Below are 144179 nucleotides of genomic sequence, written 5' to 3' on the forward strand. Positions count from 1 at the left end.
TTTTCTTTGCCCTTTCAGCAGGTGGCTACTTCGATTTTCCAACTTGCGGGCAATCTTCAGTCCGATGTCCTAAAGAGCACTTGAAGGAGCTACAGATGGAGGGCAAAATAATGCGAACACCTGTGAAAAAGAATGACGTATTTCACACCTGCAGTACAGCCTCGCCACCTACAACAGAAGTCTGCCACCTAGTGAGCGTGAAGAGGAAGGTATCAGTCTCTCAACAGCAGTCACCTACTTGCATTCTTCGATCGAACTGTCTGTAAGAAGTTAAAATGTCAGACCTGTCAGAGTTTCAAAGAGCAATGATAGTTGGAGCGCGTTTAAGTGGAGCATCGGCTACAGAAACGGCACACCTTGTGGGGTGTGCAAGGCGTATGGTATCAGCCGTTATGACAGCGTACACGAAAGAGGATAAGACGACGTCTTCAAAGCACAACAGTGGCCGAAAGTCAAAGCTGGCTGATGGGGATAGACGGATCTTGAAGCGCATAGCAGCCCGAAAGCATAAGCAATCGTTATCCGAGATAATATCCGAAATGAACAGTCATCTCCAGGACCCCGTTTCAACAAAAACTGTCAAAAGGAAACTTCATGTTGCGAACATTTATTGCAGAGTGGCAATTCATAAACCCTTGGTGACAGCAACTAATGCTTTCAAGCGACGCCAATGTGCAGAGATCACAAAGGCTAGGCCCCAAAAACAGTGGCATTAGGTAATATGGTCGGATGAATCGTCATTAACCCTATTTCAGACGACTGGACGCGTTTATGTCTGGAGAACGCCCAAAGAAACGTTTCATCCTGACTACCTCTTGCCGACTGTGAAGCATAGGGGTGGCGCCATTATGGTATGAGGTGCAATATCTTGGCGCGGTCTTGGGCCACTTGTTATTCTGCATGAAAGGATCACACCCAATCACTATCTAAGCATTCTAGGGCATCATATCCATCCTTTTGTCCAGACTGCATTCCCTGGGGAGCGACCGCTTTTTGAAAACGACAACACCCCTATCCACACTACTAGGTGTATTCAAGAATGGTTCGAAGAGCATGACGATGCAATTGAACATCTCGCTTGGCCCCCTCTCTCCAGACTTGAATATTATTGAACATTTATGGGCATATTTGGAGTCCAAACTTCGTTCCCGATTTCCCCCTCCATCCGGACTTTCGGAATTAGAGACCGCTCTGCAGAAGGAATGGCTTAATATTCCTTTAAATATTGTGCATGACCTTTATGCATCTATCCCACTTCGCAGTCAATCTGTACTTCGGTCAAAGGGTGGTCCAACCCCCTATTAATAAAGATTTTCCATTATTTCACAGGTGTTCGTATTATTTTGTCCTCCATCTGTATGTTAGCTAGGATATATACGTAACGCACCTAGTTCAAAATAAACTTAGCTGAGAATAGCACTAATATACTTACTTAACGCACCTAGATCAGAATACGCTGCAATAATCTGTTTATTATTGTAAATTAACAATAAATTCTTTATTTTAAATTTATATCTCTAACAATTAATCTTGAGTTTTAATGAAAATAAGCATAATAGACTGTGACAGGATAATTCAGCTCTAACATCTATTAAAACGGTAAATAACAAGTCTCGTATACTTGTACTTCAATATTTTCAAAGAATTTAAGCTTTGGCATTAATACAAAAAAAAAAAAAATTATTTAAAGGTACATTCCTATAACCCTTTGATTCTTCAATTTTCACAAATGATTTGATTACTACACAACGTCAAAATCCCTTATTAAGTAGACAAAATTCGGAACTACTCTGATATGCGCCCTAAAGTAGCCAAACATTTTTGGCGAGAAACTCCACGCTGCCATATTGCTATCTAAATTTTTTGTCTACATTTCGAACTCTAAGCCTAAAAATGTCTCCATAAACACGGTTTTCGCGAATGCGAAAACCACGTTTTGAACACACAATTTAAGCTAAAAATTCGAAACAAAAACAAAAAATTTAGATAGCAAAACCGTAAAGTTTCTAACCAAAATTATTTGACAAGAGTCCATGTACACAGCGATATGTTTTAACTTAAAAAAACATCTACGAATGGCACAATCTAGGCTACGAACTACGCACACCTCACTTTAATAAATTAACATAACAACAATAAATTTCAAAGAATACCATGTACACAGCCTCCTGTTTCAACTTAAAAAAACGTCTACGAATTGCCCAATTTAGGCAACAAACGAATCTACGAACTACGCACACCTCACTTTAATAAATTAACATAACAATAAATTTCAAAGAATACCATGCATTCTGTTTCAACTTTGAAAAACATCTACGAATTGCACAATTTAGACGGTACGCACTAATCAACAAAATAACTAAAATAAATTTCAAACAATTCAAGAAAACAATAATAAGGACAGAAATTCATGCTAAAAAAACAATGAACATTCTACAAAATAAGAACATTCTACAAACAGAATTCATTCTACAAAACATTCTACAAAATAAGAACAAGAATAAAATAAAATGCACTTACCATGAATTAATTCTTTTTCGAACAGCAGAAATACCAATTTCATACCGCCTTTAACATGCCGCCACGTAATCACTATCGTATTTATATGACAGCCAGACACACTACCCAGAAAATTCATACTATGATTCACTAATAAATAAAATAACAAATAATCACAAATCCCTACTTCTATCATGCACAGCCACTAAAAATAATCTCCCAGACCCTCTTTCTACACCTCCAAATACCCACTGCCCCTCAACAGGATGGCCATGACGATATTTCCTTTTGCCGAACTTCAATTCAACAACTTCCACCATTTTATCTTTCCCCTAGCTTCTCAGACACAAAGCATGACGCGAACCAACGAACTCCAGCGAAAGATTTTTCAACGTCAACAGGGTTGCCATACAACACGCAATCGAGCCAAAAACCAGCGCAGAACACATATCGCCACATTTGGTGAAATTAGGGCGTATATCAGAGTTGTACCCAAAAGTCATTATGTTAAAAAAAAATTAAGAAATGAATGTATTAATCAAAAAAAAAGAAAAAAAAATTACTGTTAATGAGCATCATACACAACTTTCATTTCACTAATTCTCAGATCCTTAAATGATGTTTTACTCTTTCTGCGTATATTAGTATTCTATATATCAATAACTAACAAATATCTAATTTCTCACAATAAGGTCAATAAGCTACGAAAATGAAAAACCACAAATTTGGAATAATACGCAATGTTTCAAGTAAAAAAATAACATCAAGTGCAATTACAAAAGCAAACACTATATATTAAATAATAATACAAAAATTACTTATCGGATTCAAGTTTGCGATTTTCACGACTCTCTAAAGATCGTCAAACTATCGCTATTTATCGTCAATCGGAAAACATTATCAACACACCAAAAGAACACAGAACACAACAAAGAATCCACTTTAAGATACAAAAATGATGATTAAAAATAAAATTTAAGATTAACACAACCATACAAATTAAAAATACATAAACGATATATTAAACATTGCACATAATATACAATGCATTACTGTTATTCTTTCCATGTATGTTTCGTTTAAAAAAATCAGGGTAAAAGTTTACAATTGGGTGCCCCTTGTTTTTTGGTGATTCTTTTTTGATGTCAAGATCGGCGCCAGGAAGGCACAATTTCAAGATGGCCGCTACACAAAACCAAAATAAGAAGTCAAAGAATTGCACAAATTCTGCGTCCATGTATACATCGAGGTGCTACTTTGGTAGACGGTTGGTTGCACGGATTTTTAGCGATTTACATTGGCGCGGTTTTTACAGTCATCAGCCATCTTGAAAAATGCTGTTTTTACGTATTTTACGCATATAGTAAAGTATATGCGTAAATATTTCATTTGCCTCATTTTCATTTGACTCCAAAAAAAATTTATATCGTTAAAAATAATGGATTAATTTTTTGTTGAAAACGTTGTTTTTCAAGATGGCTGGCAAATGTAAATAAATACATTTACTAAGAGTATAAAATGCTAAAGTAAGGTTAAATTATTACTTTCATATAAAAGAATAAAAACACCGCTATAAAAATATTGCGCCAGCATTTAATTGAATTAAAATATTACTTAAATTGAATATCGAATTAAAAACATCATACCAACGTTTAAAAGAATTAAAATATTACTTAAATACTTTAAAATAAGTTTTATAGGATTTAATTATTTAACATTAAAACATATGTGGCAATAAATATCTCAGGAATTTTTGAAAACATTGTATTAATTTTTTAATAAAAGTTGAAGTATACAATTATAAAGTAAAAGAAAATTATAAACTTACATTTTTTAAAGTATTTTACCTATCGTATATTGAAAAGTACCACAAAAACAACAGCAACAACAAAAAAGGGAAGTCTTCTAAAGATCTTCCACATCTCTCGCACTTCATTGAAGAAGCAATTTGTTCGAGATTTGCAAGAACTACCCGTTCTCCTTTCTCCTAATAAACTTAAAATAAAATAACTTTATATATAAAATTCTAAAGCGTCATATTTATTTTCAAAATCCGTAGAACTACAACAAACTGCAACAAAAATCAGATGATTGCCACTCTTACAGTGACAAACTATGAAAAGAAAAATAACAACTGAGGCTGGGTTCTAAACATACTCCAACCTTTTGATTGATGACATATACTTAATCAATCAAAACAAAATATAATAAAAAATACTGTCCACACAAATATTAAGGCTAAATAATAAACAAAAGAAAAAATTAAGTTCTTGAATTTCTACTCTAAAATAACTCAAGTAGTGTTCAGGTTAGAAATCTAGATGGAATTTTGATTTGTCATCCACTTCTGTCACGACAGTCTTAATGTCCTTTGATAAATCTGCAGCTGAATTATTCTTTGGTAATTTTGAGACTAAACTGTCTTCACACTGCGTCTCAGTTTCATTTGCCTCATCTGACTCCAAAGATGAAGGTATTTCGAGAGGGAATATTCTCTGGATTGATCGAACTAATTCTCCAGACATGGTTTTGACACGAACTACTCGAATGTTGCTGTCTTTTCCGGGATATAGTTCAATCACTTTTGCTAGAGGCCACAACACCTTGAGTTTGTCATCACATTCGATAAGAACTATATCCCCGATTTTTATCTGTTGAGAAATCGGCACTGTAGATGGACGTTGCACTAGCAGGCCGAGATATTCATTTCTAAATCTCTTTTTTACCAGAGCTCTCGTAAATTCTGTAAATGTCTCAGTCTCTTGTTGAAATCAACTTTATCAAGATGATCCAAGTCAGGAACTCCAAAGACTGGAATTTCACCTCAAAACAAGGACGGTGTCAAAGGGATGAGATAATCTAAGTCCTCTGACACATAAGTGAGAGGTCTGGCATTCACAGTTGCTTCGCAGTCGCACATCACACTCATCAATTCTTCATAATTCAGACATGACTGGCCTAAGACTCGACGCAAAAGCTTCTTAATCATTGGAACAAGTCGTTCCCAAAAGCTACTCCCCATGGTGCTGCGGGTGGACTGAAATTTCAATCGATCTTGTTTATGGCGGCTTCTATCTCAATGGTATTCCAATTAATCGATCTCAAGAGATTAGTGGATCCGACAAAATTGCTTCCCTTATCGCTATAAAGTATCTATGGCCTCTCTCTACGGGCAATAAATCTTCTAAGACCAAACAAAAATCCTTGAGTTGAAAGAGACAAAATCAGTTCCAAATGGACCGCCCTGAAAACAGCACATGTGAAAAGTAAAATCCAAGCTTTTCTTTTATCCTTCAAAATTAATGGGCCAGCTAAATTAACGCCGACAATCTCGAAAACACGAGCATCTCTAACTCTGTTTTCTGGTAGAGTAGCAGGCACAGTCTGTAGTCGTTTGCTTCCATGTCTCCTGCACCTGACACATGCATATAAAAGCCTTTCGAATCGTAGCTGTGCTTCTCAGGATCCAAAACGTCTCTCTAAGTGTTGACATCAGTGCGTGAATTCCTGCATGAGTCATAGAAAGATGTTTATCAATTATCAATTTCTCCACAATCTTATGATTCTTCGGAAGTAACATCGGATAAATAAAATTTCCATGGTCTTTCCTTTCAGTCAACCTAGACTTGACACGTAAAATGCCTTCGTCCTCTTTGAACACACTTATTGACTTCAGCTTCTTAATATCATCAGATGAAAAAGAATCATGTTGAATAATCTTCACGATAGATTTCTCAGCCCTTATCAATTCATAAACTTTTAACTCTCCTGATTCTCTTTCTTCTTTCCTCTTTCGGGTATTTCCTATGAATCTGTGTATCCACCCAATCATTCTAAGTATTTTCTTATACTTTGAAAAATAGCCAAAGAATTGTGAAGACATATCGCTAACATTGCTTAACGAAACTATAACTGCTTTACGTTTTTCAGTATTAAGCTCTTCTTTATTATAGATTGGGATAGAACGAGGCCATTCTTCTTCCGGCAGTGCCAACCAAGGTGGGCCGTCTCACCATCTTGATTCAATGAGTTTCTTCACAGAACGTCCTCTTAATGGCATATCGGCTGGGTTTTCCACACCTGGTACATGATGCCAATTTTCACGATCCGATAGGATTCTAATTTCTGAAACTCTGTTATTCACAAAAGTGCTCCAAACTTCTACGTTCTTTATCCAGAGCAGTTCTGTTGACGAATCGGTCCAGTAATATTCCTTTGAAATTTTGACCTTAAGGTTCTTCTTGACAAAAGATGCTAATCGCACCCCAATAAGACAAGCAAGCAATTCAAGTCGTGGTGTACTTATTTTTTTCAAGGGAGCTTTCACTCGTGCTTTGGCTTGCACTAGGCTCACTTTGACTTCTCAAATATACTGCACTTGCATAAGATCCCTGTGAAGCATCGGCAAACGTATGCAAACTAAAAAAATGTCCTTCTGTCAAAGAAAGTAGTCTGGGAATCTTCCCAGAGGATAACAAGGGCAATTCTTTGACCCACTTTAAGAATTTTCTTTTAATATCTTCAGGTAACTCTGCATCACAGCTCAATTTAGTTTCCCAGCTCTTTTGCAAGTATAACTTTGGAAGGAGTGTAAAAGGGCATGTGAAACCTATTGGGTAAAAAACTCTCTGTACAATCGATAGTACGTTTCGTCTTGTCACTGAGAGATCAATCAAGTTGATATTAGGGATGTCACAAAAGAATCTTCATATTTAACCCACAGAAGACCAAGTACTTTCAATGGTTCGCTCATTGTAGATTTTCAACTGTTCAGTTCTGTTTGCTCCCACCCTCTTAAGTCAAAGTTAGCACTTGCCATTAGCTGAGTTGATTTTGCAATAAAGTATTCTGCTTCTTCATTCGAATTCACTGAAGTGACACAGTTGTCAACATAGAAGGAATTTTTCAATTTTGTAGCCACTTCCTTCAAAGAAGGTTCACATTGATCTAAATGAGAGTTGATTACTGCTTCTAAAAGTAACGGACTGCATTTTAGTCCGAAGACTATTCTGCAATGGCGAAATTTTCTTATTTCCTTTTGTTCCGAGTTTTTCCACCATAGGAATCTTAGGAAATCACGATCAGATCTTTGAACAGATATTTGAAGTAAAGCTCTTTTAATATCTGAGATAATCCCTATTTTTCCTTGCCTAAATTCAAGAAGCAATCTAGGTATTAATTCAATTAAATTTTGACCTTTTGCTAAACAGTCATTTAGTGACAGGAAATCCTTTTCCTTGCACGAAGCGTCAAATACAGGCCTTACTGCTGTTGTACAGTTAGTTATCTTTGAAGACCGGTCTGTGGGGAAGATAATGATTGTTAACTCGTTCCTCTTCTTCTGTTACTTCTTCTATTACTCCAGATTCGAGCCATTCTTCGAACACTGCATTGTATGTTTCAAATTTATCTTTCAACATGAGGCTTCTAACGTTCACTTCATAGCGTTTGTGAATTTCTCTCTTTGTTGTTACTCCTCCAAAAAGTGCGTGGATTAAAGATTCAGATCCAATTGCGTGGCACCCTATGTCTACAGCAGTCTCCTTTAATATGTATGAACGTTGCGACCCTGTATCGATAAGTGTCCTTACTGTCTTCTGCTTTTTGTTTGCGTCTATATTAATTAATAGTGTTTGAAGAAACACTTCATCTAGGAAATTAGTGCTCGCAAGTGATACGTTTTGTGTTTCCTCTTCTTTATTCTTTTCGACATCATTGCTCTTTTGATTGGTGGGCAAATCCGGACACATGACACCCCAATGTCTTTTCGAGCATATCAAACATCGTACATTTGTCTTGCATTGCTTGGCCCTGTGTCCAATTTTGAGGCAGAAGAAACAACCCTTCTTTTCTTAATTTCATCATTCTTTTGACTCAGAGGCATCTTCTGAGCAACAAAGCAATCTCGACTTTCATGAATTTTTTCACAAAATATGCAAGAATTCTTATCACTATAATTGGTTGCTTTATTTTGACCTGAGAATAAATCTTTTGCTGTAGGCACGAAATGTTCACTCTGGTACTTTTTATCTTTTCTACTTTTTTTCTTGGCACCCGAATCAATTAATTTAAATCCAGCTTTTGCCAAAGAAATTCTCTGCTCTCCTTCCACTTCATTCTTTAAAAACAATAATAATTGTTTCAATTTCTCAGAGTGAGAATTTTCTGCTGTAATTATTGATGCATAATTTCTAATTCAAACTCGTAAAACTTCCTCGGGAATGCAAGATTCCACGAGCGGAAACAGCATTGCAGCGTATTTATCGCTTGTCATTCCTATTGACTCCAACGAACGTAAATACGACTCTAACTTGTCATACAATTCTGATATACTGCATTTTCCCTTTTGATCAGTGACATTTTTAATAATCAAACCTAATAATTCCCGAATATAGAATTCTACTAACAATTCTTCCCTGTCGAACCTATTTTTTAAATTTTCTATAACTTTTTCTAATTTTCGGCAGTTGCAGGGAAGCTGTTTACAATATTCCGTGGTCTCGTACCGGGTACGGTCGCTTGAACGAGATAATGCATCTTATCCTCGTTTTGAATTTCTTTATCTTCATGTATTCGCCGAAATTGTCCCCAAAACGGTAACCAATCTTTAATTTCTAATTTCGCCACCGAATTGTTTTAACTCTATTTTAGGTAATTTCAGTTTCCGTTTGTTCGAATTCGACGGAATACTGCTAGTAGATTGTATCATTTGGCGATTGAAGAATAATTCCGTTTTTACTCGTATTAAATCTAATTTTTCTTTGTATTCTTCAATTTTCGCCCATTCATTTTCAAACTGATCATTTGTAGAAAATTCTGAATTTAATATTTGAGTATCAAATGCATTAAGTTCAACAGATAAACGTTCTAAAGTAACAAGTTTCGTTTTTATAAATTCTACAACAGGAATTTCCTTTTCTAATTCCTGCAAAATTGCATTAATTGTTCTCGTAAAAGACGCTCTGACAAGTTTTCGTTTCTCAATTAACGATTCTATTTCAATAAAAATAAATTCACTAAAGTCAAATAGAATTAAATTCGATAAAACTAATAAAATTACCTTGACTTGTTTTACCGATCACTTCCGTCGTCACCAAAATTGTTTGAGATTTGCAAGAACTACCCGTTCTCCTTTCTCCTAATAAACTTAAAATAAAATAACTTTGGTAAAATCCTAGTATACGGTGCAGCCTTGGCGCGATTTTGAAAATTATCGCCAACACCAAAAATGATCCAAAAAACGTCTATATATATATATATACTATACACTATATACTATGTGTACATAGTTATATACTATGTATAAATATATATATTCTTTGAATGATCCGTTTACTGCTCATCGTATATGTCCCGTTTTTACTGCTCATCATAAAGTCGCCAAAAGTAGCCAAATCCCGTGTGCACCGAATACTAGGATTAAACCATAACGGTATATATAAAATTCTAAAGCGTCATATTTATTTTCAAAATCCGTAGAACTACAACAAACTACAACAAAAATCAGATGGTTGCCACTCTTACAGTGACAAACTATGAAAAGAAAAATAACAACTGAGGCTGGGTTCTAACACAATTAGCGAGGTTTTCTCCAAAAATTTAAAATAAATTTCCTCTGACTAGATTAACAATTTATAAATAAATCTTTGATTAGGAAAGCCAGGTTGGCAAAAAAAGGTCTCAAAGAGCAATTTTTTTATTCCGATACCAATAATTCTTGGTAATTACCAATAACAACATTCGTCTTCGAGACGGGCATATCCATTCCATTTGAAATCTGAGGAATTCGAAGAGATGAATAATAAAATTTTAAAATGGCGCGGTAATGCACAAATATTCAGTAACCAATCAGGGAGCTGATTACATCACGCATAGAATTAAAATTATTTAAATAATCATTCATAATAAAATCATTTTTAAAACAAATGCAAAATTTAATTGTATTTTAATATTTAACAGCCATAAATAATGTTTAAAACATTAGATTAAATTTATAGATATTAATAAAACCAATTACTTTTAAAGTCTTAAGTAAGGTGACGTCATTGATTACATCATCCACAACATAAAATTATATAAAATATTATAAACAACAAAATTTTCATTTCAAATAAAAATGCAAAATTAAATTGATTTTTAATATTTAGAAGCCATAAATAATATTTAAAACACTGAATTTATGCATAATAAAACGCCTTATTTTTTAAATAAAATGACAACAAAGTATCGGTTACCATAAATAACTTATCCAGCAATGCGTTTACCATAAGTCGTATTACTCGCCAAAAGAAAAATCGCCAAAATCCGTGCAACGGTCTACCAAAGTAGCACCCACATCCATCTGTTTTCACTTATAAAAAAAATCCTAGAATTGCACAAACTAGGAATTGCGCATTGCCTTAAATTTGTCCATGTACACATCAATCTATTTTCATTTAAATAAAATCAGGAAGCTAAAACACAGTTAAAACTACTATCATGGTAACCAGAACTGAGGTTTCATCGGCAAAATTTTTTTAAAATTGTCGCTAATCGAAGGGGCACCCAATTCTACACTAGAGCCAAAATCAGAAAATTGTACCAACTCGGCATTGCGCACCAACTGTGATCATATAATCCCGCTAGAACAGTTACAACTTCAACATATTTCTCTTAGTATGTAACGAAAATAGAGGGTTCTTGCTTTTAACCTTTTAAAAATAACAGATAGCAGTCAGATACGCAAAACATATGACCGAGAAAGAAATATCAAGCAAATCCAGTGGTTCGAGTTATAAAAAAAAATTAAATTTTCTGAAAAATGACCCAACGACGAAAATAACGCTACCATAACATTTTCACTACCTAACAATGAAATCGCCAGATTTTGTGTGCTGATATTTTACTTTTGCCACTAATAATAAATTAAACTTACCTTCAGTACTCTTTTTCAGTACTCTTGTGGAATGAATTGTCGACATCTTACTTAGAAAGATCTTTGCAAATCAGAAAGAACAGATATTTTAATTCGATGCTTACATTCGCCTCACGTAACATTACACATCCATTCAAAACCACTGTGGCTGCACCAATTTCATATTCATTTCATAAATCGGACATTAAGACAACCTACCAATCAACATATTAATATATCACTCAATTACGCTTTTTTTTAACCCTTTTGCTCCAACCTGTAAATCAGAACCAAATTCATCAGCGATCGAAACGTTGGGCCAAAGAATTCTTTTCTATATTTTGAGCAGTTACGGTTATAAATTTTAAGTCATTCATTCAACATTTTCAATTGTTTGCTAAATCTTAATAATGCAATTTTGAAGGTTAACTTGCTGCGTTAAACGTGAATAATAGCACACAATAAAATAGATTTATCATTTTAAAAAATTCTGATGTGAACAACACATGACTTCCTTGTACGGCGTTTTAAATTATATAGATTTTTAGCTGTACTTCATTTAAACTTATTTCCTCAAATTTCATTCGAGCACTGTTGCCAGAAATTTTTAACTAAAGTAAGAGTCAAAAAGTCGCAAATAAAGTCAGAGATCACGTGATCTTGTGACGACACAGTTTCGTATCTTCACATGACTTTTGACATTATCACAAATTCGTTCTCTATTGGTTCCGTAAGTTTTTGGGCTGTGATTCCACTCTTAGTCGTTTTAATTGCGTAGTAAAAGCGCGTTATCTCGCGTTGTCACTCTCTTTCCATTCGACACAATTACGTATCTTAGTTTTGACGAAAATTTAAAACTTTGCCCTGAAGTTGACGCTGTAAATTTTAATGAGATGTTCATTGACCTTTGTAAATATGTTATTTAAATAGGCAATTTTAAGAGCCAATTTCTATCAAATAATTGATTTCTCAATTCGAAACTGTATTCTTAAAAAACTAAATAAATAATATATATATATATATATATTTAATCTGAAAGCCTTCAAATTTTATATTGCGCTCAAAGGAGCGTTTCTTTAACATTTTGTGTGTTACCTTTATTTATTAAATATCATGTTAAACGATAAAATTCAGTTCAACAGCAATATCACAAAACTATTTAAAAAGAGCATATCTTTAGAATTTCCGATACACAGCCTCGCGCACTGCTAATATTTTTTTTTTTCGTACAGTGTTGCCATTGCTCGCTTTGAAATCGTTGAGTCCGTTAATAAAAAATTCTTTAATGTTTCTTAGCCCCTACTGTTCTCATACATTATGTAAATCATTTTCAAAATTTGTAGTGATCTTAAGTATTTACTTACGTATTTATGTTTCACTTACATATTTATTAATGTATTATGTATTTATAGATTAAAATTTTTATTATACAGTGACTCACAAAAGTGATGGGACACTTGTGCTTTACAAAAGGAAACTGTAATAAAATTAATTTAAAAAACAAGTAAAAATTTTTTGTGGGTGTGTTTCATACTTAAATTTAGTAACAATTATTACACAAGACACATTTTCTCAAAATATTAAAATATTAATTTAATAAAAATACAATTTTTCAGAACGGAGCAAAAAATGGCTCACATAAGTGATGGGACAAGATTAGATACTACTAGCGTACTACAATAAAAATATTTTTTGAGGTTTTTATTTTTACTCAAAAGCAATTGGCAATAATTTATAAAATCATCTGCAGTATTTCTCTATTGTTTGTTTTGGAAATTTTGTGTTTTTTAGCTCTGTGCAGCCATGAATGCTAAACGAAAAGAAACTTTGCCTGAAATTCGAAAATTAGTTATTAATTTGCATATTGAACGTGGAAAATTTATTAGAAAAACTGCTGAAACAGTTAACTTGAGTCATTCAACAGTTTTCAATATCATTAAACGATATAAAAAGAATCATATGATTCAGGATAAAAGAAGACCTGGCCGACTATCCAATGGAAAAGAAGCTATCCAATGGAATAAAGCGAATTATCGTTCGAAATATTAAAAAAAAATTCAAGAATGAGTGCTCCTAAATTTGTTGCAGTAATTCGATCTGCTGGATATCACGGTAGAGCAGACAGGAAAAAATTCTTCGTAAGTGAAAAGAATAGAAAACTCAGACTGGCTTTCGCAAAATCCAACATAAATAAGAATTCTGATTACTGGAATAAAGTTAGATTTGCTGATGAGAGTAAATTTAATATATTTGGTTCTGACGGTAGAATCTTGGTGCGGAGAAAACCCAGGGAAGAATTTCGCAAACAGAACTTGGTGCCAACAGTAAAACATGGTGGAGGAGGAATCATGGTATGGGGGTGTATGTCGTTCTCTGGAGTTGCTAATCTCGTTTTTATTGACAGTATAATGGATCAATACAAGTATATTGACATTTTAAATCAAAATTTGAAATCTTCAGCACGAAAATTGAACCTTCATAACGATTTTAAATTCTACCATGACAATGGCCCCAAGCACACTGCTTTGAACGTTGGACTCTGGCTGCTGTATAACTATCCTGAAATAATAAAATCACCACCACAATCTCCAGACTTAAATCCCATAGAGAATATTTGGCAAAAATTGGGATCAAGAATTCGCAAACACACCATTTCTTCAAAGCAACAATTAAAATCAGTGCTTCAAGAAGAATGAGGTAAAATTACTCCAGAAATCATAAAAAATTACTCGAATCCATACCAAGAAGATTAAATCATGTTTTAAAAGTAAAAGGAAATCCAACAAAATATTAAAACCTTTTAAAAAGTAAAATTTTTGGATAAATATTTGATGGAAAAGTAAGTGTCCCATCACTTATGTGAGCCATTTTTTGCTCCGTTCTAAACAAATGTATTTTTATTAGATTAATATTTTAATATTTTGAGAAAATGTATGTTATGTAATAATTGTTACTAAATTTAAGTATGAAACACACCCACAAAAAATTTTTACATGTTTTTTTAATTTATTTTACTAAAGTTTCCTTTTGTAAAGCACAAGTGTCCCATCACTTTTGTGAGACACTGTATAATTCTCAAAATTCTAATACTATATTGACTTCATATATAACAACATTGTATTTAGGCATTTATCTAATTCTGAATTTTTAATTTTTATTTACTGTACCTATTTATGTATTTATATATTTATTTTTTATATTTTATTTTTATTATGTAATTATCAAAATTCTAAAACTTTATTGAATTTCATATATAACAACACAGTTGGTAAATGTTTCTATCAGTTGAGCATAAAAGCTGAATGGTAAATAAATAATGTTTTATAAAATATGACGTAGATAATAAAAACAAGTTTCAAATTCGGGCTTCCAGATGCCTATATTTGAATGGAGAAATAAAGAAATAAGCTGGGGAATCACCCATAGTGGGATTCTAGGTGATTCCCCTGCATTGTTGCTGCAGAATACCAAAAATTGTCCCGACTGTGCTGCCACAATTCGCGACGTCAGACTGTCGCATTTGCATCGGCTATCCTGATTACTAAATGAAAGCGGGGGGTCAGTTCTTATTCTGTATTTTTGATTCAGTAAATGTGTTAATTTTTGTTGCTTTTTTTAAAGTTACTTCCTTGAATGTTATGAAAAAAAGCACACTCTCAGAGCTCACTGAGTGATCCCCATGTCCAGGGTTCCGTAGAACACATTTTAAGAAACGCCAACTTAAACTTAAATAACCATAACTGACAGTGGCGTAGCAAGCGTAACTGGCGCCCGGGGCAAAATAACTTTTTGGCGCCCCCCCCCACAAAAAAAACTTTCAGTAATATAATGTATAGAATATATTCGTAATAAGAAAATAATGCAAATAATAATAAAATGCTGAATCTGCCATAAAATACTCAAAAATATATAAAGATTAGTCACTACCTAACTGCACTAGCCTTGGATTCGGAAATGCATCTGTGTCGGCGGAAAAATCTGACCTACGATGATCTAGAATTAGTTAAAAAGGTGTTATTTATTTTACATATTTATATAAGTGTTTTTAAAAAGTACAGTTTTTAAACAATTAAAAGTTTAATATACATTATAGATACACAGATATGTGGCAACTTACCTACTACAACTCAACTCTGCCAGTCTGATAACCCATAGCAACCAAAAACAAAAATAATATTTGTTCCATTCAATTGTTATAATTGTTTAACGATCTGTCTCAAAAAATTGTACTACCATAATTGGTGACACGTATTTATTACGAATGGCAACCTTCAATGTTGCACAAGTATGGAGTTTATATGTCTAAATTCTGAGCAGCAGTAAGTTATCCAGTGTGATGAGATGCACGTAAGACATTCACTTGTCATTTCAAGCTTTTTGCTGCATTCCGGTGAGTCAACATATTTCTGTCATAATTTCAGCGGATATATGTATCGTCTGCTGCATTTGAGCCTCCAATTTCTCTGATTTCGAGTACCAAGAAACTGTGTCACTATATACATATTTATTATTTTTCTATACATATTATTATTGTGCATATTTGATTGAGCTAAAGTGGTTGACAACGATGCTGCTTCGCAATTGGCGAGAGTGGCAGTTAAGCTACCGCCTTTTTCTCGCCGAGACCCATCGTTATGGTTCATTCAATTGGATGCGCAGTTGAGTCACATTACTGCCGACGAAACTCAATTTTATACAGTGATCGCTGCGTTAGAATAAGAGGTACTGCAATCAGCTCATGAAATAATTTTGAATCCATTGACGACGGACAAATACAAATCTTTAAAAAAAAAATTAATTTCTGTTTATGAAGCATCCGAGACAGTTAAAACCGAGTAGCTGTTGCATGATTTACGGTTGGGTGATATGAGGCCTTCTCACTTGCTGTCTAAAATGTCAGATTTAGTCGCCGGTAACCTAACGGATAACATTCTTAAAACATTATGGATGAAAACTATTTTAGCGGCCAGTAGCGAGCCACTTAAAAATCTTCCCGAAATCGCTGATAAAATTCACGAGATGGCCATTCCAGCGCAAATACACGCAGTGCAGGCTCCTGGTCCAGGTATTGTGGCGTTACAAGCTTATATTGATGATCTGTCCAAACAGGTTGCTCAATTAGTAGTCATCCAAGCTGAACCTTTTCAGCGCAACCGCTCCGCATCACGTGGTCGAAATACACGCTGTAGCCAACTGAGGAAACGTTATCAAAGCCCTCCTCCGAGTCATAATAGTCATAATACAGGGAAGACCCAATCCTCCTAGTCCCATGACCATATGATTATGAAAGGTCGACCCCTTCAAGACCAAAAAAAGGAAAGAAGAGAGATAAAGAAGCTAATTATCTAAAAATAATTGGAGATTAATTAACGAACTAAAAATAAGGAAGAGACATACAAACAACGAAGCACAACACCAACATTCAAAATCCAAAAACAATGAAAAACCCCACGAGCAAACAGAATGGCTGAAACTCTCAAGAAATATTCATTCACATGAATTTTCGGAACAGGTACAGGCGGTCCAAAGCCATCGAGGAATTCCCAATTTAAATAACCTGCAGAAGGTCAAACCGAATTCCCTAGAGTATTACTTTAATAGCATATTATTTGTATAATCATAATTCTATTTAAAATATTAATTTATTTTAAAAATTTACTTTAATAGTCCTACTACTATCTGAATTCAAATGTATTAATTATCCTTAATAATCATAGAAAAAAAGCTCCAGGACTGCCAATAACCGAAACTGGAAAAATTTAAGATTGCCATGTATCATATTAAAACCCTAGTAATTACTCCATTAAGAACAGAATATAAGAAAAATTTTAAAACTTTAAAATTTCAGAACATTTTAAAATCAAAAACTACAATTAAAAAATATAAAAATTCCATAAAATTTAAAATTTAAAAATCAAAATCCTAAAACTCAAAACCACTAATTTCGATAATTTAAGTCTGGTAATCCATCAGGATTCTCAACATTTGCAAGGCCATATCTATGTAACAATCAACTGCATCTCTTCGAAATACCGCATGTACAAAACATCCACAATGCATTAAATAAAACACCACACAGAAAAATTTCAAAATTTTCGTAGTAAACCTATAAATACTCATAACTGAAAATATAATACATATAATCAAAAGATAAATATACACAATACTAAACAAATATTCCAAATTCAATATTAGAATTGATCAAATCCATTGCACATTTAGAATATGTTTTTACGATTTTCAAGTTCCATGACTTATCTCCCAAACATTTCTTTCTCAAATTTTCCAATAAGGAAGATTCAAGAAGTGATCTGCGTTACCAACTTGATGGCAATGACCACACAAGTCTGAATTTTGTAAATTAAATCTCGAGAGGTACGCGGGAAATCTTCCATGCCCAGTTAAAAACTGGTTTAAATCAATTTTACTAATTGGTCGCATACCATTTTGAATTTTAATAGACTTCAAAAGACCCACGCACCTCTCTGATTCATTCCATCTAGTAGTATTCCAAATATCATTATAAAAATTGTTCATGTTTCTAATTGCATAACTTCTCAAACTAGAAATTTCTGTTTATATTCACAATCATCATTAGTGGTCGCCTCTTTAGCCAGCACGTCGGCCCTTTCATTTCCAAAAAAGCCAACATGTGCTTTTATCCAGTGTAAATGAATGCACATATTCTGCATCAAAAATTTCAATAGACATTTAATATCAAATATAATAAATTAGTAGGACGGGCTGAGGTCAAGGATTGAAGCAAAGACATACAATCAGTATATATATGAATAGAATTAACACAAGTCAAAATTTTCTTAACCCATTGAAGGGCTTTAAGTAAAGCACAGCATTCCGATTGAAATACAGAATTATAATTATTAAGCTTATATTTTTTATTTTCAATTTCAGTTCCATAATGATAAATCACAAATGCTGCACCCAATTTATCATCTTGCCTGGACCCGTCAGCATAAATATCCAATTCTCCGACTATTGGGAGTTTACAATCAAATTCAAAAACACATAAATCAGAAGGATGTACCAAAATATTATTAATTCTTTCAAACATATGCCTTGTAATCAAAATATCTTTATACAATTTAAAATCAAGTCTACCAGTTCTGAACAAAAATTTTTCAAAATATAATTTATATAAAATTGAAAGAGGCGGCGTGCCGGATAGAAAGCAGAGCACTTCAGTTGAGACAGTACGGAAACATCTTGTAATCATTAAGCACCAGCTCCTCTGTATCGCATCGAGTCTGTTCCTCAACCTGACCAAATCCCCGGCTCTGGATCCCCAGGCACCAATTTCATAGAAAACTCTAGGGATAATTACATTATTCAAAATATCTGTAAGAATGCATGATTTGTTACAAAGTGTCTCACTAGAAAAAGATCTCCTGTAAAACATTAACATATCATCTGAGAGCCGATGAATTGTTTTAGATCTGCGAAGGTCAACTTGCAATCAATCTTGACTCCCAAATATTTAATAACATCAACAAACTTTATTCTTTTTCCTTGATATCTAAATTGTGGAGCTCTCACTTTGATCCCAGCCCGCGGGAAAATGATTGCAAAAATTTTTCTAAGTTGAATTCAAGACCCTCGCCGATTCTCCAGTTTTCCAGTTTTAACCTAACATTCTCAAATGATTTCTCGAGTTTTTCCAATGATGCACCATACATCAGAACAGCAAGATCATCTGCATATGCAATAAAGTTAACATAACTGTAGAATTCCAAAATAAGAAATTTGTTTAATATGATATTCCAGAGCAGGGGAGCACTGCAGGAGACCTGCGGACAACCAATGAAAATCTCTAGTTCTATCTCTGCAGTCTCATCCTTAAAAGCATTAAACAAGATTTTGCGATTGTTAAAATAACTCCTATAACATTGAATCAAATTCCTTGGAAATTTAAGGTTAATCATGGTTTGTAAAATAGAGTTCCAGCACACTGAATCGAATGCAGACGAAACATCCAAGGACAGCAGCATTACGTGATGCGAACTCTTATTGCTTCTAATAAAGTCAATAGTATCATATAATGCATCATATGTAGAACAGCCAGTTGTGAAACCATACTGTCGCCGACTGAGTATCATTCTACTATTCAAGTAAAACTTCAATCTCTCAACCAAGATTCTTTCATACACTTTTCCAAAAACACTCAAAAGTACAATTGGTCTATATCTGTCATTCTGCTTTGGAATTAAAACAACTCGACCGATTTTCCAATTTCTTGGAAACACATAAAATTTAAAACAGTAATTAAAAAGCAATATAAAAATATCCAGATATGTAAAAATTAGAATCTGAACAAATATAGGATTAAAACAGTCCGGGCCCGGAGCGCTTCGACGCCTTATTTGTTCAACTGCACTTCTGATCTCTGCCTCTGTAATTACAGCGTCATCCAATGGCAATCAAAAAGTCTATCCTCATCTAATGAAATATCCTCAGGTGCTCCCAATTTGAGTGATTGCAAAAGCTTCTGTCTATTGAGTTCAATCAAATTGTCAGCGTGTTGAGGATTATACAGAGCAACAGCACGTCTCACTTTTTCAGAGGCAATTCGATAAAAACCATTATAATAATAAAGATTATTAAGAAAAAATTTCTTCTTAGTTTCAAATTTTGTCTTCCAAATTAGACGTTTATAAGTTGCCAATTCTTTTTTATATGCAATTTTCCTTTCATTACGTATATTGTCCGTTAAATTCAAAATTTGCAAACTTTTCCTCAAAGCACGTATCCGGCGTCGCATACAAGTAAGTTGTGGAGTCCACCACGAAATCTGCTTACTTCCCTTTTGTTTTGTTCGTAACTTCTTTTTAACATCGATAGACAGATCCTCAAAAATTTTTCAATACAATTTTCAATTGTATCAGAGTCCTCACACTTCAATAAACTAATTTAAATTTCTGCATTATCGGAGCAATTTTATAACAATACCTTGTAATCCGGTGGACATCTCTTGTTAAAACAATCTTAGGAGCACAATGAATATTTTTCATCATAATTCAACTGCAAATAACGATGATCACTAAGACTCTCATCCATCAGAACTTGCGGAGCTCCAGAATTGATAGACAAACCTGGTGAGGTCATAACAAGATCAGTCTATACCTCACCGATGGTAGATTTGAAAGTTGCAGGAAAACTCAAATCATTTAGTAAAATTATATTATTAGAGACGATAAAGTCAAATACCAATCGCCTTCTTGCATCAATATCTCCTGCGCCCCAGCTTGGATGTTTAGAGTTAAAATCACCGGTAACAATGAATTTATTATAATTTTTCATGACCGGGTATTTGTTTTTACCACCACAAATTTCGAAACAAGGCAAACAAATGCCGCCCACCGTGTCGTTATAACGACCAAGGAAACGAGAAGGGCCGTTGCTTGAAGTTGTGAACGACAGCGGCTGGAATTTTGCACGCCTTTTTCTCATCGAAAAGAATTCGGGCTTAAGTTTCTTGTCGTTCTTGTTTTTTGATGTTTCTGTCGTTCCACCACATTTTCACGAACAAAAGCGCCTTACCAAGTTACAACTTTATGTAGCAAATGGAACTCCTATTCAAACTTTTGGTGAACGCCTGATATCTGTTGATTTAGGATTGCACCACAACTTCCAATGGCCATTCACTATTGCTACTGTTTCAAGTTCTATTATTGGCGCAGATTTTTTTCAAAAATTTTCTTTGCTTGCCGATCTTAAAAATCACCGTTTGATAGATTCCACAACCAACTTAACTTATCCGGGAGTAATTCGCAATAGTCAAGATTTGAGCATTAAACTGATTTCGGGTAACTCCCCCATGGCATCAACTTCTCAGAGAATTCCCTACAAACACGCGCCCAGTTATGGGTATTTCCGAACCCAAGCAGGATGTATTACATTATATTGAAACTACCGGACCTCCGATTGCCGCTAAACGAAGACGCTTAACTCTGGACAAGCTTAAAGCCGCCAAAGAGGAACTTCAATACATGATGGAACAGGGAATTTGCCGTCCTTCAAAAAGTTCTAGGGTCAGTCCGCTCCATCTAGTTCGGAAACGAAATGGTAACTGGCGCCCGTGTGGCAATTATCGCCGGTTAAATGCAGCTACAATTGCTGATCGTTACCCAATCCCTCACATTCAAGGCTGTATGCAAGTTTTCGAGTGAAAAGCTATTTTTACAGCCATTAATCTTGAGCAGGTGTATCACAAAGTGCCCTTTAAGCCAGCTGATATTCCAAAAACTGCGGTTATTACGCCTTTTGGACTATTTGAGTTTCCGGTCATGACTTCGGCTTATGCAATGCTGCTCAAACATTCCAACGCTTCGTGAAGCAGGTGCTAAACGGCCTCGACTTTTGTGTACCTTATTTTGATGACGTCTTAATCGCCTCCTCTTCAGAGCAAGAATACCTTTCACGTTTGAGAACAGTTTTTGGACGTTTTCAAAGGTACGGTGTCAATCTTAATCCTTCCAAATGCGTTTTTGGCCAGTCAAGAGTATCCTTTCTTGGTCATGAAATTTCCTCTGATGGGATTCGACCCCTTCCAGATAGAGTCACCGCTATCCGCGATATGCCCGAACCATCTACAGTGAAGGACTTACGACTTAAGAAGATTTCTTGCTATGCTCAATTTTTATCGACGTTTCTTACCTCATGCAGCAACCATACAAGCACCTCTAAATTCCTTTTTGGTTGGAATCAAGAAAAACGATAAACGTGTTATAACCTGGACCGCAGAATCTCGCGAAGCGTTAAAAAAATGCAAAAATGATTTAATTTCGGCAACAAATTTGCAGTATCCTTCCGCATCTAAACCATTATCACTATATGTTTATAAGGTGAGGGACTCCCGCTTTCCTAGCATGCTTTCGTGGTGTAGTGGTTCTACACGCTAGGCCTGTACTCCAGAGGTCCGCGGTTCGATTCCCGGCGAAGGCGATTGCTATTTTTTCAATCTCTCTTGCTTCCAAATATCCTAATATCTCTACAGTGGAGCCCAAAATAAAAGGGGTGTTGAATGAGGATTCTCCACACCCAGGATTTGGCGATTGCGGCTCCTAAAAACCCCAGTCGCCCTTTAAATAGGGAAGTTTATAAGGTATTTCTCCCGCTTTCCTAGCGTGCCTTCATGATGTAGTGGTTCTGCACGCTGGGGCAGTACTCCAGAGGTCCGCGTTTCGATTCCCGGCGAAGGCGTTGCATATTTTTCATCTCTTCTGCTTCCAAAAAATAACCTAATATCTCTACACGTTGACGCATCAACGACAGGTATAGGAGCAGTTTTAAAAAAAAAAGATCAAGAATTATGGAAACCACTTTCATATTTTTCTAAAAAACTCTCACTAGCACAAACCAGATACAGCACTTACGATCGCGAATTATTAGGAATTTATGAAGCTGTCAAATATTATCGGCATATGCTATAGGGACGCGTTTTCATGATCTTCACAGATCACAAACCCTTAATCTATACTTTTCAGCAGCGTTCGGATAAAGCTTCTCCTCGTCAAATGAGACACCTAGACTTCATAGGGCAATTTTCAACAGATATCCGTTATATTGCGGGTTTGCAGAATATTGTAGCAGACATCTTGTCTCGTATTGAAGAACTAGCCGTTCCTTCGCCAATAAACTTTGCTGCCCTTGCGGATGAACAACACCGGGATTCAGAACTACAAACCCTCTTGAAAGCAAATCTTCCACCAATCTCAACTTGCAGCCTATGCAGCTGTCACCTGGAAAATCACTTTATTGTGATGTTCAGGATTCAAGATTTTGACCTTATGTTCCCTCCGTGTTTCGCCATGCCATTTTTAGTCAGTTACATCGTCTGTCACATCCTGGCATCAAGGCTTCAAGGAAACTGATATAGCAAAGTTTCGTATGGAATAGCACGCAAAAGGACATAGCCAACTGGACACCATCATGCTTGGAGTGCCAAAGATCTAAAATTATCAGACACACCACCAGCCAACTTAAAAATTTTAATTTGTCCTCATCTCGCTTCAATCACGTGCACCTCGACTTGGTCGGGCTCTTATATTTATTAATAATAATATAATACATGAATAAAATTAATTATTATGTATACATTTTTCTTACCTTGAAAATTTAGAAGCAAATTTATCATTTACTTCATCAAAGTCGATCCTTTCAAATTTTTCTCTTTCCACACTTAAAAATGCTAGATGACTTAGGGGATCTTGTCCCACCGTTGATTGTAAATATGTGAAAATTTATTTTAATTTGCTGAACGAACGTTCATAGTAAGTAGTATTTAAAGTGCGACTCTTATGTTTGGAAAAACATATTCTGTATAGATCTGCAGTGGAGTTTTAGGTTCTATTTCTTTTCTACTACGGAGTAACGTCATGCAGTTACATTCACTGCTCAAAACAATTAGGGTGTATTGTGGGTTCGGTATGAAATAACCATATAATCGATAACATTTTTGAACAAAAGAAAATAGAAGAGATTATAAAGGAAAATTATAACGTTTACAAAGTTGGGAATATGCAAATTTAGTCTGTGACGTCGAAAACTATGCGTTTTAGATAAGGAGTAAGGAACGACCTGCAGTATTCCTTTTTGTAATAGAAGATTAAAAACAATTCACATGCGTTGAATGCTTCGTAGCAGTGAATATACGACGTCTCAGCAAGATGACTTAGTTGAATCAGTAGCCAGGAAGGCCATCAGACGTTTACAGGAGAGTCAAACGCAATCCATTGTAGCGGAAGCGTTACGAATCTCAAAAAATGTCATTTCCAGATTATGGAATCGGAATTTGGAAACTGGATATATTTGAGAAATTCGGGACAAGGTCGTGTTATCGTTTTAAAATAAAAAGCGAGAGATATACGTGCATTTCGTTTAAATATATATCTCTACTTTGGAGAAATAAAGAAGTCAGAAAGAACGTTTTGGTTGATGTACTGCAAGCATTTTATTACACAAATCAAGAAAATAAATAATTAATTATATTACAATAGTTATTAATTTTAAATATATTTTCCAGAAATCGATCAAAATAAAAGCTGAAATTTTCCGGAAAATCTTGTTTGGAGACCATTTGGCTCCCCTGTACGAGCGGCGCCCGGGGCATCATGCACCCCCTTGCCCCCCTCTCGCTACGCCACTGATAACTGATAGGTTTGCAAATGCATCAGTTTTGGATTAAATTCAATTTTCAAATTGCAGAATTATAAATAATAAAAGGTGCGCAACAGTAGTTTTGGCATTAATAATGGTTACAGCTCCCCCTTCAAAATCAAATTCCATGCACGCAACTGTTCCACATAATAATATATAACTGTTCTCTTAATAGCATAATGACTATTACTCTCGCAATTTATATCTTCATCAATTATACTCAGCTGTTAATGAATGAAAGGAAATTAACTGCTCATTGAAATTGAGCGTAATCAAGGGGATTCATGAATTATACTAAAGGCTACTCGAAATACACCGAAACATCTTACTGATATTACTTATAACCCTTCTAATTTCTCTGCTGAATCAACTCTTAAATATCAATTGAAATGACGTAAAGTTTAAAAAAAAGTGCAAAAGTTTTAAAAAATAATAAACATAAGGAATGAAGTTATTTTCAATACTGGTAGAACGGATCAGCATTAGAATGATAGCGAGGATACCACACGTCTCAAACGCGTTTGTGAATACTTTTGGGGAAATACACTAAATAAATATGTTATTCAAAAGATAAAAGCCAGCGACGTATTTGAGTTTTCGAGGTGTCCTTGGCCGTCACGCATCGACCTAGAAAAGAAACTTAATGGCAAATAAGACTGTGCGTAGACTACCAACAGATGCATGATGTTATACAAGAAGAAAAAAAAAGAGGCAGTGGTCTGATTTCAAGGCTACACATCAGGTTATCAGTGGTTCTTCATATTTGGGAAGAACAGTTGACACTGGTGGTTAGAGATCTATACCGATCAACAGACACTAGTTTCTATCCCTTGGGAATGAACTATAGACACTGCAGTATTTTCTGAAATTTTGAATAACTTATGAAAACAATTTTAAGCAGGCCATACATTTAAAGAGATTTACGTAAGAAACATCATGTTTCTTAACAAACTGGAGTTCTAAGCGCAAAACTGAAATTATTCAAAGGTAAAGTTTCCAAGAGAGGCGTGATCTATCTTAGACATATTAATTGCACTGAATGACATGTAATTGACCCTGTAGAAATTAACTATATAAAAACTAAGTCGCGTCTTAAAGTCAAGCTCAATTTGGCACGTTCCAAAGACTGAACGTTCTACTTGAGATTTTTGTTAAACACTTTTTCTTCATTTTTATCGTTATAATTATCAGGGTCTATATCAATGGTTCTTAAATTTTTTCCCCCATGCACCCATTTCACCATTGCTAGACGATCATCCCTCTTCCTTTCCAAAACTGGAAAAATACACAAACATTTATTTAAATTTAGATTATTTTAATGTGTTTTATAAATTAAGAAAATTATGGAAAATGTTGATTCTTTCTGCCTACTCTGTATAAATCCTCAGAAAAAATGGCCTTTATATGGCCGCTATGTGTGAAACTCGTAATGATTCGTGACAAAACAACTAATTCAGTTTCTCTCCTGATATTTCATTAGCCGCATAATAAAAGTAACTGTCTGTAAAAATTAATTAGTAGGCTAATTAAAAAAGCAGGGTCTGCTCATTGTCAGAAAGCTGAAGACGAAGAATAAGTAATCTTGCACTTCATCAATCACAGCATAACTGAGCACAGGTATTTCTGTCTGGCAAAGTCATGATTACTAACTACCTTTAAAACATTAATACTACAGCTACCAGTGATCAAGACCATAAAAAATTACTGGTAGCTCTATTTGCTTTCGAATCTCCGCAAGTGGGTCGCCTACAAGGATAATTTTTCCCAATCTAAGTGAATACAAGTCCTCAGAAAGTCTTCCGCAAAGGTATTCTTTCTCTTAGGCAGATAGCTCTCGCGTGCTTTGATTTCCAAATAAGTACATTAATATCTTTCGTACAGAAAATTTAAACTGTGTGTTTGTCATTCAGTTTTTAAAAGATCATTCAGATACCCAGAAAAACAAATAGGTCATTTGAAATAATAAATTGATTGAAACTTCCATCATCATAATAATATTTGTTTAGAACAAATTGCATTCTATGGCTTAAATATATAAAGATCACGGAAAACGTAATTCATAGAACTTGGCTAAAATACGATAAATTATAACTTGATTTCTACAGCTTAGACGAGTAAAGCTAATAACACGGATTTAAAGCTAATTTTGAGAGTAGAAATATTATAAATATTCGATCAAGTTAGTAAATGTTTTCCTCATGTTTCCGTTGCAAAACGATGTTGCACATTTTGCATTCTTCACATACATAAAATGCATTATATGTGGAAGAAGAAAAAATGGAAAGAGATCATGTATCAAGATTTCTAATATTCTTGAAAAAATCTATAATAATTTAACAGCTTGACTATTCAGGACTAAGGCAAATTTCACAATACAGAAGGGTTTCTGATAAAAGCATAGAAGCAACTTTTAATACTGGCGGGAGAAATAAAAACAGATGAACTTTCAGGAAAAGCCCGGACATTAAGCTTATTTGAAAATACATTCGCCATTAGATATTTTTGGCATTTGTGAATTGTGATGAAGTAAATTATCTGCATCACCTTAAGTGTATGCTGTTTCTGTAAGCATATAAAATTAGTCAAATATTGCGGAAACTGGGAAAGTGTGCTTAATTTCAGACCAAAATATAGTGAAACCTTCGGTACTGCAGCTAAAGCGCACACCAGAACTCTTGTTCCGGCAACTGAAAACTTCAGCACCTCTAAGCTTCATCTGCAGGAATATAATAGTGAGATGAAATTGTGCATCATTTAAAGCTCAGTGCTCATCATAAAAGGGAAAGAGAAGAGAAAAAATGTCTTTAAGTAAGAAAAGCAATCGTACAAAAAGTATGTAAAAATTGTTTTTGAATTAAAATTGTAAATCCAGGAAAATTTAAACTCAGATAAGTTACCTCCCGGAGTTCGCTATTCAGCATATAAATCAGAGCTAGAGTTTTTCGCGAGATTGAGCTAGTTTGCTTTTATGGGCGACTTGACAATCTGCTTCTGCGAGGAGTGGGGGGGATGTGTAAAATCCAATGTGGATGATATATCTCTCAAATGATCCACATCTTGTGAATAAATGAAGCGAAATATAATAATTTCAATCAAAAAGCATAGTCATTATATTCATCAAGATAACCATGCCAAGGCTGAGGAGATTAAGATACCCACTTGTCTTACATTACAAAAAAATTATTTTAAATACTTAATTTTAATTTTGAAATCTTTTCTGATTGCGATCCCCTGCATATTTCATATTAGAAATCAAGTTCTGGTTATCCAGCTACTGAAGGAGATATACTCCTCTCTATATAAGTTCCTTATCCTGTCAATTTTGATTCGAACGAATTCAGTAATTAAATTCAATCTTAGTGAAATCAGTCAACCACTGAAAACGCATTTTTAAAACTAAAAATAAGAACACACGACAGCTGAATTTCAATTTAAGTTGAAAATTCTTTATTAATATTTACGGTAAGGGAGGGGTAGTGTTGCTCGGGATGTGAACAATAAAAACAGCTAGTTCTGGAAAAATATATATATAAAGAATTTCAAATTTTTATCACATAAATTCTTGATACGCTGATATTATCTTGTGCGACTTAATAAGACTCTCGTTGGCAACACTAAATAGTAGAATTTATTGTTACATGTCATCTGACACTGCACATTAGTCTTGATTAATTCCAGGCGACTTAAACGTTAGGTTGTGCTTATTAACGTACGAGAAATATTTATAGGATTTTACCATGTAAAATAACTTCATTAATCGCTCCCACAAAGTGAAAAGATATCACAAGATACAAGTTTTATGCATAAGAGTTTATTTTTCCCAGGAGTAAGAAATTACGTCTGTAAGCTATTTTCTTTGAACACTGGAATTGTTTTGTGTGCATGGAATTATTCTGAACTCGCTGAATTAACACACGGAATTTTTAAAGTTACAATTTAAATATAAATCAGGTTTTGAAAGACTATTTTTGTTATTTTCGCTGTGTTTTATCGCAAGGAGCAAACTGCGTCACATTTTGTGGATAACCTTGGAATGAATACCTGTATAAGGATATGTAAATCAAGGTCTGCAGATGACGCATATAGTTGTTGGATGTATTAGAGAGTGGAATGTTAAAGTGAATTATGCAGAATTATGTAAAGTTTTAATGGAATAAGATCGGAAAGGTGAGTATGCAGATGTCCGACATTCTTCCACAATTAACTAATTATATTAATATGAACATTTCATTCGATTTATGTATTAAGCAGAAGTCATTTTCCATATTATTTATTTTACTTTTACTTGAGAATTGATAGCTTCTGTAGGTATCTTCATGCAACACTGTGTAAGAAAAGAAGCAATCTATCGCACAAAACAATAAGGAAAAAATATTCAGACACAAGCGAAAACTGCCAGCAGTGAATCTGTGAAACGAAATTGAAATTCCCCGTTATTGGGATGTTTAAACGTTTTCGCTCAACCAGAAAATTTTAAGAGTAAATTAACAGCTATTCCATCAGTTTAGACTGAGTAAAAAAAAAAAACTTAGGTTGTTTTTAATTACAAAATTTTACGACTTTTACATTAAGATTTCAGGTTGGCAGTTTAAACACTACACAGCAGCTGTGTAAGTAAAATATCAAAAACGAAAACTTTTGGAAAGTAGAGTAATAGAATTAAAATAAAAACATAGAATAGTATTGAGATCTCGCTCAATCCCTGTATTCACGATCTTCAGTGACGTAATTAATGGCCCCGCTAAGTGTCGGGTTCTTAATGGTTTTCGGTAGCCTCAAACTGGCGGTCCGCGAATACATTTCAGTTATATAGTGTTGAAAAGATTTCAAGGTTTTCCGTATTTGAAGTCCGAGTTTGCATTATTTTCACTATTATTAAAAACGAACGTAAATAATAATCAGAAAAATCCGTACTTCCTTATGAAAGCGGCCCCCAAGATTGAATCGCAAATCGACCGAGCTATGTCATCGTAATATAATAAGGAAGTATCGAAAAATTCATAAATGGAGCTAATTGATTTATGATGCGATATAAATAAAATAATTAACTTATATTCTTTCTGGTCAAAAACTAAATATATTCAGTTACGAATTTATTTGCACTAAGAATTATCATGTTACGTGGGAATACATTTATATGTCAACGCTGTTTTTCGCGAAAGAAAAATAAAAAAAGAACCCGACTAATAAGTACCAACAATCTATAAAGAAGATACTTTTCAGTAATTATCAGAAAATTTATCAGAATCGAAATGCCATCAAAAATCTAGCTGTTAGCATAAAGTAATTTAAAATTACCTACAAACAAACATAGATATTTTAATTTATGCATTTAAAAAAAGATTAAAATAAGAAACTAGATTTTGCCCCACTTTATAATTTATTTGTTTTAGTTTACAATAAATTATTTAATGATTAATGAAACATGTTAGAATTATTTGAAATAAATGTCAGTCTGAAAATTTAATATGTTATCGGGACTGGATTTGGATTCCAAAATGTACGAATGTGTGTATGTAAATGCACATATGTATATATGCATAGACACACATACATTCATACTTACATATATACATACATTTCTGAACTCTGACTAGTTAACAGAACAATATTTTACAAAATATAACCACCAAAAATGTCCTGCAAATACCACACTATATTTAAATATTTTTAAAAAATTAAAATTTAATAAAAAAATATTTGAATTCTTCCCCTTTGAGATATTATTAATGTATCTTAGATATTTAGTATACAAAATTTTAAATATTTTTTTTTATTTTGTTAATAAAAAATGTTCATACCACTAATTTATATTATTTGTAATGGCAGTTATTTGTGTAATATTCAGATCTGGCACAGCTTCTAAATTCTCACATTTAGTATAACATATCCCATGAAAACATTTATGGCATAAATGTATTTAAGTAGTGTTTTCTGAAACAGACTTTTTAAACTGGCATGTATAAATGGCAATTATATTTATTTAAAAACATTTATAAATAGTATAGATATTTCACACACATATTTATGCACATACATATATACACATGTGCATACATATTTGATTCCAGCCCTGATAACAGATGTATATTGATATTTATAGTATCTTTAAGATGAACAACTAAGAGGTTTTTTTATATATGCTGATTATGCAGTTTAAACAGCAGATTTTCATTTAAATGAAAAAGACTGCATTTAAATTAATGTCTAAAAATTTTAAAATGATAAACTTGAATGAATGAAAATTAAAGAAGGTGTTTAACTATTTTAAGTCTTCCTAAATTCCCTTATTAAAACCATGAGTTGATAGAGGATTTAAATATCTGACATTTAAAAAATTCCTGTAACTTATGATGTTGATACTTTTATACAAACTATACAAAGTTTAACAATATAATAAATTTTTATCCACATTAGCTGTCTTTTCCTATACTATTAGCATACTTTTAACAAGAAGCATGTATGCAAGCAAGCAACCTAGTTTGTTGTCTTTTCCTACATCTCTGAAAACAGAAAAAAGTTGGAATGAAGAGATTTTCCTCTCTCTTTAAACTATAGAATAAATTTAAAAATTGTTACTACGTGCTTAAATTCAAATACCAGACCATTTTAATTTCAAAACTTTACATACTGGTTATGGCTTGTCCAAATTCTATTCCTTACATATCAATGTCAGTCATAACAGAGGATGGAAGGAAAGAGAAATTATGACTGCAAACATTTATTTACATACAGCTAGTTCTTAGACTAGATAAAACTTATATACCATTACGAATAAATTTAAATTGGAATAATGCACTATCAAATTTCACACAGAAATATTTTGCAGTTTTAATTCTTCACACTGATTACTAGAAAACTAGCAAAATTCAATTAAGTTTAGGGAAAGGTTAATTTATACATTTAATGAAATACATATTTTAAAAGAGCTTTACATTTTCATTTCTGACTGTATATCAAAAACTTCATTTTAATCACATTTTCATACATCTTGTGGAAAAAAAAAAAATAATGAGAATTAGAAATTATATTTTTTAAATTATATTATCTACTAAATGCAAGGGGCAAAACTGGAAGATGTTGAATTGATAATAAATAAAAACACAATTAGCAAAGCAAAAATTAAACAGTTTAATATCAAATTAGTAAAGCAAAGCATGCACAATTTACCAACATATAAAAAAAAAGAGAGAGAGCTCACCGAGCAGGGTAACAGACTGGCAAGATATACATATAATGGAAGATTAAAAAATGTGTAAATCATCTTTATAATTTAATTTAATAACAGCCTCTTAATTCCTTTTTATTTAAAAAAATTAATAACATTTCTGATTCATTGCATCATTTCTAGATAAATCTATGCATCAGAAACTAAACTCTGAGAACTGAAACTTTTCGAACCTAAACCCAAACCTTCTTCTTAGCGATCTTCCCATATTGGATTAATGCGCACTTCACTTCACTTGTCCTGTTGCTGCTTGGACATCATTTTCACTGTGTTCCTTTCCTATCACAATAGTATTGAAAAATGTAAATGTTCTGGAAATAGGCACGATTAGAGTGCCAAATAAATTGTGGCTTCAAATGTGAATTTAAATAAAAATGGAATTTAATCAGCCTCAACTGCCAACATCAGTACTTTTAAAATTTGTTTATATTAAAATATACAGTAATACACTGGCAGGGTAACAGACTGACAATATATATATACGAATTTTCAGCAGCACAGGGGTGTTTGTGGGACCCCAAAAAATCCCCTGAAACTTTCACGGACTTACATTTTGGAGTTTCGAGAAGGGGGGGGGGAGAGAAATGAAAAATTACAATTATGAAGTATTGAATGACCTAATTATAAAAAGTTCATTGAATTACTTTTTTTGCAAAATTAATAAACATAAATTTTCAAACATATAAACTACTACATTTTATGTAAATATTTTAAATTACCTGAATTAATTCTTTAAAAAAAATTATCTAATTTCTGCTGCTTTTTTTTATTTTTTGATGTTTGTGGGCTTGTCTTTCTTTTGTGGTGAACTTCATAATTGCAGGAAGGCTGACTTTTATTTTCTTCATTTACAGTTGAAGAAATTTCCTCGAGAACTGCACATGCAGAGGTAGAAGCAGTTTGCTTTTCTGCTAATGTAGAAGGTTTTTCAGAGACTTTTATAGGTGACTCATCTGAAATACATGTTTTTAAGTCCTCTTGATATGTTTTCCAACTTCTGTTCATATTCAGTAAGAGATCTTTGTGAATTGGATCAGTCATTGGATATTTTAGCCATATTTTTCACATGAGGTTTCTTTAGAAGCCATTAAATCATATTTAATAGTCTGCACTGCATCTAGGGAATCAATCTTAAGAGAGATTCTATAGTCAGTGACAAGTGTATCCATTAAGTTGAATGCACTTTCCACTAATGGGCTATGGAAGCAGCTAAGGCAGGCTTTGACCAATTTAGCCAATGTAGGATACTTATAATCATTTGTGAAATCATCTTTTAAATCTTTCTAATTGTATAATATCGTGAAATTCTCTTGCGTACATAAATAAAAAAATATTTCAATAAACTAAACGAAAATTTACACATGCATCAATAAATGAAACGAAAATTTTACACAGCGGAGAAAAAATAGTTGAGAAGCGATCAATGACAAATAGCTAATATGGCGAAAAATCCCCCCTTCTCTACTTATTGGCACCACGCCAGGAGAGATAAGACCTTTGAACCCAGAGTCACGTGATCCCACATCTGGTCGAACGAAGTCTCTCCCTTTTTTTCCTGCCGCGCCTACTTGCCGAAAAGAATCCAGAAGAGAATGTCCAAGAACCGGGGGAATGAGTCATAACTCCCAATAAGGAAAGAACAAAAAAGAAGTTTTTCCCCCTTTTCACGCATTATCGCTGTCTTTGGAAAAAGAAATGAAAAGTTTTCACCACACACACCGACCTTGCGTTTTCTGCTTTCAAAGCAAACAAAATTACCCAGATCAAAATAAATAATTCATTATTATTCCTTCCTTTTGAACGACGATCCCCGGAATTTCCGGGTATCGAAGTTCCCGGAGCACAAACACCCCTGAGCAGCAGATTGCATGAAAATATGAGCGAGATAATTTTGTTTGAAAATAAAATATTGCAATATATTGGTGCAGCTGATTGCAATGAAAAAGGAAGGTGCACAAATAGATTTTGTAGCAGTCCCAAATACAGACTTTCAATATTCTGTGGTATTATGTTCGTACTTATGAATGTCATACAAAAACATCATTCAAATGAATTCAAAAACAGTCAAAATGGATATTTTCATTGAAATATAATACCTGAAATTTTGGAAGGGGACTTTGGTGTGAAATTAATGCTAATGAAAATGGAATGGCAGAATAAAAAAAAAAAAATAAAAAAAAAAAAATCTTAATTTTAAAAACTAGAGATAAGTTGTTTCAGATTTATTATATCAGCATTATTTTTTTAAGTTGACCATTTTTAAGTTTATCAAAAATTCAGTTAAAATTTTACTGTAGCTGGCTACTAGGCTAAAATTCTATTAAGAACAACACAGTAGCTTTTTTAATTGTTAACATGAACCATCAACGGGGGGAAGAAGGGTTTCGTTCTTGACTACAATAATGTGTACTTTTCTGTTATCTGGACTAAAATCAGAAATGCATACGTAAATGTATGTATATGCACACATAAATACGTATGTACACACATACATGCATACATTTCTGAATCTGGTCCTGATAACAGAAAAGTATTCAGTAATGGTATATAACCTTAAAGATTGAAAAGGTTTTGGGAAATATATATTTTTTTGGTTAAGATTACATAAGTGACTTTAAAATTTGTCTTTTTATGGTTAATAATAGTTTGTTAAGAACAATAATTTGCAAATTTATTATGGGGATATTTCGCTCAAAATATTCAATAAGCAAAATTGTCCCATCAAACTTGATTATTTTTCAAAATAAATCAATAAATAACCAAATTGCTAATTATTTGTATTATTAATGGCAAAGCAAATAATAAATCTTTAATTACCCATTGCATTAAATAAAAAGTACAAGTGTGAAAACAAAACTGCAACACAACATTCATCTTTCAACCTCATAGTTAAACTATCATATTTATATCATGTTTTTCTAAGATTTAGATTACTAAATAAAAATACTGAATTATTAAAGAAATAAAAATCAACATCTGAAATAATTTTTTTATTACTCACACAATTCAGTAAACTACAATATAGAAGTTAATAATTTTTATTATATACATAAAAACATGTTGAATTCATCAGACTTCTTACTTCCATTACTTAGGAACTCGAATATAAAAATGAGAAACAATACTAAAGTGTATAATGAGTATATAAGTGCAGTATTCATTTACTCAGGAACTCTAAACAACAATGGAAGAATAATATAATTTTTCAATACAGAAGAAGTATGATGTAAATATATCTAAAAAACTGCAAATCTTATGAGCAATTTTTTTTAATTCTTAAGCAGCTAAATACAAAGCAACTGAAATTAAAAAGCATATTTTAGTTTTAATGATGGTGGCAAAATGTTATCTATATTAAACAAACAAAAAAAAAAAAAAAAAAAAGCTAAACCTTGTAAAAAGTTCAAATTATATGCAATAAAGAAAAGTAGTACTTGAAAGTATATTCGATCTAACGAAGCAACTTCTGCCATTAACCAGCTTTCAAAATTCTCTCTTTATTGCTTCTCTTTCAGTAAAATTCTCACTAACATTTTGCTTTTAAATTATATATTACAAAGCATTAATGTTTGTTTAGCTTTAGTACACTGAAAAATAATTTTACTACAATTAAAATAATTTTGAAGACCTGATCATAAAAAAAAAAAAAATTATGTACCTACATGTAACACTATTGAAGCATTTCCTAAATTGTGCTTTTACTAACTGTTATTTATATTGATGTAATATACAATGTACTAAAAAAGAGACAATGGCTTGGCCTCATTTTCTTTTTACATGTTTTGAAGTTAACTATTTAATCAATGTAATTTCTTAATGGTTTAGAATTTTATGAGAAAATAAATAAAGGGGGAAGAAAAGAGTAAATTGCTTCTAATGAAGAAAAAATTCTATAAAATGTTTAAACCCATATTTAATAACCACATCAGTGTATTTCAAAATATTTAAATGGGATACTTGAACATTTTAATGAAAAACGTTAACTAGCATTTCAAGGATTTTAACAATTGTTTGAGAATAGAATACCATTTTCTTCTTAATAAACAGCATTATAATCAGTGTTATCTTTTAATTAAAAAATTCCATGTTTTCTGTCCACAAAATTATATTAATTGCTCATAAACATATATATTTCACCGATTATCTGAAACTAATTATTAAAGAAAATTTCATTTATTGTTTCATTGAAGAACAAACGTAACATTTTTTTTACAACAGTGGTCATACCAAGATGTGAATTAAAAAAATAATTGAAATAGATTTGATTTCTAAAAATTAAAACAATATATATTTTAGAAGTCAAAACTGATATTAGCTTACAAGCAAATAAGGAAGCATTAAGTACTAATTCTGTTCGGTGTAGTGTTAGAACATTTCAGGATATGTGCAAGAAGTTTGTCCCGATAGCTTAAGATTTACTTAAAATATCTTCATATTTACTAAAATACCCATTACAAACATATATCTAATATTAGCAAAAATTCATTCTACACATAATATTTTACTTATGTTTTTATTGTATGAAAATGCATTCAGAGGAAATTAAAGAAATACCTTATAAAATTCTGATGGTGATCGATTTAAATACCAGATTTTTCTACATCTACTCTTCCATATTGGAAAGTGCTTATGAATAATTCTTGACATTCTACCCAATTCTTACAACACTCACTAATGAAATGTGATTTTTATAAAAACAGGATGTAAATTGGTGTAATTTTCAAAAAAATCTTAATATTACATATGAAACTAGAAATTACTCAGATATTTATACTTTAGTAAAAATAAGCAAAAAGGGACAGACACTAACAAAAAATCAAAAAATTATAATTTTATTGTATATGCCAGTGATTTTCAATGTATTATACAGATTTTAAAAAATATATTTTAGCTATATGAATTGGAAAGGGAAGAAATATTTCAAAACATATTAAATGATTTTTGATACTGAGAACTTTTATTAAAAATTCTGAATTATGATTTTTGCATCAGAAAAGTTTCATTACAACCCTGTTACTTTGAACCTTTTCACAATAATCAATGTACTGATTCCTATTTAATATTTTCCTAATACTAAATGCATTTTATTCTAATATAATCATTATCTATAAAGAAAAGGCAAGGGCTTGAACTATCATAAAATATTAAACATTTAAGGTTTCACTTGTATAATATTACAGCACTTATATATGTTCAAACAACATCAAAGCATCAAATCAAAAAAGACTTTTATAAATAGAAACTGCATAATAATCTTACTGCAGAAATATAAAAATCAAGAGATTTTTTCAAATGAAAGAACAGATAATTCACAAATAATTGAAATAAAAATGCAGATATTTTTTAAATAACTATGAATAACAAACAAAATAACCAGATTTAAAGAAATGAAAATGACTAATGAAAAATTGTTTCAACTGTTTAACGAAACAAAAAATTCTGTTATATTTCTTAAGTTAACCCAAGTTAATCATTTTATTTTTTAGTTTAGTTTAATAAGATTACTCTTGCTTAAACTTTTAATTTATTCATAAGAATCTGTGTCATTTTAAAAACACCAATTCCTTATTTTACACAGAATTTGTGTGGCCTTATAAAATAATGATGAAAGCACCTTTGTCCATGAAAATAAATAAATAATATTCTTTCTATACATAAGTACAAAACAATTTTTCTGTTTTTATACAATAAATAAAGCTATGTTCTCATCACATTTCAGATCTGTACTCAAGTATCGAATGCTCAAAATACTTCTGTACCAAAATATCTGTCACCAAAATTACCTGCAAATAAAAGTATAATATATGTTTAAAAGTGATAATCTGAGGACACTTTTCATGAAGCCTAATTATATACTTCATTAATTTTAAAATAAGCACATTAATGTTAAAAAGTAGAAACTTGCAGAATTCTCAATGATTAGTTGTTGCTACAGTCAGAAACTATGATTGAAATGCTTCAAAGAGGTATCATCCTTGACTTTTAATTTTTTAGCAAGTTTATAATCTTACATTTTGTCACACGATCAGATAAATAAATTTTAACACTTGTTTTGCTGCTGATCTGTCTTTAAATGTTTAACTTTCTACATAATACTTTTAAAAACCATGTAATGCTAATTAATTCATGGAGGGAAGATTCATATAGGTAAGATTAAATGTACTCAGAGAAAAGAAAACATAATTTTACCTATTCCGGGCATGATGTAAAATCTATCATTTACTTCAGGGTCCACTTCAGATGTCACAATTTTTACTTTTGGGAAAGCATATGCAATAGTGTGAACACCTGCAAAAGAATATTTAACTAGAAGCACATAATTTATTAACTGATAATGCCCAAAATGGCCATTTTTTAACATAATAGCAGGATCATTTTCATTTAGAAGAATTAAAAAAACAGGTAAAAGGAAGGTGATGAAAATAAAACCAAATTTACTGGCATCTTTCCCTACTAATTTTAGTGCTTGAAAATCGACAGGTAGGAAAATGTGTCATGTATAGTATTTAAGCACATTATGAAGCTCACAAATGACACACTAATGTTAGATTATGTATTTCACAAATCAAAGGCCTTGCCAATCAATGTATCAAAGGACTTGCCAATTTCAATCATATTCTTTTACTTAGATAAAATAATTTATTTGTCCATGCATTCTACATTGTTCCACAGTTTTCTAAATCATATTGTTTTTCTAATGTACACACAAAATCATATACTCAAAAAACTAAAAGAAAAAATATACAAGTACATACCATATCACTGGAGGCGCTAAGGCAACAAGAATCACCATAACACTCATAAATTTGCAGGACTAAGTTTCAAAAGATTAAATACCAAACCTTGTTCAGCTACAGGAGTGCAGATAACAAAAGAGAAGCTTATGCTCAGGCAAATGAGTTCTATATTTAAACCTTCGAAATTAGTCTTGCAAATTTATGAATAACATGTTGATTCTTGCTGCCTTAGCACCTCCAATAATCGTTTTTCAACATGTTAATTTATTTAATAAACTGTACATTTGACAGTTTCATTCAAAATAGATTGTAGAGTTAGTAACTGATAAAGTAGTACTATAGTAAGTTTTTTTTTTTTTTTAATTAATGCATACAAAATAAGATTGCAGCGTTAATGATATTATAACAAGTTTTCTTTTTTAAAATTATTTTTACATTCTATATCTTGAACTTTTGGAGATTACTTCCGAGTAGGCCTCTCCTGAGATTGTATAATTCCAGAGGCTCCCACTTTTCCCTCACTCTCTTGAAAGCCCCTTAAAATTTTGCAGAGTAGCTCTAATTACAAGTTTTCTTCTCTCTTTTTTTTTTTTAGTTATTTTTTATTTTTATTTATTTACTTTTTGTGTGTGTGCATGTGACTTTTATACTCTATATTTTGAACTTTTGGGAGATTACTTCTGAGCAGACCGCTCCTGATATTAATTCAAAGTCTCCCACCTTTTCCATACTCTCTTGCAAGCCCCTTAAGATTTTGCAAAGTAGCTTAAACATCCCCTTTCAGAACCCTCTCGCTCCTTTACAGTATTCCCACAGTACATCTGTTATTTAACTTTGTTATTTTAATACTATAAAACTATACACCGCAATGAATAAGATTGGAAAACTGTAATAAAACAAAGATTAGATATTTTATTGTTTATTTTAAATAACAACAATGATAACACATATTTCAAAGCCAAAACATAATGCTAGTAACATAACTAATTATTTTGAATATCGGTTTTTCTAAAATGGAAATGAAAAAATAAGTGAATTTATTAATTTATTGACAATGAAATCTAGAGCTATAATAAAATTCTAAGATTTCTCTAAATAATGTTGTACAGTACAAAGTCTGAAATCTGGACTTGTCGGGACTTTGGCGATTCCGGATTTGGGATTTTTTTCGATCACCAGTTTAAATCTAGTAAAATGGCATGTAGAAATTCTGAAATTAAAAATATGAAATTGTGATTTATGAAATGAAGTGTTTATGATCTAAAGGGTATCAAAATTTGCTAAAAAAAAGCTTAATATTTATTTGTTTACCTTATTAAACATCTCTTTCAATGTAAGTTGTTTAAGTCGCTTTGTTTTTTGTGCTAATTCTTTCTCTTTAATTCTGTAGACAGACAGACATCTCTTGTTCAGTTACATTGTTGATCTCTTGTTCAGTTACACTGTTAAGTCCTGAAACTGCTGTTTTGAGAATTCCGACTAACTTGTCAATCGAAATTTTCTCGTTTTCAATAACTTCTCTGTCACTTTTTTCACTATCAATAGCAGTATTTTCTGGATCTAGAACCATACTGATTTAGCCATTTATTAAGTGATTATGAGTGAGAAGCATTGTCATCACAATCAAAAACTTTTTTATATCATCTTCATTAATTACCGCATCTCCACATTTCTTTACAAACCTTAATTGGAAAATTTTACCTTTGTTTTACAATATCCAAAAACCTTTAAAATTAGCTGCTATCATCATCAAATTTAGCTATCCTTCACTATACATATTTGGCTTATGCATCATGAGCTTGGCGACCAAAGACAAAATGTTCCATTAAATTTTATCTTGCTTCTTTCGCACACTGAAACAATTAAGCCTGAATTGTATTTAGTTATTTATTATACTTGCGTCTATTTCTTGCACATGCTTAAGGCTTATGAGTTCTGAATAAATAAATTCCCACTTATACTTAAAAGCCTTATTGAGGGCCTGCGCTAGATATCTTACCGCCTGATGCAGTCTCTGTGGGTCCTAAAGTATGTGACTCGGTGCGGCCATACGAGCCCTGGCGCTAGTACTGGGTTTATGTTAATAACAAATTAGTTATTCTTAGTTCAAATAGCCCTAAATGTAATCTTTGGGTCTATGAGTAAGTAAAAATAGATTTTGTTGGAAAGAAATGTTTCGTAAATTTTTCCTCGTCAACAATTTTTAGCGCATTTAACTTAAATCTGTAATTATCGCCAAGCGTAATGTCAACATAAAAGGTTACCATACTCCTTTATTATTTAATTACTAACATAAAAATATTGTTTAGGCATCCCTACATGGGTTATTACTCAAGTTGTCATGTTTTGATAAACATGTGGTGATGAAAGGAAAGTATAATAACTAATGATCTGCCAGGTTGGCGTCAGATCAGCGATTTATCTATACAGAATGTTTCGATTTGAGATGTGTGCCAAGCAGATATGCAGCAATGGAGCCAAATTGCTGATCATACAAATTTATGTTAAAATGATTGTTTCTTCAATAACAAGGTATTTTATTTACTGTCGAAGTGACATTAAGATTAGAGCCTCTAGATGTTTTATTATGTGTGGAGGAGGAAATCAAATGCGCATTCGTAAAGCATATGAGAAAAACATTGTTGGTGGTTTTGAGGTCCGGATTTTAAGTCATTCCGGATAATGGGCATCCGAATTTAGGACTTTGATTGTACCACAGTAAACTTATAATTACATTAAAGTACTATATTTAAAATAAAAATTTAAGACTTGAGCTCAAAAATTTGAATGTACTAGTGCTATAGTTAACATTTTAAAAAAAAGTTGGTGTCACTTCAAAAGTCATCTGATATCTCACTGATCATTCAAAGACACTGTTTTGTTCACATATTCAGCAGCATCAAACTTTCAACATCTGCATGGTTTTACCACTTCTAGTAGATAACTTATGCTATAGGAAGCTTCAACCACATTTTCATCATCTGGCTGTTTACATAGGAGCTTTAGACAATCAGTGAATGTTTTTTACATAGGAGCTTTAGAGAATCACTGAAAAAGTTTAGTAGTTTTCCTTTGTAGCTGAGATGTTTGGTTTCTAAATGATGCAACAGTAACATATTTCATATTTCCATTTGATAAAACTAGATATCACACAAAGAGAACTGGGACTGTCCTCATCTCTTATGAATGAAAATTAATACTAACATTCATCAAAACACTTTTTTTTTTTTTTTTTTTTTTTGCCTAAGAAGGACTGCTGATTGGAATAAAACTAGCCAGCCTATCTTTTACCAGAGTAATAAGGCTTCATCCTGGCCCTCAGCTATTCTTTGGAAATACGTGCTGCATATGCCTTAAGAACAGTTATCATTGGTGACAGTTCTGTGTAAAAATCTAATTGTCGGCATATTTATTTTTATTTAAGCAAACCTTACATTTAACAATTGTGAAAGACAGTTGATGATTCTCAGTGTTAAAAATATTGGCTGCAAATTATTTTATACAATTGACTATGAAAAAGCAGAAAAGGGGGAAGTACATACCATGGAGAAGGAATTGAGCAATATAAAGGGTATAGGCCGAACTAGTGTGATAACTAATTACATTGTTTCTGCACATATTTTAATCTGTACAGCTACAGTGGCCTCTTTTTTTTTTTTTTTTTTTTTTTTTTTCTTTTTAATTCACTGACAAATTTAAACTTTACAGCAATTACAGGACTTGAACAATGGAACTTTATAAGTGAATATGAAATTATGCCTGTCTATAAAATTAAAGAGAAATCACATTGAAAGAAATGTTTGATAAAGCAGACAAAAATTGAGCTTTTTTAGGGAAGGGTGAAATTTGATTCTCTTAAAGTCATAGCTGCTTCATCATTTAAGATTTTTAATTTTATAATTTCTACATATCATCTTGCTAGATTTAAACTAATGCTCTAAAATCTGGAAAATTCCGAAATTTGGAATCGCTGAAATCTCGACCAAGTCCGGGTCTGTATTTTACTTACTTGACCTATTTTGACTATTCAACGCCATAATGCTCGTGGCTAGCACCAAACAGAATAATAAAAGTATTTTGTTTTAATACATTTTTATTTCCCACTAAAGTAACTTTTTTACAAGATGATGGAACAATGAAACAAGTATATTTTTAATTACAGTACATTCCCGATTATCCGTGGAATTGGGTGGCGCGACCGCCGCGGATAACAAAAATCACGGATAATCCGAAAAAAGCTAAAAAGGGGTATAGCAAAAGAGAAAACAGTTATTCCAACTTTGAAAAATGTATATGTACAATAAAACTTAAGATAAACAGCAGGAAATATTTAACTAACACTTAATATTTTAGTATATCACTCAAAACTAACCTAAAATGCATTTTGTTAATGAAAACAGAGAAGTGCTTTGTACTTACGAGAGGCGTCAAGAATACACAGAAAAATTAAAACATATGTACTATTTTAATACTGTAATGTATTATGTAATTACAAAAGCATAACTGTAAAATCAGTAAGATTAAGTAAGACGTATCAGTAAGATTAAGATGAGAGAGGGCCGTGGAGCAGGCACTGCAAGGGTGAGTAAGAAATCACTTACTCATCAGAGGAGAAGGTTCTGAGAAGGCCTGGGATATTTTTGCTATAAATAAGCCCGATGTTTAGCAAATTTAACGTTTCGCTCAGTTTTGTGAACATTTTTATTTTCTTTGCTTTACACTTGTAAAAAAAAAAACTTTGTGCCGCTGGCGCGGATGATCCGCTCCGCGCATAATCCGCCCGCGGATAATCGGAAGTCTACTGTATATTGATAAAATGAGTTTCCTAAATACAAAATGCAATGTCAGAATATTTAACTGAATTAAATTTATGTATTATCAATCAAAGCTATGTTGGCAGATTTTTAACATAACATCATTTTACTCATAAGGTCTACATTAATATGCTTACATTTTAATTACCCCTTTAGCATGCTTGTTTTGTTTTCAATAAATTTTCAAAGAATCGAACCATGCAAACAGTTTTAAAGAACAGCAATTTCACTGGAAATGCATGCACAAATTTTGAGCAACAAAAAATTCAAATGTTTAAAAATGCAGTGCAGTCTCATTATCTTTTAATACATCTTAACTCTGAGAAAAATATTAGTGCATATAACATTCTGTAAAACTGTATTTTTGAAATTAACACAATGATCTTTGTAAAATTATGGAACCTTCAATCAATTCAAATATTTCTTCCTTTATAAGATTGAAAAAAAAATTACTAAACAAAAATACCAACCAGACTCTGCCATGAGTAATGAACAAAGCATAATGTTTTCCTCTGGTACATCATGATCAAGAAGCACACGTATAGCCATCATTGCAGCAGCACCTGTAGCTACAGTTGCATCCATTAATATTATAAAATAGTCTTTAATATCTTTAGGCAAGCGAAGGTAATACAACTGCAATAAGTAAAGATGAAAAATATCATTATTAAAATATTTTTATTAAAGTAAGTCACTTAAATACTTGAACTATAAATATATTTTTGAATAAATTAATGGAACTTATAAAAAATTTCTTGAATTTTTTCACCTATTAGAAATTTTTCCATATTGGATAATATATTTTTTATAATATTAAAATAATGAACATATATTCTTTAAAAAAATTGTAGAAAAGCCACATAGCATGTAAATTCACAATAACAAAATTTGGGTGTTGGAAAGGCGTTAGCATACTTTTCATAGAGGAAACATACAAAAAGAGCAAAGTGTTCTAGTGCAACTTTCAATTAAGCAACACAGCGCCACATCTGAAACAAAGAAGCTTAGGTTTCCTTGATCAAAAACAAATCTCTATCATATCAAAATTACATTATTTTCCAAATATTTCACCCTCTGACCCAGCTGTTTTTCCTTATAAAGAAAGCTCTAGGGTCGACATTTTCAAACAATTCAAGCTATCCAGAAAGATATGAAGGCCAGTCTATAAAATACATCGACAAAGACATTATACTAATGCTTTCAAGACAATCAGAATTGCTGGAGTAATATATGTGTTCCAAAAGATATTATTTTGGAAGTAACTAGGTAATAAATTTTTACATTTCAAGTACAACTGCCCTAGAACATTTTTAACGAACCCTTTTAATAGAGGAGTACAAGCTATCATAACTATATGACTGAAATTTGCTGAAAATACAGTAGTCTCACTTATCTGACATAAGAAGGCAGGCAGAATGTCAGACAACAGGGAGGTGTTCAGAAAAGCCCATGTCAAACTATGTTATAATTTTTACACATTATAAGCCTAATAATCACATTTTAGCATCATTATGCCAATTTCTGTAGCTTCTCATTGCTCAATATATCTAAATGCAGTTTTCTAGACTTCCAACTTTCAATTTCTAGCAAAGATGCATTTTTACATCCAGTTATATGTCGCACAAAAGGTAGAATGTCCCCCCCCCCCGATTTCACCTGCAATTTCTATTTTCATACTTTCATGATCTGAGAATTAGTACAAAGTTCGTAATCTAGACGTCCATTATCCGGAATGATCTATAATCCAGACCTCAAAGCCACAAACTTATGCATGCACGTAAAGCGTTTACGCATACGCATTTCATGCGCGCGTCCGCTATGCATGCGCGTAAAGCCAGTAAAGCATTTACCCATGCACGCTTCCGATAGTGAAGAAAGTAACAGAGAACGTTATTGAAACGAAAAAATTTCGATTGACAAGTTAGTCGGTATTCTCGACATAGCAATTACAGGACTCGAACAGTGGAACTTTGTAACTCAACAAGAAATTATGTCTGTTTATACAATTAAAGAGAAAGTATTAGCACAAAAAACGAACAACTTAACTTACATTGAAAGAAATGTTTACTAAAGTAAACAAATAAATATTAAGCTTTTTTCTTTTTGTAAATTTTGATACCCTTTACATCATAATTGCTCTTTATTTCATAAATTACGGTTTCATATTTTTAATTGTATAATTTCTGCATACCATCTTACCAGATTTAAATTGATGATCTTTAATGCGGAAAAACCCCTAATCCAGAATCGCCGAAGTCCCGACAAGTCCGGATTATGGACTTAATACTGTATTATAGTCTTTACATCAGCCCAGGCTCATAGAACCTAATAAGAAACATTCTTTACATTGATGCATTTCAATTATGCCCTTCTTCAGTTTCTTCTCTCACCATAAACAACAGCTTCCTGCGATAGTTCCTTATTATCATTTCCACAATACCTTGATCCATACATTGTCTTATGGCAATGCCTCCAGTGTAACTACCATAAGACAACATATGGATCAAGGTATTGTGGAATGCAATTGCCTTAATGTCACCATTATGAAATTCCTTGGCATCAGGGTGTGTTGGAGCATTATTTAGCAACAAAACAGCTTTTATGGGTAAATCATTTTCCTTAAAAAACTTCTGTGTTGAAGGAATGAATTCTTAAAGAGACAGTCTTTAAAAATTTCACTGCTCATCCATGCACTTTTCTGACTATAGTATTTTACAGGAACAGCATTTCTTGAAATTGTTTGTTTTAAAGACTCTGGGATTTTCTAATCATTACAAGGTCCATTTTTACTGCACACTAAAATTGTCAGCCTTTCCTTACAGTGCTCATAGCCAACAGCTGCCTCTTCAGTTCATGCTACAAGATTCTTACTATGTAACATTTTGTAATTAAAGCCTGTTAAATATGTGATCATCCATTAGACTTGTAGTTTCAATGAATTCTTGAAATAGTTTTTTGAGTGCTTCCATTGTTTCTTCAAAATTCAGTGCTGAAAACTCAACTGGCAGACACTGTAGTGTTCCTTCTATCAATGTGAAATCTGAATTGATTTCATTAAAATTTTTATAAAATAAAAATAATGAAAAAAATATAAAGAGGTATGGACATTTCATAATTTTCCTTGCAAAACAATTCTATTAGCATTTTTCACCTCAGTACACTAGTGCTTCATAATTCATCAAAACTCCTGAATTTTTTGTCATGTTTTTTGGAGTATTGTAAATTAAAGGGAGTGGGGAGAATATATATCTATGTTCATACGAGCCTACAAGGACTACTTACACCACTAGATGCCATGTGCAAATTGCTAAAAGCACAGTACTGGACACCTCTCTAAATTCCTACCTCAATGAATTCAGATGGGATGTCGATTGCATGAAAAGACGCAAATATTTTTGAGAATGTTAAAGGAAACCAGCAGACAGGTTTTAAGCCTCCTGTGTAATCCCAAATTAATATGGTAAAATTTATATTGTATTTGTCTTGGTTTTATATATTTATTTTGGATTTAGTAAAATAATCATTTGTTTCAGATGCATTATGTATTGGTAGGCTCGCTGCCATCTAGTACTTACAATCTGGCAATTAATTGGGTCCCGATTAACAGAAAAGTACCGTTTTCCAGAAAGAGAAAGTACCTAAAAATATTCAAAAACTCAGAACTAATTTTATTTAAAATTAAATAGCAGTGCATAATCTCTTTTTTTCATTTATCAGCAAATTTTTTCTTAGAAATGAATTTTAGAATATTTTGATAAATAACGCTTTCAACAGATAATAATGTAAAAGATGATAATTATATGTAAATCAAAAGAGAAAACTTGAATGTCACCTGGCTAGCTCAGTCGAGAGAGCATGAGACTTAAATCTCGGGGTCATGGATTCGAGCCTCATGTTGGACTTTTTTTTTTTTTTAACTGGATTTGAATTCATTTAATCAGCTGCAGATTATATGTATATATAGTTCTTTTATTTTGCATTTTTATTGTCAACATTCAAAATTTTCCACAGCATTAACTGCACTTTACTAGTATTTTTCATATGGTTTTATTTAATTTGGCTCTCAGCTGATTTGCTTGGGTTTTAACGATTTCTTTATTTGGACAGAACCCAAACATATTTATGGCTTGTCTTCTAGTACCTCCTGGATTTCTAGAATTTTGTGTCACAAGCAGCAGAATATTATTTTAAGATATTTATTATTGTGACGGAATTATTATTAGCCCAAAGGGACAATTTGCCCAGAAGGGCTATAAATTTCGTTTTGACATTCTGTAATGGTTCGCTGTAAACAGCATTTCACTTTTCAAATTGTTGCCACCAAATATTAGAACCTTGCATTATATTTAAAGAAATTAAATTAAAAAAATTAATAAAAAAATCTGAAGGCTAAGATTTTATATTACCTTTATTTATCAAATATCATGTTCTTTGCACTTAAACCATAAAATTCAATTCAACAGCAATGTTCCAAAATATTTAAAAGGGCATATCTTTAGAATTTCTGATACACAGTCTTGTGCAATGGAAAAAATTCCTCTTCCCCGGATGTCTCCCATCCTTCACTTCTTCCTTGGCATGTCTATTCACCAGAACAGCTAGGTTCTGAGCTTGTCTGTTTATGCGAATTGGCAGACCATTCTCAACTATAACGGCTAAAAATTCAACAGTGTGTAAAACTGCATCGACCAACCCCAAACACACAACATTTCTTCCTTTCTATGCTGAGCTATCTTGTGCAGCAACACACAACTTAATTCTTTACATTCTGCAGATCAAATGAGTTTTTTTTTTTTTTTTTATCCCATAAGCATCTATGTGATAAACATGGCTTTGATAATTCTAATCTTTCATAGTTTTGCACTTTTGATGCCAACAACATATATATTCAACAAAAATGCAAATTATGGGATTTTATTGCAGTAACACCTAACAAATTCGAATATTTTTTCAAAAAATATATATATTTGCTAATTTATAAATTATCAAGCTATGCATATGTTTGACAAAGAAATAACATATCTAAAATATTTCATACTGAAAATCTTATGAAAATAAATAAATGAAATAAACATACATGAAATAAAATTTTTCAAAACAAAAGAATGAGTTGAGTCTGTAAAGTTACAGAATTTTTAATTCAAAATTTGAAGTTGAAAATCTTGTCTATTAGATTATACTTGCTTAGAGCAAGGGCAATTCAAAAAATGAGAGCAAGTTAATTATTACCTCAGGCTCTCCAGTATCCTGATTAGTCTGAATTAATATTTTTCCTAATCTGACATCTTTTAAAACATCACAGAGAGCCTGCTCCATAGTTTCACCAGCACGCAATATAGACACACCACATATCTAGACATAAAGAATAAAAAGTGAATTTAAAAGAATAAATATATTAACTATCCTCTAACCATTACGTTTGATAGCTTTGAACATATAAGTTTTGGAGAAAAAAAAAAAAAAAAGCAATATTAAGAATCTAAGAACTAAATATGAAAACTGTTCAACGTATAGTACAAATATATGGATGCATTCATGCACAATCATTTGAATATCTGTAAACTCATCAATGTGTTAGATAATAACAATGCTTGTAAGCCTGCATTTAAATTCATAGGACAATGGAACTTTTGAATATTTGTACATTTCAGGCCCATAATCATGAATAGCATGAGAACTGATGGATAAAAGAAACTTTTTTTCACTATTTTTTTATAACAAAGACTTGCTTTTAACATAATACAATATATATCACAAATAAAATCAAAATTGCAACTGTGAATTGGTCACAGTATATCTTCTTGGACTATTTATTGTATTGTAAAATAAGTAGTCAACAAAATAAAAATCTCTACCAACAAACTGATAAACAGGGAATATCTCTTATTTTCCTAGTGTGCTTCATTTTCAGCTTAATATAGAATAAAAAGGATGTATGGCATTTTTTACTCACAACAATAACTAAAATGCATGTATTAAAAATGCAGCACTTGAGTCCTACTGGTATATGATGATTTACGAACTCCCTAGTAAATTCATAAACAATATGATACCCACCAAATATTGAATTCGCATAATTTTTTGGTGGAAACAATGAATTAATTGTCAGAATAATACATTTTTCTCTGAAGAAATACCTTTTTATTTCAAATACTATAACAAAAGAACCGTGTTTTATTGTTCAATGTTTTATAAACATGCATGATCAATATATATTCTAAATTTAAGTATTCATGTACAATCATTCCATATATCTGTGATCTCATAAAATCACATATTATTTCGTTGCTACACACTGCTACTTTTAAGTGTGATTTTTAATAGATTTAATCTGGTCCATCAGGTTGCCCCTCGATGATTTCAGATAATAGAATTTAACTGATGTAAGGCAGTTATGGTTATTTGGATTACTGTAAAGCACACTGCCTAAGGATGGATGATTTTTTTTGTGGGAAACTGGTTCATATTCACATTATACATATGAAAAAAAAAAAAAAGAAAGAAAGAAAGAAAAAAAAACTACAAAAATTCCCACACGAGCAGTCCATTTGCAGAGATGTGAACTGAAGTTGAACTACAGCATTCAGCAATCTTACCGCTCAGCTGGTGGTGGGTTAACTGATAAAGAATGATGAATAATCAAGTTTATATACTTTTAAAAAATAGATAATTATTAATGAAACTAGATCAACAAAGATTAGTATTAAAATTTTCACCAGGTAGGGAAATGGAATTCATACAGCAACTACCCTAATCAGTAAATTAAAAATGCTGGCTACCATATTGTTGAGGCTGGGTTTGAATCCCAGTGAAATCTAGTAAATATATGATATATGCGTGAGACTTAAAATACTGGCAAGCCAGAAGTCTTCTCAAGAGGTTTGGTGATAATGAAGGAGGGGAAACCTTTAGATCCATCCTCTGGGGTGCTATCCATCAAAATTGGGACAGACAGAAGTTCTATTTTCTCATGGATTTAATTCAGCCATCCCTGTTGTACACCTTGAGCAACGTTGGTAATAATGAAACGGCTAAATGACTGAAGACCATTCCTGATCAATACGTTAAATAGTGTCTTAACAGAGTACCTACTATTTAATGCTTTTAGTGCAACAACAACGAGTTGCTGTTAAATATCGGGTGACAAATGAGTCAATGGATTCTCTTCTGAAATATCAAAATACAGATTAAGAATGAAAGATATTGTTTAAATTGTAATAATGATATAAATTTTACAGAAATAAATGATTTTGTTAAATACTTTTCAGTTTAATTTTGAAATATGATTACTGTATTTTCCATCAAAATTTAAATTTATTCATTCAACTGAAGACTACATCAAAATAAGCAGTGCCTAGTACATGCCCAACATCACAAAAGTTACAGCTTAAGAGATTAAATAAAACAAGCCTGCAAAATTTGGGTTATGTCATGTTTTTTAAATTCTGTTACTTGATTCCTATGTATATTTTAGCACTGAATCTGAAAATGATAATTCATTTTTCCCCATCAATTCTGGGTTTTTAGGAAATTGCAACTTTCAAAATTTGTAAAAAGTCAAAAAATTGCAAAAATGTGATACTTTAAAACAGATTTAAAATGCTTTTGATACTTACGTACTATCGCAACCATCTTGGCGCAGTTTGGCGATTTTTTACGGATGAAAATGAAAACGTTGCTTAGGATGTGCAAGTTGGTGGTTTTCGCGCCTTCTTTTATAGAAAGATTCCCAAACTATCTATATTTATAGTAAGTTTGGTAAACAGTATCAACATAGGAAAATACAGCATACTTTAGCAACTTAAAATAAAAATTTGTATTATTGAATAAGGATTATGTCATGCATTAAAAACATAAAACACAAATCTTCTTTGCATCTTCCTGTAAATTGTTTTCGGAGGGGAGCCATTCTTCTTCACCCGAAGTACACAGGGATCTGTTTTCGTTTAGAAAAATATCAGATAAATGCAAAGACTCGGCTTCGCATAATCTTCGGGAACAGCGGCTATCTAGAAAACTCATTTCCTCGTTGTTCGCTTTAACTAGAAAGTTGACACTTGGAATACAAAAAAATAGAACGCACACGAAAATGGTGGCGTTGCTTCAGTGAAACGATTATTATGAGCATGGTTGCCAGAAGAATGGTTATGTGCATGGTTGCCAGTTTTTTTTTTTTTTTTTTCTTTTCTGAAAATGTGGCTACTGCTACTAAGATGGTTGCGATAGTACGTAAGTACCATGCTTTTTTTTAATTTATTCTTTTTTTTAAGCTTTGCTTTGTGCTTTTCATGTTCTTCATGGACTTCATCTGTGCAATATCCAACAATAGTCAGCCATCACTAAAGTAGTCCATTTTCTTTGATACATCCTTTCCATTTCTTGATAGTCTTAATCTTACCCATCTTTTTCCTAATGGCACTCATGATTTAATGTTCAGATCTTTCTCACTGTCCAGAAACTTGGTTTAAAGGCTTCCTGGGCTTCTCTTTCTGTAATTTTTATTTGTTTCTAAAAATTACCATCTTTGAGCAGTTTTCTAATATTGGGACCAGTAAAGACTTCTTTTAGTTTTGTGGTTGATAAGAGTGGAAAGTTGTCATGTATTTAAAAACTGACCTTCTTTTGGTAAGGCTTTGACAAATTGCTTCATGAATCTGATACACAGAGGTGAAAGGAAAACTATTCAGATCTATGAAAGCTTTCGTAGCACCTTCAGGATCTAGGTTCTACTGAAGCTCTTTTTGGCCAATCATTCCTTGTCAAATAATTTTTCTGTCTCTGCAAGCCCATCCACAAAAAACGAGGAAACTTTGTGTACCCTCCTTGCTTTTGTACGAGCACTGATATTATTTTTGAGATTGGCACCTGTAATCCACTTATGATCATCATATTTAATTTTATTGAGAAAGAATACAAATCTTTGTTCAACTCTTGTACTGTCTCCGACTCAAAAAATTTTGTTGATTCCCTTAGGGACGTTTAGAGGTAAGGGGAGGGGGGGAAGGGTATCAAATGCCCAATGTATCTCTTAATATTTCTTAAAAAGCAATTGATGGAAACAAATGAAAAATGCAATAAAATAAAAAATAGGCTCATTTATAGATATTATCATTTGAAAACTGAAGGGGGTCAATGGACCAGGGCTGTGGAGTCGGGCAGATTTTGAGGTAAAAGGAGTCGGAGCTGGAGTTGCGAAAAACAGGTCAACTCCTTCAGTTTTTGTTGGACAGTTTTAATTTGAAATGAAATCAAAATGAATTGAAAAAAAATTAATGACAAGCTGAGTTATTATTTTTATTTATGGACTATATACATTAATAGTTATTTTCTATTTTATTGACATATTAATAAATAAATATAAGGGAGGAGGATGGATGTGATAATTGCTATTAGTGATTAAACTGATTCAATTAGTTACAAATTTCACTGGTAAATTTAGGTAAGTAGCAATAGCAGCAAGAACTCCCAAAATTGATGCCATTCTTAAGAAGCGAGCAGGAAAAGGAGCAATTATTGATCAAGCAACACGATAAGGAAGCACATATTTGATGATAAAGAGGTTGTTAGAATTAAGAACTTTTTTAGAAGATGTAGACAACCCTAATGTTTCTTCAGCAGAAGGACTGTGGAATGATCTTGCCAAATTGGAAACTCCCATTTCTACATACATAGCCACAAAAAAGCTGCAATCTGAAGAATTGGCAGGAGGCGAGAAGGGAAGAATGTGATTTTATTCTTTCTAAGATGGAGGATTTATTGCAGAAGGAATCATTTCTTCAATGAAGAAAAGAGAAACTAGTTTGCTAAACGATGAGATCTTGCTGGATTCTATATATGTAGATCTGAAACACTGGATTTTTTTGGATGACGAACAAACTAAAAAGGCAAAGAAAGCCATCTATGAACTTTCATTAAGAATGAAATTATTCTCAGAACAATTAGAGAATTCGAATCAGCACAGTCAAACTGCAGACATTGCATTTGAGTCTCTATCATCCTCTTCCAGTGATGAATTAGATTTTGAGAAATATTTTTGGATAATATTGAAAAGGCTAATACAAAGCGAATGAAAATAAAGAACCAAGAGCCTAATATAAGATAGAAATAGATATAAAATGACAGATATAAAAATACCATTATAGATATAAAATGATAGATATAAAAATATATAGAAATAAAAATGATATAAAAATGAAAAAATACAAACAAAATTTCTACACGGCCTTTGAAGAAATAGAGAAATAAGATTGCACTTGCAAGACACCTCTTTTAAAACTTATAAAAATATATCCTGAAAAGTTAGCCCTAACACTAACAGCTCTTCCTACTACTCAAGTTAGTTTGGAAAGACTCTTCTCCGCTCTGAAGTTTATCAAACCAGATCCATGGCCCTCCAACAAAGATCCTGCCAAAGCTAATACTCTTCCTTAGAAATAACTAATGCCAGTTTTTTCATTTCATAATAAATGCTAATTAATATAAATAATTTGCTATGCCTTCAGTTTTTTCTGTAGCATCTATTACTTCTCTTACATTAAAAAAACAAGCTGTAACCCATGTGTATATGTTATATATATATATATGAGGGAGTCGGAGTCAGAGGGATTTTTCCTTCCGACTCCACAGCCCTGCACTAGACCCATTCCACACTCCATGAGACCCCTCAACTGTTTTGCTATGAGAATGTTTAGTAGAAGCCGAAAAAAAAATACATAAAAAATACAAGAAATTGTTTTATGCCTATTTTAAGTCTCATATTTTTCTAAAATTAACAATTAGTCAAACATTTTGGCAGGATGGTAAAAGGTGATTTTTAGATTCAGTGCTAAAAATACATAAGAATCAATTATCAAAGGTTTTAAAACAAAAACCACCATGGCATGCTTGTGTAGCTGGAAATTTATATTACATTCAAAAGCAATTTTTAGTTCCATCCTCCTTAAATATATAAAATTATAAAACAGAGCATACTGGTACACAGAATTAAGTTAACACTAAAATGCAAAATTAATTTACAAAGAAATTAATTAGATTCATACAAATAATTTGTACTCAAGTCAGACTATCTTACATAGAAGGGCGACCATAATGTGGCTTTTATGCAGATAAAATACATATATGAAATACCGTAAACTATCTTTACTCAATGTCCAAAAGAAAGCTATTTATTTCATTTCTTTTACGAAGTTATTAATAAACAAACTGATCCATGTCCAAATGCATTTATTTTATTTGTTGTTAGTTAAGAAACTTAATGTTATTCATAAACATAATAAAGAAAATCTTTAAAAGTTAGTCTTGTTTGTGGAAGCTTTACAGGAAGGATCTGCTGAATTTCTGAATCATTAGTAAGGGTAGAAAGTAAATTGGAGTGATTTGTGAGCAGCAGAAAACCCATAACCCATGTAATGCATCAGAAACATTTAATATGATACACAATTGGACATAGGTAAAAATAATTTAAATGAATCAGGCACAACTTAATTAATCAGTCACAGCTCGGAAAAGGATGTTACCTATACAAAATTTTGAAAATCCATAAAACTTCAGGACAAGTTATACAACTTGCATGCTACGGAATGAGTACGCAGGGGATTTATGAGATAATTCTGAGGCAAATGAAAAACGATTTGAATAGCTGTGGTACAGATTTAAGAAGAATCTGAAATTTTATCAGCATTACAAAGCTGCAATAGATCAACAATTACAAGAAGGTATCGCAAAGTATTTAAAAACTGAAGAGTATTTTTTATTATATCGAGCTGTACCAATTATGGGCACCTCTTATAATATATCTCAAGCATGCAAAAGTAAATGAAAATTAAAAACCTTTTCTGTAGCAATTCTTTTCCCTTGATAAGGAATTCCTTGTGGAGTATCAACAGTAACAGCCTACAAGTGAATGAATTCTGTTAGTTTATGGTGATAATAACAACAGGAACAATACGAAAATTGTATTAAAAAAGAATATAATAACAATAATAAAAGAAAAAATAAATAATGCAATTGGTACAAGTATATGACACATATTTATTGAATCTAGATGATAAATTGAATTTTAAAAACACTAAAGGGAAGGTGAAAAGTTACTATCTGTTGAAGAAATTTTTGATAAAGCAAAAATCAATAAAAAATGCCACATTAAATCCAGACTTCATATCTATGAATTCATTTCAGGAACTAGTTAAATATATTGAATGATAAAACTAACAGTAGTTAAAAACAAGAAAGCAACCATCAAAAATAGTTATTAAAAAAATAATTTGTTGTGGATATTATGAGAAAATATATATTTGAATTTCCAGATCGTCTACAGCACCCCTGGATTTGATTTAATGGTGTTTCTTCATAAAATATTTTGATAAGATTTATTTTGCTAACTGGAGTTCTAAGTAATTATGTAGACTACTTGAGATATAATCTTAAGCATTTATTTCATTAACTAAACATAATAATTTCTTATTATTAAGAGATTTTCCACAAGAACAAACAGAAGAATTTAACTGATGATTCTTAAGTACAGCTGAAGCACTTATGTATTATACTTAGAAATACTAATTTCCAAATATTAATACATTACATAAAATATGTTTAAAAAATGCTTTAAAATTTTTAATTTCAAAATCAAAAAAGAGATCTGGTTTCTTGATTAAGAAAAGGAACTTGACAAGCTAACAGCACAATACTCCACAGACGACATTCTAATGGATTTCTGCTTGCACATTTGCTGCATAACTGTTTGGGAGACAACCTCAGAAACACCTATGCAGCAAGTCCTTCTCCAAAAATACTAAACTCGTAACAAATCTACAGTTTTCTTTCGAATAAGCCATAAGCCATGTGACTGCTGATATGCCTTCAAGAAAACAGAAATTCAGTACTGGAGCACTTTAAAGTATATCAAAGGCAAGACTCGTACTTTTTTAATTACAAATGAAATAGTCAATCAATATGAATGATGCGCATGAATTTTGGATTATCAAGATAACAAAACACACATGCTTACTAAAGGATGAACTCCAAATATTTATAAATTACTTTCTTTTAATAATTAAAAAGTAAAAGAAATGCAGAATTACTACACATTGCATCTTCAATCTTCAGCAAAATTTTTGATCTACAAATAAATGTTTTTATGTGCAATCAAAGTAATGCATATTTAGAGAGTTAATAACCCAATATGACCAATTACTTGCATACATAACTACTACTAACATTCTATTTTATATCCCTTTATACATGACAAGAATAACAATTCTTAAACAATCTAGAATAATTTTAAGTATAAGAGAAAAACAACTTCTACTGTGTAATACAGTCAAAAGTCTTTAATCCGGACTCGTCGGGACTTCGGCGATTCCAGATTATCGGTTTTTCCGGATTATAGATCATCAGTTTAAATCTGGTAAGATGGCATGCAAAAATTATAAAATTAAAAATATGAAACCGTAATTTATGAAATAAAGAGCAATTATGATCTAAAAGGTATCAAAATTTAAAAAAAAAAAAAAAAAAAAAAAAAAAAGCTTAATATTTATTTGTTTACTTTATTAAACATTTCTTTCAATGCGCATATGCATAAAGCATACATTACGCATAGTCGAAATTAGAAAATTGCAACCAGAAAACTATTGATGTGTACTCGTGATATTTATAATGACGAGGAATTTGATTTAAATCATATCAAAGACGGAATACATGGAGATTAAATACTACATTTAGTAAGGAATTATAAGCTGAATAAAATAAAAACATCTGCCCTGAAGATAAGGATAGTGCTGACAGATCAACTTCCAGTTCATTGCGTGCCGCGACGTCCCCCCCCCCTGCAGAGCAGCATGAAATTGATAAACAGACTTTGGAATGTTTAGAGAAACAAAGGATATACCTTTATCCATTTTTTGCAGCAATTCCACTTTTTGTTTGATGGACATTGAAACATACTTTCGTTTTGTAGATCCTTTACATATTAGTAAATATATATCGGAAATTCTATTTGACATAATCGAAAGTTTAAGCTTACTTTCATAAAACTGCTCTAACAGTCTGCAAAAAATAATAAGCCGGATCTAATTCGATGATTAAGAAACAATGCAATCTGCAACAGTAACTGAACTAAATAATTAGATAACTTTAGCTTAGCTTATACCATCCGTTATACATTAAACGCGCATGTGTAAACATATTATGCACATGCACATATGCATATGTAAAAGTATTACGCGCATGCATAAATGCATTATGTGTTGACGCATGCGCAGAAAGTTTGTAGCTTTGAGGTCCAGATTATAGATCATTCCGGATTAAGCCTTTTGACTGTAGTGCAAATATTCAGAATCTTTATTACCTCTAGAATTCCTTTATTTCTCTCTAGTTATTAGAAAAATGTGTTAAATAATTGGTAATTATTTAATATATAGCTCTTAATAAGTATGCATATTTAGTTATCATACACATCCAAAATTCATGCTTATTATTTCTTTCATCAAGGCACTGGCAACCTTTTTTTTGGCTGCAGGTCAAAATCAACCAAAGCACGTGTATTAAGATGTTTTAGTTCAGAGGCATTTTCATTTTAGAATAGTCGTCATAATTAGATAAATTTTATTGAGTAAATAATCAAAATATGCTTTAAACATAAAAATTAAAATTCTAATTATTATAAAATAAATATAACTGGATGAATTTTATTTTTATCTTCGGTATCAATGGCTCCCTTGATGTTGAACTTGTGATGTCAATACAGTTAAGCCTGGCTTATAGTAAATCATCTTAAGACAAATTCAAGCATCTAAATTTTCGGCAGTTAAGCTGTTCACTGTTCTTTAAAAAAATTTCATGTACAAGAGTATTTGCCTGCATTTGAAGTTGAATCAAATGCAGACAGAATTGTAAAGCCAAAGTCTGGGAATGATGGATAATGAATCAGTGTTGCCAAACTTATCAACTGCTCCTTGAAATTATGTTACAATTTTCATATTTTAAAAATAAAAATGCATGTTCGTTACTGCAACTTTTTAATCAAGCAAAAATAGAATTGTTATTTATTTATTTTCAATTTATTTTTTATGTATTCTTCAAGTGTACGTTCCACATTTATGTTTTATAATTTATTTTTATATATTATACTTTTCGGAACTCAAGTAGGTCAACCGAAATTACGAAATGAGTCATTCGGTGACCTACAGGTCATTGGTTGACAAGGTAATCCTTAATAATATTTTGAAGACAAAAAAAGAAATAAATTTTGAAATATTTTTTACTTACTTTAAATGGTAATAAAGAAAGAGCAAATTCTATTAGAAGGCGCATTAAGCGTTTTGAGTAGAAAATGAATTCATCTCGAGATGTACGTTTGTCACGTATAAACGTATAAAGCCCTTTGATTTGAGATGTGGATGGAAGGATAGATAGAACTTCAGGTAAGGGCTGCCCAGTGTGACACTGAGCCAACTTGGTCCTAAGCAAAAAGAGAAAACTCAAAATATCCTTCATTAAAATCATAAAATAATGAAATTACCATATCCAAAATAAGTAAGAAAAAATAAATTATTAGCTAGGTATACAAATAATTGCATTTTTTACTGTTTTGATTAATAATTCAATAATGGTTAAAAAAAATCTTATTTTTATCTGAAATAAAAGTATTGAAGATAAAGAGAGTCATAAACATCCATCTGTGATTCATAAAAACTGATTTAGAGATTTTAATAGCCCCATATATGACGACTAAGGAAGCTGCAAAAAAACTACAAAAGTGACAAGTGTTCAATAACTGAACCAAAACTAGAAAATTATATTCCTTGGTAAAAGAAAACCACACATTTCTCAATCACATTGCTAAACACAAAATGGGATACTTGATCCTGTGTCAGTTGTTAACTATGTATCACTCCGTATCTGCAATGAAGCAATATCAACAAAAGTTTACATTTAGTGTGAGTAAAACTTCTGGAATCTTGACAAAACCATCCACAGCAGAAAAATAATCAAGGGAATCAACAAAATGCATGAATTGCTGCACTGCAATAATAAATCTGAAGGATCTCTTCCAACACAATGCTTTACATGTCTTGCAAAGCGACTACAGGTATTATAAGAACCAGGCTATGAAATTACATAACAGCCTTCTTATTCATTATATTCTCTCCAGCTGATTATCATTTCAAGCATATTCGTAACTTCCTTGAAGATCATTTCCAACAGCCAAATATCATTTTGAAATGTCTTGAAACAATTCATTAATGATACAGAATTCTATGTCACCAACAGATCTGTTTCGTTTTAACAAAAATGCATACATTCCAATGGTTCTTATTTTAACCACTCTCATCCTCAAATATACTGCTTTAAAAAGCTGGTGGTTAAAAAATAGAAACTATTTTTGCATGACTTATTACTTCTATATCCAGTGCTAAATAATATTAAGAGAGTACTTTAGCAAAAATTCATAATGAATAATCTCAAATGCTCTGTGGATTCTCAAAACACTTGCTAATATCACATATAAGTGGATCAGGATGTAATTTCATGAAAGGATTACAACACTCTACCAAACAAATACTAAATTTACAACTGTCGTTTTCACATAACCTCTATACAGTTTGAATAAAATAACTGTCAAGTAAATATAATATGACTTACAGCACTCATGTAGTTATTCACAAACTATGTTCCTTAGATAATCTTGGTATGCTCTTGTGTCAAGATCACCTAATCATGAAAAATGAGGGGATAGCAAGTACCATGGTGTAAGAAGATCAAATTCCTATACTAAACCTAAGAGTACTTTCCAGCTGGATTTATTAGCTTTGTATGGATATGGTGAATATCAGAGCTATAGTTCCTTCCAGATTACCACTCCAACAATGAAATTTGGTGGAACAATGTTATTTTGTGGGGCTTCATTTCACGATTCATAATTTATTTGACCCTGTATCATCTAGGAAAACCAAAGATTATAATCAACACTTAAGATGCTGAATAATAGTATTTTTATACTACATCAATAACTTATAAAAGACCTTTTTCTTCACCAAAACAATAACACCATTGCAGTACTGCTCAGATAAAGAATAATATGAAAACTCTCTATTGAAAAGATGAAAGAACAACCCAAACTCTCAATCTGAATCTTAATGAGCATTTTCATGATGAATTAGATCATCCGACATCTGCATATGGAAACTGTCTAAGGAGTACAGGTTGAACTGGTAGCTTCGTTACAGACAAGCTTAATGTTAATAAAAATTTTGTAGAAATTATGCTACAAAATATAACAGTCAGCCCAAAAGCCTAAGATTTTGGCACAAAAAAATAGACATGCAATGAAAGATCTTTTATGCTAAAGACTAGATACCTGAATATTAATGATAAAGCAGTGTGCAAAAATTAGTGCACTGCTTTATCATTAATAGTCAGGATTACTTTAGTATAATGTCAGATCACTCCTTGGAAAACAAAAATATTGAACCTGAATAATGGAAAATATGCAAGTTTAAGGTTACATCATTTAAATTTCTCATAATTTATAAATGATCCATTATTTTCATGTTAAATGGTAGTAATATTTATAGATCATAATTAAGCAACGTTTTAAAGTACTATGGTTAGTTTCATTTTTGGATGGGTTTTTCTAATTTTTCATAGTTTTTTAATTAAAAATTAACATTAAAAAAACTTGCTATTTCAAGAGCTCTTATGAGATCTCTTTTAAAAAGACTTTAGTTTTTAAAGCATTTGCAAAATCATCAAAACACTATGCAATCGTTTTTCTATATAAAAATACAAACATTTGAACTTAAATAACCAAATCAACAAACAAAACTAACATTTCTGATTAAATGAAATTTACCAATTTATAGTTAACAAGTTTCTTCACCCAAAAAGAGTGATCACAGAGCATAATTTCAAAAAGAAATCAGTTATTGACTATGTATACATATGTCAGACACGGAAACCTGAAATTTATTTGGAAATTCTTAGAGAATCTTTTAATTCCTAAAACCAAAAGAAAAAAAGGGAGGAGGAATTCTTCGCAGACACAAAATTCTAAAATGACTGTGCAATGCCATATCAAACATCCAAGAATTATTTTTCTGTTGCTTTTGATACATTCTGCAGAACATTTAATAATCAAATAATTGTTCTTGACCGTTTCAAATTCAACTACAAGAGCTACAATGTAGCCTTTATATTTACCTAAATTCAATGCCTGTAAATTTTTTTTCATGAAGTTTACCAGAATTATCCAGACACTGAAATCACTGCATGAAGATGTTAGTTGAAATCACTTTTCAACTCTAAAAAATATGAGCAATAAGACTTTAAAGTGAAGATACACCATACCATTAGAATGAAAAGAAAGCCATTTGAACTCACTATACCATAAATTGCCAAATCAGTTTTCTTTATTAATGGAACTGAAATCTTAAAAGCCTTAAGACAGTCACAATGTACATAATTTTAAGTTGGAAATCCTGGAACATGGCTATAAAGCCCCCCCCCCCTCCAAAAAGAACCAGTAAACCTATGATATCAAGATTTCCCAAATTCTATCATATCTGTATGTTATGATTACTCTTAATATATATATATAATTTATTTACTAAAGAAATATTGATTATAGTATGTCCTAATATGTATTATATATATATGTATAGTTACATGCATACAGGTTCATAATTAACTGAATGCAATCAGAACCACTGAAAGCATAATGAAATTTATTTTCCAAAAACATTTCACAGATCTGGAACTTTCCATACAAAAGTACTTCTACAGCTCATCTCAGAATGGCAGAGCACAATCTGTAGTTACCACTTGAAATTACTAAGAACGCCAAACTCGTGGCAATGCAAACAGCCTCAAAAGCGTAAGTCCAAACGATAATCTCTCAGTACTCTTAGCTAAACTGAAAACTGACGCTCTCTCCAGTCCTACATTTAGTTTTCCCCTCTCCGCCAGAGAAATTCCCAGTAGCCTCAGTTTTTCAAAATTGCTAGAATGCACATACAGTAGCATAGGGCCGGTACAATTATAGTTACACAGGAATCAGATCACAATGTAGTCAACTAGTTGCCAAGCATGGCGACAATTGGCAATCTCTTACCAAATCTGGCAATAAAAATTAGTTGCCAAAACCACTACCAGCTTGGTGCTATTTACCTCAATGTGAAATGAACTTACCCATTGTACCTCTATTTACTGGCAATGCTTCACATTCTGAAGCTTTTCAAACTATTTATACAAAAGATACTACAATTTACATTACAAAATTGCTAGAATGCTAGAACTTCACTACATACATGCAAAATTTGTAACAATATATATTCTTAAATATACAAATATTAAAAACCATACTTCTAAAATTATGAATGGATGAATGAAATTCACAAAAAATTTTAATTTCACAGTTTTTTGTTACTTATGTGTTTCTGTATGGCCATCTCTTGACTACTTCATTACTTTAGTTTTATTTAGAAATGAAGTTGAAATATGGAACGATTACTCAGTTGGCTATTTTAACTTTTTCAGAACTTAATTTTTATTGATTACTAACACTTCCACAAAATTGCTTTTGCAATTTCCTTCTATAAATTACACATGATTATTTTAAAATTTAAATTAACATACTCACACATAGACAAAGGCATGCATTAAATAAATTTACTGAAATGATGGTCACAACTATTTTAATCTGTAACATTTTTAATTATAATCATTTGTCATAAATGTTTTAGTTTACAAAAATAAAAACACTATAATCATTCACACCATATAAAACTATATAAAAAATAAGCACAATGCACAAACTTTAAAAAAAGGGGGGGGGATTAGTTTTAACAGATTAACACTTATAAGAAAACTTTCAATCACATAAGAACTTACTTATTAAAGAATGTCAAGCCATCTTAGAACTTACCTTAATTTTAGGCCTCTCTAAAAAGAAAATGAAAAATAAACATTACACTTGACAACAAAATAAATTTAAAGTGAGAAGCTGTTAATTTCTTCAACAATGTACAACAGATTTACTCCAATAGGTTATGGAACCCATAATAATTTTTTATTTAAGATTTATAAAACTTTTATTTAAAGATTTATAAAACTTATTTTCAACTCTGCTATGACATATAATTTTCCCAAAAAGAAATTGAAACTTTCACAAGGAGAACTGAAGAACACATTTAATTTCATCTTATGTTTGATATCTACAAATAAAAGATGGAAAATATCACTCATATTATGGATAGACTTATACACAAATACAATTTAAATTTTATTTTAGCACTTTCTATATATTTTCTCCCCCCCCAAAAAAAGTGTAATCAACAAAATTCTCAAATATTTCAGGGCTACCTAGGAAGGTGGCAATTATGATGATGTAAGGAAAACAGTTCATAATTAAATAACACATTATTAACTAAAAATTTCTCTCTGTTAAATATAAAAAAGTTTAATTTTAAGTAGTTAATAAAATGGATTAGAATAAATTAAATAAAGATAATTTTATATGATCAGCAATTAGTTATAATAAAGATTTTAAACTTATGTCATGCCTTTCAATACATATCCATCGCAAAAATCCTAAATACATTCAAAATTACTTAATTGTGATTTATTAATACATAAGAGTACCTAAACATAACCAGAATGACAACACAGGTGAGCATTTTGTAAAGATGAATCTAGTCATTAGACCATGTTATTAACCATATTATTAGCTCAGGATTTTCTGCATCTATTTGCCAAGTGGCATCAATTTGAGTATAGTTCATCCTCATTGCTGATTTGTGTATATTCTTACTTATAGCATGCTGCCATTTTCATGATGTGCAACAATAACAAAATATGTGAAATTTTATTTTTTATTCATGGAAATTGTATCTGAGGACACTGCTATCCTTCAGCAACCTTTTAATAAAGTTTCATTAGTATATGAGTGGTTATCCAGATTTTAAAATGGCATCTTCTCAAATAAAGACTGCTACAGCTTGAACTCAATTTGACAAGCAGTAATGAGAAAGCAATAAGAAAATATAAGAGCTACTAATGAAGCTAAAAGACTATTGACCAGATTATTGAAGAAACTGCCTCTCTACCAATTTTGGGGGTAGAAACACATGGTCTTTGCATCTCATTCACAATACTCATGAAAAAAACTCAATAAAAACAATTCAAAGGATATATTGATAAAAAAAAAGTATTGATAGGAAGAAGTGGAAGAAAATATGAAACTTTCCTTGAATAATACAGTTAAATCTCATTAACCCATTAATGCATTTGCCCGCGTCTGACACGGGCAAAATTACCAGCAGATTTGCACATGCCCATGTCTCACACGGGTGATACTGTATCTTGCATTATTTTATTTCTAATGCCCATCTGAGATCCGTTCTAGTAAAATTAGGTATGCTAGATTATAATTAAACTTATTTACCATTAATAGCACCACTATGCTGCCTTTTTCTTGTGCAAACCATGTGGTGCATTTTGATAATTAGCTAAAAGTTGGTTAGGAATTTTTTATTATAAAGCAGTTGTTTGGTGTGAAAAAGGTAATATATCTATTTTTTATGATGTTAATTATCATAAAAGTAAACAGTGAACCATAAATTAATTTTTACTAAGTGTTTTTGTAACTTTTTGTAATTATTATTAATTTTTATTAATATTTTTTCACCCGGCTTCCTAATCACCTCTCACAGCTGAAATTGCAAAAAATAACTTACACTATACCTATATATTCATTTTCTCTTCAATCATTTTTTCCCAGTTTTTTCAAAATAAAAACCTTGTATTTTATAATGGGATAATGCAAAATATTTTTAAAATGAACTGCTTCTTTATTCTTCATGAAACTGTACAGGAATTTCAGTGTTTTCAGATTCATTAACATAAATTATTAACTATCGGCTCTTCGAACTTTTGCTCAGATTAGCACAAATGAAACATATACAGTCAAAAGTCGTTAATTCGGAAACCTATAATCCGGACCTCAAAGCTAAAAACTTTCTGCGCATGCGCCGCATTGGCAAATGCGCACAGGCGTTTTACGCGTGCGCGTAAGACCTTGACTACTGCGCATATGCGTGTGCGCAAGTGCAGAATACGTTTTCGCCTGCGCGTTTAATGTATAACGGACGGTGTAAGCTAAAATTACCTAATTATCTATTTCAGTTAATGTTAATGATTGCGTTGTTCCTTAATCTTCGAATTGGATCCCGCTTATTATTTTTTGCAGACTGTAAGAGCAATTTTATAAAAGTAAACGTGAACTTTCGATTATGTCAAATAGAATTTCCGATGCTGGAACTTCCAAAGGATCTACAAAACGAAAGTATGTTTCGATGTTCAACAAATAAAAAGTGGAATTGCTGCAAAAAGTGGATAAAGACATGAAGAATGTGACAGAGAGGTTAGTGAAAATGAAAAAATTTCGATTGACAAGTTAGTCGGTATTCTCGGCACAGCAATTAACGGGACTTGAACAGCAGGACTTTGTAACTGAACAAGAAATTATGTCTGTTTATAGAATTAAAGAGAAAGTATTATCACATAAAATGAAGCAACTTAAACAACTTACATTGAAAGAAATGTTTAATAAAGTAAACAAATAAATATTAAGCTTTTTTTTTTTTTTTTTTTTTTTTGTAAATTTTGATACCCTTTAGATCATAATTGTTCTTTATTTCATAAATTACGGTTTCATATTTTTAATTTTAGAATTTCTGCATGCCATCTTACGAGATTTAAACTGATGATCTATAATCCGGAAAAATCGATAATCCGGAATCGCCGACATCCCGACGAGTCCGGATTAACGAATTTTGACTGTATTTCCAAATCTTTCTCTATGTCACTGTTCAAGTTTTATTCTTTCTTTGAACTGTAGACCTTCATGAAAGACAGAAACAATGCTTTCTTTTTAAAAAGGGATTATTACAACACCGCTTTTTTTATTATTCTGAAAGTCTGGCGGAAGGTCTGATGTGCCCAGAAGATTTCTTTGATCGGGTAAGGATTTTTTCCCCCAATAATCCCCTGGGTCCTAATGCAGTTGAAATCATCAATCAAAAATGTACTTTATGAAAAATGGTGTCCTGTTGGTTTCTTTTCAATGATGAATTGCTCTATTATTTAAAAAAAAAAAAAAAAAAAGTGTCACAAAATGCAAAAATCATTGAGCTTAGGAAGGGGGGAAATGGACATTCTGAATGATGTGAATAATGCTAAGTTGAAATAAAAGAATAGAAATTTTTATAAAATTTAGGGGTGAAAAAAGTACACTATTAATAATTTTAAAAAATTAAGGAAAAATCAAAACTGCTTGTGCAGCTAAAAACTGTGTGTCTGTTTGAAAAGGAATGCAGACTGCAAAAATGAAAAAGCTTAAAATGGCTTAAAGTGGGTCAGAAAGATTCAAGCACAAAATGTTAGTCCTTGGTGCACTTACACAACAGAAAGCCTGATGCTTTATATGCGAGTGATTCTGAATGCTCAACTGGACGGTTACAAACATTCAGGAATGGACAAAGCGTAATTTAAAAAACTAAAAAGGTTTGTGGTTACAAAACTGATCGAAATATAGAGACAATTAATATTTTTGAGAGCATATTTATGAAAGAGAAACTGCTTTGAAGTTTTGAAGAAGGATGCAATATCTGATATGCACAATGTTGATGACACTGCATTTTTCTTACAAGTACTTTCTGTTTACACCTTAATTATAAAAGGTCTAAAATGCTCTGCGGATAAGTGCAATAAAGAAAAGTTTACTGTGCGCGTGGTTTGCAATATGAATAGCACTGTAAAACTATCATTAGTTAAACTATCCTCAAAATTTAATTATTGGCAAATCAGAAACACCTAAATGCTTTAAATCTGTGAATACCAATAAATTATGACTTCACAAAAAGAGCATAGATTACCTCAGAAATTTTTCACATGAGCAAAACAACCAGCAACAAGGCAGAAGGGTATGCCTGATTGTGAATAATTATGGTCCCACTGCGCAGTTTCAGGATTGAAAGCCATACAACTGGAGTTTCTTCTTTTAATCAACTACCTTGTGATCAAGGGAAAAGCTTGAAGCTTGGGACATAGCTTGAAGTGTTACTAACAAAGAGAACTAATTCATTAAAATCATTCATTGCTTTGATAAAAAGGCTGAGTTCAAGATAAATCCATTAGATGCCTTGATGTCATTTAAAGCAATATGAAGAGAAATAACATCAGAAATAACTGTAACTGTTCCGGCAAAGTAAAATTTGTCAGAAGTGATAGTTCCACTACAGAAAACACTATAATGAAACTACAGCAGCTTGAATATGATATAACAGATGCACAACTTGAATTATGCTTCCATTTGGTGAATATGTTCAATGGATGACAATATCATAATATGCAATATTACAATGGATGCTGAGATTGTTGATGCCATTAATGAGATAATGAAACACTTATCAGGCAGTGATCCTTATTTTTCAGATGTAGATGAAGACAAAAAAAAAAAGACTGTACCACTCAAAACGAAAATCCAGTTTGCATGATAGAAGCTTTTATAACGTTTCAAACTATATGTCTCTTTGTGATGCAAAAACAGATTCTAGAGCTACTTTAGAAACTGAAGATAAACTTAATGATTTTTAAAGATACTGAAGTCATAAAAAGAAAAAAAGAGAGAGAGAGAGAAGAAATGAAAAGAAAACTGAATTACATATTAAAAAAAAAAAAAAGATTTAAAAGGTTTTCTTGGTATACAAATAATTTAGGTAATTGTTCAATATAACATGCAGAAAAATAATATTCAATTAAAACATGTTAATTTGCTATAAAAAATGATAACACTTGTCATCTACAGAACACAATGTGGGTTTCTTAAAGTGTGTATACACTACGTATTTCTACTCTCATTCATTTCTGGATAAGATGTATTCCGGATTAACACGAACAATATGTTAATCATTGTGAATGTTCGCATAAATGAGGTTCCACCGCACTTCATGTGAAAAGTTCCAGAATTGTTTATATTTTTCCAACAATAAGCAAAGTCAGTGAGAAAAGCATATCAATACCAGTGCAGAACACTTTGAAAAGAACTAAAATACATAAGTATACATAATTGCTTAAAAATAATTCCAGTTATCATTAAATACCCCCTCATAACATTAGCATGATTATTTATAAAAATGAATTTCCCCTAAAAGGTTTCCAAAAATTAATCATGAAACTAAAATGGGGAAATATGTTTAGTTTCAGATATACAAAACTCAACATACATTGTGTGATACTAAATATAATATTGTTTACTACACATAAATTTTACCACACAATACATATTATGTATACACAAATTACATACCACAAAATATATACTGTATTCACGAAAATAAATTCAATATATATTATGCGGTATACATAACAAGTTTTTCTGAAATTAAACATTTATGCGTTTTAACTTGAAAGGATCAAGCTATTTCATTTGATAACTATGGATAATGTATATCTCCTTCTAGACTATATCACTATGCTTTATTAATTCGAGATTTCATTTCTTAACCCTCTGACTGCTCAATTTGTGGACCGAAATCAAAAATTGTGTAATTTTTTGGGCATATTTTAAATCTATATATATATTGGAGAATTGAAAAATGCATCTTTCCTTTCTAGAAAATATTTTTTATATAGATTTTTATCATGAGAAACTAAGTTGCCAGAAAAACCAATTTCAGATGTTATCACAAAAAAAAATTTTTTTTTTAATAAATTTCAGTTGAATTACAGTTAATTTTTATTTATTGCATAATATAAAAAAGTAAAATATATAAAATTTAAGAAAATATAAAGCACTGAGGAAAAAATATCTTAGAAATGCAGTTTAGTAAAATATAGTTCAAAACAGGGTTCAAGGCAAAGTCCAACTTCACAGTCTTTGCACCAGATTCAATAAATCTAATTAATAATCAATCTAAATATTAATCTAATCAATAAATCTAATCAATAATCTAATTAAATAATCAAGATAATCGCTGAATGTTTTCTAGCAGCCATTTCTGTAAGAAAAAAGCAGCAAAAAAGTGGAGTGTGAGCGATAATACCACGTGCCTTCAAACGGCACAATTTAGTGGACAACTAACGATATCTGTTGGCCAAAGCTTAAACTAAACGTCTAATACTGTATATAATTTATTTCAGTGGTTAAATGGGGGAAAAACGGGATGTGCTCCTCAATAAAGGAAGAAAAACACATGCCTGCGGAAATTGTGGGATGAGCAGATTTCGCTACATTTGAATTGCCCGTGGAAATCGTGGGATGAGCAGCCACAGGGTTAATAGTTGTGTGAACATTTAAAACAGAGTTTAAATATTCAGTATGTAATCTAACAGCACCTCTGTTAGCTAAAGCAGGCTAGCAACAATATTAATAATCTTCTCTGAATAAGAAGCACCTAAAATTTAGCACTTCAAATAAACAGCAAACAACATTTCAAATATCACAAGCATTTACTTTTTTGATTGAATGAATTGTTGACAAATGATACAGTGTTAATAAATTTGTAAGACAATTAGAAGTTCTTTAAATGCCATGGAATTCACATACAAAGGGAGAGGGGAATTAAGGCTTTATTAAAAATATGTTCACTTACCAATTGTAACTGAGTGTGTACATGTTGAACAATAAGGGAAATGGCAATTTCATTCTCACCACCTTTGAAAAGGAATTAAAAAATATACATTTAAGATACAAATCCTCCATAAAATAAATTCATTATCTCAAAAATAAAAACTTCTTTAAATTTATCACACAGTATAAAAAAATCATAACTATTTTATAAAAAACCAGGCATAAAATTATAACAATTCATGAAAATATATTCTGCATTTGAGAAAACATCCACCTATTAATTATTTGTTCAAAAGGAAACTGAATGAAATATAAAACACATTTTTACTAAATATTTCTTGAAAACATTGCTAGTGAATATTAGCTAGATAACAAATTTAGTACCTCAAGAAAAATGTTTTACTTTAAACTACAGAAAAACAGTAAAACATGATAAATCACAAGCAGTGCTTGCACACACATTTGCATAATAACAATTGATCTGCTGGGACAAACAACACAAAAAACAAACAATTTTACAAGAAAATTAATAAAAAATTAGTTTAACTATTTTTAAAAACGTCTTAAATGATAGGACTGAAATTCATATTTTTAACACCTCTCCTATAACTTCCAATTTTGTAACACCTACAATACCAGGAGCTGTTTTTAGTTCTTAAAAACATTTCTTTAAATAAAAATAAAATTCTTTAAATAAAAGCTTTGTGAGGATGTCTGTGAGCTGTTTTTCACCAACAATGAGCATTATTTTAAGATTACCATTTAAGAACTTTTCATGTACAAAGTGCTTTTTTTTTATTGCAAAATTCTGGATTCTTGAACAAACAGCACTAGCATTATCAACTTGCAATGTGGAAATTTTATTCAATGGAGCAATATCATCAAATAATCATTTCAGCCAAGTGACTTCTTTAGCTATACACATGGAAAAAAAAAAAAAAAATTACAAATGTGAATTGTAAAAGAAAATTTAGCAATAATTATCTGTAGGCAATTAAATTCCAATTTAATAATTCTGCTATGTGTGGAATAGTTCAAAACGAGAATCGACACACAAGACAATGACAGCTTTTTTCGCCAAGCAAGTAAGATGCATCACGCATCGGAAAAGCTGATATCTTTCCCTTCTGTAATTATGCTGTAAAATTACTTTTCAATTAACCAAGAAAGTCTACGTTAAGTTTTAAACTAAATATATAAAAGGACAACTGGTCTGAGTTTTTCCATCATGGAAGTTCGGCGACATTACAACTGCAATAGCCAGGTAGATGCGTTTTCCCACATTCTCCCAACAAAACACAGAAGAAAAAAAAACATTGAGCTGGATGCATTTCCCCACATTTTAATAACGAAAAACATAAAGAAAAAAACAAAAACAATGAAAAAAATCTAACAAAATAAACACACATGTATCCTTTAACTTAAAGAGCTGTAATTCAGTTTGTTTACAGTTTGTTTGAAAAATAATATTCAATTAAAACATGTTAATTTGCTATAAAAAATGATAACACTTGTCATCTACAGAACACAACATGGGTTTCTTAAAGTGTGTATACACTACGTATTTCTACTCTCATTCATTTCTGGATAAGATGTATTCCGGATTAACACAAACAATAAGTTAATCATTGTGAATGGTCGCATAAATGAGGTTCCACCGCACTTCATGTGAAAAGTTCCAGAATTGTTTATATTTTTCCAACAATAAGCAAAGTCAGTGAGAAATGCATATCAATACCAGAGCAGAACACTTTGAAAAGAACTAAAATACATAAGTATACATAATTGCTTAAAAATAATTCTAGTTATCATTAAATACCCCCTCATAACATTAGCATGATTAGTTATAAAAAATGAATTTCCCCTAAAAAGTTTCCAAAAATTAATCATGAAACTAAAATGGGGAAATATGTTTAGTTTCAGATATACAAAACTCAAGATACATTGTGTGATACTAAATAAAAGTATAAAAAGCATACAGTATAAAAAAGATAAAAAAAGATACAGTATAAAAAAGATACAGGATAAAAAGCAAAAATCATATTGTTACATTCATATATATATTAAGAAAGCCTATACAAAAAAAGACTGGAATACTTATTTATGGCAGCACTGCTTAAAAGAAGAAATGCTTTCATGAAGGGCTTTTTGAAGGAATTTAGGCATCTATAGAAAAAATAGGTTTACTTAACTACAATATAAGGGTATTTACATATTAGCACCATAGAAGATGACACTAAATTTTCAGAAAGCTCTGAACTTTTGCAACCATGCCATAAATACTTCTTCTGTTTCAGTGAAGGTGTCGCCATTCTCTATGCATTCTTTTTGTTGCATTCCAAATTCCAACAATTTTTACTACAAAATTGTGTTTTTTTTCTCCTTTTGTTGTTTTTAATTTTAAATTCAGCTTTAAAGTATGATCTCATGGAACTTGTCTGCAAGGAAGCTGTTGCTATAAAATTTCCATATGACTTCACTACAAAATCATAAAGGGTCCAATTGCTTTGAATTTTTTTTTAGAACTATCATTGGAATTTTTTCACCAGAACAAATGCTACAAAAATCTATTTGTAAGTTGGCTTACTGAATAATTTTCAGGATAAATAGTTAAAAAACAAAACATGTATGTATGAAAATGTGTATGTATGTAACATGCTTATAGTACAACAACCTGTTTCACTCTGTGCATATGATCCTAAGGCTAAAGCTTAGTTGCAGTTTTACCCATTCATCTATTATTTTGCTTTTCAGAAGAAAAATGTGAAATATAGATAACTATCAAAGAAAGTTCAGGGGTTGGACAAAAATATGGAAACACCTTTAAAAAAACATGTTTCTTTGCTTAATATGGTGTAGGAAACCCGTTGGCATCCAAAACAGCTTGCAGTCTTCTCGGAATGGATAAATACAGTTCCTGTATGTTTGCCAAGGGAATATTATACCATTCTTCCTACAAAACGGTGGCAAGTTCAGATAACGATGTTGGCGGTGGATAACGAGAACGCACTTTCCGTTCCAATGTAGACCACAAAGGTTCGATAATATTCAGGTCTGGTGACTGGTCGCAAGGGGAAATGGGAACACCATATACCTGCCAACCTCTAAAGATAAAAATTCAGAAGATTTCTCCCCCAAATTCAGAAGAACACGAAGAATTAATATCATGCTTTGATATTAAAAAAATAACAATTTATACAAATAGAAAAAAAGAAAATTGTATACTTACATTAGTAAATCTCAATTAAGTAGTAACTAAAAAAATTATTAAAAAACAAAACAAGAACTTAATGTTACACAAAAAAATTATTGCAATGAATTTAGAGTGCATTTTTTGGCTTTAGCCAAAAATTCTTTGGAAAATTTCCTGTCATAACAATTAGTTTCCTCATAACATTTAGCAATTAAAATGTTTTCTAGAGTGGTAAAATCCTAGTATGCGGTACAGCCTTGGCGCGACTTTGAAAATTATCGCCAACACCAAAAATGATCCAAAGAACGTCTATATATATATTATACACACATAGTATATATACTATATACATACTATATACTATGTTTAACTGTATATTTTCTTTGAATGACCCGTTAACTACTCACCGTATATGTCCCGTTTTTACTGCTCATCATAAAGTCACCAAAAGTAGCCAAATCCCGTGTGCACCGGATACTAGGATTAAACCTCTAGAGTTTTTGGTGAAATTGAAGAACGAAACGTAGTTTTGTTTTTCTTCACAACAACTCTCTCGCACTCAGCATTACTGTGTGAAATTACGAGAATGTGACAATCCACGCTCGCTGAGTAATTCCCTTGCTGCTGAAGCGAACGCGAAAAAATAACCTGGTGCCCACAAAGAAAAGAGTGGGAGAAACAAGTTCAGCGCATTGGATTGGCTGGTTAAGCGGTGAGTTGGGAGAAACCGCAGGTTACTGGATTCGAAATAGTCGGTAAAACATGACACAATTGACAAAAATCGCTGAATTGGCGAAAAATTCTAAAATTTCGACAAAAATCACTAAAAACACTTGAAAAAGGAAAAAAATCGTAAAAAATGGATTACGATCGTAAAATCGTAAAGACAAACGCATTTTCGTAAAAATTCGTAAAAGTTGGCAGGTATGGAACACTCATCCTCGTGCTCAGAAAACCAGTCCTGGACAATGTGAGCTGTGTGAACAGGGGCTTTGTCGTCTTGGAAGACACCACCACCATCGGGGAACAAAGTTTGTACCATGGGATGAACTTGATCGGCCTAAATGTTCACATAAGTCTTGGCAGTCATGTGCCCTGACACAGTTATCATGGGGCTAGCAGAGAACCCAGATATGGCTGCCCAAACCATAACAGAACCCCCGCCATGTTTCACTCTTGGCAACAAGCAGTCTGTATTATAGGCTTGAGATGGCGTTCTCCAGACGTAAACTCGGCCAGAAGTGAGAAACAATGTGAAAGAAGACTCGTCAGACCATATTACTCGCTTCCACTGCTCTATAGTCCAGCAGGCTTTATGACTTAAACACCACCTTTTCCTGTTATGGGCATTAGCATCACTGATGAGTGGCTTCTCAATTGCAGCACGGCCAGCAAGTCCCTGTTTATGAAGCTCCCTTCTAATTGTTTTGGTACTCAAAGGGTTCGGTAACACAACATTCATTTCAGCAGTAACTTTTGCAGCTGTGGTCTTCTTATTTTTCGTCACAATTGCCCTTAATGATCGTCTGTCACGATCACTCAGGACACACTTTCGTCCGCACTGTGATTTAGCAGATGATGTTTTTCCGCTTTTCAAATATGCAGAATAAATCTTCGATACAGTACCTCTTGAAACACTAAACACCTCGGCTACCTTCTTACGGAAGCACCTACCATACGTGCTCCAACAATTTGCCCACGTTCGAAGTCTGTTAACTCTGACATAATGCAATGACAACCTCACATAACAGTACGCCGACAACAACTGAACTGTTTAGCACATTTACGAAGTTGTATAGGTGGCGTCAGTAGTCCAAAAACGCCAGCGACACCTACATATTTCATTAAAATCAATCTTTCTTTTCAAACGTGCATTTCACAAGGTGTTTCCATATTTTTGTCCATCCGCTGTATATTAGATGAAATAAAAATACATCTGAATAATTGCTTGTGAGATTACATAAAATCAAAGACACCAAAAGCTAAAATTTTATAAGTTACATTTTTACAGTGCAAAATAAAATAAACACAAACCTCTAGGAACAATAAGATCAGCATGTACCACTGTTGGAGCAATATAATAGTCAAAAGCTGGCTTTACAAATTTTTCATACTGTTTTAAAACTCCTTCTAAATCCCGTCCTCTGTCCATAATATCCCGTCTTAATCTTCTGGCTAACCGTATATCAGAATCCGTCTCTATGTACACTTTCATATCCATCATCTAAAGATAATTAGAAAGAAATAGTTAAAAGAAATTATTTGCTTTTCTTAAAATGTGTATGGAAAATTTAATATAATGTATGTCATAAAGGAAACAAAGATAATGTTTTTCCCCAATTAATTAAATTCTAAAACAAAATAAGTATTACATAGAAAAACAAATGTAAATCAAAATTTTTACTTTTGATTATTTCAGAGACATTTCAAAGATATGCACACATTTAGACTTTACATACACGCAATAAATACATATATATTATACATTAGTTTAAAATACGTAAAAGGCAAATAAAAAAATATACAGTAACTGTATTTTCCAGCATATAACGTGCACTGGTGTATAATGTGCATCCATAATTTCGAGCTATATTTTTTAATTTTTAGGTATATCAGCCATATAACACTCACCCAGTTCTTTAAGAAGAAACCTCAAAGATATATGTGCAATGCCTTTATCTTTTGAGGTCACTTATTCGAAGATTTGTCCTACCCTTTCGAACAATGGCGTACCAAAATGACAAACGATAAGGGGAACAATAGGTATATGGGTTAAATGCTGAAAGGAGTAAATATACCTATATTGTAGAATTTTGAGAAGAAAAGGATTAATTTGGATTAAGCATGCACTTCCAACACGAAAGATTATGATTCGGATGTTTTCTCCAACAGTGGTCATTTGAAGCCATGATTTTGAAGTGAACATTGAAGGTTTTAGTTAAAAACAATTTAACTAGCATTTCTTTTAGAATATGGCTCCTGACAAACAAAACAACACAGTACTGATTTCAAATGCAAAGTCATTTAGTTTGTGAAAAACATTGAAGTCCTGCTACAGCAAGGCTGTATGGTGCTGGTGAAAATGGAACGGGTGATAATTATTTATTTATGGATCAGAGTAACAGTGATGGTGAACATGAAACATAAATCAATGGATGTGCCTGAAGATATAACGGAAAACGAACTTTTGATGTAATTAAAAGTTTTTCAAGTTCAAATGGTATGTGTTCAAATGGTTTCAAGTTCAAATGGTACATGTACATATTGACAGTGAGAGGCAAGTCATCTTATTTACATTGCTGCATTTCCCTCCGAATCTCCTTATAAAACAGACAAAATTTAACACATCAAGTTATTTTCCATTGCAGAAATCACATAAGAAGTAATTTACAGTATAAAAAGCAAAAATCATATTGTTACATTCATATATATATTAAGAAAGCCTATACAAAAAAAGACTGGAATACTTATTTATGGTAGCACTGCTTAAAAGAAGAAATGCTTTCATGAAGGGCTTTTTGAAGGAATTTAGGCATCTATAGAAAAAATAGGTTTACTTAACTTAACTACAATATAAGGGTATTTACATATTAGCACCATAAAAGATGACACTAAATTTTCAGAAAGCTCTGAACTTTTGCAACCATGCCATAAATACTTCTGTTTCAGTGAAGGTGTCGCCATTCTCTATGCATTCTTTTTGTTGCATTCCAAATTCCAACAATTTTTACTATGAAATTGTGTTTTTTTTTTCTTTTGTTGTTTTCAATTTTAAATTCAGCTTTAAATAACTTCATTTAACTTCTTAGCCTTCTTCTACTTAAATCTTCAGCTTAACTTCATTTACCTTCTTCGAAACATGTAAACTAATAATTGAACAAAGTTCGTTATATCAGTACTTTCAGCCAACTGCGATGCAAAATACTCACTGTGCTTTATTTTTTGAATACATGTCACTTATGAGATTTGCCATTTCATGAATTTGTCGACTTACTGTATCATTAGCTAACAGAATATCATTAAATTCATTAGTTGCTTTTTCATTGAATAATGTTAAAACAATATCTTCAGTTGCTGGTAATATTAGATTTTCTTCAATAGTATGAACCTGCCCAGTATTGGCAATTCTTAGACTTACTAGGTAACTAGCTTCCAAAGCTTTTTCACTTGATGTAATAAAAACTTTCATTACGTATTTACTACTTTTGAATTCAGATAATTTCCTCTTAAAATATTTTTCAGCTTTATCCTTTTAACCTCACATGCTTAAATTCAAGATGTCTTTTGAGAAACAATGGTTGCATACTTTAATTGGATAATAATTCACCGCAAACGACTCACTGCCATTGAGGGTCCATTTCATCTCCATTCCAAGTAAACTCAAATGATAAATAACTTTCATTATACTTTCTATACAATTTTTTTCCCCCTTTTCAATATCCTTAGTGGTAGTAGATTGTCCTGGATCCATCACCAGGGAAAATCATCACTTCACTTAATCACTCCTAGCTATTTTTCAATTTTGAAAAATCTAGGTTTGCTTTATTAGTTTTTCGCAAATATTTAGATGCACAATACATTAAAAGTTCTTCCAAAACAAACGACGATTTTATCAGATCGCGTAGAGAAGTCAGGAATGCAAAGCAATAAGAAGGCAAAATACCTGTCATTAGAGATAGCAAATCAAAGTTAAAAAATTATTTTAATTGAAAAGAGCAATATGAGACCAGAAACGTAATGTGTAAACATGCTAATAAATCAATAAACTCTAAAAAAATTTATGAGATACTACTGCTTTTTTATAGGAACTTATTTTTATTTCCTATTAAATGCAACATCCATTTCTATTACTCGTTTTAAAAACATAACTTATGACAAATTTTATTATGTTTTAAAGAATATTTGTGAAAATAAAAACAGATTATTTTGCTGAAGTCTTTGAGTGGCTATTGACCTTGAACAAAGCTCAGATCAGGTATATTTATGCGTGCTGCAGAAAACACTTAATGATGATATTGGGTATTTCATTTTTTAATTCAATAGTTAAAAATTCTTTGTTTCTTTGCATAACACTAGTTGAGAATCACCATTTAGAAACTGTTTAGATGGTTTCCCTTATGAAGAGAAAATTTAAAGGTGTAATTGATCCCAAATCAGACAACTCAGTGATACATAGAAGGGAATAAATAAATAAATATATATATAATGCCATTTTTCCGCATTATAGCACATACCTTTCTTCAAAAAAATTTTGAGAGATTTTTAAGTAATAATTTTAATTTATCTTGCCAAATTAAGTGTCTTTATAAAGTAATAGCCAAAATTAATTCTATTATATTTCGAAATTGTGTTATAAAATTCCTCTATATCTGTTATTTTAAGGATTTTTTTTTTAAATTTATCAAGACTCCATCTAATGTTTTAATGCATCTAAAATTTGTCATAGGTATCATGAACATATTTTATTAAATTTACAAATATTCATGGCTTCGTAAACAACGAAACATCATGCAAATGCTGCAGTAAACAAAAATGTTATTTTATGTCTTATTTCCTTGCAGTGTTTAATTTGTTTTACTATATATTTTACTGAAATTATCTAAATTCTTTAAAATTTTCGCTGGAAGGGATAGTTAAAAAAATATAAAAAATCATCGCTGCATAAATGATTAAAAACTTAATGCAAATGTTAAAATTTACATTGCAGAAAAGCAAAAATTGTAAGTCTAAAAAATATTAAAAATTTATGTGAAAATATAATGCTTAAAAGCGAAACCAGACAATTTAAAGTATGCAGTGTTTAGTTCAAATTTGACTTGTATACATTGTTCGTATATTTCTTATCTCAAATATTTTGTAGCAAAAAGCTTTCAAATCGGAAGGAGAAATTTGTGCGGTGTCAATGTTCTCGAATGAATGGAAAGAATTTACAAGATAATCTTCCTATTCTGAAGATGCAAAAACGAAAAGGGAACTTTAGGAAAAACCGGATCCTTAACACAAAGACCTTTGAAAGTGATAAGTAGTTAAGACTCCAGGGACATCAAACTTGACAGTTCACCCCACCTTTTCAGCTTGGAGAATGGGAAAAAAAGACATGATCACTAGAGAGAACATCCCCATCCTTTCAAACAAAGAATACCAAGGCCAACATAATGGCCATATAGCATCCCCAAAAAGTTAGTACACTGAAATTATGATTCTAAATGTTTCTGTCTGATGTTGCTAAAATTTGAAAATCCAATCCTTTTTACAGTGTCAAAGCCCTATGAAAAGCAATTAAAAATAATAACAAAAAAATTAACATACCTCTATAAGTTGCTTGTGTGCAAAAATGAGTATACCTTCAAATATAATTACATTAGCTCCATACATAGTTTTCTGTGGAACAAAGGAAAGCATTATTGTTAAATACTATAAAAATATTTAATTTCAAACTTCATGCATATTACAATAAAAGTGGGTTTTTTTATTATTATTTTCCTTTAAATATATCAATAACAGCCTACAAAAATAGACAATATTATCTTCCTGTACATATTTAAATAATAGTTTATACATTATTTTCATAACGAAATATCATTATCCTGTTATTTAAATATAAAAGTTTAATGATCTAGTTATCTTATTAGTTTGCCTGCACTTCTGCTTTCCTGAACTTTGACAAAATGCAAATTAATTAATGTAACATAAGAGCAGAGTTCTGGATTAATTAATGCAATATAAATGCAGAGACTGGATTCTCTATTTATTCCTTTCTGCTACCTGAACTGATTGACTGGCTTTAGTACTGGCAAGTCACATTTGCTTCACAATTATTTAGACCTCCCCGTCAAGATTTACTTATCACATGTTAATTTTATTGCATAGTTTACTTATTGTATTACATAGATTTTAATATTTATTCAGCATTTCCTGCAAACCAAGAGTTAATTTCTGTTATTTTATTAGTTTTTTATGTGCACAGCAATCAAGTTGACATGTTAATAAATAGGTATATTTTAAACCTTCAGTTGAATACATGTTCACGTTCATGTTAAAGTAGTGAAGGACCATACACATATACACATTTTTACATCTGCTTGCTTCATTTTTACTTGCAGATATGATAATATGGATATTGATATATAAAAAGTAGAAAGACCACAGAATTATAATTTTCTTGTAACTATACCTTATTTGCCAATCTAACATTTTTTTTTTTTTTTTTTTTTTTTTTTTCTTTTTGTAAATTTGACAAAATCTGACAGAAAAAAATAATTAAAATTAAGATTGAGAAACTAAATATTTAATAATAAAAAAGGAGGGCAGAAAACTTAATAATATTCAAATGATAGTGAATTGCATTTAAAGAAGCCTTCCATATACTATAAAAATAAATTCTAAATAAGCAAGTGCTGATTTAAACATGGCAAAATATTTTTTCTTTAAAACTCTTACAAAAAACCTTTAGAACAGCAAAAGAAAATCATTTCACATAGACTCCAGAAAGGACATAACAGTTTATTTAATGATTATTTTATGTTCTTGGAAACTGATTCTTTGTCATTATTATTTTCAGTGAAAATATAAATAGAATTTTACACATTTTATTTTAAAATAAAACTAGTAATAATTCCTGTGAATAAGTTATTTCATATTTGATTTAACAAAAAGTAGTCCTTCCTGTGTCACATGCATAAGTTTGTTGCACATTGATATTTGAGCTGGATTGCACACTGATATTCGAGCCTGGCGAAGATAAACTATTTCTTGGGTGTTTTTGTGGTTTTGTATATATATAACATGAATACAAGCTAGTTTTGCATAGAAAGTCTTCCAGGAGGCATTTTTTCTTTTAGACAAACAGATGTTACAATACCTGTCATATTAGTCTAAATAATTTACAAAAAAAACATAATTTTATTTACGGTGTCCATGGTACCAACAATACCACCTAAACAAAAATTTTCACCACACCCAAATAAAGAGAAAATTTTCAAATGTAACTTGAAGTACTTTTTATTTGACATTAGATAATTTCAAATAGAAATAATAACTTAAATGTTTGACAAAACTGGGGGAAAGGTACATTAAATAAATTACATCCTTAAGTTTAAGAGCTTAAAAAATGTGGTGTTAGTAAAATATGGAAGTTTGGGAAAACATGTACTTTCATGGTATAAATCATCATTAATTTTGTGCAAACTGGAAAACAGCCTTTCTATTTCTTTTAATTTTCTGAGTTTACTTATTGAGTTTGTAAATAAGCATTTCTTTCAGATTTAATTACTTATTATGATTTAAAACAACATTAAAATTTGTTTAAATGTTATTAACCTTTATTTTGAAATTAATACATTTAATATATTACACTAGGGAAGTCATCTTTTAAATTTCATTCATAAAAGAAGTTGAACAAATGTTGTTATTATAAAACTAAATAGTACAACACAGTGTATGGATCCCAGATTGAATGTTACTATCATTCTTAAACTTACATAAAATTTGAATTTCTCTCTAAACATTTTTAATGCTTAACTAGTATGAAACACATATAACCTCTGAAAAATCTGAATAAAAAGCTTTTAATTTTTATGGAAATATGTTTAAAAAATACCTTTTTTATAGATTATAATTAAAAATTAAGATTAATTAAAATAAATCACATAAACTACTTGAATCTGGTTGGTTAAAACAAAATTATGCATTCTGCAAACACAAAGAAAATTTAATTACAAAAGTAACATCAGACATAAATTTAGTTAACATAGTACAGCTAAAATTTTGAATTTTGAGCGCTACATTTTGAAAAAAGTATTCATATGAGTTTTACTACACTGGGTATTTTAGGAGTAGAACCAAAACAAGAAACCAACCAGTATGTTATTTTTGAAAAAAAGAACTCGAAAAAGGATTTAAAGACTTTGTACTGTATATAAAAATATCTAACTTTCTAACAACAAATTAACAATAGCCTTTTAACTCCCCTCTTCATTCTGAAAATAACAAAGCAATAACTTTTCTAACATAATCTTTAATTCCTTGCAATTCTAAAAAAGATCCGTCATCTAATCTCCATTGTGCACTTATTGATGGAATCTTAACCCAGCAAATAGCTACTAATCTGCTACATGATCAGGAATGTAATCTAGTATAAAAGATCTTTGCTGCACAATCTCTCTCTCTTTGGTTTCCACTCTTCTTCCTGGTTTGCTGTTCTCTCTGCTTTGTCTTGCTGCTAACTATGTGGCTCTTTAAAATGTGATATGCTATATAAAATTCTGGGGTGTGTCTTGTTCCCATGATGCATGAAGAAGAATAAGTTTTGATAATTAGTTCGTTGTCCAGTAATAAATATTATGTTCAATTTGGCCACATTTGTGTACAAGTTTCTCCTTCATTATGCATCATTCAAACTACACATGCCCCAAATCCATTACAGCTATCACCCAGTCAACAAGATAATTACAGTTATTATTATTACATATATATTTTTTTACAATTTTCACCATTTTCACATTTCTTTGTGTATATACATAATAAAATCGTAATATATACAATAAACTTATACACATAATAAAATCTAGGAAAACTGGAGACAGTAAAATAAGCACACATAAAAAATTGAAATTCTAAAATTCATTTTACCATTCTCTTTTCCCTGGAATGTGAAACAAAATTATAAATTGGTACATCAACACTTTTTCCTTCTTTCAGTTTTCTTAGAGTTTCAATTAAAAGGTCAAAGTCAAAGGCATCAGGGTGATCAAAATTATAATCATTTTGCTTTGCTAACTTGTGATCATTTTCATCAAGAACCTAAAAAAAAAAAATTATTAGATAACTACATAGTTATAAACATGAAAAATACTTTTACAATTGAGATGCATAAATTATAGCAAACTTGGTTGCTAGGTGGTACAGAAAAAATTCTGTAAGCCAAGCACGTAGAGCACAGAAAATTTTCACATTAATTACATAAACTGTACACATTTTTACAAAAATTAGGAATTAGATATGCTACAAATTATGTAACTACAAATTATGTACAAATTATGTTAATTTATTAATACATATCAAAAACCTAGCAAAAAATAAATAACTAAGGGTGGGCATATACTATTTTTTAAAATCTGTTTCTTTGCTATGCAATATATTTTTTAATTGAAAAGATATAACAACAGACCTTTTGCTAAAAAGGTAAAACAATAATTTTATAAATTACAATTGGGAAATCTGGGTAAATGATTAAAATACCATAATACAAAAAAAGGAAAAACTAAATACAGTAGAAAACCCAAAACACGCATAGCCTTCCCGATATATCAACATTGAAATTTGCCATTAATAAGCCTTCAAAAGTACACAAGTTTCCAATAAAAACCAAAAACACACAACAACCATATCTATTATTATTTAAACTTGGGAAAAATTTGGCAAATTTCATTCTTAAATGAAACATAATTAAAGTGTAGTCATGTAAATCTATGTCACATAACTATGTGAATAGGATGGGGAAAAATATATGATTTTCATTTTACATAATTTCAAGTTTTAAAATATGCTAAATAGTAAGGTCGCCAATCTTCCTCCTTACAGTCCTCCTTTGGACCTGTCCTTCCTCAAGAAGTGTCATCCTTTTTTAATATTTTACAACTAATCTGTTTATCTCTGTATTATTTAAAGATGTGGTGTCAAAATGTTATGCATTACTCGTCATGGTGCAGTTTGAAAAAACATGATTATAAAATATATACACAGCCCATTCTGGGCATATCTAAACTTCATGCAGTTACACTTGTCTCACACCCTCACACTTTTGCGCACTTTACTTTGTTTATTTCAATGTGTCTATAATATTATAGTTTGTGTTTACATCTGACGCAAATACGAATTTCTTCCTTTCACTGTATAATTATTATACTCAGATAAGTGCCTTGCTAAGTAGAATTCACATTTTATTTGTTCATTAATATAATTTTATTATACAACTTTGTTTTCAACACAAGTATAAAATAATTTAAAATTTAAAACATAGATTTAGTAAATTTTTATAGTTTTTGTTATTAAAGATTTAGTTTTATTTATTTATAATGTGCTTACATTGTTCATGTAGCTCCATATTTTATTTTTTATTCTATTTAAAGGATGGAAAAATCAAAGAAGAGGAAGTGCCATTTCAACGATCAGTTGAAGGAGGAATTTCCATTTCTCGTGCCAAAGAAAGACAATATTGTTTTCTGCAATATTTGCAGAGGAAAATTTCATATTGCAGCTAAAGGCAAAGCAGCCATAACTAAGCATTTAAACACCAACAAACATAAGCAATCATTAGATGCATCAGCTTCCAGTAGTAAAGTAACAATTTTTTTTTAAACTGCTAATTACTCCAAAGAGGAAAAACAGCTATAATGGAGGGAACATTTTCATTTCATACAATAATTCATAATCGAACTTTTCGTAGTATGGATTGTACAACGACATCATTGAAAAACTGTCACAATCCTAAATTTTCATATGCCAGAACAAAATGTGAGGCTATTATTAAATCAATTTTCAAAAATTACTGTGATAATATACTTGCAGAAGACTTGAAATATGCAGCATTTGTAGCAGTTTTATCTGATGCATCAAATCATAATGAAACAAAATTGTATCCAATATTAGCAAGATATTATAATGTTAACAAGGGCATTCACATAAAAATTTTTAATTTAGAGTCCATTGACGGCAAAACTGCTGGTGAAATTTTGGCGAACCACCTATACAGAGTAATAAATGATAATAATTTGAAAATTGTTGCACTAACAGCGGATAATACAAACACAAATTTTGTTGAATGAAGACACAAAGGAGTAAATAATGTCTATGTAAAATTACAAGATTTACTCCAAAAGAAAATAATAGGCATAGGTTGTAATGCAAATTCAATAGTTAATTCAATAAATGTCAAATGCAATAAACACAGCATCATCTGCCATGCCAATTGATGTAGAAGTGATAATAACGACAATTTATTTGTATTTTGGTTGTTTTATAGCTCATGTGACTGCTTTAAAAAATTTTTTGAAGACACAAATGTTGAATATAAGAAACTTTCAGGATATTCAAAAGTTAGATGGCTTGCTTTAACACCTGCTATAGAGCATGATTTACAATTATTTGAACCCCTCCATTCATATTTTTTACGTTTAGACAAATGTCCAAAAATTCTAGAATCTTTTTTTCAATAATGAATTATCGGAGGTATTGATGTATTTTGTCCACAATCAGGCATGTGTTTTTCACAAAACGATTCAAAATATTGAATGTGAACATATTTCAGCTACAGAAATTTGCCTTATTTTGAACGATTTTGTCCTTCAATATAAATCACAATTTGAAGATAAATTTATTTCTTTAAACAACAAAAAAGGAAATTGTCAATCTTAGAGGGATCAAATCCAGGCATAACGAGAAAAGTTTACCAAAGAAGCATAAAATTTTTATGAAATATGTTTCCAATATGTCAAAGAATGGTTGGAAACAAATATCACAATAAATAACAGTTTTAAATGATGTTTTTTGACAAGTAAAGTGGGCAGATATTTGAAAACCGTCCTGAGTTTTTATTGAAAGTAACGCCTGATATTAAAATTGATGACAATCATCTGTTTGAAGAAATTAGAAGATTGAACTTGTATTTAAACACTGATAAATTACAACAATGGAAAAATCAACATATTGAAATTGATAAAAGATGGGTGGAAATTTTAACCATTTTAAAAATGAACACATTCCATATGAAAATTTAGTTATTCTTGTTGAATTTACGTTGCGTTGCCCTGGAACTAATGCAGCAGTTGAAAGAGTTTTTTTCAATTGGTAATGATTTTTGGACAAGTGAGAAATCAAGATTGAATGTTGATACTTTAGCTGCAGCATTTACCATAAAATTTAATATGAAGAATATTTCTTGCTCCTATATTTCTAGTATTTTGTTAGAAAATGATGCATTGACAAAAAATATTCATTCAATGACAAAATATCCCTTTAATTAAATAATTAAAAGAGATGTAAAGATAATTATTGTATTTTTGTTTTAATTAATAAAATGTTTCATTTATTTGGGATTTAAAAACTTTTTGTCCTTTTCATTGTAAAAAAATTGGTCACCTTATAAATAGCATAAAAAGTTTATCGATCAATTTCCAGTTTTCATCTTAAAAATGCCTGTCAATGCATTTTTTTAAGTAAAAATTTCAGTTTTGCAATTATGCAATATATGAATTTTAGAAGCCATTACAATTAATTTCATAAAACTTTGATATTTAAATAAAAACAAAATAAACTGAACTTTCACATTTTTAGCTCCAAGAACTGCACTAAAATCGAAAGTAACCAAAAAAGTGTTATATTTAAATAGATAATGAATTATTCCATAACATTTATTAAGAGAAAAATTACATGAATAATATTTCCTTTTATATCTTTCTCAGAGAAGACGGCAAACATCCAAGTGAATATTTGAGCATTATCAGTGTAGAAGACAAACAGATGCACATGAAAAAAAAAAAAAAAAAAATTAAAGGAAATTTTTGTCTGCAATGCGATTAAAGAAACTCACTTTATAAAATGAATCCATGCTCAGTAGAGTTACCCAAGGGACATCTAAGGCTTCAATTACTTTCCTGGCAACAGTAGTTTTCCCCGATGCACTACCTCCACAAATGCCTTTAAATGTAAAATTCATATTTTTTTTAATAGCTCAGGTTATCAAAAATACAAACTATTTATTTAAATATACAAGAATGTTATAATGATAATAAGATAATATGAATTTGAACAACTGCAAATAACAAAGTTTTCAGTCAAAAAAGTAATAATTAAAACAATGTGCATGCAAAATTAAAATAACATTTCTTCGTTGACACAGTCAGTGAATTTTTCACAAAAAAGTTATTTGCCTTTATTCTAAACAATAATACCAAATTTTCTCACATCTTCTATTATGCATCACGAGATCAATAATTACATTCCACTGAAACTTGCTTTCAAATTTTACACAAAGAATATAGTTAAAAATGTTATACACACAAATATGTCTCCACTAAGAATTTTAACTTCTTTTTGAACATTAGAGATCACCAAATAAAAATGCCAAAATGAAGTGTAACAATCATATTAGAATAAATTTTTTTAAGAAAATGCAAAAAGCTATTTTTTTGCCATACAACTTTGGAATTAAGGAGATTTTTTCCACCTACTGAATTTTTTTTTATTACAGAAAGAATCTATTTTTTCTTTTTTTTTTTTTTTTTTTTACAGTTACAATATGAATTGATAGTTAACAAAAAGAATCCCATATTATACTGATTACCATGCTCTATAATCTATATATATAATTCACTTGTGGGTGATATTCAACAACTTATGTTTGTGCAATGCACAATTAAGTGAAAATTTAATCATAAGAATTCCACTTTAGATGGCTTCACTATAATGCCTTGGTAACAGAAAATTATGCTACAGCATAAGAAAAAATTAAAGTAATTAGTAATAAAGCATACATTTTCGCTGCAATTTTTTTACGGCCCTCGAAACCGAATAGTACCGAAAAAATTAAAGTAATTAGTAATAAATTATTTAAAACAAATACAATAAATTTTTTAAAGAAACATATAACAACTTCTTACCAATTACAAAAGGTTCTACTAGCTGACCCTGAGTATCATACCAAGGTGGTCTTCCAGCAGTGTATATGGTTCGCTGTCTTGTCCTAAGAACAGGCTCGTGACAACCAACTGATTTGGATGATGACCATGTTCTTTCCCTTTTCTTTCGGTGGGGAGAGCAGAGAGAAGCATGGGGAGAAAAGCCAGGTGATTTTGGAGAAGATACTGTCACATCATCATCAGCAGGTAAATCTTCTAAATTCAACTCATCCTCATTGCCACTAATAAGGAAAAAAAGTCACAGAAACACATATATACATTACAATATGAATAGTAACTAAAAATTCTTATAATGGACAACCTGAAGGGCAATTCCATATGGTACTAACCAAAAAATTAAGACTGCCAAATAATACAAAGAAAACTGAATGGAATAGACAGGTTTATTTCTGCAATAATCTTACATAAGCTGATATTTTTCTGGCTATAAATAATAGAATTTTAATTTTACACATACAGACACAGATTTTATTGCCAAATGCTTTCTGCATTAGTCAATTGAAAATAGATAATTTTCAGATATTCAATTTCTCAATTTTACCAGAATTTTTTTTATAACACAGAAACAAAATTTACTAAATTTAAAATTTCTATGTGGTCCACTTTTCATAATCTAAAATTTTAGTAAAAATGCATTATACTGTATAGTTATTATTATGATTTTATAGAACAGTGATACAAATTAAAAATTTTCTTATATTTTGATTTATTGCTTGTAAAAAATATCACCAATAGACTGCAAACAAACAAAAAAAAGCTGTGCATAAGCACATACGTTCATTTTCTAACGAAACCATCATAATTAGTAGAATAATATATAGCACGTTTATGTTTATATATCGGAGCAAAAGAAAATATTAAGTACAGAAGCCTGAACAAATCCTACAAACCACGTGTATAACACATTCGTACCGAAAAACGAAATTGCGATTCTTCGAATAGATTGAATTCTCAAAATATTTTAAGTAAATTTGAAAAATTAACCATTTCACTGAAGTACAAAGAGGGGCACATAAAAATAGCAGAATAAAATAATATTATAGAGTTTGAAACAAAGGTCTTTGTTTACAAATATTCATAAACACAGACTATGAATGCCGAAATTTTGGTTTACTCCAATATAATTTTATAAAAGCATAGAGATCATTTGATCGAACACCATGCATTGTCCAGAATTTAAAAAACCATGAGCTTACGTACATAACTTTCATTTTCGTACACACTACAGAGTTCAACAAAACGTGTGCTATTGCACTCCTTGAAATCTAGCCAATCATGTTGCAGGGATCTCGGAAACCAACCGTGTTATGAGTGAAGGGTGAGTAATAGGTCACTTCGGAACAATCAACACGAAATAGTAGGTACTGAACAGGATGGACGCTACGCTTTCATATGTTTAGTTTTATCGTTTACTTCCTAAGCGATTGGAAGATCATACCTGTCTGAACTGGCAGAACTAGGTGGATCGCAGAAGTATACGTTCGCCATTAGAAATGCAAAAAGCGCTACCTATATTTCGTGAGAAATGAGATACAATTGAAATATGGCAAGGTCAAAGAGAGATTACTTTCGCAACAGCATTTATCTAAGAACGTTTTCTTGACGAATTTCGCAGTATCATTAAATGATAGAAATTTTCAGTAACTTTTAGTAAGAAACATTCAGACTGGAACTTCATTATCATTGTATTATAAAAATGTTTGTAAATTTAGAAAACGGAATATATAATATAAACCAGTTTGAATTTAATGACATAAGTTTAGGTTTAAATTATTGCCTAAATAATGTTACATTAAATACATTCTGCATGTTATTCTAGACGATTCGTTTTCTTTTATGTGGGTTATAAATGTACTTAATGTTTGAAATAGTTTTCATATTCTTTCAGTAAACGTTTGTCACACCTTAGCTTATTTTTCGTAATTTCATTTGTCTTCCAGAGTTTTCTAGTTGTTTAACCGGAATGTGCAAACATAGTACACCTCGAAGCTGTGTGACTTATTCTTTATGACTGCATTTACCAGTATGAAAGCGCTGACTTTTGACATTTCCATTATCATATGTTAGCTGCCACACTGCGATATTTGGATCTTTGGCAAGGCTTGTAAAAATGATGCAATTTCAGCGGTACGTCGAAATTAGTTTTAAAAAATTGCTTGGGTCGTTTTGAAGAGAAAAATGGTCTTTCATCCATAGTAGCAAAAATTTTTCTTTTTCTCTGCAAAAGGTATATAGCCTTTTCTGCACTGAAATCAGCATCAATATAAATATTGAAAATTATCATTAACTATCATGCCTTAGCTGTATTTAAGGTTTGTAGTAACCAGAGCTACCCAGTATTACTTCCAGGGCTTAATTTCTAAAATTAGAAGTGCCGGAGCCCTATGGAAGCTCGCCAGCAAAGAGGAACAATAATAAATAAATAAATAAAATTACTATTAAACTCATTAATAATTTTAAAATTAAATAGTTAATTATTATCAAATTAATTAATTATAATTTAATTGATAATTATTAGATAATTAATTACTATTTATTGAGGTATTTCAATAATTAAAGATTAAAGTAATTAATTAAAATTAAATGTAAAGAGATAAATTACATTTAATAAGCGTTTTTAATGTAATTTTAATGCTAAAAATAAAATTTTCGAGGTAAAATTTCTACTGAAATCGTTATTCAGTTACATAAAGAAGTGCATTTAAGCATTTAGGAAGTGCTTCTTATTTAGGGCTTCGGCTAGAATTATTTCAAAAACTAAGAAGCACCGGAGCCGGTCCAATTTTAGCTCTGATCGTAGAGGGAAGTTCTTTTATATCACAAAAATTAAATATAGTACAGCTGATGTAAATTAAGATAATGCTAAACACAGAGCGAAACAAAGTGAGGGTATGAGTGTGTGCAAACATAAAATGAGGGAATCTTGGTGAGAGAGAACGTTCTGTTTGACCACTGGGCTCTGGATCAAAGTTAGATAAATATATTGTTGGAAAGTTGTAATGTATTGTTGTATTGCGCAATATACTGTTATAATGTGAAAGATAACTTTCAAAAATCTTCTGCTACGTGGAATTATAACAATAGTGGAATTAGCAGTTGTCAACACCACTGATAGTTTCGATTTGCGGAGGCGCATAATTGGCCATTTGCCAAACCGCATTCCTAGGAATGAATGAAGTGATAACTTAGCGTAATGTAACTTTCAAATCGTGAAAAATGAAAATTTGACTGTTAACTCTTCTAGCAATTAAAAAAACAAAAGACGGCACTGTTTCGGTTAATTTCTACAAGTAGTATTTTAAACAGAAGTTTCATCAAATCTCTTTAATGAAAATAGAGTCAATTATCATTAGCGAAGAACTAAGATGAAAGCGGACTGCCATCGTCAATGAGGGAATAAAATTCTTAGGCAGTAATTTGGCTAGGAGCGTAGCTTAATAAACATTTTTGGCAAAATAACACATGTGTTTAAATTAAATAAAATTCTTTCTGGAATTCCCATTGACAGGAATCCAGATGAATTATTTATGTAAGATTTTACTAAATGTAAATTTAAAAAAAAAAAGGTAAATGTAAGGTTGCTCAAACCTAAAATTAATTATTTTAGTTATCTTGTTCTTCAAACAGAATCATATTCTTTAAATTTCTGTTAGCTTTTGTCACATTTCTGTACAATCTTATCTCATAGTCATTACTCAATCGAAATTCTTCCTCTAGACTCTGTTATAAATATACGAGCTCAGCGTTAAGTCGCTACTTAGTTCACTAGGTTCATTTACAGAAATATCAATAATAAAACAATAATCAATATTATTTATAGTAGAATGCAATGCATCTAACTGATAGTTTTCTAAAATTTTACACCATAACAATAAATAAGAAAAGAATTTCGTAATGTCATGTACTATTATTTCTTAACGAATGACATTCGTTTGCTAACAGTATAAACAATTTTAACTATACAAGGAAAATGGCGTCTGTAAAATCTGCCATGGAAGGTAATTCGACTGTCTTGAAAATAGGTAATACTGCCAATCGACACGACAAAAGAATATAATGTTTAGATGAAGTATATCTTGTTCAGCTTATTTAAACCTCTAATCTGCAAAATCGTTGTTTTTAGAACTTAGTATTAGATATTTACAAGTTTGAAAATAAAAATGAATTGTTTTTAACTCTTATATAATAATATCTTTCTTATGCATCTTAAGAAATGGGTATCTCTGTTTTTTAGCATGATGACACACATAGTAAACATAGTAAAAAAATATGTTTCACACTTGGCAGCCAGGCATGCACTATTTTTTAAAAACCTTTCACATCAACGAAGCGCAACAAATTTCAACTTTTAACATAAGGCCAGGTCGTGAGAGAAATTGCGCAGGAAGGATCTGATGGATATGCTACCGGCGAAGTTTGAAATTCGGCATTCTACAGAATACCTAAGTATTGTATATAATGCCTAAAGCTAGCCGGAAATGCACGAAACGATTAATATTTCAGCCATTTCCTAGGCATTCTATAGAATGACAAACCAGCAAAGTATGAAATATATTTCCGATTCGTTTCGAACAACCAAACTTCTTACCAGAAGTTAATAAATGATGTAAAAAGCCAAAATGAGTACTAAGTAGGAACCACGGGTCTACTGGCTGCTGAATCGTTACGATGTGATGTTTGTGGAAAACAAAATTACATCTATTTATCCTGTTAAAGATAGCATCAGTACTATACATTATTACGTCACGGACGCTGAGTTATTTCCCGTAGTTCATGAAAACTCATTTGAGTGCTGGACACGGACGACTTGACAGAATCTTAAAAGAACTTTCAACCAAATACAAAAACGTTACACATAAGTATGTAATTAATAACGTTACACATATGTTAATAATGCTCATATTTCATACTTTGCTTAAAATTGTCCCGCATTACATACAATGCCTAGGCATTCTATAGAATGCCGACGTTTCATAATTTGCCGGTAACAACTGAAAACAAAGAAACAAATGATGATAAGATAATACAGCAAGCGCTACTTAATGTGATCACCGTGAAAGTTACCATTCGGATACTGTTATCGAACTGTAGAATTCCGTCCCCTGTATTAATGAAAATGCAATATGATCAATAATTCGGTTAATATAATCAAAGCATTAGAGATTTAATTTTTTAAAACTGAAGTAAAATCTCCAAACAAAAGATAAGTAAAACAAAAAGAGCCAAATAAGGTCATCCAACTAGAATTTAAAGTTGCCAAAAGTTATGCTCATTTTAAAACTATTTTGCGATACTGCTGTTGAACTGAATTTTATGGTTTAAGCGCGAAGAACGTGATATTTAATAAATAAATGTAACACACAAAATGTTAAAAAAAAGCCCCTTTGGACGTAATTTAAAATCTGAAACCTTTCAGATTTTGGGGGGGGGGCGGACAGGGAAAATCACCCTCTAGAATTTTTTTCCTGGAGAAAAATTACCAAAGTTGATTTTTTTGTTAATTATAAATCCTACATAGGCATATTTTCTTCCATTTTTGATAAAGCCGACCATGAACAAAAGAACCCGTTTTCCGAATTCTACGACGACCAGCTGGACTAATCAGTTTAATGAAGCTGGAATTTGTTAGTCATTTTCTGAAACAAATCCAAGTACATCATGTTTCAAATTTTCTGAACATGATTTTCATGAAATCGGTGAATTTCCTACAAATGTTGGGATGAGGGCTTCCCTTCTTTTATTAAGATTCAGGTGTACAGAATTTGTCAAATTATTTCCAGAAGCATTATGAACAGCTTTCTTCCTAATTAAAATATTGTGAAAGTATATATTTATATGTTCCTAGCAATATTGTTACGGATTTTGTATTTATTTAGCTATTTTTAGTAGAATTTGTAACTAAAATTGTTTTATATCCCCGTGCAATGCAGCACGAGACTTATTTGAAGAGAAAGCTACGCCGAAAAAATTAAAATACAGGAGCACGCAAATTTAGCATTTTAATAAACAGATATCTCGTAATTGTACTCTTTTGCTATCCAGAATAATCGAGAAAATACCAGAATATTCTCATGAAGGATTAAAAAGCTTATAAAAGCCGAAAAAAAAAATCTCAGTTCAGTTATTTAGTAGTTGTTTACTTTGTTATTATTGATTGTAGCGAATTCGCGGTGAGATCGGATTAGCTTTCTTTGTGCTCTGTATAACGTTTAAGTAGTTCAAAATACTGCGATATTGTACGAATATCTCTGAGGAAGTTTCGGCAATTTGTTTTATCTCTTGGAATAATAATAACATTTATTAACTTTTTATCGACTTGTGCATCCAGTCTATTACGAACCCGTACGCACGCAACAATATTTTAAACACATTAGTTGCATTCAATTTCTAGTTTGAAGGATGACTTTTCTCATCATATAATATAATCATTCGGCTACTGTTATCAAAACAGACAAGGACAAATGTGATCTTCCTATCTATTCTATGGTACACATCTTATATTAGGGCTTCTTAAACTATTTTCAATTGCGACCCCTTTTTATCACTGAGATTTTTTTTCGCGCCCCCAGATGTTAAATATAAAATAAAGATACAAAAATAAATATCCTCTCGAACGATATTTGGTTTTAATTAGCGTTAAAGCTGAAAAAGTAGTTTTATAAAAATATATAGTGCTAAATTAGAGAAAAATATTTAATGCCATTTCAGAAATAATGAGAAATCTAGAATTTTAAAATTTCATTTTTCATCGGTGAAAATGTAATTTTTATACAACCTCTTTTGAGTGTTCTTTTCTTCGGTAAATTTCATGTAAATTTGCCAAATTTTCCAGGGCTAACTATGCGTAGTAAAACAAAGCGGGTTTTCCTTTTAAATAATCTTTAACATGATAAGGAATAAATTACTTTACACACCGTCCAAATGGCTTCCGAACCGGCCGTGAATGCCATACGGACTTTGAATCACTTTAGTGAACTGAATCATAATATCTTGCCATACCACAGCCTGGGAACATCTTGCTAATTGAATGTGTTTTATGGGCCCAGTTCGAATCTCGGAGAAGGCATGGATGTTTGTAAGTGCATACCGTCTGCGCAGCATGGGTTACTTAGAAATACTGCCGATTCGTAAGTCCTCTCGAGTGGTTGTTGGCAGGAAAAGAGGTTCGGAAAATCCATGGATCGTCCCCCCGGAGTGCTCTCCATCAAAATTAAGGTGGAGTTGAGACTATACCTGTACAACCAATGGTGAAATTCTGGTTCCTCGTCCACCTGTACTTGCACCTGTACCTATAGACAAGACCTATAATATCTAAGTTCTACAGTTTTAAGTTTTACTAAGCATTGTTGGGTACTGTTCTGTTATCAAGGCGGGATTCAGAAGTGTATGTATGTATGCAGGTATGAATGGATGTATGTGTTTATGTATGTGTTCATGTATGCATGTATATATGTAAGCACGAATGTATGTGTGTGTATACATATATATCAGGGCAGTCCATAAGTTCGTGCGCATTAAGAGTATGCTTGGAATTCACTATGACACATTTATTAAAACAATACAATTTTGAACCTGCTGAAACTTGTCATCGTTTGATTAACATATTATTCAGTTCATCACCAACTTTCGTAAATATCGAACACATTTTAGTACCCATAGAAGATGAATATAGATAATCAGTACAAACGTGCTGTGCTACATTTTTTATTTTCGTGTGGTGAATCTGCAAGGTTTGCAGCGATAAAAATTAATAGTGTACATGGTGAACACATTATTAGTGTAAGGACTGCCCAGAAATTGTTTAAGAAATGTAAAGTTGGAAAAAGCAGCATGGATGATGAACCCCGTTCAGGACGTTTTGAACTGTTAGAACCAATTCAGAAGTCAAACAACAAAAATAAGCGTTATATTTACAAAATTTTCACAGGACTAGTTTCGATGGTTTTACCGAACCACCATCTTCAGCTGCAAAACCGCAAATGATTGCCGCAAAAGATTTGCGGTTTTGCAGCTGAAGATGGTGGTTCGGTAAAACCATCGAAACTAGTCCTGTGAAAATTTTGTAAATATAACGCTGATTTTTGTTGTTTGACTTCTGAATTAGTATTTATTCGGCGTGTTATTGTGTCTTAATTGTTAGAACCAAATCAAACGATTCATTCAGAAGTTTATAGTGAACAACTTTGCCGTCTAAACTCAGAATTGATCAAAAAACGCCTACGATTGGTGAATATCAAGAAAGTGTTGTTTCATCATGATAACGCTAGACCGCATACGGCTCGAACAACGCTGCAAAAAATTAGTGAATTTAATTGGGAGCTTTTGCCACATCCTGCTTACTCCCCAGATATTGCGAGTGATTTTCACTTATTTCGTGCCTTACAAAATTTTTTACTGGGGAAAAGATTAAATTCTAAACAGGATGTACACAGTGAACTTTCAAGTTTTTTTTTTTTTTTTTTTTTTTTTCATCCAAACCAGAATCTTTCTACAGCAATGACATAAAAAAGCTGTCTGTAAAATGGCGAGGCATTGTAGATAATGGAAGAAAATATATAATTGATTAAAATGTTAAATTGTGTTTTTTTATATTATTAAAAAAATTACCAAAAAATGCGCGCGAATTTATAGACTGACCCAATACATATATGCCCATATATACAAACACACGCGCATACATTCATTTATTTCTAAATTCGGTCTCGATATCAGATCAGTACCCATTGTTGTGCTCTAACAAACCCTGTCGAAGTCTGAAGGCTTACAATCTTCAATTTATTTTTTATACTCTGTTTGTGGGTTTTTTATGTTAATAACCAAGTTATATTATTATTTTTCACTTACTTTCCTCCAAACATGCAAATTATTTAATGTTTATAAAAGCAGAGTTCTTAAGCTCCAGAACAGCTTGTGGCAGCTTTCGCTAACCGGTACTTTCCTAAGATGCTACTGAATTGCTTAATCGGTTTTAGCTTTGATAGCCGTCATTTTGCTTTGTAAAAATATCGAGATTCGAGCCAAATTTCCTTCGCCACATGTTACATATTATATTCGTTATTTAATTTGACCTGGCCATTCCGAGTAAAATGCAGGAGTTGTTTCTGTTATATTCTGTTATATTAGGTTTCCTGTGACAGTCATTTTGACGTGCTAATAAAAAGGTTTGTTAACTATACTTTAGAAGTAAAGAAAAAGAATAAATTGTCTGTAAATTAAATTTAAGGTACTGTGGAACCGTACAAGTTATTCAAGAGATATAATTGTGCAACGTTTTTGAAGCAGCCTATCTAATAGAGTACAAATATTTTAATCTCACCTATAGAGGATCTTCCGCAGAAGATTTTTCAAAAACTTTAAGCTAAGTTTTCTGTGGCTATCTATTCTATTCTGCGAAACACTTTTTGCTCATTCAACAGGCAATTATTTGTAATCCTGAAAATATCAGCTCATAGATATTTGATTTGCGTTATTATACGAATCTATAAAAGAAAAAATGAGCGCAAAGACGTACCAAAAAGGGGTCATCCCTATGGAATGAAATTCGGTAGCTAAAATATACATATAATAGGAAAAAAAAAAAAAAGTTTAAAAAAAAAAATGATTTTTTTTTTCCCCTTCCAGTTGGTTCATTTATACACAACGAATAAATCAATAAATCATTGATCAGCCTCTGGCCCTTATGCAAGCTGTTATCTGGTTTGACCAACTCGTAAATATGGATAATAATCTCCTGTGGAATATTTTGTTAAACTCTCTCCAATTGTTGAGTTGGATTCATGACATCTTGGGACGGTTGGAAGCGCCTGCTTATCATCTTCTAAATGTGCTGCATTGGAAAGATATCTAGCGATCTAAGCTGCCAGGCAAGTGTTTGACAAGCCGCCCAGACGGTATAGCGGTTAGGAGAGCCTACTGCTGTACCGAAGGGCCCGGGTTCGAATCCCGGAGAAAACATCGATGTTTGTAAATGTATAATGTCTTTGCGGCATTTCTAAATATGCAGCTAGCCGAAAGTCCTCTCGAGAGGTTGGTAGTAGGGAAAGAGAGGGGTGGGAGACCCTCGGACCCGTTCCCTCCGGCTTGCTTTCCATCAAAACCGGGGCAGAACTGAGCGAAGTCGTACTATCACCTGTATGGTGCTCACGGTTCTTGCCAACGACATACACAATCTTGCATTCCTTGCCATGTTGAGCTTCGTCGACTTATTCTGATGTTGTTGTCAGACAAGTGAGATATGTCCCAACTTAACACAACACAGTATTTGACAAGCACGAAGACGGCCAGTAAAAATGATTGCCTTTTGTGATTGGGCATTATTCTCTCGAAACGTAGACCTGGGAGGCCTGAAAGGAAGAGAAACACAACAGGAAGCATAATGGACGACTAACTGTCGTCCTGTCAGGTTATCAGTAGGACAACCAAAGAGATTAGACTATCAAATGAAATGCCACCATAACTCTGTTCTCGGACTGTGTGATAGGCATTTGTGAGGTCTGAATGGGATCATTGCCCTGGATATGTCCAAAGTCATCTTCGAAGATCATCGTGGATCGTTCCAAGCGGGACTCATCGCTGAAGACAATCCTATTCCAGTAAGTGAAGTTCCAGATCGAACGAGCCCACCACTCCTGCAAACGCGTTTGTTCGCGAGAGGTTAGTCGACAGACTGAGCGTTGTGAGCTCAGATCCCGTGCCTTGAGTCTTTCCGTCTATCCATTGTCCTTACGGCTATTGATGTCCCATTGCATATCGGATCGTTGATAATGATAAATGAAACACTCTGACGATCGCTCTGTCTTCATTTCTCTCTAGATTGACTGCTGCCTTCTTGACACTGTGGTGCGACACGGTTCAACCATACCTATCGACACCGTGGAATGGCAGCATCGCTAGGACCCAAATCTTAAGCGATCATTCGATTTGAACTATGGGCTTATTTTAGGCCAATTCCAAGTCCTTTCTCAACTAGTGATGCTCACTGTACTCGAACCCGTTGGAGAGGTACTGGTACACGCAAGGTGAATAAATAGAATCAAATTTGAATAGATATTATAACTTAGAGCTCCCTAGCCTTAATTTCCTCTTGTATACATCATTCAGGTGCTCAGTTGCGATGAACTGTAGCTCTAAATACACTGCTCAAGACAATTAAAGGATATTGCGGTTTTAGGCGGATCTTGTGGCTGGGATACTTTTTAGCTGATTGATATATGGTCGACAGACATAGTAGGTTATTTGAGTATAAATTACACATGTTTGGCAGAAAAAAATGCATTTTTTGCGCATTTGTGTACAAAAGGAAAAAAACACAATTTGTGCATATGAGAAAAAGAGAATAAGAAAAGGTGTTTTCTTCAAAGGAAATCATTTTCAGTAGAGGGTATGGTTTCCACGGATGGCCGGCAACGTTGAACACCTTTGAGGCATGGAGTCAATGAAGCTATTAATCACAAGTTGGGCTATTCTGTCCCAATCTTCCAGAAGAGCTCTTTACAGTTCTTGGAGAGTTTGTGGGGGTGGTTGGCGGCCAGCAACTCGTCTTCCTAGAGCGTCCAAAACGTGCTCTATTGGATTTATGTTTGGAGAACACGCTGGCCATTCTATTCGTACGATTCCTTCCTCGAAAAGGAAATCCTCCACCAGGTTAGCCTGCAGTTATGTGGCCTGCAGTTATCGTCCATTAAAATGAAGTCATCTCCGATTGCTGCAGCGTAAGAGGCTACAATAGGTCTGAGGATCTCATCCCTATATCGGCGACCAGTCAGAGGTCCATCTCGAATGATGTAGAGGTCTGTGCGCCCGTCAATGGAGATGCCACCATACACCAACACTCCCCCACCGCCAAATCCGACACTTTCGTGCACGAACGTAGGATTATTCCTACTGCCACGGTCCCTCCAAATGAAAATACGCCTATTATCATGATGAAAAAAACTGGACTCGTCAGAAAAAAGAACATTGCTCCATTCATTTCTCCTCCAGTTCACATGCTCTGTTGCTCACTCCCTGCGGTCGCAACGATGCCTTGATGTTAGCCTAACCGTGGCCTTCGAGATAACATGGCCTGGTTAGCTACGAGTGACGTCACGAAAGGCGTCCGATTCTTCCGTGACTTTCTTTGCTCCAGATTTGAATGCGAACGTTTCGTTCGATGTTTAGAGTGTTTTGTTTTTAATAATGCATAATAATTAAATTTCCAGAGACTTGAAAACGTATATAAAAGATCGTATATTCATTCGCAGTTAAGATTAATAACTTAATAAATATTATTTTTTAAGAAATATTCACGAAATTTTCTATGCTATGTTTTAGGTTATCTTGTGCATTTTTTTTACAATGTATTGTAATAATTTGTTAGAATACACTCAAAAAAGAAAGTATTGAAATAAGTAAAAAGGATGTTATTTATTAACATAAAAATGTCTTTACAGTTTGAGAAGGAGAGGAATGAAAGGAATGAAAAGATTTAGAAATATAAATAATTCAGTAACAAAAGTAAATATAATTTAGCAAATTAAAAGACATAAAAAATAATTTTTCCTTAAAACTTACTTCCTTAAAACTATAAATATTTCAGAGCTTCCAAACATTATGCAAATGTATTTTTAATTCATTTAAATTACTATCTAATAAAATGAACAGAAAAGCCACAGAAAAAATTTAAATCTCAAAACTTTGTAAATTAAATAAATTAAAATTTAGCTGCAACATTACAGAAAACGAATAATTTTCACATATTTATATGTTATCTATAGCAATAATTATAAGGATATTTACATCATTTAATAATATTTACATTATTAGTTATATGTAGATGCATAATAAATAATATATTTACAAATAAAAGCCATCCATATAATGTTTCACAAAAGCGTAAAATCAATAAATTTGCCAACGAAAACCTCAAAACAACTATACATAGAACAAACCATGATTTCTGTTTAATTAGGAAATACTGTGCAAGTTGTACTAGTATACTGAAGCAATAATTAATCGCAATTGATAATTTATTTTGAAAAATTATGAAGTATTATCAAATAATAAGGAAACAGCAAAAGGATTAATAAATTTAAATGTAAAAGATACGTTATTGAAAATATATTTGAACTGCATCATATTTAGTACACTATTTTTAAAAAATAAAACAATGTCATTTACATACTCATATCTTTTCATCACGTATTCTTGATTTTTTTAAGTTTCCTTTCATCGATTTTTGTATGCATATTATTTTGAAGAACTTTAGTATAATTGTTTAAACAAATATTTGAAACGGTGCTCATTATTTTTTTTAATCTGCTAGAAAAGGGAATTCCACACATTAAACAAGTTTCATGAACATCAAACATGTTAATGTTTTGTACATATATCTCGGTAAGTTTGACCAGTAAAGAATGCTGTTCAACTTCTTTACTGGTTCTTTACTTTCAACTGGAACAACTTTATCTCCTAGATAAACTGCTATATCTATATGAAGCGATACAAAGATACTTTTTCACTTTTAGGATATGGATGAAAAACTGAGCAATAAAATATAAATACCAGCAACAGATTTGTGTAAAATAATATTTGAAGTATCTGAAATATTTAATTTACTTGGTAACATAAAGAAAAATCCTCAAATGATGCTATTTTGTCCTTTCTCAAAAATTCATTAAAAATATGCTTCTCCATCTTAGCTCTTTTTTCCTCCCTGCTCATTCTCTGAGGGGTTGGACTTTCAGATAAGTATTTTGGACAACCAGAAAAAATGCATGGGTAAGCATCGTTATTTAATTTAGGATGCACTCTACACATCTGAATAAAAGTACCTTCGTTTGTTGGTAAATAATCATAGCGAATAATACAGTAAGACCCCGCTTAACGCTGTTTCGTTTAGCGCTGTTTCGGTTTAGCGCTCTTTTATTTCAACCTCGGGATTCCCCAGAAATTGCTCGCAGCATGAACTACGGGGATTCCTCGAAATTGTGCGCAGCGGTAGGTTTCCAAATAACCAATCCGAAACTTTATAGTTATGTTTCTTGTTTGGTGCGGTGAGGTGCTGTACGAAAGCATTTTTATCATTTGAAACATCTGTTAACATTATTGTAAGTATAAATTTATATAATACTATAACGATTAATACAGTGACAAATATTATGATCTTTAGTTTTTATCATGGGTGATAATAAAAAACAAGAAAAGAAAGCAACCAGAAAAAGCATTTCACTGGAAACTTAAATGCAAGTGATTAGAAGATTAGATTCTGGTGAGAGTCAATCTCAAATTAGTGCTGCATTGAATTTGGCAACTTCAACAATAAGGACAATTCTTAAGAATAAAGAAAAAATACTGTCATCGGCAACTGCAAATACGTCAAGCTCTGCAACTAGGATTACCCGTTCTAGAAATAATATTATAGAGGAAGTGGAAAAACGACTGTCTATATGGACTGACAACGAAATTGAGCGCAGTATGCCATTAAGCCAATCTATCATAAAGCCTTCTTGACAAAAAGGCAGAAAATTGGAAATACAGAATAGACTGAATGATCTGACTGGCTTAGAATTTTATTTATTTTTATAAGTATATTCGTTTATATTGTTTTTATTTTGGTAAGAAATAAATGTTTGGTTTTATTTTTATTAAAAAAAAACATTAAATTTAATACCTAACCAATTTTCTATCCATCTTCCCCTAACTCCATTATTTACATGTTAAGATAGCCTCGTTTAGCGCTGTTTCGCATTACGCTCTACTTTGATGGAACGTATCCCCCGCGTTAAGCGGGGTCTTACTGTATCATCTTTTCGAAATATTTTTCACATTGAATAATGTTTTTTACGTTGAATTCATCTGCGATCACTTGAAATAAAATTTTTCCTTGGAATTTTTTTTATCCATAAATCCCGTTTTACTGTATCTTTTGGAAATTTGAATACTGATACATATTCATTAGTGCCATCGTAATTGGATTTGCATGCTGGAACGCAACATCGTGCAGGCATGATGAAGACAGCTCTACGTAGAACGTCGATCGTTATTCTTGTTAACAAATAAGTTAACTAGTAATCTTAATTTAAAAACGAAAATATCCTTAACAACATTACTTAAATTTAGCAATAAAAAAGACACGAATAATAAAAATATACAGCACGCAATCAACGTAATAAGAAGTCTTCGCTTGCAGTGCGAAGGGTGAAAGTTCAGACGCCTTACGTGACGTCAAATCACGTGATTCTGCAGCTGACCAGGCCATCTAATCTCGAAGGCCACGGCCTAACACATACCATCGGTCGGCGAGCATACAGACCTACACCATGGAGCCGGTTTCGGACAGTCTGAGTTGAAACCGTGGTCCCAGTAGCCGAGCGAAGGTGTTGTTGGAGAAGAGTAGCATTCATATTTCGGTGTCTCCTAGCCGTTAACACAAAATAACGATCTTCATTGGGCGTTGTTGCCCGTCTACGACCTTGCCCTGGTCTTCGGCCTGCACTTCCAGTTTCCAAAAAACGGTTCCAGATTCTGGAAATCGCACTTTGTGACACTCCAATGGCTTGCGCTACTTCGGCTTGAGTTTGGCCCCCTTCTAACCTACCAACAACTCTCCAAGCTTCTGAATCTGTTAAATGACTTCGCTGAGATATCGTACTCATCGAAATAAAGCAGTCACTGAATGCTGATCATCCTTGTCTTCATTGTCTTTTATTCAGTTGAAAGTCAAATTTCATTCGCTGCCGCTGAAGCGACGTTTTTGACGTCGAACTCACTCCACAGTTTGAAAATCAGAAAAATTTGCATTTGTGATTCTCTTCTTCCACTTTCGGCAAAAAAATTTCGCTTATATCTTTATTTTATATAAAACTTACAATATCCTTTAATTGTTTTGAGCAGTTGATTAATTTAATAGACCGTAAAATTCTTTTGCGCATAATATCGGAAGGTATGATTTATTTGATTGTGGCAAAGCACTCGAGGTCTATATGCCTAAGGGGAGAAATGTCTTAGCGGTGGACTTTCTAAGGAAAACTGGATCGGATACACGTTACACATCGCCCATGCAACCAGATCGTTCGCGGGATTCGAACCTCGGAACAAACTACCAGTGTTTAGTAATTTTACCGCTCGGCCGCTGATGGGCCTATATTTTAGGTGTTCACACACAAAATTTGTCATAAGCAGATAACTCCGTCTTGTTGCGCCTCTCCCTACATTTTGATGTGTGTGTATTCCAAAATCCCCTTTCAAGATTTTGACATGTCGTCATTATTGCACGATAACTAAATTAGAGCTTGATTTGCATAAATTTCAAATTTATTATTTCACAAATTCGTTTCAATTTCACCACTGAATAAGATACAAATATTTCCGAAAATTCTGAAAGGAAATAATTTTTAAGAAAATATTTCGAGATAAACAGAATGGGGTAAGTCACTAGGTTAAAAAAAATAAGAAAGGGGGGACAAAAAGAAAATCTGAAAGGTTTCAGATTTTATATTATATTTCAGTTTTTTTTAACGTTTTGTGTGTTATCTTTATTTATTAAATATCATGTTCTTCGCACTTAAACCGCATAAAATTAAATTCAACAGCAATGTCATAAAATATTTAAAAACTTCAAAATAGTATATCTTTAGAACTTCCGATACACAGTCTCGCGCGCTGGTCTCGCCATTGCTCACTTTGAAATCGTTGAGTTTTTTAGTCAAAAATTTGTTAAAGTTTTACAAAAGTTGAGATAGATAATAAAGCAAATTCGAAATTCACAATTCGGGCTTTCAGGTGTACATGTTCCATTAGAGGACTGCGTTATTCAAAATTGGACGGCTTTAGGTACCGTTTTTTCTTTTCACAGAAATTTTCATGCACTCATGCAGATTCTTCATTATTTTAGTTTCTTTAAATATAATACATGGCGATAATATTTGGTGGCAGCAGCTTGAAAAGTGAACCAACGCAGAAAGTAAAAGGACGCAAAATGCTGTTTTTAGACTAATAGCTCTTTGGGTCTATCGCTCTTTTGGGATAATAAGCAAATTATATTAATAAACAGAAACTCGAACGGAAAAGTTCTTTTAAAGTTTCACATGGTTTATCAATAGAGATAGCCTAGGTAGTATAGCGAAACATTTTATAGGATATTAGATGAATATGTATTTCATGGGAACTATATATATCTTATATACATTTCTATATATAAACTATATATAACTATATATATTTCAAAAGTGAAAAAATATGTAATGTAATTTTACAAAACTAACGTTTTTAATTAGATGTAAACGAAATCAGATTAAAAAGCATAAAAAATAATATTCTTAATACCTGCATCTATTGCTTTTAAATAGTTTCTTAAATAATAACCAGCAGACAGATTACATAGAATCATATTTTACGTTTTTTTCGAATGGCAACAGAATAGTATTAAAGTGAAACAACGCAAAATCGTATTTCGGCACAAATACACCTTTTGGGCTAACAAGGAACTCTTTTTAAATAAAAAAAAGGGAAATGTGATTTATTTTTTAATTCTCTGAAAAATGCAGTAGCTTTCGTTATATTAGACGTTTAACTAACAATGCGTGTGTTCTCATGAAATAAACAATGGAACAGTACATTTTCTTTCATTTATTTTTCTTCCTGTTAATAATGTTCTTTCCCGTTATTAATGCGTCTGACTCAGCAATTTAATACCAAACAAATTTTTACAGTCATTCCCAATTACATTCTTCCTTGGTTTTTATGAAGAAAGAAATTTTTATTTGTATTCGTAAAATGCAATCTAACTTTTCATCAATTAGAATTCAGAACTCTGCATTACAGCAATTACCCAACTCATTGACACTGAAAATTTAGTAGCAACTAACTTCTACGAATTTAATTTCACAATTAAAGGCAATTTAGATAGAATTTAAAACGTTTAACGGAAGTGGCCTGGTTTTTAGAAGTCGAATGAAATAATTTTACTAGATTAGTTCAGCTGCAAATAGAAAATGTAAGATTATAAACTATTTAATTTGCTCTTCGCAATAATATATTAAATATAAAAAATCTTATGTGTACATCACATGACTTCTTTGTACGGAATATTAAATTATACGCATTTTTTTCCTGCATTTCATTTAAACTTATTTCCTCGAATTTCATTAAAGATTCATTGGTCTCGATCAGGTGTTTTTTTTTTTTTTTTTTTTTTTTTTTTTTGTGTGTGTGTGTGTGTGTGTGTGTATGTGTGTGTGTGTGTGAATATTTCGAAAACAATGAAGAAATCAGCAGATTTGGATGAAGTTTTTCCGAAAAAAGACACTACGGATAACAAATCAAGTGTCAGTTCTTACAAAAACTGTTAAATGGTGCCGTATTAGTTACGTTTTTAGAACAGTGTGAAGCTTTCCAGAAAAGTGTAGAACTTTTAGAGAAAATTTTAAATACGCTCTCTGTCAGTTTTTTTTACGAGTATTTCGAAAACGGGTCAATCTGCGCAAAGCTTGGGCAATGCCGGATACTTCAGCTAGTAACATCCATAAACTATGGTTAGCTAAAGTAGTTCGAACTTGTATAATAAAGGAAGCCCAAGAAGTGCATTTATTTTCTAAAAACTATGCTATGATACGAGACAGTTCTACTAGTTCAATTTCTTTAGTAATGATTCTTTAATAATTGCCCACGGTTGATAACGAATGTGAAAAATGAACATTTTTAACCTTAATAGAGAATAAATGTTTGAAAAACTTATGAGAAATAAATGGCAGTGCAAACGTTTAATAAATTATGTAAATAGGAACTGTTGTATCTAAGTAAGTTTCCAGCAGCGGCAGAAGATATTCTTATAATCAGGTGACTAATATACAGGATTAAAAATAACTTTTGTCAGTTGCAGTAACGAAGTACATGATTGCAAAATTTATTAATTATATATAAGCATTAAAACATACATTAAAAAACAAAACGACGATAAAAATATTACAAACCAGTGGTGAAAATCGCAGTTGTATCCAACCTAAAAAAACTCTAGAACAGGGGTTCTCAACCGTTGATACGCGTACCACTGGTGGTACAAAAGAACAAATAGGTGGTACACAAAGAAGCAAAGTATTTTTAACTATTAAATTCAAAAATTAAAATTTCAGCATATTGATTGAGCTCTTCTCTAACACTCGTAAATTTATGCGATCTTAGGTTTGTTCAAGAGTGGTGGTGGTAGAAGTACTTTGTAGTGGTGGTGCTAAAGGTTTTCAGTTTTTGTTTTGATGGTACGCATTAGGCAAAAGGTTGAGAACCGCTGCTCTAGACGAACTATTTCCATTCGTAATAATGTTGTAGCCTAGGCATGCCAAATATTCGCTATAAATTGATAGCTTTGTATTAAACAAGAAGAAATAAATATATGCTTAAATGACAATGCAACAAAAGCTATAGAACAGAGAACAAAATTTTGGGTCATTCAACCAAATTTCTTTAATTAAAAAAATAAATAAACAAATAAACGTTGAAAGCTTTCAGATTTTATATCACGCTCTAAGGACCTTTTTTTTTTTTCCCATTTACACAAACATACACGTTTCGAGAGCATTTGGGTTAAAAATATTTAAAAACAGCATACCTTTAGAATTTCCGATAGACAGTTTCGCGAGCTGGATATAAAAATGTTTTTACCCATACAGTCTTCTCACAACTCACTTTGAAATCGTCGAGTTTGTTAATCAAAAATTCGTTAAAGTTTCAGAAAATATGAAATAGACAATGAAACAAATTCCAAATTCGGGCTTCCAGATGCCCATATTCGGGTGGAGGACTACGTTATTCAAAATTTGATGACAATGCGAGAAACATACATACACAGTCATGCAGATTCTTCATTACTCAATTTCTTTAAACATAATACAGAGCGATAATATTTGGTGGCACAAATTTTAAAAATGAAACACCATTGATAGTGAAACGCTACAAAATGCCGTTTCGAGAATAATAGCCTTTCTAGGTTAACGCCCGTTTGGGCTAAAAATGGATTAAATTTTTTAATTAATTCAAAAAATAGCTCTCCACCTTAATTCATGTCCTACTCATTAAATTTTGACTGAAAGCATACAGAAGGATAGAATTCGAAGGTTAAAAAACCCCACTTTCCTTATCAGCCGTCTTTCGAGATAACCTGAAGATTGACAGATTTTAAGTACCCCAATTTCTGAAAAGCAGTATAATTACCCACATCCAGACCTTATCTGAGATTCGAACTTGACCGTAATTTCCGATACAGAGACTCGCGCGTAGGAGATAAAAATGCTTTTTCTGTACAACTTTGCCATTGCTCGCTTTGAAATCCTTGAGTCTGTTAATCAAAAATTCGTAAAAGTTTTACAAAATATGAAATCGATAATAAAACAAATTCCAAATTTCAAATTTGGGCTTCCACATGCTCATATTCGCAGTCGGATTACGTCATTCAAAATTCGATGGCTCTTTGTACCGTTGTTTTATCAGAATGCGAGACATTTATGCAGATTTTTCATTATTTAATTTCTTCGAATATAATGCAGGGCGATAGTATTTGGTGGCAACAGTTTGCAAAGCGAAACAGACATTTATAGTGAACCAACGCAAAATCGCAAAACGAAAAGAATGGTCAGTCTTTCAGGGACAAAGCCGTTTTGGACTAATAATACGCATAATAATATTTTTAATACACATAATAATAATATATATAATAATATTTTTTGAAGTAAAATTACAAACTTACTTTTTATTTTTTGACCGTAATTTCTTACGCATGTCGGATGAGAATTTCTCTAACGGCAGCTTATGTTAACAAGCGCCGTGCAATATGTTATTATTACTTGACGGATCGGCAGCTAGAATTCGTAAATTCGAAATAGAGACGTCTGTCCGCTTTCTCTGTAACCGACAACTGATCTGACCTTGGCTGATAGAATTAATCCCTGATCGTTTGCACAACACTCTCAGAAGAAAACGCTCTTTCAGAAAGCGATTCGAAAGAAAAACTTCCGCTTTTCGATGTTTTTTTTTGTTTTGCCGTGTGCTCATTTTTTTTACGCTGAACTTTTCATGCATTACGTACTATCGCATTTGTTTTTATTGACATGAACTCTAAAAAAATGAGAGCAGAATTTTTTAACAGCGCGACTTAAAATAATAATTTGAGTAAAATAATAAAAAATGAGAATATTAATGATTAGCGTGGAAAATAATTAAATCCAAGTAGAATTTTTTCTGTCATTACCGTATATTTCGGCGTATAATACGCACTTTCAATATAAAAAATAGGACCGAAATTTACGGAGGCGCGTGATATGCCCGATATAAAAATGATAGCTTAAAAATAAGGAAAAAATTAGACATTTTACGTGCACCAAAATGCTGCTTATTTAAAATCAAACATTTTCATTATCGGATAACATGAAGAGTTCGTCTTCTGTTATATCTTCAGGAGTATCATCACATTTTGTTTCATCTTCATAATCATTGTTATTTTGACTCATAAATAAATAATCATTATCCGTTCCATCTTTCACCAACACAAGCATCCTTGCTGCAGCACGATTCCCATTTTCTTTCGCAAAATCATTGGCTTTGCATATGAAACCAGCACTGTGTTTGTTTCCTTTTGCGGAAGCCATATTTACTACTACAAGGAGCATTAGATCAGTTGTATTTCAGTTGACGCAAATACGATTTACCAAAGCCTTCGATTTTAAATTCGAAATCTCGGCTTCAAATGACTACAGAAAAAGAAAACATCTAATTCCTAATTTCATGAACTCATTCGAGTTGGAACTGCGCTACAGTGTCATTTTTTTGAACATCTGCATTGAATACAATCTACCCTCTTTGCCGGAATATTTAGTCCCTCAAGCACAATATTGTCCCATACACGTTGTCCCTCTTATAGCTTGTCAGTGCCCTTTGCCATTATTCGAAAGATTAGGACAAATGTTCGAATACGTGACCTCAAAAGATAAGAGCACTGCATATGTATCTTTAAGATATTTTTCTTTAAAACTGGGTGCGTGTTATACGGCGAATATACCTAAAAATTAAAAAATGTAGCTTGAAATCATAGATGTGAGTTATACGACGGAAAATACGGTATTTACACTGGTGTGCAAAAATGAAGGACGAGGTCGAAAAATTAGCATATCAGCTGAACGAAGAGGCAGAGCGGACAGAAAGACCAATCAGGAGATTAAGTAAGGTGATGTACGGTAGCACATGCGCAGATATGCAGGTAGACGTAATGGAGGAGTGTCTGAGTAGTATAAAGCATGTTGTCGGTGTAGGATCAGTATTTCTGGCAAAGAGATTGCACGCCGTATAGCAGTTAAAATCACACCGAGTTGCTGCCTCAGCGAGAAATGGCGAATAATCAATATCTTAGACGACATCTGGATGCCTTTACCGGAGGTCGAATCATTGGGAAGTTGGAGGAAGGCCGCAGTGTGACAAGTGTGGCTGCAGAGTTCGGAATTGCTCACAGCATCGTTTCACGACTTTGGAGACAATTTCAAACTACAGGAACAGCTATCCAGGGGTTTAGTAGTGGTCGTCCACGAGGAACCACACCCGCAGATGACCGGTATATTGCCTTACAGGCCAGAAGAAACAGGCGGCAGACAGCGGGAGAAATCGCTAGACACACGACACAGGCGACTGGACGACCGATGTCGCGTTTTACCGTGGCCAGAAGACTGCACGGTGGTGGTCTGTTTGCACGACGCCCTGTACGGTGTGTACCTCTAACGCCTGCCCATCGGAAAAGGCGTTCTCTGTGGTGCCGGGAACACCGGAATTGGAGAGACAATGAATGGGGACGAGTACTCTTTACAGATGAGAGCAGATTCAGTCTGAGTAGCGATTCTCATCGCATACTCATCTGGAGAGAGCGGGGAAGCCGCAATCATCCCTCGAACATCATTGAAAGGGACAGGTATGGAGGTGGCGGTGTTCTCGTTTGGGGAGGCATCATGCTTGGTAGTCGTACAGACCTTCACATCTTCGACGCAGGTTCAGTCAACGGGACCCGTTATTGTAACGAGATTCTTCTTCCATATGTGCGTCTTTTTAGAGGCGCTATGGGTCCGCACTTCCTTTTCATGGACGACAATGCACCATTTCATTGCACAGTAGCTGCCGAACAGCTCTTAGAGTGTGAGGATATTGAACGTATGGATTGGCCGGCACGATCTCCGGATCTCAATCTCATCGAGCAAGTATGGGATTTTCTAGGCAGACGCTTGGCAGCTCGTACCTTACCACCAATAACGATTCCGGAGCTTCGATTGGCGCTGCAAGACGAATGGGCAGCAATGCCTCAACAACTCATTGACACCCTCATTCTCAGCATGGGCAGACGCTGTGAAACTTGCCTAGCAGTCAGGGAAGATCATATCCCTTATTAAAGACCGAATGTTTCTTGCTGGACACCCATCACAGGGATGTTTCGGCCTTCAGTCGCATTGCGCTCCATGCTACTTTTTCAATAAAGCTTCTTTTTATCCCTCTGATTTCTCTTTTAGTAAGTGTTGCTTAGATTACTCATGTCCTTACGTATTGGGAATCTTACGGTATTAAATGTGTTGATTTGGAAAGCTTTTGTACAAAGTTATATTGAAAAAACCGTCTCGTCCTTAATTTTTGCACACCAGTGTAATTTCTATCATTTATCATATTATTTAATGTCAAATTATAACATATCATAGGTAATTTAAACATCATCATATGAAAACATAACATTGTCTAAACTTGCTATTAACGTTTTAAAACACCTCGAGGGGTGTTTACTATGTTTAGTACACTGATTTCGGATCCGTGCAAAATTAAAAGTGTTGCTACTTGAAAGGAATATCTTTTGCCAGAACTTAAATACAAATGACCCGGTAAAATAAATGCACAGCTGCCCTGAATAATTAGTAAGTTTTTTTTTTTTTTTTTTTACTTCCTTGTACGAAGTAAAGGAATTATTGTAAACGCGAAAATTTACGGATGTCATATTTCAACGAAAATATCAATTTTGACCGCTAACGAATGCAATTTAATAATGTTTTTTTGAGTGACATCTATAGGTAAGGACAGAATAAACGACTCTTTTTTTTTTTTTTTCAAACGGATAATAAAATTGGTTTAAAATGGATTCAGAACAGATTTTTTTCGTGACATCTGTACGTACATACGTACTGAAATCTGAAATCTTCTGAGTTAGCTTCCGTCCCGAGTATTACATAATCCATACAGAATTGTTTACCAACCAAGCAGTTTAAGGCCCTTGAAGATATTAATAACACTGGGTTTCTTACGAAGCCAAACCTCCTACCTATCGTGCATAATACATGCATACTTACTAATACATAATACAAATATAAAATATAAATCCAAATATATGATAGAATTACATAATGAAAATACATAGTACATTCTGGAATAAATACTAAAACATATCTGAGTTATTAAAACATTATACAAAAATGATTACATCTTATGAAATTAATGTATGCTTCCAATGCATGTACTTTATGCCTATACACCATACATTTACCAACACTTGACAGACCAATAACTTATACCATATTATTAAAAGAGTAGAAATGCATTATACAGCAGGTTCAAGTACAATGTTTTGTCAATCTGCTTCTTAACAAGTGCTTTTACATTCCTGGGTAAATACTAAAACCTTTAGGCTTCCCGTTTCATGGAATTATAAAATTATAAAATCTTTCAAAGATGCTGTTACTATCAGAAGCAATCTTAAGCGTTTAGATTATATAAATAGCTCAGTTCATGAATTTACTGCAAAAAACAAAACACGAAGGTCTCGATCCAACTATAAAGGCATTGTGTGCTAATAAGTATGTTATTATTGAAATTTTGTTGCACTCTGTTCCTGTCGCATTGCAGAAAATATCTCCTTTGCCAATGTTATGTTATTTCCATGTTAATGGCAATGTCATTCTACTATTCCTTTGCTTTCAAAGAATGAAAAAAGTTCATTCAGTGTCGTCGCTGAATTTAATACACGTGTACAAGAAAAGAAACTTCCTTCTCTGACAAACACTTTTTTATGCAAAGGTATAAAAGATTTTACGCATTATAAAATCGGCAATATTCATAAAGTAATATTAATCAATTTAAAGTAATCTCTATTTCTCTGTTCCAAATCTACATTTGGAACAGATATAGATTTGTTTGGTGTCTAACTTCAGAAATAAATTTTATAAAACTTAGCGTTATCTACGGGGGACATCAGTTAAGGTTTTATGTGAAATGTGACACTGTGTTGCGTAAATATTGAAAGTGCTTTAGCTTTCCTAAAATCATATGTATACCGTTTTAAATTAATGTCTTGCTTAATTTGGTAGTTATTCTTTTAAAAACATAATCAATCTTTTTTTAGCTCAAAGGAGCAATTTGCCCAGAAGAGCTATTAGTTTAGTTTTGGCATTTACGTCGACTCACTATAAACGGCGAATCGCTTTCTAAATTGTTGCCACCAAATATTAGGGCCCTATATTATATTTAAAGAAATTAAATAATGAAGAATCTGCATAAATGTATGTATGTTTCTCGCATTGTGATAAAACAACGGTACCTAGAGGCATCCAATTTTGAATAACGTACGTCTCCACCGGAATATGGGCATCCGGAGCCCAAATTTCGAATTTGGAATTTGTTTTATTATCTGTTTCATATTTTGTAAAGTATTAAGAAACTCAACGATTTCAAAGCGAGCAATGGCAACACTGTATGAAAAAAAAATTATGTCCAGAGCGCGAGACTGTGTATAGGAAATTCTAAAGATATACTCTTTTAAAATTATTTTGCGGTATTTCCGTTTAATTGAATTTTATGGTTTAAGTTCGAAGAACGTGATGGTTAATAAATAAAGGTAACACACAAAACGCTAAAAAGAAAAAAAAAAAAATGCACATTTGGGCCTAATATAAAATCTGGAATCTTTCAGAATTTTTTTTTTTTTTTTCCCAGCGTTGGAAAAACTTTTAATACGTTCGATAATGATTTGTAGTGGTACTGGTTTTCAGTGTAAGAAATAGCTGAACTTCGTGGTTATTCTTGTTTTAGAGAGTGGTCTGAATTCAGTATTCTCCCAGAAGTTGTCTCAACTAGTTCGCATGTTCAGAAATGGGATGCGTATTTTGTTTGAACAGAAGTCAGAAGCACACCTTCCCAAGCGGCTAGTGGTTGTATGCGGCTAATAAGCCCCTGCATGAGCTCTGCCTCTAACTGGATTAGAAACTTCAAGATGGGGATTAAAGTGTAATGAAATGAATAAGCAGCAGCACATCAGTAATGATATATATGTATATATGTCATAATAAAAGCAAAGGAAAAGACGGAGCACTGTAGATGCGTAGTTATCCTACATTGAAGAGGAAGTAATCTGATTGCGTCGTAAGCTAATGTGTTGACTTCGTAAATAAAACTTGGCAGTAGAAGCGATTTTAATTCCATTTTTATTTCCAATTGACACTACGTGGCCACAGATGATTTACATTTTTGATATTATTGAGATAGAAAGCAAGCCAGCGAAATTACATCTTAGCACAGTAGGGAGCAAAAGCTGAAGTGCGTAGTTATGAAAGATGAAAGCACGCGAATAGAAAAGTTTTGGTTTACAATTCGGTGATTGGTCGTCAAGAGGCATCTGGTATTAACGGTTACGTAAGATCGCATGATTAATTTGAATGACGCAATGCAGATAAGTTATTACGATTTTAGAATAGAGAGGATCATACATTTTTATCTTATATATATATATATATGTATAAATTGAAAAAGAAAATGTAAAGCGAATTGGTAATTAGACGAAAGACCTATCTGGTCTCAAAAACTTTTGCGCATAATGCTGCAAAAAGATTTGAAAGAATAGTAATAGGTAGGAACATTGCAGCAACCTTGCTAAAAAGTTACCAGGAGCTGTAGGTCCACGAAATGTTGTAACATAGTACTACGTAAACAATAAGAAATTTGCCTGGTAAAACTGGAAAAACTGTATAAGCGCGATAAAACTGCCAAATTTTAGTGCTGGAAGACATGCTATTGCACGAAAAAAAATTAATTAATCTGACCGTTGTGTAATGTGAAAAGTTAACTCACATGAAAAAAAGATGGACGGAAAAAAAAATATATATATATATGTATTAGGAAGTTACAAAAAACATGGATTATAAATGTCAATATATAAAATGCCTATACATAAAAAATTAAAATTAAAATTGCCAATATATTATATGCCAATACATAAAAATTAAAATCAAAATTAAAAAATATAATAAAGACATAAAAAGCATCAAAAACCAGCTACAAAAACAATAATTAAATAGCGGAAAAATGGTATATTAGCCCACTCGTACTCTCAGTTGGCTTTTCAAGGAAAAAAACTGTTCTACGAAATAGGCTAAATACCATTACGCGTTTCGCCGATACAGACCATTGAAGCTATACCATGTTGTATATCGGCCATACCATGCTGAAAGTACCGGTTCTCGTCCGATCACCGAAGTCAAGTAGTATCGGGCGCGGTCAGTACTTAAGAGGTTGACCATGTTGTATATATACAGTACAATAGGTTGGATACCCTGTTGTACTGCGCCAAACCAGCCGCAGTACGACAGGGTATCCAACCTGATATTGACAAATCGAAGCATTTACCTTCAAGGAGGCATGCCTAACAAAAAATGGAATTGACAGAGGAATTCTGCACACCATAGTGCCTGGTGATTTAAAAATGTATCAAATTTGTGCTGAGTGTTTCACAACGTTCACTGACCATCAGAAATAACAATCTGTGACAATGTGCCAGGAATTGTAGCATCGGACAATGCACTTTTCGATGGTCTTCGTGTCGCTAATTCGCCAGCACTAAGGAACTACAGCAAGCTATCCATAACTGTGTCCACAATACTAAAGAATAATTTGCTGCAGCCAATCGAAAAGTTAATGAGAAATGGGAACTGTCTCTAATTTTCCTGCATATATTCCAGCAATTAGAGTATGTGTTGGTATATCCAGCAATTAGAGTATGTGTTGGACCAAATGATTATTGGCCCAAGTCTTCGCTCTCCAAAGGCCAAGTGGAATACCGTTCATTAGGATTATTTAGATTATGAAAAAGCAAATGAGAGTTATCTGCCTAAGGAGATGGACGTGGAGATCTTTTTTCAGTACAACTGACTCTTATTCACATTCCACATATCACATGAAAACTCTTGTGGGTACCGGCGGCAGGTAGCGCTTTTGACTCCATATATGATTAGTACATTCGTGAGGTTGCGAAATACTGCATTTCTGAACTCAAAAACATACTTATTACAATTACGAGAAGCTCTTTACATACACACGCATATAATATATATATATATATATATATATATATATATATATTCTGCTCATTTCCTTAATTTTGCAGCATATTGCGAAAAAAAAATGACCAAAATTGGTCTTTTTAGTATTGTACTTACAACTTTGCTTATAATATATATATATATAGAATGTCCATAATTAAACTTGCAATTTTCGAGCAGTCTGTAGCAAGAACTCTGCAGCAGAATTACATGAAAATTGGGCAATGGCAGAATGAAATGATGGGAATTTTATCTAGGAAAACAAAACAATGAGTTTCCAAAACCACAAGTAGACGGCGTTGTGCAATGTAAATGTCGTAACCATAGTAATCCGGTTTGCTCACAGCAACTCTATAAAGATGTGAGAGGCGAACGGCAGTCATACTCGTTTCCAAGTCAAGAAAGAGGACGTTGATTCTCCAGGAACGTGCTTTTGCCAGGAACGTGAAATTGTTTTACCAAAACGGAGACTGCTACTGAAGCTTTGAGGAAATTTCGGTCTTTGAAGCGGTTACGAAAAGGTCCACTCACTAGTCAAGGACTAACAAACATGATTAGGAAATCTGAAGAAACGGGAATATTGGGGATTCAGGCCATCAGGAAAAGGGGACGAAAGTGTGTTGCAGCACAGGTAGTGGATGATGTAGCGACGCAAGTGGAGGATAATCGCAAACCATCGGCAGTACTAGTGTTCGACGTATTGCAGCATCTGTTGACCAACTTCGTTCCGCGGTTCATAAGATTCTTCAAAAGGTCTTACGCTATTATCCCTATAAACTGATAAACTGTCACTTGTGCAGCAGCTCTTACCAAATGATCTGGATTGTCGACAAACATTTACGTTGCGGTTTCTTGAGCGAGATGAGCTCCAGGATGAATGGCCATGGAACATTTTGTGGAGCGATGAGGCCCACTTTCATATGGAAAGTTCGGTTAACACGCACAATTTTCGTATTTGGGCTGATACAAATCCACATCAATTCCTACAAATTCGATTACACTCTTCGCATGTAACGGTTTGATGTGGCTTTACTGCAACCTTCATTGTGGGCCTTGTTTTTTCGAAGAGCACATGTGACATGCACCTTCACCGGTCAACGATACGCTTCATTATTAGAGCAAGCCGTTTTTCTGGCTCTTCAGGCAAGGCGATGTGATACAGCCACATTGTTTATGCAGGATGGTGCTCCTCCGCATATCGCCCGTTGTGGAAACAAGTGCTCCGCCGCTATTTCGGTGACGACAGAATCATCAGCTGGCAATTTCCTACAGATTGACCTCCTAGATCCCCCCAACTTGATTCCTTGCGACCTTTGGCTGTAGGGATACCTCAAGGCCATGGTCTACCGTGATCCCATCACATCTCTATCCGACCTTAAAGAAAGCATGGAACGCCATCTGCGTAACATTCCCCAGTTGATGTTGCTTTCAACAGTCGAACATGCGATTTTACGCTTCCAGATGGTAGCAGACAATGGTGGACATCATATCGAGCATGTTTTGCAAACTTTTGTAGATTAGTTATATGTTCTAAATAAAGCTATGATAAGCCACCTAGTAGTGGTTTTTGAAACTCATTGTTCCCCCCCCCCCTCGATAAAATTCCCATCATTTCATTCTGCCATTACCCAATTTTCATGCAATTCTGCTGTATAGTTTTTGCTACAGACTGCTGGCAAATTTCAAGCTTAATTATGCCTGTATGTATAATTCATGGACACTCTGTATAGAATTCATGGATAGCATAGAATAATTATTGTAGTGACGTACATTCCTCGTGACATGAGGAACCTGCTAACGAGGGTCTCACTAGTCGAGAATTCAAGAGCATTCTGAAGTGTGTGTTGTTCCGATGGAAAAATTCTTCAGACTGAATTAGCCACACCTCCTTAATTTTTCAATAGTATTTTACATCCTCTGATTCTTTATATCTGGAAAGTTATTAGAGGAAAAACAATATCATTGTTTCGTCAGCCCTCCTGAAATCGAGAGTCTTTGACAGTACAGAACGCTAAAATTTCTTGACACTGTTTGTGAAGTTATGTCTCTTGTACTGTCAACTGGAATTAACTATTGCGTCTGCAATGTCAGAACCATGTCGTGTGACACGTCGTAAAAGCTTAAAAACAGAGACTTGTGGGGACTGCACACACGATTTTCTCATCTCCGTGTGGGCGCCGCATGCTCACACAGCCAGTCCATTAGCTAGTATTTGGAATGGGTTACAGCCGAAAACATCGCGGACGAAAACGTCGCGGAGAAAACAACGCAAGGCGAAAATATCGTGGCACAAAACATCGTGTGAGAAAACATCGCAAAGAGAAAACATCGCAGTTCTAAAACATCGTGGTACAAATCATCGTCGTCGAATATAAAGCGGTTCAAAAACATCGCAGTTTAAAAACATCATCGTCAAAAATATCGTGGTAAAAAATAAAGTAGCTGCAAATCATCGCATGACGATAACATCGCAGACATGCTTTATTCAGGCTTTAGCATGGCATTTTTACTTTCATATTTTTTATTAACTAATAATTTTTTGCTGAGAAAATAAGAAAAAAACTTAAGCATAGAAAAGTAATGCAACTTATAACACTTAATGGATTTTTAAACCGACATAGTTAACTAACGAAGGCCATTAATAAATCATTTTTATAAAGTTTTTACTGATAATTGTTCATGAGAAGTATAATCTATAAGTTGCATTTAATTTTCTATGCTTAAGTTTCCTTCTTACTTTTCCAGCAAAAATTTATTAGTTAATAAAAAGATGTGAAGGTAAAAATTATCCTTCTTTACATCTTGCAGTCCCAAATCATTATGGGAATATCCATTTACAGTTATTAAAACCTGAAAAAAAAAAGCATGTCTGCGATGTTATCGTTATACAATGATTTGTAGATACTTTATTTTTTACCATGAAATTTTCGACGACGATGTTTTTAAACTGCGAAGTATTTGAACCGCTTTATTTTCGACGACGACGTTTTGTACCATGATGTTTTATAATTACAATGTTTTCTCTTTGCGATGTTTTCTCCCACGATGTTTTGTAGCACGACGTTTTTGCCTTGCGTTGTTTTCTCCGCGACGTTTTCGTCTGTGATGTTTTGCCGCGATGTTATCGGCGGACACCTTGGAATGGGTGGAATTACCAGTGTTTAGCGATTTTATTACTCGACCGCTGGTGGACTAATACCGAAGAACACTGCTTTCTTGGATTTTCCCAGCCCTTTTGTAACATAAATACGAGCCAGTCTGTTGTAGAAGATCCAAGAAGGTATCCCTCCCTTGTCACCGATAGCCCTAGTACAATTTACTGTACTCAAATACTACATATTTTCCTGTATAATTCGAAAAGTTTTGGCAAAGTTTACTACCGAGATTTAGGGATCTACTTTAAACAACTTTAAAAAGATGCATAAGTAATTTTCTTAAATTTTTTTATTTTATTACGTGTTTATTCATTTGGCACTATACAGAAAACGAGGGATGCCCAGTGGAGGGCTTTTTAAGGGAAACTAGGTCGTATCCACTCTGCGCATGGGGAAAACCATGAAAACGCCCATGCAGCCAGACCGAACTGTTGGGCCATTTATAAGTAATTCGGTCATAAAAATTATCTAATATGTTAAATAAGTAAAAAATATTGCTTTTATTTTAATTTAAATTTAGTTTACATTAATCAGACTTCTTAATACCGGCATCCGACACGAAATTTTTTTGCAGTTCTCAGAAGTCAAGTCCTCGTGGATTGTGATAGATCCCATTAATACTGCTATCATCTTTCTTGTGGATAATATCATCTTCAGTTCCGTTCATAGCATTACTTAGAAAAGTGATAACCTATAAGTGTAAATAGAATATGCAATACTTTTTTGTGAGGGGGTCGGATATTTTGCATTGTATGACATTTATGTGGATTGGTAATTTATTCATTAAAGCAAAAGCGCTGCAGAGGCATAAAAATCTTATTATTACATGAGATTGGTACCACAGTTAAGAATCAAAGTGACATTTTCGAACTATAACCAAGGCGCCAAGTGATACACATGCCTCAAAATTGGAAGAATTTGGAAAAGTAACTATTGCTAGTAAAAAATATCTTTTCCTTTTACAGCGCCGTCATTCTTGTTTTTAGGGAGGAAAAAAAAACTGAAGGTCAATTGGCACTCACCTTTTATTACAGAAGCAGATGACAGTAGAGCCAATGAATATGAATTGGTATTCTTTGATAGAATTCTGAACCAGCATCTACAGCGCCGCGTTACAAGTTAAGAAATTTTGGAGATTCTAAACTGCGTGGGCAGAAACCTATGCATGTAATTAAATAAAAGTTCCGATTCTAATTAAGTACTAAACCTTGCAAATATGTTACTGTTGTGTTTGAATAATTTAATAATAATTTTGTTATATTAGAATTTTTTCAGGATTATTTTTAGAATTATTTTTTCTGTAGTGTGTTTTGTTAAAATAAAACCGCATATCCCGTCGAAGACCAGATTTTTACAGAAGAATCAGGTAAATGATTATACTTATTTGATATATTTAGGATATTTTATTGAACTTTTTTTTTTGGTGATATGCATAACAGAATTTATAGGATGGTTTTAAATTCAGTTTATACACGGGTTGTTAGTTTTCATTTTTGTTTTGTTTTCTGAGCTTTTGCAACAAAATCGTATCTCTAAGTCACCATACAGATTGCCTTGCGCTCGAAAATATAGGTAATCTAATCTAGGAAATACTTCCGTTCACTCGAAACGCGTGTTGATATTCCCCATAGATAACGTAATTTTTGTTTAAAATGCCAGCTGGTATGCTCTGTAGTTAAAATATTAAAACTCCAAGGAAAAGGAATATTGGTTGATGAATCAACCTAATTGTAGGAAAATTTCCAAACTCTTAACTTCAAAATAAGAGATAGATTTATGCTTCTACAGCGTGACGGATATTTTACCTAATAACTTTAAATAACAGCAAATAGACTGCAAGCGCTTATAATAACTTTATGTGATTGTGAAACAACGATATATACATAAGCATTTAATGCAATATATAATACGGACAGTACTAACAAGAAACACTGGAACTTTGAAAATAATATCCTCTAAATGTCAGGCCCACCAGAGGCCGAGCTGTAAAGTCGCTGAATAGTTCGGTCTGGGGTTCAAATCCCGCAAACGGGCTGGCTGGATAGACGTTTTCGTGGTTTTTCCTATGTAAGGTTTATGCTGATTAGACATTAGGTATTTTTTGAAAGCAGATGATGTGAAAAATGAGCAATGCCCTCGCCGGGACTCGAACCTCGGACATCTCGAATATGCGCCGAGTGTGCTGACCTTTATACCACGAAGGCATGCTAATTAGAAAGGAGAAATACCTTATACTCTATCCCCCTTTTAAAGGGCGACTGGGAATTAGGTGACCGAGTCGTCAAATCCTGATAGAGAATTATCATTCACCGCCTTTTTTCGATCGGGCGCCACTGTAGAGACGTTACGTTAAGAAGGCGGGAGAAATACCTTATAATGCGAGCCACTTTCCTTTAGAAAGTCCTCCACGAAGACATCCCTTCCCTTAGATAGCTTTCGAGTGCTTTGCCGTGATCAAATAAATCTAAACTAATCCTCTAAATGTCGTCTTTCTAGTGATGAGTCGGTACTACCGAACCGGGTATTTTGTAACTGGTACTTAGTTGTAACGGGTACTAAAAATCGGTACATCCAAGTACCCGTTACTTCAGTACCGAAATCGGTACTTTTCGGTATTCGTTACTTCAGTACCGAAATCGGTACTTTTCGGTATTCGTTACTTTTCGGTATTCGTTACTTTTCGGTACTTTTCGGTATTCGTTACTTCTGTACCGAAACGGGTACTTTTCGGTATTCGTTACTTCTGTACCGAAACGGGTGCTTTTCGGTATTCGCTACTTTGTAACGAAAATATGCGTCTTTTCTCGATATTTCGGTATTCGTTACTGGAGGACCGATGAGGGTTCAGCTCACTTCGGTTTTGGTACGAGGACAGTAGTATTTGGTTGAATTTGCGAAATGGTGATATGCGCTTCTTGTGTCCATGAATGGCCTGCTCCTCAGACACTTCCGTAGTTGACATGTTTTCCGATATTCAAAATCTTACTCCGTACAGATAAAATCAAACACGTGGTGACGTGGCAGAGTTCCTTCAGTGCGCAAAATCGTTAGCTGCGTATTTCGGTACTCCAAATCGTTACTAGGGCACTTCGGTACTTCAAATCATTACTAGGGTACTTTGGTACTCCAAATCGTTACTAGGGTACTCCGGTACAGCAAACCGTTACTCCGGTATTTCGTTACTTCGGTACTCCAAATCGTTACTTGGGCACTCGGTACTTGAAATCGGTTTTTTCGGTACTTTTCAAAGTAACGATTACTTGAGTAACGGGTATTTTGTACCAGGTACTTGTCTGTACCCGTTACTCTCGTACCGGGTACAAGAAAGTACCGAAGTTGCCCATCACTACGTCTTTCTGCTTGGATGATTGTTCGAGAAGACACGGAAAAGCTTCTACGGCATATGCAAATGTCCTGTGGAATAGAATGTACTTGACACGCAGAGGAAAATTTCAGTTCATTAGTCGACCGCAAAAATGTAAAATATGGTAAAGAAAAAATGGGCTAAAGAATATTAAATACGTATAACATAAATAACACTTTTTTCTTAATTGCTAATAGGAATATTATTAGGAACTAAAGCAAACAGTATCTTTAGAAAACAGTTTAGCAAACAGTATCTTTATTTTTCGTTTGTTTAAGATCATTACTTCAAAAATAATTCACTGGAAGATATACCTTTTTTATTAGCAGAAAGGGCGTTAGCCCAGAAGGGCATTTTGAGTCGAAAAATTTAAAAGTCTGAATAACTTTTAAAATTGTTTCCACCAAATATTATCGTTCTTTATCATATTTAAAGAAATTAAATAATGAAGAATCGGCATAAATGTTTGTATGTTTCTCGCATTGTGATGAAACAACGGTACCTAGAGCGATCCAGTTTTGAATAACGTACGTCTCCACTTAAATATGGGTATCTGGAAGCCCAAATTTGGAATTTGTTTTATTATCTATTTCATATTTTGTAAAGCATTTATGAGTTTTTGATTTAGAAACTAAACGATTTCAAAGCGAGCAACGGCAACACTGTACGGAGGATGGGGGGGGGGATTTTTATCTCCAGCGCGCGAGACTGTGTATCGGAAATTCTAAAGATATGTTCTTTTTAAATTATTTTGTGATACTGCTGTTGAGTTGAATTTTATGGAAGAACGTGAAATTTGATAAATAAAGATAACACGCAAAACGTTAAAAAAGCACCTCTTTGGGCGTAATGTAAAATCTGAAAGCCTTCAGATTTTTTTTTTTTTAATGTAAAATAGTTTGACACGTTTCTATAAAAGCGCTATTTATTTCTTGCTCAGTTATCTATTTTTTCTCGCTGCTGTGTTTTACCCTTGTACTGACATTATTTTCTAAGTAAAAAACTACTAAAACTAAACTCAGTGGCGCAAACAGCCCTAAAGTACCAAGGCCTGCAGTGCTCCAAAATCTGCTTTCTTGACCATGGTCCCCGAAGTGCGTAAGCATATGGCCTGAACAAGTGGCTGTTGCAAGTGGTCAGCTTGTCGCAAGACCCCCAGTGTTTAGTCCTCAAGTGAACTTACAACATACTCATTTTATCGACCCAAGGGATGAAAGGCTGAGTTGATCTTGCCCAGCCCGGAGTTCGAGCCTCGGACCTGTGGTGCTGTTGCGCGATGCGCTAGCCACTGCGCTACCGAGCCTCGTTTTCTAAGTAACTGTACTTAAAAAACTAACAGTTCTCTGTTCTGTAAACGTCGATTAAGTTATTCTTAATGTATGTGTATGGCGCGTTATAGTTATTTGTGCGCAAACAGTTCAAATTTAATGTAAACGTAAGAGTGTAAAATCGAAATAAAAGGTATGACCTACAGCGCACAAAATTTTATAACTACAAATTTATAAGTTCTTTTCGTCCCGTAATGGCCGCAGTGGGAATTATACTTTATATTGAAATTTCTTAACACACATTTCTTGGGTAACATAATTACATTTTAAAAAGAAAAATTCAGGATTATGGATACTCGCGGGGGGGGGCAATGGAGAGGAGGCAGTTGATCCTCTGGTATCGAGTAAGAAATGTGTTTTTGTAATTGATGCAAATAAAATATAGGATATTTAGTACACTTGTTTTTGTATTGGTGCAATATTGCATTTTGCTTGTATACCGTATAATGTACTTGTGAGCCCTCCAAAGAATCATGAAAATTAAATAAAAATTGTTTTCCTCCAGTTTCCTTCCCCTCCACACATACACACATGAGAATTTTTTGAGTTTGCCCACGTCCAGAAAATTTTATCGAAAATTAATTTCAGTAATTAGAAAATTTACAACGTATTCGTTATACAAGCGTGTATGACAATTAAAAGTCGGTATGATGGAATAAAATGATGCCGTACACCAAGGACAACAGAATATTCAAGACACTGATAAGTAGACTGAATATATTTTGTAGCATGTCTACTCTGAAGAAGCCGTGTATGACTGGAATTTTTGTTTCGTATATATGTTTAATTAAATAATATTTTTCTTAAAAATTCTTTTTTGAATTTTTAGTGTTTATAAAAAATCTTCGTATGAATCTTTGGAATTCACTTTCAAGTAAGTTTCTTTACTTTTGACACCTGCTGAGATGGCTTTCGGCCATGAATTCCGGCTAATTCAGAATCACTGCTAATCCTAGGTAGGTCCAGGGCTATGGATTTCGGAGCCAGCCTGCAAATTCCAAAATTGCGCCTTTAAAAATTTTTATTCCATCCCCCTTTTTTTATGTATATGAGAAGAGTTTATAAGGGGATAAAGGAACTATACTTGAAAAACAAATCAGTTACTTAGGTTTACCTATTTATTTTTCACTAATAGTTTATTTTAAGTTTGACTACTTTCCTATTACTATCTTTTTACCCAAGTCCAGAACGTAAATGAGATAGCGAACGTTTATTCAGATTAAAGTAGAAAGAAGTGTTATTTAATTAAGAGTTTCTGAAACTTAGTTTTAGTATGTGACTGCGTATTCCAGACCACGTTGTGCTGTGATTATTGTCGACTTGGGTTAGCGGTGTTTTGTGTTTCTAGCTATTTAGCTTTGTCCCGCCTGTTTACTACAAACCATAGCTCTTCCTGCACGTTAAAGTATTCTGCTAATCTACTAGACCTTGAAATTGTTATTTGATGCGTATTTCTGTTAAGGCAGAAGTGTTTGGCTTATGTAAATCCAAGATGGATCATTTGTTGCGTTCGAATAAAAGGGTCTTACACATCCTTCTTCTGATTTCTGTTTTGTTTCACAACGCTAGAAGAAAATTCTTCAATAGTCCTTTTAATGTGTATAGTTTATGTTCCCAAAGAGACAAAGATTTTACAACTTAACATTTTGTAGACTTATTTAAATATCTGATTCTTCACATATATAATTTTCATGGACTGCACTTGCTAACATTTACAGATATATATATATAATTTAAACTAAAATTTTATTAAATTAACGCCAATTGGGTAAATTTTTTGTAAATTTAATTAGCAGGGCAAAAAAATCCTAAAATGCAGGACCGAGATTAAAAAAAATAACGTAGCCTAAATTTTATGAAAATAATTTTAAGTAAATATATATATATATATATATATATATATATATATATATATATATATATATGTAAGATATAAAATATGAAAAAATAGCTACTAACTTTAATTTATTAATACTGTTTTAAATTCCTCATTTTAATAGGGCTACATCCCCTTCCTCTCCTAATACTATTAATGTATGAATCTAAAGCGCGTCATCTGAAAATTCATCTGGATTATACCATAACGTAAGCATTGACGATATTTTTTATCCAGTCAAGTTCAAAATTTAAACAAAGAACCGACTCCGTAAATATCACTTTACTAAAATGCACACCTGCTTTCCTTTCGCTGTGCCAACATGCACTTCTCAAAGCTCAGCTTTATCCTTTAACGATGTAAATAGCTATGTAAAATTGTAGGGTGCATAGCAAATGCATAATGATGATGTTTGAGCATGTGTATGCTTATCGAATCTTGCTTTATTACGAAATAAAGCCATGAACAGAACTTCTGAATTTTTTCCCTTTTCCATATTTTTAGTCTTAGTAAAGATAACACTAAATTTGTTTCCTTTCATATTCCATTTATGCCTTTCTTTTTTTCTTTTTTATTCTTTGAGTGGTTTTGAAAATGATCATTTTCCGATTCCAACACCAACAAAATATTTAAATTAAGCAAATCAAAACGTAAAGTTAAAAATCTTTTACACAAAATCGATAAGTTAGGAAATTTTTAATAATTAGATCAATTGTCCTCAAATCGTTACTTTCCAAAATCAGCTATTAAATGCTAGTTTCTAGTGATGTTGTGCACAGAGTAGTGTAGCATATATAACATTTCAGAATGTATTATTTTTTTTTTTATTCCTGACTGCGTTTGATATGCAGCAGAGTTGAGTGCTATATTGAAAAGTTTGTATAACTGCATCGTTTCTATTTTAATATTTCCCGCATCATTTCTTTGCATCTCTTAATTATGAACAGAAATTAATAAAAGCTGATATAACTGTGAGCCATCGAATGATGCCTCTACTCGGTGGCGACCGCCTGCAGTTATATTACAGTCATGGAGGTAGGAAAGGGAGGAGGGGCCATTCCGCGCTAGAAGTGAAGCACTGCTTTGAAGCTTGGGTCACCAGACAGGGTGTTCTTTGTTTACATTCAGAAGCTCGCTTGACAAGATTCTGATAGTATTTCGACACACGACAGTTCCATAGAAATCGAAAAAGGGACACTCTCGCTTGAAAGAAACATTCATAGTGTGATGGATAATAGCAATTTGTATAGTTTACTGACATTTATGCAAAAATCACATCTCGGTTATTTTTCGATAACTAACAACAGCGATTTTGATTATGAATTTGTTTTATAAAATTCTAAGCTGTTGCACTACAAAAATATAGATTTTAAGAAAATTGCTAAAAGAGATCTGCCAAAATTTATTTTCTTGATGATTTGAAAAGTTTGAAACTTGATGGCTAAATGTAAATATAAAATTATGTATGTTAAAATATTTGTAATTAGGCACATAGGTCAGATTAAGTTTTTATTAAATAGAGTAACGCATGCAAGGGCTATCTGCCTAAAGAGAGAGATGCCATCGTGGAGGAATTTTGAAGAAAAACTGACCTTTGAGTGGGTATTAAAAATAATACTTATAATTTTCATTCAAATTATATTCATATATATTTTTTATGTAAAACTTTCGGGTGTATATTAAATTAGTGTAAATTACTTTACACGAAAAATATAGTGAATGCACAGAAATTAAAGATTTGCACATGCCGGAAATGATAAATAGGAAATATGTATGGGTATTTATGCATGTGCTTGCAAAAAGCATGTATCTGCCTTTGACAAAATACTTAAATATTCATTAAATTATTTATAAATGTACTTGAAATGAAGAATTTATTCACTTATAAACAACTGTGAAAGTACTGTGAAGAAATCTAATGATTAAATGTATCTAATTTATAATGATTATAAATGTTATCTAAATGTATAATAACCTTAATATTGAATTGTAAACATAAATTGAAATCCTGTTGACAAATACGTTATAAAACTATTTAAGCAAGAATTGTTCGTATTGGAAAGCAATCTGTTAAAAGGTATTGTAAAGCAAATGCCATGAGATGCGCACTTAAGAACGTAATAAAGAGTTTTGGAATATGTATTGTTGAAATGAAGGGTAAAAAAAAAAAAAAATCTGATAAGTATAATTAAAGGAATTATTCCCTTTACATTTTATAATAACTCAGTTACAAGTTTTAAATAATACTTAAAAAAAAAAAAATATTTTATTCCCTTTCAGAAATGTTCAGAGAAAGTCAAATACTATTTAATACCTATTTAATTATTAGGAATTAACGAAATACTTATTTAAAGTATTTCGCTAATTTCTAATAATTCTCTAATTTAAAATGAACCGAATAGAGCATTAATTATAAATTGACTTACATTTTTCGATTTAAAAGAAGCCAAAAAATCATGTCATATTTAAGAAAGTATTTTAGGAAGAAGCTCTATAAATAGAAAAGAAATAATGCATAATTTTAATATTAATAATACAATAAACTTTGATCTTAATTTTTGTACCTTAACCGAATAAAATCGAATTACCTTAATTTTTTTTTTCTAATGTAATTAACGAAAACTTGTGAAAATATTTCATTCAAATTAAACCATTCTGAGAAAACTGTCCTGTGAAAAGTATAGCATTTAATTCCGTTCAGAATGAAATGTTGTTTAAAAATATGTTGTTTTCACATACTTAGGACTCTGAAGTGTTGTAGAAAAAGAAAATATATACATTTATATGTATATTTGCGACGTAATTACAAAATATTTACACCCGCGTCAAATCCCATAGAACTCAATGGTAAATGACCCAATGTTTTGGTCACGTAGGAATCGCCGGTGCTTCAGAGCAGGGTACGGAGAAACTTGTTTAGGGCGACTCCATCTTACTTCCTACCTCCATGATTACAGTCCTTGCAGACCCACTTTCCACCGGCGTCCTTGACCTGGTTAAGTTGTTAGATTCCCACTAAGCAGCAAATGGTTTACGATAACCGCAAGACATCTCTGAACATCAATCAAATTATTGTCTAATGTCATTCACATTTAGAGGAGACCAAGAAACACTTTTATGAAAAGTGCTAAATGTATTTGACTTCATCGCAATGCAGCTACAGAGAGTGTTGCCCCCTCTTGGCTGTCAAAATCCGGGAGAGGAAAAAGAGTTTCCGGGCGAAGGAAAAAAATTTTTCAGTCGCAACTGAAAAAACTCCGCCTCCTTAATCTCGTTTAAAAGTATTTTTTAAGCTGCAGGAGTGCACACTCTCGCAAATACTTGTACATTTTGTTCTACCACAAGAAATCGTTTTTGCCAAAGAAGGATCTGGAAATAGAGTGCTATAACAATTTGTGCAATTCTGGCTATTAAAAGTGTGATGGTGCTTAATCCTATGATAGACTGAAGTAATTTCAATTGCTGATATATTGTCTTGTTCTCCTGAAGATTTCTTCACGAAAAAGTTCGAAACCGATTGCGATGAATCCCTATTCAATATTAACGATTAGTGTTTCTGGCTTTGAAAATGTTCAGTTAAAGCTCTAACATCCTCGTACTTAATATTAACCGTTTTCCGACATACAGTAAGACCCCGCTTAACGGTGTTTCGTTTAGCGCTGTTTCAGTTTAGCGCTCTTTTATTTCAACCCGGGGATTCTCCGAAATTGTGCGCAGCGCTAGGTTTCCAAATAACATATCCGAAACATTGTAGTTGTGTTTCTTGCTTGGTGGACGCATTTTTATCATTTGAAACATTTGTTGACATTATTGTAAGTTTAAATTTGTATAATACTATAACGATTAATACAGTGACAAATATTATGATCTTTAGTTTTTATCATGGGTGATAATAAAAAAACAAGAAAAGAAAGCAACCAGAAAAAGGATTTCACTGGAAACTCAAACGCAAGTGATTAGAAGATTAGATTCTGGTGAACGTCAATCTCAAATTAGTACTGCATTTATTTTGCCAACTTCAACAATAAGGACAATTCTTAAGAATAAAGAAAAAATACTGTCATCGGCAACTGCAACTACGTCAAGCTCTGCAACTAGAATTACCCGTTCTAGAAATAATATTATAGAGGAAGTGGAAAAACGACTGTCTATATGGACTGACAACGAAATTGAGCGCAGTATGCCATTAAGCCAATCTATCATAAAGCCTTCTTGACAAAAAGGCAGAAAATTGGAAATACAGAATAGACTTATGATCTGACTGGCTTAGAATTTTATTTATTTTTATAAGTATATTCGTTTATATTGTTTTTATTTTGGTAAGAAATAAATGTTTGGTTTTATTTTTATTAAAAAAAAATTTAATGCCTAACCATTTTTTATCCGTCTTCCCCTAACCCCATTATTTACATGTTAAGATAGCCTCGCTTAGCGCTGTTTCGCATTACGCTCTACTTCGATGGAACGTAAAGCGGGGTCTTACTGTATTTTACATTCTCCGTTAAAGTTGTCTTTCTTCATGAGCCAATCAAATTGAGTTAACCACTCGTCTTGAAACGACGTCGAATATTTTGTCTTTGTGGCACTTGTTCAGTAGCAGAATCAGAATCTTTTTTTTTTTTTTTTTTTTTCAATAGACGTTATTATAAAAGCATTTAAATAATTTCAAAATATGCACTTGTTTGCGGATAGTTAACTAAATGCAGACTAAATGAAAGAATGGATTGAAAATGAGAGGGTGAGGGGGAGATGAGGGCGCGTGCGCGCGATACGCCGGCATAGAACCACTACTCATCCCGTACGGCGCTTACTCACCGCTCACCGTAGATCGCTGCTGCAAAGAATATGTATTGACATAGACAGACTTTGGCTGCTGTGCGCGGTCGTGTGATTTTGGATGCTCTCAACCATTTCGTCCGTGCGCATTGTGTCGTTATTTTCGAGAAACTTGATATTCCGGGAGAGTAATATTTATTTTAAATTACTTCCGGGAGCCGGGAGATTTTGATTTTCACGACTCAAATCCGGGAGAATCCCGGAATTCCGGGAGAGGTGGGAACCCTAGCTACAGACCATTAGCTACATAAAAGAACGAAAGATAGTAAAAACAAAGGTCAGTATGGTATTGGCACTTGTACCAATGAGACCGATTTACAGTCTAAGCAGAAATAATCAGTCCTTCCCTCTCTTCTTATCTTTCAAAAAAGAAGAAAGTGCTCATACCAAAGCATTAATTGATTCCACTGCACATCTCTTAGCAGTAGTTGTTCGTTTTCCAGTTAAGCATTGAACCTTCCGTAAAGGCGCTTCGCACGCTATATAAATAGCATTGTTTTTCCCTCTCTAATCACTTTCGAAAACACTTAGTATTTCAGAATTTTTTTGCTGTGGAATTAAAATTTATAAGGTATTTCTCCTGCCTTCTTAGCAGCTTTCGTGGTGTAGTTGTCAGCATGCTCGACGCGAATTCGAGAGGTCCGTGCTTTGAGTCCCGACGAGCGCATTGTTCAATTTTCTTCTCACCTGCTTCGAAATAACCTAATATCTCTACAGTGGTGGCCGAACTAAAAAAGGTGGTGGATAATGATTTTCCGTCACCAGGATTTAGCGACTGGTTCACCTAATCCCCAGTCGCTCTTTAAAAGGGGGAGTATATAAGGTATTTCTTCCGCCTTCTTAGTATGCCTTCATGGTGTAGTGGTGAGCACGCTCGACGCGTATTCGAGAGATCCGTGGTCCCGGCGAGGGCATTGCTCATTTTTCCTCTCTCCAGCTTCTAAATAACCTAATGTCTCTACAAATTCACCCTGTGTTATTCTGTTTTGAGAAAGAGAGGTTTTTGACTGTTCGGATGTAAGAATTTAAATAGCTGAAGATTTTTTTTAATGGCCGGATGCTTTATTTAAAAGCCATTAGCCTTGCGCCGCTGCTAAGGAAGGAAATGGCGGCCATTCCATTATGGAAGTACCTAACAGGTGGCCACCGTTGCCTCCTGTGAATGGACAGAGAGTTACAACCATGCCTCTCCGGGATTCGAACCCGGGCCATCAGGATAAAGCCCCCTGTCAGGGGGCTTTGGTCAGGATCACTAACCACTATACCGGCTGGACGGCATATCTGAGGAAATATTAGGCATCATTAATTCCTCCTGCTGACCAGAATATTTATATATTGTGTTAGAATAGCAATATACACTTTCCTCGCACTTTCTATACACGTACGTGTATCATGTCTTTCAATTGTTTTGCGGTAACCATGAAACGTTTCTTTTGAGCTGAACAAAAATTTTAGGAAAAAAGTCGCTAGTAAAGTACTAAAAATGTTCGTTTTGCTTTGATAAAATAAAAAGTCAGCAAACTGCAGGAGATTATGGGCTAAAATTGCCTTTTTCAAGGCTCCTCAAATGAATTAAGATAATTTTTAACGATTTTTTTTAACTAGTCAACCATCGCATTTAAGCACAAGGCCTATCAGAAGCTTTCCTGTTGAATGCCTATCAGAGTTAATAAATCACCTTTTCTGCTCGACAGGAATTGAACAACAGATATTTCTGCTTGATAGGAATCGAACAACAATTACGAATTTAAATTTAGCGGCTTGCTGAAAAGGAAAGTAAGCAAGCTGACTCATTGAGAATATTTAATGACAGAAGATCAAGGGATGCTGACAGAATTAACTGAAAGCAGAAAATTCCTCTTCTTTTGATTCAAAATGACCTAAAATAAATATGCATTCATTTGCAAAACACTCGAATTGCAGAGGTTTATCATTGGATGCTTCAATTATCTTTGACAATTTTACTACCGCATTTATTTACATTTACATATTTACTGTTACTACTTACATTTACAACGTCATTATCCCCAGATGTATTCCGGATAGAAGGGAAATGAATGAAAACAATTCAACATCCTTTGTTAATATCAGAAACAATGACTACCTTGATATTATTTTAATTAAGTGAAAAAAAGCTTCCCAAATCTTTGGTGCAGATAAGAAGAGATAAAGCAATTAACATATTGATTTCCATAAACTATTTCCCACTCGTGGTAAGATAAAACTCGCCAAGTGTATATGATGGGGAAAGATTTTTATCAGTTGTGTAGATATTTTCAGAATAAGTACATCAACAAGAGTAACTTCATAGTTATAAAATTACATTTGAGTTTTCTGCCACATATAAAAAATGCTTTTCTTGCTGATGGAAAGCTGTTTTACACATGATAGTTTTTTCGGTTTATTTTTATCACCATGTTCGTTATCTACAAACAGGAAAACATAGTGCAAACATAGCGTAAAGGAGCGCACTATCACAAAGTTTGCTTTTTCTTTTTGAAACTACTGGCAACAAACAAAGTTATCTCACCATACTTTCGTCGGCATAGTCGCCGTAAAAGGATGTCTACAATGAATCGCAAAAGTATTTGAAATAACAAGTTGTAAACCTTATCTCGATGTAACATCAACAAATACGTGCGAGAAATATTTTCAGAGTAACATGTGAGATAATTTTAGTATGTCAAGAATTTCAGTAAGGGAGGAAAATTTTGACATACAAATTAAACATCATTTCAGAGCCACATTTAAAAAACAAATATAAACATAGAAGAGAGAATTAATATTTATATATTGTTTTCACTTTTCAAATATGCAAAAGATATATAATATGGAAACGTTAGCCTAAATGTGTATTAATAGGCCCACCAGCGGCCGAGCGGTAAAAGAAGCTGAACACTGGTAGTTCGGTTCGGGGTTCGAGTCCTGGTGAACGGCCTGGCTGCATGGGCGTTTTCCCCATGTGTAACGTGGATACGAGCCAGTTTCCCTTAAAAAGACCTCCACGGGGCATCCCTCCCTTTCCGTGTAGTGCCTAAGGGCGGAGCTCGTAATAAGAAAAAAAAAAAAAAAATATGTATTAATTTGCTATCTACTATGAAATGTTTCTCTATTTCACCTGAGCCATCTCTACTGATAATCTCTACTGATAAACCGTATTAAACTTTAAAAAAAGTATTTTTGGCAACCGTTGAAATCTGAGCCCTTGCAGTTTTTAAATTTATTTATTTGCTTTGAATGCGTATATTAATAATATGCTCGTAATATGTTCCCAATAACACCAGTACTTTTAGTGTTAAAAGGGGAAAAAAGAATTATCATTATAATTTGAACTATGCAGTGAGTCAAAAAAGTATTAGAGCAGAACAAGCTCTCAGATACTTTCTAAAAGAATACGGAGGGTGTGCCCATATTTTTACAAAGATTTCAATAAATAATTTTAAAAAAGCAAATATTTTGGTGTAAATATTTTTGGCAACAACTTATTATTTGAAATGAGAAGTATCTACTACTTTTAAGTATTTTATTCTTTCAAAATGTCACATATAAACAAGTTGTGGATCGAACGATATGTTTTTGATCATTCCGAAGAGAAATATTCCTATTCTATTACTCACAAACATTACAAAATGCATGGTATTAAAATTTCTAAGTGCAGAATAAGCAACATTATTTATCGAAAAGGGAAAAAAACCGTTACTCGTTACTTCTACAATGGAAAGAAGATTCCAGACGAACACCTGAAAAAGAGTGCATACTGCTTCGAATGTTCCTCAAATTAAATCGTTGGTTAACAGAGAAAATCAACCTACGCATAAATCGATTGCAAGGTTTTTAAATATATCTGTAGCGGCAATAAATAAAACAACAAGCCAAGATTTACAACTTTAAAAAGTTAAAAAACATAATGTTCACCAACTTTTGCTGAGGCACGTGGTTCAACACAGAACAATATGCAGAACCCTGTATGGAAAATATTTAGCAGGAGATAAATGAAAATACATTCTGACCATGATGAAGCACAGGTTTACCTAAATGACAACAAGAAAGGTCCATTTGTTATCGAAAACGAACAGGAATAATATATAAACCTGTCAATGCAAAGAAAGTTTCAGTGAGGTTTTATAATTGTCGCAGGGCTCTCTTACAGTGGGAAATTAAATAAGAAGGGTGGAAAAAAAGTGCTAAAATCAACTCAACATGCTATCAACAGGACGTTTTCCGTCCAATATTTACAGAAGAAATTCCATTTCTTTATCCCAATGACTTTCAAATAGTGAAACTTCATTAAGACAAAACAGCAACTCACACATCAAAAAGTACCTTGAAAACATGAAAACTTATAGAGGTATTGAATATATACTTTTCAATGTACTTCTGCGAAGTCCCCTGACCTTTCAACTATGGACTAGTGTGCCTTTAGTCTTTTGAGAACGGTTCTATGAGCAAACCCACAACGATTGATGGATTTTGCTGCAAATCAATACTCCTAGAAATTGTACGAAAAGTCCTTCTACCATGGAAATTGCAATGCAGTCTTATAGTCCAGAAAAAAGGCTCTCAGATCGAGCATTTAAAAAAATGCCCTTTGCATTTAATTAAACAGCCGAGAAAGCGTTCTAAAAATGTGTGAATACCCTCTGCAATTAGGTATTTAATTCAAATGAAACACATTTACTACATGCCATATCTTAAAGCTGAACGAAACTGAAAAATCTTAAAATTAATTTTAAATAAAGTATAAGATATTTCTCCTGCCTTCGTGATGTATTGGTCAGCACACTCGGCGAGTATTCGGGAGGTCCGGGATTCGAGTCCCGGTGAGGACATTGCTCGTTTTTCATATCTCCTGCTTCGAAATAACCTAATGCCTCTACAGTGGCGCCCGAACTAAAAAAAGGGGGATGCTGATTCTCCACCACCAGGATTTGGCGATTGGGTCCCCTGTTCCCCAGTCACCCTTTAAAAGGGATAGTATAAAAGGTATTTCTCCCGCCTTCTTAGCATGCTTTCATGGTGTAATGGTCAGCACAGTTGGCGCGCATTCGACAGTTTGGAGTCCCGGCCAGGGCATTGCTCATTTTTCATGTCTCCTGCTTCGAAATAACGTAATGGCTTCACAAAAGAAGTATTAAATTTTAAACTTTTCGCGTACAAACGAGAAAGTAATGATTTGAAGAATATTAGAGCGCACAAATTAAATGTTAAAAAGTTAGTTTTAAAAAACTCGATATAAGTTGCTGTAATAATTAATAACTTGAGCCGCATTTTCTTTTCATGAATTTTATAAAATTTTGATTGAGATTCGCTCAGTTTTTCCTTGTTTCGGGGGAGTTTTCTTCCAAGTGCATTTCTGTTGAAATTTTTATTTATTATTTTTTTTCCCTCATACGAAGTAAAGTAAAATACTGTAATCGCGAAACATTTCAGGTATCATATTTCAACGAAAATATCCATTTCAACCACTCTCGATACCATTTGAATCGATGTTTTTGCATGACATTTGTACGTACAAACAGAATAAAGGACTGTTTTTGTCGAAAAGGATTGTAAAATGGATTCAGAAGAGATTTTTTTTTCCTTCATGTCTACATATGTATCTCGCATAACTGAAGAATGCAATAATATGCCAGTTTTTTGTGTGCTATATTTCAAATTTTGTTTTCAAATATCCGAATAATTAAAATTATCAGTTTTATCATCAATAAAATGCAGAATTTAAATTTCATAAACACTGGTAAAGACCAAGATCATATGACCAGCTCCACCATGTTTTACTGAAGGAGTGTGATGTTAGCGGTAAGGAGCGCACTTTGTGCCCAAGTTGATGCCATTAAATAGAGCAGCCCTAAGAAGAAAGTGTTTTGTAGAACCGTAGAGAGAAGACCGTCTGCCGGATGGTGCGCGTCTGAAGTCATGAAATAAAGAACAATTTTTATGTCGGTTTCAAGTTCTTAGTAAATGCAGTACTAACACAATTTTGTTTCTATTTATGATTCATATTTTATTTTAATTAGTTGAATTTTTACTTTTATTTTGACTTAAACCTTGCACAATGTCTGACATACACTGCACACACACACATAAAAAAAAAAAAAAAAAGAGGGGGGAGCGTTCTATGTCTCCCGTTCTACCGGGCCGATTCACGAAATTCAACTTGCGTTTTTCATGTCAAGAAAGCACGACTTAGAATATGTATTAGATTTATATATAGCATTGTTCTAATATAGATATTTTGACTCAAATTACGTCAAACTGCCAAGTTTTGTAAAAATCGCACGAGTAGTTTTTAAAAAATTAGCTCTCAAAATTTTAGTTTCTCAACGTTAATTGAGTTTGATATATATCTATTAATATCTCTTTTTACTTCCTTGTACGTAGTAAAAAGGAAGTACTGTAATCGAAATATGAAGTACTGTATCGCGATACTGTAATCGAAATATGAAGTACTGTGATCGAATTCGGGTATCATATTTCAACGAACATATCTATTTTGACAGCTATCGAATGCAATTTAACGATGTTTTTGCCTCACATCTGTACGTAAGGGCAGAATAAAGGACTCTTTTTCCCCAAAATAATTATAAAACTGATTTAAAATGATTCTGAAGAGATTTTTTCGTGGCGTCTGTACGTACGTACGTATCTCGCATAACTCAAGAACGACTAGACTTAGAACGTTGAAATTTTGTACATAGGACTGCTATAACATGTAGATGTGCACCTCCCGTTTTGGTTGAAATCGGCCGCACCAAACGTATATATATATATATATATATATAATTTATTTCCTAAACAGTATTGATTAATTGATTATATTATCTCCTAAGTTTAATTAAAGTAGAACTATTTTAAAATTGTGCATCCATACTGGTAAGTTATATTTTGAAAGATGTTTTGAAGTAATTTGAAAGCAAAATGTTAATAATGTTTTAACGGGGACTGGAGTTAAATCATCACGAAGAATAATATTTCAATTGTAAAAGGAAAAATTAAAACATGTAATCATTGTCATTGATCGGAAATTAGTTGACTTTTCAAAGGGAACAAACCAACTCCCGTTCAATGAGCAATAATTGATAAAAATACGTAAATACGAAAGTGTTTCGCCTTTACTAGAGTTATAAGTTAAAGCCAAACCGGCAATTCTAGTCAGGCCAAATATTTCCGCGAATAGTAGGAATTATGAACCAATGCTGATATTCAAAGAACTAATTCTCATGAAGCATTTTAGTCAATTCAATTTGGAGTAAAAATCAATTACTGTAGAGAAATCCTGTAAAACTCGAGTAACCGTCCCCGACACTTTCATCTTTATGCATTTGAGTACTATATTATTTGTAGAAATTAAACATTGGAAATTGTCATTATGAAATCGAATTCAAAGTAAAGTTGAAATAAACATAGAAGATTATAAAAAAAGATAAATAATGCAAACTTTGTAAAAACAAATCAAAGAAAATATAAAAATAATATAAAAATAATATAGAAAATTATATTATTAAAAAGTTATATATATATATATATATATATATATATATCCACTCTGTTACTCGGCTGAGTTTCTTTATTCTTATATGTTTGTAAACTGTGTATACTTTGCTTTAAAAATGATTGAATTATGTTCTTCTGGGTAAGATTTTTATGTCTTTAGTTACCCTGCATGCAATAATTGTGGAATTATCAAGAATTTAAAAGTTTTTTAAGTGCTACTAAGCTTAATTTCTGATAACCATGGCAGCCATGTTTGTTTACATTTGAAACTTAGCAAAGTAGTGAATTTGTTGCCAATCTAGCTCTGAATGGTCAGAGAAAAACTGTTTCTTTTTTACATCGTTTTAGATTTATTATAGTATTTGAATAACACTTGTGGTTATTCAAATACTATAATAAAGATGATATAATTTTTGTGATGATATAATTTTTGTGCACTCTGAGTTATAAAATGAATGTTTATGTTGTTAAGTGAACGCAGCTCCGAATTGTCGCTATGGTAAATATATATAGCGAACTTTAAAGAGTGCGTTTATTCTATTGCGGTTTATGCGCTATCGATGACGCAGGTTTAATTCAAAATTCATTAAATGTTAATTCAATACGTTTAAATTAAATGCAGAAAAACTGCGTATAATTTAATATTCCATACAAGGAAGTCATGGGGTGTACACATCATATTTTTTATTAACCTTTACTTGATTCCTTCTTCCAGAATTCGAAATTTAGACTTAATCCAAACATAATTTGTCCCTTTTTATGACTTATTTTTAAAGTTTGTATTTTTAAATAATTTTCATAAAATAATCGAAAAAAAAATTGAATTATAATCTATAAAATATTTACTATCATCTTAATATAGATGTATTTTTAAGCCTACCTGCAAAAAATTAGAGTTTTTTATTCAAAATTTTCTAAGATATACATGAATTTACATATTGGCGCGTTTTGAAATTTGGCATCATTTTTTGAGCGATAATAACGCCAAATGTGGTTTACGCACTTAGTTAAAATGATTTGAAAGTATGAACGATAACTTTTGTGCTGAAGCTTATGAAGCTTTCCAATGAAAAAAAAAAAAAAAAAAAAATCTGAGCCTCCCAAAAATGTGCTAGCTGCTCGCAGATTGGCCACACGGCCAATTTTAGAGGCTGTGAGAAATTCCCTAAGCAGAAAGTGGCTCTTGTTGCCAAAACTTTTGCAGAACGAATTGTGACTAATAAGCATGTACAAGCATGTGCAAGCATTATCTAGCGGACTTGCTCTCGAATCTATGAAAATGATTAATGAGGCCAAACAAGTGTGTCAACAGCTCAATATGTTAGTTTCCTTTATCAAAGAGGCAGAGATTCTTCTTCTACGCAAGAAAATAACAGATGAGACTACAACTACATCTCAGGAACTTACTACGTGCCCCACCATTCATGGATAAGTACGCCAAAACGCTGACTATTTACGCAAAACCATGCCATCGTCTAACAATTCCAAATTATGTGGCATATAATTGTGATCGCGCTACCCATAGAGGAGGGGGAGTTATGATTTTTGTCAAACGAAGTTACCCTTCTTGTCTTATTAATTCAAACACGGATACTAACTGTGAAATTGTTACTGTGAAAATCATGCTTCCTGTGTTTGGTGACACTAACTTTTGTGTTGAGTACAACCCACCTAAAAACAAAATTAGTGAAGCTATCCTTGACTCTACCTTACCTGAGAACATTCCTACAATTGCAGGCGGTGACTTTAATTCAAAAATATGGCTTGGAGCTGTAGAAGGGGTAATGCTAATGGAAAAGTTTTACATGATTAGGTCATAAGCCACACTGTGGTCTTGCATGCTCCTAGCGAGTATTCGTACAGACCGGATCGACTTGAGAGGTCGGACATTCTTGATATTGCTCTTTCAACTACTACCATTCCAGTTGCATTAGACGTGGTCCATGACTTAAATTCTGACCACCTACCTGTCATAGCAACTCTTGGAATTCCCAAAGACTCTACTAGCATGACCAGAACTTACAATGACTGGCAACTATTTGGAAACTTGATGAAAGATTGGACTTTCACCCAAAGTAACTTAAAGACAGTGACTGATATAGACAAAGAAATTTCGACTTTAACTAACAAAATTAAAAATGCTACTACTGAGGCTAGTGAAAAAATCACCGAAAGAGGAAAACTCTATAAACGGCCAACTCCCATTCGCTCGTTTAAAATGAGGCAACGCAATAGACTTCAGAAAAGATACCACCTGACTTGTTCTCCTGCAATCAAACGTGAGATTAACCAACTCAGCAAAGAAATTAATCAAGCATCATAAAGAGGATTTGTGGCAAGAGAAAACGCTTAATTTAGATACAAAGGACGGACCATTTTGGAAATTTATCAAAAAAATAAAAACTACGTACTCTAGTAATCGTCCCGTGCACTTTAATAACAATAATACTACTTCCAATCGTGAAAACGCTGCTGTATTCACTTCACATTTGGAGGAACAATTCTTGCCAAATGATCGGCCAGTGGATACTGAATTTGAAAGTAACTACTCCTTCAGAAATCATGAATATTATCAAACAATTGAGAACTAAAAAGGCCCCAGGACTTGATGGTATTACGAACACTGCAATCAAGAATCTCCCAATTAATGTTATATGCAGAATTACGTCCATTTTTAATGCCTGTATAACGAATTTGTACTTTCCTGAACAGTGTAAGGCTGCGAAAATTATCATGATCCCCAAGCTCGGAAAGGATCACACGCAACCAGACGGATTTCGACCCATTAGCCTATTACATCGATTTACTAAAATATATGAAAGAATTTTATTAGCGAGGATGAAATCTCACCTTAGACAACTTCCGCCGGAGCAATTTGGCTTCCGTGAGCAGCTAGCTATCTACAACAAAGCAATTAGTGAGAATGACTGAATTTGTGAGACAAGCACTCCACTTGAATTTAAATACGGCTATCCTCATGCTAGATGTAGCGAAAGCTTGGCATGAGGTACTAATTTCCAAGCTGCTCGATCAAAATTTTGAAAGAGAAATGATCCTTGTGCTTCTTTCATTTATTTCCAGCAAAACTTTTAGAATCTCTGTAGGAGACACACTCTCCACCGTGAGATATATGCAAAGCGGTATTCCACAGGGTTCTGTCCTTGGGCTGATTCTTATCTATATTATGTTGCTGACTTCCCAAAAATCCACTTCAATAATAGTGCAATTCTAGCATGCTATATTGACGACACTGCTCAAGGAGTTATGTCTGCAAATATTAATCATGCAATCAAAAATTTCATTTCATTTCATTGAAGTTCATTCATGTTCCTTTAATTCATTCATGTTCCTTTCATTGAAGATTGGTGCAAGCGCTGGAAAATGCGAATTAATGCACAAACATCGCAGCTCCTCATTGTGAAAAAGAAAAAGAGAAATACCCACCCTAAAGAAGGACTTGTAATTTTTTAACGAACCTGTGCCGATTGTCAGTAAAGTTAAATACCTGGGTATCACAATTAACAGCCGGCTAACTTGGAATACTCATATCTAAAACGTCCGAAACCAAGCACTGAGAGTTATGAAATGTCTCTATTCAATCACTGAGAAGTACTCCAAACAGAGTCTTATGAAAAAGTGACTGATTTAGCTTTCAACAGTAAGACCGATAATGGCATGCGCTGCACCTGCTTGGGCCGCCGCAACAACAAAGGACATACCAGAGCTTGAGACAGTGCAAAATAAATTCCTCAGAATCATGGTGTGGTGTATTTAATTATGGCAAAGCACACTAGGGCAGATAGCCCTAGTGTGCTTAGTAGCTACCTGCCCCTAAGGCGAGAGATGCCTTCGTGGAGGACTTTCTAAGGGGAACTGGCTCGTATACACGTTACACCTGAGGAAAACCACGCCAGCCCGTTCGCGGGATTCGAACCTCGGACCGAACTACATGACGAATACTACTAGTAATACTACTAGCCTCAGAATCATGACGAATGCACACTATTTTGTTCGGAATCAAGTATTGCATAATGATTTAAAAATTATCCTCTGGAAAAATTCATCCAAAAAATCAATAGCAACTTCTTTAACGGAGCAGTTAACTGCGATCATCTCAAAGACTTTGAAGTGTTCAATTATTAGATTTTAGATGACGACAGATTTCTACGTCCCTATGCTGCATATTTATTAATGAAAGATCATGACTTTCCCACTTAGATTACTTTACTGCTGTAACATTCCTGCGAAGTTACAAAACTCAAGCAACATACGTCTGAGCCTTCACTTGGGTGGGTGACCACCTATGTGACCTACAGACTCTCTATCATTATATCTTGTTAACTTTCCTGTTGAACTTTGGTATTTGTATAACTGTATATAGCACACAAGATTGTCATTTGCACCTATTTGAAATATTATTTGTTTGTTACTTGCTTTGAATTTTGTAAATATGTTATTTTAGCAGAATTTCCCTGGGAATCCCGCTACCAATGCCATGTCTGTTTACAACTCATGTGACGAGCTGTTACGCCTACGGTTCGAACTCAGTCTACCTTCTGCGCCCTTTATGCAATCACTTGATGAGAGCCGGAACAAATCATGCATTTTGCTTGATAATCACGGCAAAAGAGGAACTTAGAACTCTTTTTCCCGCTTGTCTACAATAAAAAAATTTTGATCTGTACACCACATGACTTCTTGTACGGAATATTAAATTATACGCACTTTTTCTTGCATTCCATTTAAACTTATACGATTCAATTAAATCTACTTCGTCGATAGCGCATAAACAACCAAAGAATAAATGCACTCTTTAAAATTTACTATATTTGTTTACCATAACGACACTCTGGCGCTAGGTTCACATAACAGCGTTACATTTCCTACGATTTATTTTATAAATAATCATAATCATAATCCTAATAGTCTCTGGTATACTAGTGCATAATCACATTAGGATTTTAAACATTTTATAACTCAGAATGCACAAAATTTATATCATCTGAAGAATTATCTAATCGTTGCCACATGTTCTATTCAAATACTATAATAAATTCTAAGACGATGTATAAAACATATTAACCAAATAACAACAACTTTTTTTTTTTCCCACAGACGATTCAGTATTTCTCATTCAAGTCTCAGTTCTCACCTCGCGACAAGGCAAAAATACATAAAAACTCAAAATTTCTATATTAAAAATTACGAAGTAAATCTTAAACACTTATTTCCCCGAATAAATTCCAGAATGGGTTAAGCATGATTTAATTCTCAGTAATAAAAGAAGGCGTTATCTTTGTTGTTGCGAAGCTTAGTTTTTCTAGAATGGCAACCAATCCACTATTCTGCTGAGTTTCAAATGTAAACAAATGTGGCCACCATGGTAAAAATAATTAGGCTTAGCCGCACTTAAACAACTTTGAAATTGTTGATAATTCTACAAATATTGCATGCAGATTTACTAAATGCATAAAAACCTTAACCGGAAGATAAGAACAACATAATTCAATCATTTTTAAAGCAAAAAATGCACAATATACTAAGATATAAGAATAAAGAAACTACCGCTTTGAGATACTCTATTCCCGAAGCCCAGTTAAGCATCTGGGTAGATGTTTCAAACTTCGGAATGGACGTCGCACTCTTGAATTCTCTCAAGAAGCATTGGAACTTGTAGCACTTTTCCGTATGAAACTCAATTAAAGTCAAAAGAAACCGTCCGCGTACGATAGGGAATTATGTTCAATATGCTCTGCGATTGAAAAATTCCTGCACGTGCGAGAAAGCAAGAATTTTCAGATTTATACGGATTAGACACCGTTAATATACGCTTTTAAGTCGACTCCCCGTCGGCAATTACGCCATTTAGAATTTATTTCCTAGTTTTCTACTGACATTAGGCATGTGCAAGGTTC

General features: G+C 32.6%; 1 protein-coding gene and 1 long non-coding RNA gene across 4 annotated transcripts; one reads left to right on the top strand and one right to left on the bottom strand.

The window, feature by feature from the left end:
• Positions 1–28142: 28142 nt before the first annotated feature.
• LOC118190783 (uncharacterized) lies at positions 28143–32156 on the top strand. The gene is made up of 2 exons (XR_004758473.2): positions 28143–28732; positions 31917–32156. It is a non-coding gene; the product is annotated as an uncharacterized LOC118190783 (long non-coding RNA).
• Positions 32157–34768: 2612 nt separating this feature from the next.
• Positions 34769–108715, bottom strand: l(2)k01209 (uridine-cytidine kinase-like lethal (2) k01209). 3 transcript variants are annotated; one of them, XM_085808363.1, is made up of 14 exons: positions 108579–108715; positions 87824–88083; positions 86755–86861; positions 82797–82967; positions 79476–79547; positions 75201–75390; positions 69996–70057; positions 63269–63285; positions 58612–58804; positions 55174–55236; positions 48574–48696; positions 43815–43980; positions 37983–38081; positions 34769–37576 (listed from the first exon to the last, which is right to left on the bottom strand). In XM_085808363.1, the coding sequence occupies exons 1-14, from the start codon at positions 108608–108610 to the stop codon at positions 37536–37538; spliced, it is 1596 nt and encodes a 531-aa protein (XP_085664489.1). In that variant the 5' UTR covers positions 108611–108715; the 3' UTR covers positions 34769–37535. The 3 variants fall into 3 exon arrangements, with proteins under 3 accessions (XP_085664489.1, XP_085664486.1, XP_085664498.1); XM_085808360.1 differs by lacking the exon at positions 108579–108715 and adding an exon at positions 89301–89455; XM_085808372.1 differs by lacking the exon at positions 108579–108715 and adding an exon at positions 89063–89294.
• Between the last annotated feature and the right edge of the window lie 35464 nt (positions 108716–144179).

The sequence above is a fragment of the Stegodyphus dumicola genome, chromosome 1, assembly GCF_044657685.1.
Source record: "Stegodyphus dumicola isolate Sdum_Otavi_A_Nest chromosome 1, ASM4465768v1".
Lineage (NCBI taxonomy): Eukaryota > Metazoa > Arthropoda > Arachnida > Araneae > Eresidae > Stegodyphus > Stegodyphus dumicola.